Source organism: Hyaena hyaena, unplaced genomic scaffold (genome assembly GCF_003009895.1).
Source record: "Hyaena hyaena isolate Hyena2069 unplaced genomic scaffold, ASM300989v1 scaffold_146, whole genome shotgun sequence".
Classification (NCBI taxonomy): Eukaryota; Metazoa; Chordata; class Mammalia; order Carnivora; family Hyaenidae; genus Hyaena; species Hyaena hyaena.
Window position 1 is genome coordinate 711786 of NW_024080778.1, and position 144179 is coordinate 855964.

The 144179-nt window shown below is 37.6% G+C and overlaps 1 protein-coding gene and 1 pseudogene across 2 annotated transcripts; both read right to left on the reverse strand.

Annotated features, from left to right (window-relative positions):
• Positions 1-4137: 4137 nt before the first annotated feature.
• SEC24B (SEC24 homolog B, COPII coat complex component) lies at positions 4138-106557 on the reverse strand. 2 transcript variants are annotated; one of them, XM_039238770.1, is made up of 24 exons: positions 106398-106557; positions 82780-83529; positions 72128-72301; positions 63737-63841; positions 48467-48547; positions 43972-44195; positions 36132-36313; positions 32817-32919; positions 30032-30158; positions 28992-29101; positions 26944-27056; positions 23283-23401; positions 22644-22699; positions 22190-22396; positions 19070-19193; positions 18478-18636; positions 17224-17397; positions 15839-15949; positions 14001-14176; positions 13006-13143; positions 9723-9827; positions 8836-8928; positions 5287-5390; positions 4138-5040 (listed from the first exon to the last, which is right to left on the reverse strand). In XM_039238770.1, the coding sequence occupies exons 1-24, from the start codon at positions 106522-106524 to the stop codon at positions 4926-4928; spliced, it is 3777 nt and encodes a 1258-aa protein (XP_039094701.1). In that variant the 5' UTR covers positions 106525-106557; the 3' UTR covers positions 4138-4925. The 2 variants fall into 2 exon arrangements, with proteins under 2 accessions (XP_039094701.1, XP_039094702.1); XM_039238771.1 differs by lacking the exon at positions 63737-63841.
• Positions 106558-135022: 28465 nt separating this feature from the next.
• Positions 135023-136719, reverse strand: LOC120236144 (annotated as a pseudogene).
• Positions 136720-144179: the final 7460 nt, after the last annotated feature.

Sequence of the window (144179 nt, forward strand, 5' to 3'; positions counted from 1 at the left end):
ATAACACCAGTTTATGTTTATGATTGTTTATTCACAAATGAGTGAATACAAATTTTAGCAATCTTTACCTCAGTGGGTTACTAGTAAGTCATGCTTTTGGTCTCCAAATTGAAATGAACATTTATAGAACTATACATTGTTTACTAATGGCAACTGAAGAAACGGCTTTCATTTTTGGATTAGCTTGTGACCAATCAGAAGGCAATGCATTAATAGCCTGTGTCCCTAGCTGCATTACCTTCCTCCCTCAAGCCATATACGTGGACACTTCCTGCCCACTTGTTGTATGTGCCATGCCTCACAGGTATTATAAGAAGGCAGACACAATTTTCTGATTGACACAGATTCTACCTCTGAATTCAGAGATAAAAAATGAGTGAATCATAAAATATCTACCTATCATTTTTATTTTTCAGGGGGTATCTGTTTCATATACCAAAGCTTAAGTGCTTTTTTTCCCCTTAAAGTTTTCTTTCACTTCAGTGATTCTATCTAGATAATACCTGCAGTATTGTTTTCAGCTTTGTTAGTTTTTTTTTTGGGGGGGGGCTTTGAAAATTTTTAGTGTCTTTAAAAGTTACTTTGAATAAAAAAAAAAAAGTTAGTTTGAATAGAGGACTTACGGTTTTCTTAGCACTACATGTTGCTAATATGTGCAGGTTAGTCTTACAAGTTGGCCACAACAGATTCATATCCACAAATAGCTTTCAAAATTTTTTTGCACATATACATTAATGTCTAAAAAATATAATTCTTCTTCCACTGCCTTGTGGACTATACTTGGTTTGTTCTATAGAAGTATTCCTTAAAAGTACCATGTAAACAGCAGCTCTATAAATCAAATTGCAGATTCCTAGTCAACAATGGTTCTAGTAGGGGATTAGGAAGTTTTCACATCACCTGGGCTACTCTTAAAATACATCTCTCTGGTCAACCCCTGAGCAGGTGGTGAATATGATTTGAAGCAGAATAGATGTATATCAAAAAAAGATCTCCCAGGGGGCGCCTGGATGGCTCAGTTGGTGAAGCGTCCGACTTTGGCTCAGGTCATGATCCCGCGGTTCATGGGTTCGAGCCCTGCGTCGGGCTCTGTGCGGACAGCCAGCTCAGGGCCTAGAGCCTGTTTCAGATTCTGTGCCTCTCTCTCTCTCTGACCCTCCCCTGCCCATGCTGCCTCTTTCTCTCAGAAATAAATAAAACATAAAAAAAAAAAAAGGGTCTCCCATGAAAATTCTTTCCATTCCCACTAAAAACACTAAGAACTCTGACTTTAACGACAGCTTCAATTAACTGAAAAGGGGCTCACAGAGTTCCTAGTAAGCATGTCTGTTCCTCCTGTCAGTCCCTGCTTCACAAAACAAGTGGTCAGAGACTTGTCCCACCCGGAGGCAAGGAGACTCTCCATCTCCCAGGAGGATTAACTCACCATGTCTATATTACATTTGATGTCAGTCTCTACATATTCTAACAAACCTGGCTGTCTTCTGAGGACACTTCCTTTGAAAACCTTTCAAGAGGTGTCTTTTTTATTTCAAATCCTAGGTAGGTACTGCTCAGCTCCTCATTGTGGACATCCAGATTATGCTTTCCCCTTGCGTCCCCCAGGTCCTCTGGGCTCATGCCATCACACCACAGCATATCCCCTGCTCTCTTGTTTATAGTCTCCATCTTTCTATGACCATGTCTTGTAATTTTTCTTGGAAATTTTAATAGTCAAATAAATGATCCATCTAAAAACCTTGGATTCGAAGTTCTTACCTCCTCAACTCCTATGATCTTTTATACCACCTCAATCATCCACTCCCACAGATAGACCCTAGATCTTGTCATTATCAAAATCTAAGCTTCCCCAAATATTAATTTCAAGCATTCCATATCCTATCACTTCCTGTCTTTCCAGCTCATTCCCTCTGGCATCCACATTCTAAACAGCTCTTTGACCTCAACAAGAGCTACAAACTACTAAGCCCACTATTCTTTCTCTATCCATTTCCCATTTTGTGCAGCTTTCCTTTATTTATTTATTTTTAAATGTTAATTTTTTAATTTTATTAACATTTTTTAAAATGTTTATTTTTGAGAGACAGAGACAGAGCGTGAGCAGGGAAGGGGCAGAGAGAGAGGGAGACACAGACTGTGAAGCAGGCTCCAGGCTCTGAGCTGTCAGGACAGAGCCTGATGCAGGACTCGAACTCACGAACCATGAGATCATGACCTGAGGCAAAGTCGGACACTTAAACCGACTGAGCCATCCAGGCGCCCCAATGTTTGTTTATTTTTGAGAGAGGGCAAGTGAGAGGGGGATAGAAGATCTGAAGCTGGCTCTGTGCTGACAGGCTGATAGCAGCAAGCCTTATGTGGGGCTCGAACAAACGAACTGCGAGATCATGACCTGAGTTGAAGTCATACACTCAAGCAACTGAGCCACCCAGGTGCTCCATGTGTATCTTTCCTTCAAATGAGTCTCTCCCTCGTACACATCCTCAGTTCCCTTGCTCCTCCATTCTTCGTACCAACCCTGCTTAAATCCAACCCTCCATAAACAGCTGAATGTGGCCAGAGGAAATAGGCACAGCTGAGCTAAATGGTTTCACTTTCTGTTCATGACTCAGACCCCAAGGTCCTGAGTGTTGCTTGACAATCCTACTACATACCACTAGTCAATTTAATCTCTCACTCCCCTAAGCGACTATTTCTTGAAACCTCTCCTACTTTCCACCTTTCTCAGCTGATAACTCTGCTGCTGCTTTTACAGAGAAAACAACGGCAACCTGAAGGTAATTTCCACATTCACCTACCGCTTAGATGGCTCTTCTTCCAGAGACCTATGTGGGTTTAGGTCTCTGCTCAGCTGGCCTTCCCTAGTTACTATCAAAAATAGCATTCTTGATTCCTTTATCAAGCTTTATTTTGGTTTTTTAGTATTCATTACACCTGACATATAAATACATTATCTTTTTCTCAGTCCTCCGCACCATTACTCTAGCCCATAAGCTCTGTGAAAGTGGGGGTTTTGTTTTCTGCCTAGAACAAAGTCTGACAAGTATTAAGTGCTTTTCATACCTCTTGAATGAATAACAAAATATCCTGACAAATGATTTTTTCTATTTTAAAGTAGAAGCAAGATAATTTTTGCTACAAAATTATAATATTTAGTTGCCCTTAAAATAATGTATTTTTCCTTAAGTTTAATAAGATTCACTCTTGCCGGAGGCAGCATGGTATAGAAGCAAGCACAGTCCTGGGAGTGAGGCTGGAATGGGAGTAGGTGGTGGGTGGGGAGAACACTGGGCTTTTACTCCTAGCTCTGTCATTAATTGGTAAAGTCATTTAGAGTGAGTCATTTAACTTCTCATTTTCAACAGGGAATGTGAGAGAGTACTTTTATTTTTATCTAAAGAAAACAGAGCCACCAAATACATAACCAGGAAAAATCACTCACTAAACATACCAAGAGCCTTTTTCCTTCTGAAATTAGTTGATAAAACTTTCATAGTTATAAGATTCCATTCAATGATCTAACAGATCATTAATAGTTTTTATAGTAAATAAACTGTTAGTAAATGAGAGATTTTTCATTAGAATAAAATGACTTTCAAAATTCAAGATGGTGGGAGCCTGGGTGGCTTAGTCGGTTAAGCGTCCGACTTTTGCTTAGGTCATGATCTCGCAGTTCGTGGGTTCGAGCCTCGCGTTGGGCTCTGTGCTGACTGCCAGCTCAGAGCCTGGAGCCTATTTCAGAGTCTGTGTCTCCCTCTCTCTCTGACCCTCCCCTGCTCACGCTGTTTCTCTCTCTCCTAGAAATAAATAAAAAAATATTTTAAAAAAAAATTCAAGATGGTAATCTTAACAAATAGGATGGTCGCATGTGATGAAAATCTCCTTGCTATGAATGTATAGGAAAAAAATGCCTAATTTAACTGAGAAAGACAGATTAAGTTATTTCTAGTCAATACTCATATGTTATTTTGAAAGTAACAATGCTTTTAGAATACAAACTGAATAAGTACTTGGTAATGTCCACAAATTAATAAAAATGTACTGACTCATAGATACTACTAAATTCAAGTAGTAAATTCAATATATCCTATATGTAAAAGTAACAAGAACCCTCCCCCCACACATAAAAACACCAAATATTGTCAAGCAAAATATTTTTAATTAGTAGGCTGATCATAAATAAATCCACATAAAAGATTTAACAGAATTACAAAGAGTTTTGTATTTCTTTTGTGGACTCAATTCATAATACGCATTAGTCAACCTCATTCTCTAACTGTGACAAAAGAGTTGTCATCCAACAATGCAGCACAGTTTAAGCAATTCATATTTTGTAGTTACATTTTTACATGTTCTTTACAAATGTAACATTTATGTACATTATATATATATTTTTTCTATAGTTCATGTACTGAAATGCTATTGTTTTTACAGGGAAAATATTGAATTCATTTAATGAATACAAATCATTCCTTGTTAAAAAGTAATTCATATAAACAAGTAACACGGTACCACTGCCTTTTGGCATCTCTTGTTTGAGTTTCAAGTCCAGAAATGTTATATTAATTATAGCAGAAAGGGATTTCTCTAATTTGACATTATGACATACCATTCCACATAGCTACATAAATTTGCCGGCTTGCAATGAACAGAGCACTGTACTGCTGCACTACTGAAAATGTGTAGAAACCAATTCAAAATATACTTGGTGAAACAGCATCGTCATTACCACGAATTCAGGCTGAAGGAAATCCATCAAGTTCTTTCTCTCCCTTTACCTCCTGCCAAAGCCTCCGGGTGCTATGCTGTGCACGGTGTCCCGTAACAACAAATGCCTTTGTTTCAAATAGCCTGTGTGCTTCTCTGATGGAGTACGCTGTACCTAGGCTACGGATCTTTTTCTTCTTACTCAATTGTATTCCACTTCACTTACAAATCTGCTGCTGAATGTGAAGCAAAAATTCATAGTAAGAGAATGCAGCTTCTGTTCGGTCTTCGATCAAATGTTGAAAAAATTCTGTTTTGGCAGGACTCTCATCTCTGAAAAACAAAAAGAGGTATTTATCTAAAAATGCATATTATTAAACAGAATAATTATACATTTAAAAAATTTCTAATATATGGGGAGTTTAGGAAAATGGAACATAGGGGATATTTATCAATTAACAGCATTCTCCTACTAGAATACGTTCTCATAGTAGTCTTTAAAGTTTGCTTTGCAGACAAGCAATTTCACAGATTGCACAGGATATGACAATTTCATAATTAAGTTACAGAAGTACTTACTTTACCACGTGAAGAATTGGGCTTAATGGTCTGTTGTCTCTAAGCCAAGTGATAAAGGATCTCGCTCTTTCTGATGAAAGTGTATCTAGCTCTGGTAGATGTGTCTGGTAAAAGTAATATAGTTAGGAAATTATTTCCCTTTCTCACAGACCTTAGCAATATTAGAACTAAATCATGATTCATTCCCACTACCAGCAACCAACTACCAGCACTCTATCCTCGGCCATAATGCAGCAACCAAATGAGGGAAAGTTAAATTGTTCACAAACCTGTTTATATTCTTTTGGATAAGCTAATAAAACATGTTTGATGTAAGTATATATCAGTGGTATTTTACCTGCACATTATATTTTTTCTAAGTTTATAAAACATAAACAATAGTTAATATGTCACTGGTATTGTGTTGCACTTTTATGGCTCTAAAGGAAACATGCATTTGAATTTCCAAATATGCTCAACAGTTATATGTTGCATCCTCTTCTAATAACAGTCATTCTCAGAGAACTGCTTCCTTTAGTCCTTAAAATTTAAGGGCAAGGGACATCAAGATGACCAACAAGACACAAGGAAATAGTTAATCAAATGCAAATTAAAACTACAATGAGAACACCTGTCAGAATGGCTAAAATAAACAACACAAGAAACAACAGGTGTTGGCAAGGATGCCAACCCTCCTGCACTGTTGGTGGGAATGCAAGCTGGTGCAGCCTCTGTGGAAAACCGTGTGGAGCTTCCTCATAAAGTTAAAAACAGAACTACCCTATGGTACAGTAATCACTCTACTGGGTATTTACTCAAAGAATACAAAAACACTGATTTAAAGGGATACAAGCATTCCTATGGTTATAGCCACATTATTTACAAAAGCAAAGATACGGAAGCAGCCCAAGTGTCCATTCATTGAATGGATGAAGAAAAAGTGGTGTGTGTGTGTGTGTATAATTTAGAGATAAAAAAGAATCAAATCTTGCCATTTGCAACAACATGGATGCAGCTAGAGAATATAAACTAAGTGAAATAAGCCAGTCAGAAAAAGACAAATACTATATGATTTCACTCATATGTAGAATTTAAGAAACAAAACAAATGAGCAAAGGGGGAAAAAAAAAGAGAGAGAGACTAAGAAACAGACTCTTGACTATAGAGAACAAACTGATGATTACCAGAAAGGAGGGTGGCGGTGGGGTTGGGTTAAATAGGTGATGGGGATTAAAGTGTGCACTTGTCATGATGAGCACCGAGTGATGTATGCAAGTGTTGAGTCACTAAATTGTACACTTGAAACTAATATAACATTATATGTTAACTAACTGGAATTAAAACTTAAAAGAAAATTTAAGGGCAAGGAGTTTTAAAGAACAATGTGGATGTATCTTTAAAAACTATGTGCAAGATTATTTTTAAAAGACCTAAAAAGTCTATTCTTATGTTTTTATAGTATATTTTATAAACTTAATAAATATATGTTATATACTTATATGATGAAGTTTTTTCCAAAGCCAAATTAATATTAAGCTAAATAACTCAAAGTATAGAGTATATAAAAAATTGAAATAGAAAACTATTTGCTGTTGTATTTTTTAACTATTATTGAGGCTGAACATTGTTTCACATGGCTACTAATATTATTTTCCCCCTATAAATTGCCTATTCAAATCCTTTGTCTATTTTTCATTTTTGTTTTTTTTTCTGAGGGGACTGGGGTGTCTTTTTCTTAAAGATTTGTAAGAAAACTTTCAATATTAGAAAAATTAGCCCTTTTTCGGTCCTGAGCTAGAGATAATCTTTTGTTGTCTTTTGGCTTTATTTATTTTACCACATAGAAATGTTTCTTTATGCTCTAAGATTTATTAATCTTTTCCATCATGGACTTACAAAGGCCTTACCCATTTTAATATAATAAAGATTATTTTTCTAGTATCTTTTTCTTTAAGTGCAATCTTTACCACATCCTGTTTTTCACAAATCACACTCATTTCTATTTTGTTCCCCTGACATATTTATTGTGCCACTATCACACTGCTTAAATAACTACAACTTTAAAAGAAAGTTTACTATTTTATTTAGAACTTATTTTTCAGGAACGCCTGAATGGCTCAGTAGGTTAAGCATCTGACTCTTGATTTCGGCTTAGGTTATGATCTTGTGCTTCGTCGAGTTCAAGCCCCACGCTGGGCTCAGTGCTGACAGTGCAGAGCCTGCTTGGGATTCTCTCTCTCCTCCCCTCTCTGCTCTTCCCTTGCCTGTTCTCTCTCTAAATGAATAAATAAACTTAAAAAAAAAACAACCACCTTATTTTTCATATGCTTTTCCCCTTTGCTGATATTATTCCTTCTTTTAAAACATTTCCTTATTACCTTCATTTGTTGAGTTTTAGAAATGAACTCTGGAATGAATGTGTCAAATTAAAAAAAATAAATCCAAAAACAGCAGAATGTGATAAATATTACATTGACTTTAAAGCAGGCTTTTTCAGGGGCAACTGGGTGGCTCAGTTGGTTAGGAATCTGACTTGAGCTCAGGTCATGATATCACGGTTCGTGGGTTCGAGCCCCGTATTGGGCTGTGTGCTGACAGCTCAGAGCCTGGAACCTGCTACACATTCTGTGTCTCCCTCACTCTCTGCCCCTCCCCTGCTCACACTCTTTCTCTCAAAAAATAAAATACACAAAAAAATTAAAAAAAAAAAAAAGGACTATCACCTATTGTTAAAAAAAATAAAGTAGGCCTTTTCATTAATTAAATAGAGAACTGTTTTCAGAATCGTATTTCTTTGGTATGAGTTAACATATGTCCAGAAAAGGCCCACTGAAAAAAAATTATGTTTATTATCAGCAAAATAATTTAAATAGAAGTTTAACATTGTTGGAAAACAGTTTGGCAGTTTCTCAAAAAATTAAACACGGAGTTTATCCTATGACCCAGCAATTCTATTCCTAGGGATACACCAAACAAAACTGAAAACATATATTGACACAAATACATGTACATAAATTGTTCATAGTAGCACTACTCACAATAGCTTCAAAAGGAAAACAACCAAATGTCTATGAATGAATGGCTGGATTTAAAAATGTAGCATAACTATACAATTATTATTCAGTCATAAAAAGGAATGAAGTACTTATACATACATGCTACAATAGGGATGAACTCTGAAAATATGAGAAATGAAAAGAAACCAAATATAGAAGGCCACATCTTATGTGATTCTGTTTACATGAAATTTCCAGAACAGGCAAATCCGTAGAGATAGAAGGTATATTAGCGGCTGCTAGGGGAAAGCAGGAGGGGAGAATTTGGCAGGCGAGAATTCTACCACTGAACCACCAATGCTCCAGCTAGAATTTGGAATATAGGTTTCTTTTTGGGGTGATGGAAATGCTCTGAAATTAAGGTATCAGTTGACTGTTGTACACACTGTGAATATACTAAAAGCTAATGAGTGGTACACTTTATGATAATTAAAATGGTGAATCGTATGTGAATTTATCTCACTAAACATTTTAAACAAGCATACAAAAACTTAAAAGTATAGAGCCCACTGACCATTTTTTGTGGTATTGATGCAAAATTAGGATACCCAAGCACATCCTCTATGAAATTATTGTCACAGCTTTTTCCAATCCAAATGTAAAAAACCTAAAACCAAAAAAACCAACAAAATATTAAAGTTTCCTACTCAGAAACCCATTATAGCTAATTTACTCAAAATCGTTAAGCGTAAAAGAGGTAAAGTATACTATCTTAAAGTAGGAACAAACATAAAAGTAAAAGGAAACCCATAATTGGTACAGTTGGGATCTATATCCAAGAATCTAGAGTGGTTCATGTTTTCTTTGCTTAAATTTCAAGACTTTCCATAAAATATCATTTTATTTTACCACCTTCCTTACTTTTTTCCCAGTAGGAAGGTAGTGCTTTAGCACTGATAACTGACTCACTGTCTTTCCTATCCACTCTTACTACCTGTGTATTTTAACTAAGGGCTCTTGCTCACCCCTCCTTTCCTGCTCATATGGTATCATTTATGAAGCCATCTTGATCATTTTGACACCCTTCCCCACCAACCGGCCCAGTGACTTCTCCTTAACTCCTAATCACTAGTGGCTTAGACAATGGGTAGAAGTTCAAATTGATAGGTTCCTGAGGTCCCTTTGAATTTTATGATTCTAGATGCTAGACAGAATTTATCTCTTTACTTCTCTTTATCAAGTATACATAACCCCTGACAATAAATAAGCCATAATAAAACGATATCTGACTAGAAAAGTCTAACATAAATTGACCACTTGCGCCAAGTGCCAATTTACTGCTTCCTAGTTCCTAACCCCACCTTTCACTGCCTGACCTCTGATAACAGAGCTGGCCTCTGTAAGTGTTTCTGCTTTCGCCAGCCAGAACAGTGTTAACCATCATCAGTAGAGGATGCTTACAGAGCCACAGTCCATAAGGAAAGCACCTTCTCTTGTCAGTTTTTCTGCAGACAATTTTTGAAGAGGTGGCTGAGGTACAACCCTGTCATTAACATGTATTGCACCCTGAGGGGGAAAAAAAAAGAGATGGAATATGAGCGAGCTTATATAACTATCATCACAATCTGGAAAGTAAAGGTTACTAGCTCTTTATGAAATACTGAAAAATGACACTTGAGAATTTTGTAAGATGCGAGAAATTATTGGTAACACATTACCACCTTGGCTGTAGAATCAAGACACTCAGATATATTCAAATTACAAAGATAAAAAACATGAATATGTAAAATGATCTGTCCATTTCCTTCCCTTCTGAGATCTGGATATGTTAACAGTGTGACTATTAAATCTGCTGCAAAGCAAGCTACTTTTTTTACATTTTTCTAGTAATACAGAAGATTACAAAGAGTAGGGTTTTAACACAAGAAAGAAAAGATACCACAAATTTGCATATTAAAAATAACTGTTGGATACCAGATTTGGTTCATGATATAATCAAAATTGCACTTGTATTAGGAGGAACCATACCTTAACATAATAGAGGCTATATATGAAAACCTCAAGCTAACTTGAGCTGAATAATTAATGGTGAAAAACTGAAAGCTCTCCCCCCTCCCCAAGATCAGGAACAAGACAAGGATGTCTACTCTCACCACTTTCATTCAACACAGTACTAGAAGTCTCAGCCACGGCAATCAAAAAACAGTAACAAAAACGAAAGGCATCCAAATTGGTAAGAAAGAAGTCAAACTTTCATTACACAGATGACACGATGCTATATACAGAAAACCCTAAAGAATCCACCAAAAAACTACTAGAAATGATAAGTGAATTCAGAAAGGTCACACACAAAAATCAATATACAGAAATACGTTGCAGTTCTATATACTAATAATGAAGTAGCAGAAAGGGAAATTAAGAAAACAATTCCATTTACAATTGTACCTAAAATAATAAAATACCTAGGAACAAACTTAACCAAGGAGGTGAAAGACTTGTACTCTAAAAACAATAAAACACTGATAAAAGAAATTGAAGATGACACAAATGGTAAGATATTCCATGCTCATGGATTTAGAGAACCAATATTGTTAAAATGTCTATATGACCCAAAACAATCTACAGATTTAATGCAATCCCTATCAAAATAGCAAAGGTTATTTTCTTTTTTTTTTTTTTAATGTTTATTTCTGAGAGAGAGAGAAACTGTGAGCAGGGGAGGGTCAGAGAGAGAGGGATACACAGAATCTGAGGCAGGCTCCAGGCTCTGAGCTGGCTGTTAGCACAGACCCAGACACGTGGCTCGAACCCACGAAACGCAGGATCATGACCTGAGCCAAAGTCGGACGCTTAACCGACTGAGCCACCCATGTGCCCCAGCCAAGGTATTTTCCACAAAACTAAAACAAATATTCCTAAAATGTATATAGAGCCACAAAAGACCACAAATAGCCAAAGCAATCTTGAAAAAAAACAAAAACAAAAACAAAACTGGAGGTATCACAATCCCAGATTTCAAGTTACACTATAAAACTATAGTAATCAAAACAGTATGGCACTGGCACAAAAGCAGACACAAAGATCAATGGAACAGAATAGAGAGCCTAGAAATAAACCCATGATTACTTGGTCAGTTAACCTTCAACAAAGGAGACAAGAATATGCAATGGGAAAAGACAGTGTCTTTAACAAATGGTGTTGAGAAAACTAGACAGCCACATGAAAAAGAATGAAACAGGACTATGTTTTTCATCATACACAAAAATAAACTCAGAATGGATTAAGGACCTAAATCTGAGATCTGAAACCATAAAAATCTTAGAAGAGAGCACAGACAGTAATTTCTTGGACATTAGCCACAGCAACATTTTTTTAGATAGGTTTCCTAAGGCAAAGGAAATGAAAGCAAAAATAGGATGTTGGGACCTGTTGGGACCACATCAAAATAAAAAGCTTCTGCACAGCAAAGGAAACAATCAACAAAACAAAAAAACAACCTACTGAATGGGAGAAGATATTTACAAATGACATATCCAATAGGAGTTAGTATCCAAAATACATGAAGAACTTAAACAGCTCAACAGCAAAACTCAAAAAATCCAATTAAAAAATGGGCAAAAGACATGAAAAGACAGTTCTCCAAAGACACCCAATATGGCCAACGGACACATGAAAAGATGTTCAACATCACTCACCATCAGGGAAATGCAAATCAAAACCACAATGAAATATCAACTCACACCTGTCAGATGACTAAAATCAACAACTCAAGAATAACAAGTGTTGGTGAGGATGTGGTTAAAAAGGAAGTCTTGTAGTATACTGTTGGTGGGAATGCAAACTAGTGCAGCCATCGTGGAAAACAGTCTGGAGGTTCCTCAAAAAGGTAAAAATAGAATTACCTATGATTCAGTAATTCCACTACTGGGTATTTCCCCAAAGAATACAAAAGCACTAATTCAAAAGGATACAAGCATCCTATGTTTATAGCAGCCTTATTTAAAATAGCCAAAGTATGGAAGCAACTCAAGTATCCACCAACAGATGAATGGATAAAGAAATGGTATATATAAGTAATGGAATATTACTCAGCCATAAAAAAAGAATGAAATCTTGCCACTGCAGTAACATGGGTAGATCTAGATGGTATAATGCTAAATGAAATGTCAGTCAGAGAAAGACAAATATCCCATGATTTCACTCATATGTAGAATTTAAGAAAACATAAAGAAAAATAGAAACAAATTAAAAAAATAGACTCTTCCATGGAGAACAAACTGGTGGTTACCAAGGGGAGGTGGTGGGAGAAGGGGGAAATAGGTGAAGGGTTTAAGAGTACATTTATCATGATAAGCACTGAGTAATGTATAGAATTGTTGATATATGGTACATCCGAAACTTATATATAACACTATACTATACATTATACTGGAATTAAAAACAAAAACAAAAATTACATTCTGATCACATCAGGAACAGTCAATATCTACAGAATGTAAATGAAAATGTCCACTCTACAACCTAGCTTTGTAATAAGTATTATAACCAAACCCACAAGGTGAATTACTTCCCATATTTTTGAAAACTCCATAACCATAGACAGTATCAACCAAATCTACAGCTAGTGTCCTTATTTACTATATTACTACTATAAGGAAAGAGCTGATGTAAAAAATTGTTAGCACCTTACATTAGCAACCTAGCTGTAGAATCAAGACGCTCAAACATATTTAAAAGTTCTTACCTCATCTGTCAATCTGTCTATCCTGTATAAGTTAGGATGAATCATTTTCATTAGATGAACAAGTGGCTGACACTTTATCTGACACATAGCATATACACGGTCATCCAGGCGTGTGCTTGTACCAGTTCTAAATGCTTTCTACAAAAAAAAATATGCATTTTTCAAATAAAACAAAATATAGACAAATATTAAAACAAATATATATATATACACTATGACAGTCATGGAAAATGCATGGCCTTCAAAACAGCCCTGGATTAAATTCTCAGCTCTGACATATACGGTAGATGTATGAAAAAGTTACTTAGCTTCTCAAAGCTATACTATTATCATAAGAAAAACAGAAAAAAATGCTTACCTCCCTAGGGTGTGGTAAGGATTAAATAAGATGATACATACATAACAGCGATTATACTGCCTGAGAATTGGAAAGATGTTATAGATGGACAGTAAATCCTTTCCTTAGAGTCTCTTTCCAGAAGCACATACATACTAAGAGTGTACTATAAGCACACCATTATTTAAGTTGGTCCCACATATTGTTTTTTTAATGTTTATCTTTTGAGAGAGAAAGAGAAAGAGAGAAAAAAAGGGGGGGGGGGAGAGCGCACGTGCACGAGCAGGGGAAGGGCAGAGAGAGAAGGAGACACAGAATCTGAAGCAGGCTCCAGGCTCCAAGCTGACTGCACAGAGCCCAACACGGGGCTCAAACTCACAAACTGCGAGATCATGACCTGAGCCCACGTTGATGTTCAACTGACTGAGCCACCCAGGTGCCCCTTGTAGCTCCCACATATTAAAGAGTGAGAGCATATGGTTTTAAAAATGTTTTTCATATACTTTCATTTTCCACTGATCTTCTGTTTTTCAAAACTTTTCCAGTGCTAAGCTGCCATAGTGTCTAGTTAAATATGAAAACCCCCAGAAAACCTGGATTTCATTTCTTCATCTATGGATTGAGAATTTTAGAAGACTTTATGTAGACAGAGAGCTACCTGTTTAAGAAGGGCCAAAACATAGAGAGGAAAGAGCCTGAGGGAGCTGGGGGCTATCAGGGCAGAGTGCTGTAAATTTGAGACCGTTGATCCGTAGGCAGACAAGGAATCCACAACAGCATTCACTAAGGCATCTCTTGCATCTGATAGGCTTGAGGAGATGGATCTATCAACAGCTATAAAGCAATCAAAATGAAAATGTACTGGCCATTAGATTCCAATGAATGCAATAAGAGATAAAATTTACATGAATTACTTAAGAAAGCAATAAAAACTTCTGTTTTTAGGATAGAAAGATACATTTCACCTGTCCCTTCATTTCCAAGTGTCTATTCATGACACAATTTTTGTGAAGTAAATCTGAACAATTCTGTCAATCAGAACAAATCTATATTGTTTTGGACATTTTTGTTTTAGTCTCTATACATCTAAAAACGCTTAACTTCTATTGATATTAGAGAATGTGTACCACCCATTTACATCTGAGAAAGAAAGCTCTAAGGATGTTTTTATTTCTCCAGTAGAAGTCACATGGATAAAATATATATATTTTTTGCATAAACAATTTTAAGTTCTGCAGTCTGAGTTATAGCTTGTGATCCTCTAAAATCTTCTTTATTAAAGCATTTCCAGGTCAAGAGGGCAACTGAACACAGGTTCTCATGCAGACACTGAAGAGCCAGATATCAGTGTGAAAGTTATTTTCTTTCAAGTACATATTTTATTAAACTAGAAATAGCCTACAGATATGCCCATGTATTAAAAATAAAATTATATTGAAAAACTATCAGTTATACTGAATTTGAAATACAGGTAAAATAATAAAATATTGGGATACTTTAGTATATGCTATTATAATTTTTCCCAAAATGGATAATGACTATTTTTCTCTAGGACTACATGAAAAATAAGGTTCATTTCATGTCAAAAAGGAAATTCATTAAAACAAAACCCCCAGTGTTACATGAATTCCCCAAAAGATTTTTTTTAACTTACATATAATAATATTTACTCTTTTGGGTATAATTCTATGGAGATTATATGTCAAAAGCACAGCCATGAAATCACTATCACAATCAAAATACACTAGAGTTCCATTATCCAAAAATAACCACTGGTGCCGGTCCCTTGTACAATTGTACCACTATCCTTAACCCTGATAATCACTGTTCTGCTCTGCAACCCTAGAATTTTCCCTTTTCTAGAATGTCATATGAATATGTATACAGCTATCTCCTTTTGAAGCTAGCTCCTTTCCACTTAGCATAATGCCTCTGAGAGTCATCCATGTCTATTCATAGATCAACGATTCATTCATTTCTTTTTACCATGGAGTTTTATTTCATGGTGTGGATATACCAGTTTGTTCATACACTCATCAGTTGAAGGACATTTGGGTTGTTACCAGTTTTTAGTGATTATGAATTCCCCAGATGACTTTAAAGAATTAATAAGAAATGTAAGAACAGTCCAATTCACACTGTTGTAAATGAAAATGTAAAACATACACACTTAAAAAAATTTTTTTTTAATGCTTTATTTATTTTTGAGAGAGAGAGAGAGACACTGTGTGCAGGGGAAGGTCAGAGAGAGAGGGAAACACAGAATCTGAAACAGGCTCCAGGCTCTGAGCTAGCTGTCAGCACAGAGCCCGACATGGGTCTCGAACCCACGAAGCGTGAGATCATGACCTGAGCTGAAGTCAGATGCTTAACCGACTGAGCCACCCAGGTGCCCCAACATATACACTTTCTAAATATGAATTTCTAGGGTAAAAAAAATGTCCAGGTTTCAGTTTTTAGGAGAGAATAATACATTTCCTTCACATTTTTACTCACCCATGTTTGCCAGAAGGCAGATGGCAGCCTGTACGTCCACTCCTGCATAGACATCTGCTAGTGAACTCACTACCGGTAAACAGAGCGTGTGCACTCTAATTCTCCGCTCACCTACAGGAAATGATGAAATAATGTGAAAACAAATTAGACCCAGTCAGAAATAAAGCAAATAGGTCAAAACAGTATTCAAGTTACTATTTGATTGGATTAAATGACCAACAGGATTCTGAAATGTAGAAACAAAGTTTTACAAGTAATGTGTTTTAAAGAAAATCAAACACTCTCCAAATCTATAGATTATGATATATATTTTGCATATAGTTGAACATTAGGTTCTAGTTTTTATTTTAAAATTTATTATTATATTTTATTTATTTAGCGAGAGAAAGAGAGCACAAGCAGTGAAAAGGGACAGAGGGAGAGATACAGAGAATCTTTTTTAATTTTTTAATTTTTATTTATTTCTAGGAGAGAGAGAGAGAGACAGCGTGAGCAGGGGAGGGTCAGAGAGAGAGGGAGACACAGATTCTGAAACAGTCTCCAGGCTCTGAGCTGGCAGTCAGCACAGAGCCCGACGTGGAGCACGAACCGCGAGATCATGACCTAAGCGAAAGTCGGACGCTTAACCGACTAAGCCACCCAGGTGCCCCGAGATACAGAGAATCTTAGGCAGGCTCCATACTCAGTGCAGAGCCTGACGTGGGGCTTGATCCCATGACCATGGGATCATGACCTGAGCGGAAATCAAGAGTTGGACACTCAACCAACTGAGCCTCTGAGGCACCTCCTGGTTTTTATTTTAATATCAATCATTCTTAATTATATACAATATTGTAAAATGTCAGAAAACTTGACTGTCAAATAACATGGGTCTTACATGATCTACAGAGTTATTTACTTTAGGGGGCAAAAAATAATGCTAAGACGACATAGCTGGATTTAGCATGAGTTTACCAGACACATATGAACTTGAGAATCCATGACTTCCATGAGTCAAAAATATTAAATATTAGATATGAAAGGGGCACTTGGGTCACTCAGTTGGTTGAGTGTCTGACTCTTGATTTAGGCTCAGGTCATGATCCCAGGGTTGTGGGATTGAGCCTTGCACTGGGTTCGGCACCGAGTGTGGAGCCTGCTTGGGATTTTCTCCCCCACTCGTGCGTACTCTCTCTCTCCCTTAGCAAAACAAAACAACAACAACAAAACGATATTAAAGATTCAAAATGAGTTAAAAAAAATAAAACAGAACATATATTTGATTAATAACTAATGCATATTCCATTTATCTCCCACTATACATTCATTCTTTCTCCCCATTTCCACCAGCGTGTAAAAGGAGGGGGAAATTGCTGCTGATTATATTTCATATCTGTTAACATTACCTTTGCTTGATGTATATAATAGAGCTGTCTGAAAGCACACTAAGGAAGTATCTGTTAGATTTTCTTCAATTGAAAGCTGTACTGCAAATCCAGCATCAGGATTGATGTTGGCAAGGGATAACAAATCAGTGGAACGGACAAAGAAATTTCCATGAAAAGTGTGCATTGAAAGACCTAGAGAAGAGAAAACTTGTTATAAAAGATAAAGTAACAAAAGTGTCTTTACCTCAGGCTAAAGCCACTTTTTAAAGTAGAAACTATCTCTGATTTTGAATTAAAAAAAAAAAATTTTTTTTTAAAGTAGCCTCTACACTGGATGCATGGAGTCCAATGCAGAGCTTGAAATTAAGACTCTGAGATCAAGAGTCAGATGCTTAACCGACTGAGCCACTCAGGTATCCCTCTGATTTTGAATCAAAAGGATTATGATTAGGGTGTTAGTAGAGGTTCTAAAATACCAATTAAAACAAACAAACAAACAATGCAGGTTATATAAAAGAGAGTATACATTTAACTTGCACTGATAACTAATCTTTTCTCCCACGTGATTTGAAGTCACAAAAATATCTAATATAAAAAATGAAACTAATGACGATTACTACACAACTCATTTAAGATTTAAAATTGAGGGGGGAGGCGCGCACCTAGGTGGCTCAGTCAGTTAAGCATCTGACTTCTGCTCAGGTCATGATCTCATGGCTCGTGGGTTTGAGCTCTGCGTCAGGCTCTGGGCTGACATTTCAGAGCCTGGAGCCTGCTTTAGACTCTGTCTCTCTCTCTATGTCCCCCGGCCCTGCCCCCACTTGTGTTCTGTCTCTCTTTCAAAAATAAACAAACTTCAAAAAAAATTTTTTTAAAGAATTAAAATTAGGGAGGAGAGTCCCTCCAGCAAACATTCACACAAAACTGAGTAATGCAAACTGAAGACAAACTGAATGATTATGAAGGCAAAGATCATTCATCAGAAAATTTTTACTTATGATCTTCCCTACTTCACTAATTCTCCTTCTAAAATCACCTCCAATATGGCTTTTTTCTTAGGTTCTTCCTAATAAAGCAAACATACTTCTGCTCATTTATTCAAGTTACTTAAGAAACTGGGCAAGATTATTCAATAACTATAAATATTTATTTAAAATAGCTCATAGCTGACTGGTTCAAGTAGAGTCCTGAATGATGAAGAATCATTACAGGTAGTCAAAGTAATTTTCACAAAAGTATATAATATGAAGCATAATTTTTATAATTTCATACCTTTAGTACACCTTATTCTCATAACAGCTTCAAACCCAATTTTTCTTGTGAGATACCGTTTCAGGTCTTTCTGTAACTTTTCTGCTTGTGAAGGGTTGTGAGTATAATGGAAAGATGGATAATAATAGATACACCCTGCAGAATACTTGGACATGCAAGCTTTAGAGAGAAATATAAAAAAATATTAGCTACAGAAACAATAATATCCTATAATAATATCTAGGAATATCTTACTTGTCTAACAATAGTACAGATTCTTATATCATGAAAAAAATCTAAGTCATAATGAGGAAGCCTAAGATGTCAAAATAAGAATAATATATAAATCTGTGAAAACACAAATATTTGTAAAGTATCTGATAAGGTTTATTGTTGAGCAGAATGGTAAAGGAATTAGACTTTAAAAACAAATAGTAATAGCATTTTAGATTTGTATGGTGCTTTCCAGTTTACGGTAATTTTCATAGATATCATCTATCTAATTCACATGCTTTTTACCTAACCCAAATATTGAGAACTCTTACTCAGGAGTTTAGATTTGATTATATGCTAAAAATGTTTATGTAAACAGATGAACACGGTATCTCCTTACCTAGAGACGCGAGGTCAGAATACTGTGAACTTAAAAGGAACAGATCCACTGCAGTCTGCTGTCCTGAGCAATCTAAAGCCAGTTTCTTATAAAAATCAGTTGCAGGGCCAAGATGCTGCACAACCTAAGTCAACAGGTCATAAAGTAAGAGCTAGAAACCTTGCACAATGCACACATTTCTACATCTCTCTTATTAATGAAGACAATACTTTATCCTCCTACCAAACTAAGTAAGTTTTTAAAACTCCTAGGTAGTTGGCATAGATCCTTGTTAACATTTATAAAGTACTAATAGAGGACTGTTTGAGATGTTTTAAATAAATTAAAGTTACCTACATTTTACAGATGAGGAAACTGAGACAAAAAATGATTAAGTAACAACCAATTATGTAGTTAGTGAGTGGTGGAAGTTGGAATATAAAACTGAGAAGTCTGGCTCTGGCTGCAGAGTGAGTGCTGTTAATCATCACTGTATCCTGTTACATGACAATGTGACAGAATCAAAGACTGAGGAAGGTTTTTCCTATTGGCATGAGGACACTGGAGCTGAGAAGGTGGCACTGGTGAAGAGTTGAAAATGCAAGAGTCAGGGGTGCCTGAGTGGCTCAGTCGGCTAAGGGTCTGACTTTGGCTCAGGTCATGATCTCACGGTTCGTGGGTTCAAGCCCCGCATCAGGCTCTGTGCTGACAGCTCAGAGCCTGGAACCTGTTTCGGATTCTGTCTCCCTCTCTCTCTGCCCTCCCCCACTCATGCTCTGTCTCAAAAATAAAGAAACTATAAAAAAAAAAAATAAAAAAAATGCAAGAGTCAGACTCCAATTCTTAATTCCTATGCTACATTACATAACAAAATATTTCAATCCTCTTAATTATAATGTATGATTACTATATTAGAGTTTACTCAGATATGAAGAAATATGTAAATCAGAACAGCTATTTTTAAGCTTCTGAGTCTCAGGAAATAAAGACTATTTCCGAAAGTTAAATGAGATAAATAAAACAAAACTGTATCAGAGACTTCAGTAACATACAACACCTTCCTCTGTTCAAAACCCCTCAGTATTCTATAATGGATTACAATGGATCAATGAACTGAATGCTAGCTGTAGTTGATGAGTTTAAAAAATATATTTGCCCTACTTTATTTTAAAATTAGATTTTTTCTTAAAAAACAACTTAAAACTGTACTTTCTGGGGGTCCCTAGGTGGCTCAGTTAGTTTAGCGTCCTACTCTCGACCTCAGGGTTGTGAGTTCAAGCCCTGCTTTGGTCTCCACACTGGGCATGAAGCCTACTTAAAAACAAACACAAAAATAAAAAAACCTTCCTAATAATGCACTTTCTATAAAAAGTAAAATATGGCATTATTTTTCTCTAGCAAATTGATGAAAAACAAAAAAACAGTAATAATAATGGCTAGAAGATTTAAGAGTCCTTAAGGATACAGTTGATAAAAAAAAAACAAAACAAAACCCAAGCAAGTAAAACATATTAATAACTTTTTTTAAAAATTTTTTTATGTTTTATTCATTTCTGAGAGAGACAGCATGAACAGAGGAGGGTCAGAGAAAGAGGGAGACACAGAATCTGAAACAGACTCCAGGCTCTGAGCTAGCTGTCGGCACAGAGCCCGACGCAGGGCTTGAACCCAAGAACTGTGAGATCATGACCTGAGCTGAAGTCGGATGCTTAACCGACTGAGCCACCCAGGTGCCTAAAACATATTAATAACTTAAGTTTGAGCCAATAATTTCACTTCTAGGAATTTTTCCCAAGGAAAAACTAAATATATGGTTAAATATTTACAGCATTATTAAAACTGTTTAGTTCATACTCAACAAGTTGTAATATTATTCCTTTGAGGTGAGATAAAACTTATACACACTACAAAAATGATTTTCCTAGCTTATTTATTATTTGAAATAAGGGATTAAAATATTTTGACCAAATCTTCATGTAAAACTCAAGTAATATTCAGTCTCATAGTCTTTTTTTTTTAAATAGTGAAAATACTGGAGACAACTGTTCAGTAGCTAGGAAGTAAGCTATAAATCAACTACTTTCATATTTACTAAAAAATATTTTTTTATTTTTGAAAGTTTATCTTTCTCAGTAATCTTTACCTTCAAAGTGCAGCTTGAACTCATGACCCTGAGATCAAAAGTTGCATGCTCTTCTGACTGAGCCAGCCAGGTGTCTCTAAAAAATATTTTTAAAAGATAATTTTCAGAGTCACCTGGGTGGCTCAGTCGGTTAAACCACCAACTTTGGCTCACGTCATGATCTCAAGGTTCCTGAGTTCAAGCCCCGTGTTGGGATATGCTGACAGCTCAAAGCCCGGAGCCTGTTTCGGATTCTGCATTTCCCTTCTCTCTCTGCCCCTCCCCTGCTTATGCTGTCTCTCTGTCTCAAAAATAAATAACATTAAAAAAAATTAAGACAATTTTCAGGGACTTCAGAAAATGCTCACAATGTACCCCTCAATGAAAAACAGTCAGTTAAAAATATACTGTACATGTATGGTGCCTGATCATGGTTATTTGTAGGTGTTTATATAAACATTATCTTTTTTTAAAAAAGTATTTTATTTTTAAGTAAACTCTACACCCAACGTGGGGCTCAAACTTAAGTCCCCAAGATCAGGAGTCATATGTTCTTCAAGTGAGCCAGCCAAGCACGCCTAAATGCTATTACCTTGATAGTAAAGATTACTGATGGTTTACATTTGTTCTACAATGGTTTGTATTATCTTTATAATTAAAATATTTTAGTATGAGCATGTTAAATTGTAATAGCTCAGATGTAGTATTATCACTTGTGTAACAGAAAAGAGCACCACAGCCAGAAAATCAAGTCACACCTTTACCATTAGTTACTTAACCTTTAGCAAGTTTAATCTATTTTCCTCATCTGTAAAATGAAAGGATTAGAGGAAATTATTTTTAAATTTCTATGACTTGCAAACAAAGTAATATGAAGAACGCAAAATGATAATTAAACTTTCTCACCAGATTTTTACTATCAATGAAGTAAAAAAGTAGAATAACAAACAAATAACTACACAGTCTATGGAGGTACAAAACAGCATCTTAAATATACAGAGAAACCAAATCTAAAATACCTTTGTGCTTGATCTCTGATTAGGATCTTCTCTGGACTGCAGAACTCCTGCACCCAAGGAAGGTAACTGTGTCTGAAATACAGACACACGGCCACCTGTTGGAGACATTAATTTAAAGGCAGCCTGAAGCGCAGGACCAAGGGCACTGTGGGTTTCTCTTGTATTGGTGAACATATTTGGTAATGCATTCAATAAGTCTTTTATAAGCTGGGAAAACAAAGATTAAAAGTTGAATTACTCAGAGGGCAAGGCAGTTTTCTTCTTTAAAACATTCTGGAGTATAATGCATACCACTGTATCTTGGGGGATATAAACCCAAGGGTTAATCAATAAATATGCTACCTACATTGTCTATGCAATATTAATATACTAAGTAAACAAATGTTCAAGATTTTAGTAAACAGTTGAAATAACAGAAATATTTTCATACTTTTAAGAAAAAAGTCAGTCTCACCTCTTTACTTTCATATAGATTCACAAGTAAGCTATCCGGTGTAGGGAGAAAAACATCTAAAGGGAAAACATGTATTTTAATCAACAGATAAATCAAGTCAAAAGAATATCATAAATTTAAAAATCTTAGTTTTTACCAGGCTGTATAAATAATGGGAACCATGATACTGCTTTATTAAATATATATATACTTTATTAAATATATATTATACACATGTGTGTGTACACATGTATAAGTATACACACAGGCACAGAAAACTTAGAATGAAATATGTTCCAGGAAACAAACTATCTATCTCTCTAGAGAGAGACCAGAAGAAAGAGGTAGAGGGAGAAGGACAGAGAAAGAGAGAAAACATGAGCTAGGGAGTGGGGCAGAGGAAGAAAGAAAAAATTTCAACAGGATCCACACTTAGTGCAGAGCCGGATATGGGGCTGGATCTCACAACCCTGGGATCATGACCTGAGCCGAATCAAGAGTTGGACGCTCAGCCAACTGAGCCACCCAGGCACCTCACCAGGAAACTGTTTTTAAACAACATCAAAGTGTGCCAAATTATCCTTACAGCCCCATGACAGGATGTATTATCAAATAAAGTAGCCTCAATTCCAAAATCAGAGACTTCTATTCACTGCTTACCATCTATATCAGACACAATCAACATCTGAGGCTGTGATAATCCTTCTTGTAAATTGTAGAAATGAATAGTGCTATCGAAGGTCATGAATCCTATTCTTGTTCGTGAATCTCCAGGAAGCCTAAGGATAAAAATGATAATTTTAATTTTTTTTTTACATTTATTTATTTTTGAGAGACAGGTAAGCGTGAGCGGGAGAGGGTCAAGGAAAGAAGGAGACGCAGAATCTGAAACAGGCTCCAGGCTCTGAGCAAGCATTTAACACAGAGCCTGACGCAGGGCTCGAACCCACGAACTGTGAGATTATGACCTGAGCCAAAGTCGGACGCTCAACCAACTGAGCCTCTCAGGGGCTCCAAAAATGATAATTTTAAATTCAAAGTGTTTAGTAACATATTAAAAAAATAATGAAATAGTAAACTAAGTCTAAGAATAATTACACGTGCTTTTTCATAGAGAACAGAAAGTTATTCCTCTGTAAATCAACATACATTAGAAAAGAAGAGCAAAGATGAAACATCCCATTTTCAGATGAAACCAACATGTTTAGAGTTAATACTTCAAAAAACTGAACCATGTTCAAATAATAAACCAAAGCTAAAAATGAAATATTTTAAAAATCAAAGATTTCTTCTTAACTTGCCTCTAACACATACTCCTTTAACTAAAAATTTACTCATATTTTCAGTTCCAATACTACAAAGAGTGTATCTAGCTTAAACAGTTTTAAGGGCAGAATGACAAATGAGCACTTTCCATGAAAAGACAATGTAATGTAAATCAGATTTTAATGTAGAAAATTTTAAATAAAAGTCACATTTCAGAACAGCAAGACATTTCATCTATTATCAGTCTTTTAAAAGTTGGGGCATCTGGGTAGGTCAGTCGGTTAAGCCTCTGACTTCAGCTCAGGTCATGGTCTTGCAGTTTGTGAGTTCAAGCCCTGTGTCTAGCTCTGTGCTGACAGTTCAAGCCCTGCGTGTAGCTTTGTGCTGACAGCTCAGAGACTAGAGCCTGCTTTAGATTCTGTGACTCTTTCCCTCTCTGCCCTTCCGCTCACTTTCTGTCTCTCAAAAAATAAATAAATAAATAAAAACATTAAAAGTTTTCCACAAGAACTCAGTATTCAAAAGTCAATGCCATGGCCAAACCATGAGAGACTCTTGAATGCTGACAAAAACTGAGGACTGATGGATGTGGGGGGGAGGGGGTATGGGCATGAAGGAGGGCACTTTGGGGATGAGCACTGAGTGTTATGTAGAAACTAATTTGACAATAAACTATTTGTAAAAAAAATAAAAAAATAAAAAAAATAAATAAAAATAAAATAAAATAAAATAAAATAAAATCTCAAAAAAAAAAAAAAAAAGTCAATGCCATGGCATAAAGAATTACCATTTCTTTGCCTGTCAGGTTCTCCTTTTTGATAAAATGGATGCCTCATCTTACAGAAGTATATTTTTAAGTACCACTAACTATGTTAACTGCTGTTATAATTTATTATTTTAGCAATGCTTTTAAAATATTTTTGAATATCTTAGGATGCCAAAATAGTGTACATCAAAAATAAACATTATTACTATTATGCATGATTGATCAGGCTAGTTAGCTGGTTCACAAACAAGGTCAAAATATATTTCAGAAAACAGAATGCATCAAGTTATGTGGGTGTTTAGCTTATCAATACTGGTCAAGATTTATAACGTTTCTTTTCTTTTTTTTTTTTTTAACTTTTAAAAATGTTTATTTATTTCTGAGAGAGAGAAAGAGAGAGACAGCGTGAGCAGGGGTGAGTCAGAGAGAGAGGGAGACATAGAATCTGAAACAGGCTCCAGGCTCTGAGCTAGCTGTCAGCACAGAGTCCGACATGGGGCTCGAACCCACGAGCCATGAGATCATGACCTGAGCCTAAGCTGGACGCTTAACCGACTGAGCCACCCAGGCGCCCCAAGATTTATGATGTTTCTACAGACGATCCTTTACTCCTCTCAAATTTCTAAGGTCATGGCGTGTTAGGGTTGTTTGTTATCAGTCAGAATGGAGACTCCCCATCTACTCTACCCCAGGCTCCCAATTCAGAGTTGAACTGGAATTGCTCCACATCAAATTCCTCTTTCTCAAAGTTATGTCCATAACCCTTTCCAAAAACAAGTTATCTTTTTTTTTATTTTCCTAATGCTTCTATTTTCTGATTAATCAAATATATACAAATATTTATGTACATATATATGTATGTATGTTTTAACTGATTTTCCATTCCCAATTTTATCCTTTTGGTTTTGCATAGTCTAACTCACAAGTAGTCACTCATTGGACTGGCTCCTATTTCTAGGATTATATCCTCATACTTTTTCAGCAAGCTGACTCTTCAGTTTTAAAACTATTTCTTTGCAGTCTTCCATTGCTACTCACTGCTGAAGCTATACCTGACTTAATAAGCACTTGTGCCTAAAAACAGGGCAAATGCTTCAATCAAGGATAAAAATATGAAAACTTTAAGTTACTAAAAGAAACTAAAAGCAAATCATTTAATGTTTCTGGGTATTTTAATCTACTAGTCATAGGCCCAGATCAGTGATATGCAGACTATGGTAACAAGAGCTAGCACTTAACAGAACAAGGACTCTCAAACTTAAATGGAAGATGGGAGAGAACCTTCTGGAATCACCAAGAGTACTTCTGACAAAGTACTTTTTGTACTTTTTTACATATGTCAAGACCAATGCAGATGGGAGCCACTCTTACTAATAACCCATATCTCCTATGGGTTTTGGGAGTAAAAAAAAGCAATGTACAAACTACTTTGTTTTCCAGAGATTTGGAAGGTTCATTTTTCAAGCTAGTTGAGGGTCTCCTTCATGACCAACTCTAGGCAGGAATTAGAGCCAATATCCTATACTCTATTTCTACTTGCACAATACAGCTCATTTCTCATATGCCAAAATGAAGAGTTCAGTTTCTGGCTTCCTGAAATATTCAGCACAAAATCAATTCCTTCTTTCCCTTTATCTGGTTCATTTTCTCAATAGGGCATTTGAAACTAATATGAAAAACTCCTTGCTCAGGCATAAATTACAGCTACATATCTCTCATCCAGATCCTTGATACCCTGGTCAGTGCTCAGATGTGCCAAGTCCAAGGAACAGTTAGATGAGATCTAAATTCTTTAGCAAGTATTAAACATTTACAATTTTATGATTCAGATACCAAGTCATAAATCATAATAATTGAAGTAGCAGGATCCTTGGTCTGAGATGGACAAGAAGTACTCTTTTTAGTTTTTTTTTTTTAAATTTTTAAAAATTTTTTTATTTATTTCTGAGAGAGAAAGAGAGAGAGAGAGAGAGAGAGAGACAGACAGACAGACAGCATGAGCAGGGGAGGGTCAGAGAAAGAGGGAGACACAGAAGCTGAAACAGGCTCCAGGCTCTGAGCTAGCTGTTAGCACAGAGCCTGTTGCAGGGTCAAACCCACAAACCGAGACATCAAGACCTGAGCCGAAGTGGGTGCTTAACCGAATGAGCCACCCAGGTGCCCCAAGAAGTACTCTTGCAGTGACAGATACATGAAGTCAAACTGTAATAAAAACTAACCCCATAAGTTGCTAATAAACTTATATATATTTGTGTACACACAAACACATGAGTAAAAAAAATTTCTTACTTGTCTAGATTTTCTAACAACGACTGGCACAAAATTGTCAAATATCCAGCTTCCACTGCATTATGAGATACATCTAAAACAAACAGGTAAACTGCAGGTTGAGGAGGACGAAGCTGAAAGGAATAAAAATAGTTTTATTTCTTTAATAGGTACAATTTATTCTTTTTATATCACTATTACTACTGGGTATTTACTGATGATACAATAAAACACACAGATAGGATCAACATTTTGTAAGATCTTGTGTGCTAATGAAAATGACATTCCTTTAACTTATTTTCTTATAAGTTGGTTGTATATTAAGCATAATAAGGCAGTTGTTACACAGTACTGGTTAAAGAGATAGCCTAAACGTTTTTCTTTTATTATCATTATTATTATTATTATAATTTCTAGGAGAGAGAGACACAGCGTGAGCAGGGGAGGGTCAGAGAGAGAGGGAGACACAGACTCTGAAATAGGCTCCAGGCTCTGAGCTGGCAGTCAGCACAGAGCCCGATGCGGGGCTTGAACCCACGAATCGCGAGATCATGACCTAAGTGAAAGCTGGACGCTCAATCGACTAAGCCACCCAGGCACCCCCTAAACGTTTTTCTGATAGAATGTTAACTGAAATATCTTTCAAAGAAAAATTAAGCTTATTTACCATTAATGTGAACGAACCTCTATCTCCCTTCCCTACTCCAAAAACATTGTTTTTTATATTTCTTTTTTAAAACCTTACAACTAATACTACTAGCTGTTGGGTCACGTCATGGTGGCTAAATCACAAGCATTAAGTGCTAAGTGTAAAGAAAGTCTTGGTGATGGTATTTTAAGTATGTTAAGTCATTATCTGGTAGATATAGATACTCAAGTATTTATAGGTTAAATGATATGATGCTGGGATCAGCATTTAATAAACTCCAGAGTGGGTGAATGGAGGAAGCACTGGGGTGGACTGGGGATAGACGAAATATATTTAGCAAAATGTTGCTAACTGTTGAAGCTTGGTGATAGGTAAATAATGGCACACTACACTATTATTTCTTTTTTGAAGTATGCTTGAAAAATTACTGCTATACAAAGTTAAAAGAATATATAAAATCTTTTTTTCTTAATATGCCAACCAAAGATCATATGGCAAAAATTAAAGATTAACTTCTTGCTTCAGTACTTCAGGAGCCAGAACAGAGTTGTGAATATAAGTTGTAAAGAAGGCAAGAAGTTCAGAGTAAAAGGGCCCAAGAGAAAGTTTACTACAGTTAATAGGGAAACAGACGGAACTAGGAATCAACTGGGCAGATGCTAAACTGGACCATAAAAATTACAAAAATAAAGAAAGAGATGGGCCAAACCGCAGGAACTTTATACACATCAGCTGTCTCTGTTCACGTTTCCCCACCAGCAAGCAACACTGTACATTTTTGGAGACAACAAAGATTAGTCATGAGGATACTGAAGAAATGTAGTTACTAATAATACATTTAAAATGAATAGATATGATAAAAGAGGAGGAGCACTTAAGCCAATAATTCATTTTTGTAAACAGAAAAGAAGAATGAGATCTTAAAAAGCTAGTATAATTAAAGAACAAGTAGAATTTTATGATGAACTGGAGAGAGAAAAGTTAAAGTGAGGTCAATATCCATTTATCTTGATATCTGTACTGGGTAAACCAGTAAGATGGGGGTATCTTTAAGAGCCAGAAACCCGCAGCTTTTGGCAAAAACATGAGTTTTTCTGTTTGAAGGTCTTAAATATTAAATGGTGAAAGGATATTCATATTCATTCCATGCCAGTAATCAAATCAAAACGACAACAAATTATAAACATTAGTGCTTATCATAAAACATTACTAATGTTTCTTAGTGACATAACTGCATTCTTTTAGGACATCAAATAACCTTTACAAAAAGTTTTCTATTTGTTAAGTATAAAATTTCAGTATTACTGTAAAAAATTAATATTGGGGACAATTCAAAATTTTGCAAGAATTTACTTCACAGCAAATTATAAATGACCAATACAGTTATATCCCATGACTAATTTTTACACTGAGTAGTTACCATGTAATCTGAAGAAGCAATGAATTCCACAGTTGAATTCTGAACTTCTGGTCGTTTATGAGGCTCTCCATAAGATCGAGTTAGGGGGTTATACATAAATTCTTCAGGAACTAGGTAAGAAATAGAAATCCAGTACAAAGTTAGTAATACATTTTGTAACTAAACACACATGTGCATACCAAGAAATAAACACCTTCATCATCAATATTTATGTCAAGTTTACAATAGTTCTGTGAACATCTCATGGTAAAAATACTCTTTAAAAAAAAATAACAAGATAAGATAAACATAAAATAAACGCTTGAAATCAAGAGAGGAACCAGGACAAAGGTAACCTGATTCTTAAGCTTGTGTCCGATTTATTATATCACATGATAAGGAAAAAAAGAAATCAGACAGAAACACAAATTTGAAAGCAATTATACTAACAGGACCTAAGAAATGACTCAAAGGGATACCAGCACACATGCTCATATGCACGTGTCCATACATACTGGCAAAAATCTATGCTTACTTAAATGGACCAAATGTACAAACTGAAGATAATCTTAACTTGTCAGGATCAAGCACAATTAGTCTACATGACCTTCAATGCTTGTTCTGTGAATATTTTTTACTTGGCCTCACCGTCACTCTGCTCATTCTCAATCATCCCCTGGCCAGCCAAGATGAAGTGGCCCTAGGCTATATTTTCTCCATTAAAAAGTGGCCTGAGGGGTGCCTGGGTGGCCGTGTCGGTTGAGCGTCTGGCTTCGGCTCAGGTCATAATCTCCTGGTTTGTGGGTTCGAGCCCTGTGTCGGGCTCTCTGCTGACAGCTCAGAGCCTGGAGCCTGTTTCAGATTCTGTGTCTCCCTCTCTTTCTGACCCTCCCCTACTCACGCTGTCTCTCTCTCTCTCTCAGGAATAAATAAAACATTAAAAAAAAAAAAAGTGGCCTGAAAGTTTTTGAAGCAATGAGGAAAGAGACCAGATAATGACAAAAATGCCAAAATGTTTAAGATAATATTAAATACACTTATTTTAAGAATCTGAAACTCACCGTCATTAACTCTATAGCACAAATTGCATTTCCATCTACGTTGATCAATGAAGGATACAAAAGGGTTGATATATGTTCGACAAGATCGGCACCTCACAATGGTATTTGATGTTATCACTGGTAATTGCTAGGAAGTAAAATAAAGACGCTGTAGCAGAAAAAGCACCCCAGGGAAAAACGGAACACAGACTGCTCTGCTCCATATACAGAACAGAAACTATAACTGTGTTTTGAAATTGATGGCTTTTAATAAAATCCAGTGATGTGCTGAGCAACACAAGCGCTGTCAAGTTTTTTCACTCTTCACCACAAATGGTGAGATACTACCAAAACAAAGTCAAACCAAATGTAATAAGTTACTGGCTCATTAAGAAAACCCTGGTTGGCCAAAAAAATAATATAACTCAGAGCTCATCAGGTAGACTCAAGAAATATCAGTGAGAAAGAAAAATATACCACATAAATATGTCGTTGTCTTTGCTGTCTGACAGTACCTGGTACTGGACCGTTGGGCACTGCTCACTACACAGCCACAACAGTCCTGACGGGAACCGATGCCACAAAAAACCAAACACAATGTGCTTTAAAAAAAAACAGAACAAAAACATGAGGAGCACCTGGGTGGCTCAGTTGGCTCAGTGTCCAATTTTGGCTCAGGTCATGATCTCATGGCTTGTGAGTCTCAGCCCTGTGCCAGATTCTGTGTGGACAGCTTAGAGCCCGGAGCCTACTTCTGTCTCCCTCACCCTCTGCCTTCCCCCACTTGTGTTCTCTCTCAAAAATAAAAATAAACATTAACAAAAATTTAAAAAAAAATGAATATATTTGTAAGTGCGTGTGACAGTTTTAAATGATGAAAGGCAGAAGTTCTACCTAGTTTTGAATGAGTTATTTTTTTCAGAAGGTGAGAATGTTTTGGTGCTAAACTTAACGAAAAAAGAGACCACCCTGAAATGCTGGTAATTTTAGTGATCTTTTTTAAAAGTGTTGAGGGGGCAAAGATTACTAATTATGATATATAAAAATAAATTTATAATAAATAAAAATAAAGCCTGGGTGGCTCAGTCGGTTAAGTGTCCAACTTTGGCTCAGGTTGCTATCTCATGGTTTGTGAGTTTGAACCCTGCATTGAGCTCTGTGCTGACACTGTGGAGCCTGCATGGGATTCTCTCTTACTCTCTCTGTACATCCCCCACTTGCCCTTACTCTCTCTCTCTCAAAAATAAATAAATAAACTTAAAACAAAAGTCAGCATGAAAAAAATATTTAAAAATAAATTTATAAATATGTTTTGGACTCCTTTAAAACAAGGGAAAAGGAAAGAAAGGGGTTGGGAACTTTAAGAACTTTAGCAAATATGAAAAAACACTAAAAAAAAAATCACATATTATTCAATCTCCCTGAATTAATCCCTGATAACCTTTTAGTATATTTCCTTCTGGCTTCCCCCCCTCCCTGCAATCTACACAAAAATATTTGTATCTTTGTATTTAATTTCTTTAACATATATAGTTTTTATTATACAAGTAATGACATAACACTTAGGAAAAATCAGGAAGCACAATTAACTGAAAATGAGAAAACAAAGAATTACCCAGAATTCTACAGCCCAGAGGAAGTCACTGTTGCCAATTTAGGGTATACACTTCAAGAAAATACCATATATGGCATCTGTGTTTAGAAAAAAAATTCTCACCTATGTATATAGGAAGTTCACGATCTCGGTTTAGAGATAATGTCTGAAATAGTTTAACAGGTGATGAGACAGTATGTACTGAATGAGTAAATTCAAGGTATCTATTGCATATTATGATTATTTTCTATTCACTCTGTTCCTTTCTATACATCCTAGTGCGAAAGTTAGTCCCATAAGGAAGCTTACTGACCTTTATATCCTCAGCATCTGGCACAACAGGGAGTTAAGAAACATTTTTTTTTTTGGATAAATGAGAGCAAAAGAAACTCAGCAGCAATAAGGGTAGAAAACCACAGCAGTAAAAAAATGTGAGGGAGAAATACAACTTACAAAGTATAAATAAAATGTATCTGGATAAACTTTATCTCTGAAGTTTATAGAGTTTTAGTTTAAAGACAACATATTTGCATTAAATCCCAGAAGTATATGTAAAAATCCAGCCAGCTCGGCATTAAACCAATAGGCTGTGGAAATGTAAATAAGAAATGTTTTAATTCAACAGACCTGAAGCATTTGGACTTATTATTACAAAGGTTATTTGTTCCCTACAGTTAGGAATATTATACAGTTTTCCTCCCTAACTGGACCTCACTGTTGGTACAACCTTCATGTTTAATAAAGAGCTCCCAAAGGTTATCTGCAACGGCCTTTCCAATTTCCAAAATTACTCATCTTTCAAAATCCAGCTCAGACCTCATCATGGACAGAAAACCACTGCTACCGCACCCAGAGGGAATCACTTCCCATCCTGTACTCGGCACCTCACAGAATTTGGTTAGTTACAGCTATCAGTTATCCTGCACCATCGTTTATTTGTTTCTCCATCTTTGTACCCTGTTAGATAGAAATTTCTTAGAAGCAAAGTCAATGACTTAGTTATCTCTGTATTTATCAGTGCTTAGTTAGGACCCATCCCAGAGCAGGTACTTAAAAAAATGTTTGCTGAGGTGAATTTGACAAAAATGATTATTTCTAACTTAAAAAAATAAAAGAAGATGAAAAAAAATCTCCTGGAAAATATACAATCAAAACACCTTGCAAACAAACACACATCAGTATCCACAAATGTTTTAAAATATGTCACTTTACCGTCAGGTCCCTGAAGGGATGTAACAGTAATCCTAAAGGAAGCTTAGCTTTATTCAGTAAAGCCTGGGTCTGTGGAATATTTGTCAAAGTACACCGAAATGAACTGCAAAAAACAGAGACAACACGGACTATATTAGCTATCAGAAAAAAATATATACTGAAGTAGACATTTGTAGATAATTAACAACATTCATATAGATGAGAATTATATGGGAATGTTATAAAACCAGAACTAGAAAGATCCATATTACTTTAAGCAGGCATATATGCAATATATGTCAAAAGACCTAAATTAAGGACTCAACATTTTCATGGTGGAAAAATACAACACATTTGGGAAAAAACATTATGACTAGATGTAGAATATGAATAGGAGGGAGTAGAAGACACCAGTGAATAGGTATACCCCTGCATCTTTAATAATGCTATTCCTTGCTTTCCTGCCCATTTTCTACCTGATGAAACTCTTACTATGAGACTCCTCAAAATTATCACTTCTTTTGAAACCACCCTTCCTTCTGGTAACAAGTGAGAAGAAGTGGATGTCTCTCTCTGTGCTCTGAGATCAGTTTATGCTTCTACGGTATTACTCTGCTTTGCTTTACGGTTGTGTACCACTTGAGATCACAGATCATTTCGTCCCGTGTGACCTTAGCACTATTCCTCTCTTAGAGAAAGTGCTTGTAACTTATTAAGTTATGAGTGAAGGTCAGTAGACACAGAATCAATAAAGGAGCAATCAAAGAGATAAGAAGGAAGAAGTAGTAGACACCAGAAAAGGAATTTTAAGAAGAGCAGCTGATAGTATATAGATATCCAGGTATGTACAGACTCCAGGCTGGTCGTGTTCCGTGAACGCAGTAAGGTGGTGCCTGCTTCAGGACTTCTGTGATTAATGTTCACACAGCTTGGCACACTTGATTTGTTTTCACACTTCATTCAGATCTCTACTCAAATGTTAACTCCTTGAGAAAAACCTGTCCCGACTCCTCAATTAAAAACAGCCAACCTCTACTCTTACTATTCCCTACTTCATAGTAATATTCTGACATTGTGTATTATACATGATCCTCAACTTATGACAGTTAATGATTTTTTGACTGTTCATGGTATGTCTTCCCTAATAGGATAAAGGTTGCATGAAATTAGGAACTCTATTTGTTTACTGCTTCATTCCTAGCACCCAGAAACAGTGCCTGGCTCTTAACTTAGAAAGCGTTTAGTAAATATTTATTGAATTATTCCTGTTTTTCAGCTGACGATACTGAAAATTTGAGAAGTTAAGAAATTTGCACAGTCTTAGGGCACCTGGGTGGCTCAGCTAGTTGAGCATCTAAGTTTGGCTCAGGTCATGATCTCAGTTAGTGAGTTTGAGCCCTGCATCAGCTTCACTGCTGTCAATGTGGAGCCCACTTCAGATCCTGTCCCCCTCTCTCTATCCCTCCCCCACTTGCTCCCTCTCTCTCAAAAATGAATAAATATTTTTTAAAACTGTGCAGAATTGGGGCGCCTGGGTGGCTTAGTCGGTTAAGCGTCCGACTTTCGCTTAGGTCATGATCTCGCGGTTCGTGGGTTCGGGCCCCGCGTCGGGCTCTGTGCTGACTTCCAGCTCAGAGCCTGGAGCCTGTTTCAGTTTGTGACTCCCTCTCTCTCTGACCCTCCCCTGCTCATACTGTCTCTCTCTCTCTCTCTCTCTCCTAGAAATAAATAAAACATTAAAAATAAAATAAAATAAAAATGTACAGAATCTTATAGGTATTTATCAGTGGAACCATGGTAAGAACCTGTGTCTGTCCAGTTCTCAAGTCTACACTCCTAATTACTCTGCATTGCTATTTTGATGAGAGAGAGATTTTCACAGAAAACACATAACTGAGTAGAAACACACACACCATCCTCTGGACCTGTGGAATCTCTTCATACATACATAGACCATATTCACCTACTTAGGGGATGCCTAATCTTCTATAACACAAGACCAAAATCCACATACTTATGCCCTGATAGCAACTGATATTCATAGGAATAGGCAGCTGGTTTTTTTTTTTTTTTAATGTTTATTTATTTTTAAGAGAGAGAGACAGAGCATGAATGGGGGAGGAGCAGAGAGAGGAGGAGACATAGAATCCGAAGCAGGCTCCTGGCTCTGAGCTGTCAGCACACAGCCCAGTGTGGGGCTTGAACTCATGAACTGTGAGATCATGACCTGAGCCGAAGCTGGTTGCTGACTAAGTCGCTCAGGCGTCCCAATAGGCAGCTGTTTTTATCCCAGAATCAGTGATTATACATTTTTATGACAATGATCTTGATGCTGCCTTAGGCACTGATGGGGGACTGGTGGCAGTGGGTGGGAGAAGAGGGGGAATCTTCAGAGCAGTTCTATTTTGTTTCCTATATTGGAAATCTCTGTAAGATTTTGGTTGAAAAAAGAGAAGCTTATGGTTTTTTAAAAAGCTAGAACACTATTGCCTTAATAAAGGACAGTACTGGCTGTAAATAAAATCAACACTAATTCTAATGCAAGGGAGAAGACAATGTTTTTCTGTGAATCAGTTTACTTTATGAAAAGGAGAGATTTCAGGAGCAGGAAGATGTTTTCTAAAAAGCATCTGAGTACAGAGAACTATCCTGTTCTTAGGAGAAATAAGTACTGAAAGCAAACAAGAACAGAGAACTCTGAGTTTTGAAGGTACTGTGAGGTGAGTGACAGAGCTCATCAACCCAGAGGATACACCAGGGTTTGGTGGCCACCAGGTGCAAACTGTCAGCTAAACTTCTCCATGCAGTGAGGAAATACTCAATAAAGGAAATCATAAGCCTGGAGATAATGGTCTTTGCATTCTATGCAAAGAAAAGAAAACTCAAGAGATAAACCATTTATATAAACCCGTTCTTAGGATTATAAAGTGAAGTATACATCCTTTTCAAGCAAAGATTGAAGATGAAAGATTCCCCCTTATTTTAAAAGACATCAGAAGTTACTCCTGGTGAAAAGTAAGGAAAAAGAAATGTAAGAAAAATATGGTTAAATTGGGGTTCCTGAAACCTTTCACTCAAGCAGGAAAAAAATTTCCCTCACATTAGGTGACAGGGAATAGGCCTGAATGGAGACAGAGATGGAGGCACAAACAGGACCCAAACTGAATCTTACAGCTAGAACTTCTCTACAGACTAAAAGAAAAGTCCGCATTAACAAAATTTCCAATCAAGGAATTAGTATCCTATCACTTTTACTGGCTCTGAAACTCAAACAATGTTTCTGACAAAGTATATTACTTACTAAAGATCATAAAATAAAATAAAACAAATACTTACTCCGGGCTACAGTTTAATTTTTTGAGGTCTACATTCAAGTTAGGTACAGGAGCCCAAACAGGAGTCATGGGTAAAATATTCCTCTCCTGGGTGAGGTTTACAGGTCTCAGACTTTCTGGTTGTGGAGAACTCTGAAGACTCAGTCCTCCCAGACTGGAGGACAGCTGGTTCACACCAGGATACTGCGGACAACACAATACAAAACAAAAGAGCAATAAAATCAAATTGAATACAATGTATTTTACTATTATAGGATTTTAACATACAGAGTAAGAGAATAAAAATTTAATAAACATTTAAAGAAAAGGTGGGGGATGCCTGGGTGGCTCAGTTGCTTAAGTGTCTCACTCTTGATTTGGGCTCAGGTCATAATCTCACGGTTCATGAGTTTGAGCCCTGTGTCGGGTTCTGCACTGACACCATGGAGCCTGCTTAGCATTCTCTCTCTATCTCTGCCCCTCCTCTGGTCGTGCTTCTCTCTCTCTCTCTCAAAATAAAGAAATAACATTAAAAAATATTAAACCTGGCTTGGTAATAGAATGATTTAGAAGGACAGCTCAATTTAAAGCATTCTTGAAAAAAACCTCAAAACAAAATACTGAATAAATTTCAGTATTAGCACAGTTAAACTTTATAACAACATTTTCAGTAACAATGTTTTTCAACAGCAAGAATTTGGTTTCTGTGAATACAGAAAGGCAAAATGAATATATAAATGCATATGTTTGCAAGGTTTTTCAAAGATCTGTGGTAGGAACCCCTCCCTAAGGAGAAAGAAAAAAAATGAAGAAGAGAGGGGAGAAGACTTCAAGGTCACCTAGATATGAGTCCAGCTGCCTACAACCCCCATGTTCTTGTAAACTGAAACAACTTAATCAGACTGCATGTTTATGTGTGTTACCATATATGGGAGACAAAGAAATAGAAAATGTATAAAAAACCTATGCCATATGAGGTGGGCCGCTCAGTTCTTTTGGGTACAAAACCCAACTGAGCGGTGCCGGCATGAATAAAGTTGCTTCCTGGAAAGAAAAGTCTCGGTGTGACGACTCTCTGAGCAAGAATACTGAAACAGATCAAGTTTTGGAATAATGAGCTGATGTCATAAAAAATGTATAATGCTGTTCAAGGAGTTTTGCTTTTGCTTATTGTTTCTGTGTTACCTTTATTTTATTTTTAGTATTATTATGAATTCATGGCTTTCTATTGACTCAAACTGACTTAGTTATTATTAATTTAGATGTCCAAACTACCCAAATTTTTTGCCAGTGAAAAAAGATAGATTATTTAATACACGATAGTGAACTTAGAGCTATTTCTGGGGGTTGTGGGGGGAGAGGGAATGAGATTTATGGTTTACAGTATGAGCCAAAATAAAACCTTAAATAGATTAAAGATGCAAAATTGAAATCGCCAAAGAACTAAAAAAATTCATAGCTGGAATATTCCTAACCTGAAGGTTGAAAAACTTTTAAAGGACACAAACAAAAGTTAAAACCAAAATCGTAATAGGACTATATAAAATTTAGACATTCCTTCAATGTCAGAAAATACTATTAAAATTAAATACAAATGTCAAGCTGGAGGGGAAAATTACAATATATATTAGACAACAGGTTATTATACTTACTATAGATAGCTTTTACAAACCAGTGGACCTGAATAATTGTGAAAGAACATGAACTGGGATTTCAGTAAAGAAACATAAATGACTAATAGTTATAAAAAATATCTTTGCTTGTAAAAAATAATTCTTGGTGGACTTAGTAATATAGAATGGGCAGTCATACACACTTTTACTGCCTGCTGGATGTCTCCACTTAAATGTCCATCAGGCCCTTTAACTTAACATGGCCAACTCGATTCTCACTCTTGGACCTATTTGTCTCTCTTCACCTTCAAAGTAAAAGCACTACCGTCTACCCAGCTGCTCTGCCAAAAACCCAAGTTACCCTTGCTGTCTTCCTTTCTTTCACCTACCATAACCAATTCATCAATGAGTCAACTTTTATCCATTCACTTTTCATTACCTCTGCTGATACTACCTTAGAACAAAGAATGGTCCTACATTTCTGGCAAAGCTTCCACCTGTCTCCGTTTCCATTTCTGTCTTTTCAAATACTTCCATCCCTAATCTGTTCTTCACACAGTAGCCAAAATGATTCTCTAAATAATGTATCTCAGATATCACTCCTTTACATAAAATCTCCAATGTCTCCCTTTGCACTTGGGATAAAATCCAAGCTTCTGACTATGATCCTTCCCTAGCTCTCTGGTCTGATTCCCATTGCTAACTTCAGAGTTCCAGCCAGACTGAGACTTTAGTCTTGCAACACATCACAGTTGCTCCTGCCTTAAGTCTTTGCATATATGTTTCCTCAGCCTGAAATGCTCTACCCCCAGGTTTTTCCATGCCTCGTTTTTCTTGTCATCCAAATGGTAACTCAACATAATTTCTACACTGAGGGAATTCCTGACCATCTACTCTATATCCCCAATCCTAGCAATTTCTTCAACTTTTCTTACTTGACAGCACTTGTAACTATTTGAGATTATCTCATTAATTTATTGGTTTAGTTATTTACTGTCCCGCTGAACCTGCCCTCCCAACAAATTTCTGAGATCAAGAACTTTGTTTTGTTCACTTAGCTTCGTCTTGTACCCTCAGTGCTTAAAGTAGTGCTATTGCACAGTAGGAACTCAGTAAGTTTTTACTGAATGCATAAATAGAAATCTTAAAATCTTATAAAATTAGGTGCTTTGATTCAGTAATTCCACCTGAAGAAATTTCATCTAATAATGAGACAGATACATTAAGGTGTGTGTGTGTATGTGTATATAAATGTTGATTTTGACAATTATGCCCAACAATGGCAGATTGGTTGATTATAAAACATTATGCAGTTATCAGAGGAAGGATATATAGAAAGGTTTTGTCTTTTGCTATTAAAAGAACAAAAAATTTCTAAAACAATATCACTACTTATCAACTTCTTTTGTTCGTTTAAACAAGCCATTAGATGTCCAGTTTCTTTACTAGCTTTTCCCCCAAAATGCATAGCATTTTGGAAACTTGGAAGGATAGACTCCAAGTGGTACCGTTTACATCTTGATGGTGGGAATATTGCTTGGTATTTATTTTCCTCTTTTTGCTTATTTGCACTTTTCTACAATTGATCATGTTTTTTTGTTTTTTGTTTTTGGCCAGGGAGAGGTTAAAAAAAGTGCTATATACATTATTTATAATAGCCAAGATATGGAAGCAGTCCAAGTGTCCACTGACGCTAAGTGATATAAATCATTCAGAGAAAGACAAATACCGTATGATTTCACTCATATGTGGAATCTAAGAAACAAAGTAAATAAGCAAAGGGGGGAAAATAAGGGAGAAAGGCAAACCAAAAAACAGATTCTTAACTACAGATAACAAACTGATGGTTACTAGGGGGGATGAAGTGGGGAGGATGCATGAAATAGATGATGAGGACTGAGGAGTGTACTTGTGATTAAAACAGAAACTCAAAAAAAGAATAAAAATAAAAAGGCCTTAAAAAAAAGCACTATATAACATTACATCTGGTTTTTCATATAGTCACTAAAATACTTTTCTAATTTTTATGTTCATTTTCAAACATCAACCTTTTTCCATTTCTCAGGGTTGAAAAACAAATTTTAATTTTGTTCTTCTTCAAAGGCCAACTACTGAGGTTTTCCATTTCTTAATAAGGGTCATCTAAATCAATAAATGCAAAAAAAGCCCTTAAAAGTTCAGAAAGCTAGCACTGGCTTATACTAAGTACAACATTTAATGGCGTTTCAATTTCATTATAAAAGGTTGCTTAAGGCTAAAGTTAAGATATTCTTATCCTGATTAGGACTTTAAAAATAAATGGCTTCTTTTAAAATTAGCTTGATAATGTTAATCTTAGATTAAAATATATAATCTTTTTTTAGTATATAGGTAAGAATTTAAATTTATGTCCTAACTGTGCGTTTAAATCATTGTTCACTGGCCCAGAAACACCAGTGTCCAAAAACCTACTTTAAATTCAGATTAAACAAAAGTAAATTGCTGCTTTGTATTCTTCCTTAGATACAAACATCAAATCTGACTTTGGTTTTCTTCTGTGCAAGTCCCTACCAGTTAAAGAGAGAAAAAAAATGCTTAATTCTGAACTGCAAAGATTTGTATTCTCAGAACTAAACCTGGTCTTAGATGATTTCACTTATCTGAGTCTCAACCTCCTCACTTAACTAATGAAAGGAAAAGGGGCGCCTGGGTGGCTCAGTCGGTTAAGTGTCTGACTTTGGCTCAGGTGATGATCTTGAGGTTCGTAGGTTCAATCCCCGTGTTGGGCTCTGTGCTGACAGCTCAGAGCCTGGAGCCTGCTTCAGATTCTGTGTCTCCCTCTCTCTCTGACCCTCCCCGGCTCACGCTGTCTCTCTCTCTCTCTCAGAAATAAATAAAACATTAGAAAAAAAATTTTAAAAATAATGAAAGTAAGGTAATCACTATAAAAAAGTCAAAATTCCAAGTGTTGACAAGGACATACAGTAACTGGAGCTCTCATACACTGCTAATGGGAGGTACAAATTGGAACATTTGCTTTGGAAACTGTTTGGCATTAACTGCTGAATGTATGGACACTCCATGACCCAGCAATTCCACTCCTAGATATACATTTGCGTAAGAGACATGGACAGCACTGTTCATGACAGCCCCGACGTGGAAATTTATCCTGATGCCCAACAACAACAGAATAAACAAACAAGCAAGTATATTCACAAAATAGAGTGCTATACAACAAGGAGAACGAATGAACACTGAGAACAAGCACAAAGAAAGCATAATGTTCAGCCAAAGAGTCACAGCAAGAGTATACACAGTTATGATTCCACTTACATGAAGTATAAAAACAGGCGAAACTAATGTGTGGTATTAGAGGTCAAGACAGTTGCCAAGTCTTGCTTGAGGGTGGGTGGCTAGAAAAGGCGTGAGAAAGGACTTTGGCTGTTGGTTACATGTGTTCAGTTTGTTGAAATGTATTAACCTGTATGATGTTGATTTATATACCTGCACATAAATATAATACAGATTATAGTTCAATAAAAAGTTGTAAAAAATGAAAGGTAGAAGTGAAAGTCTAGAGCTTTGGCTTTATGATGCTCATTTCCTCATGATTTAATAATCCAAGTTACTTTTTATTTTTTATTAAAAATGTTTATTTCTGAGAGAGAGAGAGTGTGTGCATGCATGTAGGAGAGGATCAGGGAGACAGAGAGAATCTCAAGCAGGCTCTGCACTGTCATGGCAGAGCCCAATGCAGAGCCTGACACAGGGATCCCACAAACTGAGATCATGACCTGAGATGAAATCAAGAGTCGGATGTCCAACTGACGGAGCCACCCAAGTTACATTTGAGTCTGCCTCTGTCCCCTCCATTCAAACTCCTGTGATCCTTGCACTGGAACTAGAGTATAAAAAGGATTGGGATCACAGAATAGAATAAAGTTATTTTTAAAAATCTAGTATAATAAACATTAATTTTTACTTTTATTCCAAGGGTAATCTCTTTTTTAAAATTTTTTTTAAAAGTTTTATTTATTTCTGAGAGAGAGATAGAGACAGTGTGAGCAGGGGAGGGCTAGAGAGGGAGGGAGATACAGAATCTGAAGCAGCCTCCAGGCTCCGAGCTAGCTGTCAGCATAGAGCCTGATGTGGGGCTTGAACCCACAAACCGTGAGATCATAACCTGAGCCGAAGTCAGACGCTTAACCAACTGAGCCACCCAGGTGCCCCCAAGGATAATTTACTACCTTCCAAAATAACCTCCTAAATAAAATGGGAAAAAAAACAATACTGTCAATTCTCTACGTCAAGGGTCAGCAAACTTTTTCTGTAGAGGGTCAGGTAGTAAATATTTTAAAATCTGAAGAGACATATATCTTTTTCACAACTATTCAACTCTACCACTGTGGTGCAAAGTTGTCATAGATAATACATAAAAGAATGATTGTGGCTACATTCCAATAAAAGTTTCTTTGCAGAAATGGGCAGCAGGCCAGATTTGGTCAAAGAACCTTTTCCTTTGTCACTGTGGAATACCATTATGATTTTTTTTCTGTGCCTAAAACTTCCCCTATGAACCAGATCCTTTCTTTGAACTTGGTTTTAGTCTCATTAAAATGTAGAAATACATTATATATTATGACCCCCAAAAGCAATTAGTTTAAAGCACAAGAGTCAGAAAATGATTTAAAAAGTGTTTCACCTGGACCAATAAAATCATAAAGAAACTCTAATAGAATGGAAGGCAGAAAAATGTATGCCAACTAACTATATTTCTTCAGTGCCTTCCCAGTTTCTTTATTCCTTTTGTGCCTTAATTCTAAGATTTAGTTCCAAAAACATGGTTTTCCTATTTCTTCTATTTTTTTTAAATTTTGGTTTTTTTTGGGCGGAGAGGAAAGTTGGGGGGGGAAGACAGGGAGGGAGAGAGAGATGGGGGAGGGGGGATTTTAAGTAGGCTCCATGCTCAACACGGAGTCGACACGCGGGGCTTGATTCCATGACCTTGGGATTATGACCTGAGTTGAAATCAAGAGTTGAATGCTCAATTGACAGAGCCACCCAGGTGCCCCTCCCTCTAATTTTTATTCTTAGTGGACCATAAGATGAAATTTCTATAATGTTAGTCTACAAGGAGGAGTTTTTTATATAGTTTTTTGGTAGAATGCTTTGGCCTTTTCGGTTGTTACCTTATATTTTACTTTCTTAATAAATATAAATGTAAGATACTTACTATTCTGTATTATTAAATTGATATGGCATTTAAGAGGTGTCTCAAAAGAAAGATTATATCAGAATGGGTCACAGCAGTACTTAATAATAAACCTAACTATTGATCAGCATTTATGTATATGGAGGCTGCACCAATTTCAGTTATGTCATGTTATGAAGTTTTTTTAATGTTTATTTACTTTTGAGAGAGAGAGAGAGAGAGACAGTGTGAGCAGAGGAGGGGCAGAGAGAGAGGGAGACACAGAATCCTAATCTGAGGTAGGCTCCAGGCTCTGAGATGTCAGCAGAGAGTCCTATGCGGGGCTTGAACCCACAAACTGATCATGACCTGAGCTGAACGCTTAACCGACTGAGCCACCTAGGCTCCCCCAGATTTCCTTAATCTAAGAGTTGGAACCAAAATTCTAAACAACATTTATATACCATGTCACTTTTTTGAGGAAAAAACCAGCCTAGCAATACAGAATTTTAAAAATTCTGTAACACTCATTTTATCATAAAATCAATACCAGCACATTGCAAGACTCTAAAAAATAAAAGTACAATGAAGACCAGAAAAATCATAGCTAATATCCTGATCCAGATTGAACCTTTTTAAAAATTTGGTATTTATATTTCCTTTTATCTCTGTGTACACACAAACACAAACACACACACATAAAACTAGAACCAAATTCTATGTATATCTTATCTAGGCTTATCTCTATATGCACCTATGATCCATCTGAATCACCAGGTATCTGTTAGAATTGATAAGTTTCACAATTTTAGAAATGCAATGTCTTTTTTTTTTTTAAATGCTTGTTTATTTTGAGAGAGAGAGAAAGAGAGAGGGAAGGAGAGAGAGAGAGAGAGAGAGAGAGAGAGAGAGAGAGGAAGAAAGAGAATCTGAAGGAGGCTCTGAGTTGTCAGTGCAGAATCTGACATGAAGTTCAAGCCTACAAACTGTGAGATCATAACCTGAGCTGAAATCAGGAGACGGATGCTTAACTGACTGAGCACCCAGGTGCCCCAGAAATGCAATGTCTTTATACATACTTGAGCATATTGCTGGAATCCAGAATACGCTGGGCTACTGGGCGGTACTCCAGAATTAAGTGGTGCTGTAGCATTCTGATACCCAGGCTGAAGAGTTGGATAACCATACCCAAATGGTTTAGCCATTTTTGAAGGCTGAGGAGCAGCAGGAGCTGAAGCTGGAGCAGGGTCAGGTTCAGGAGCAGGATCAGGAGCAGGACTGCTTGCTGATGAGGAAAGCATATCTAACAAAGGGAAAAAACATGGTGTTAACAATTGAAAATCAGGATTCTATAAAGACTTGGCTCCTGGGCAAGCTATAATCTTTGACATTTCCCTTTTTTAAACTTAAAAAAAGTTTCTTTAATGTTTTTATTTTTGAGAGAAGGAGAGAGAGAGCGCGCGTGAGTGAGCATGAGCTGGGAAGGGGCAGAAACAGAGACACACACAGAATCTGAAGCGGGCTCCAGGCTCTGAGCTGTCAGCACAGAACCTGATGTGGAACTTGAATTTGTGAACCATGAGATCATGACTGGAGCCAAAGTTGGACGCTTAACTGACTAAGTCACACAGGTGCCCCTGCCTTTTTGAACTTTTTGTTTTGAGAAATTGCAAACATCCACAGAAATAGAACAGAATTATGAACCCTATATACCCCTTCACTCAGTTTTAATAGTTATCAGTGGTTTGCTAATCTTATTTCATGTGTTCTCTTCCTTTTCTTTTTTTTTTTGTATTCATTAGAGAAGTGTTTTTAAATTAGTTTTAGGTAAATAATGCTTAATATCACTCATCATCAGGGAAATACGAGTCAAGGCCACACTGAGATACCACCTCACACAGGTCAGAGGGGCTAAAATGAATAAATCAGGAAACTACAGATGCTGGCGAGACTGTGGAGAAACGGGTACCCTCTTGCACTGTCGGTGGGAATGCAAACTGGTGCAGCTGCTCTGGAAAACAATGTGGAGGTTCCTCAAAAAATTAACAGTAGAACTCCCCTATGACCCAGCAATAGCACTGCTAGGAATTTACCCAAGGGACACAGGAGTGCTGATGCATAGGGGCACATGCACCCCAATGTTCATAGCAGCACTCTCCACAATGGCCAAATCATGGAAACAGCCTAAGTGTCCATCAACTGACGAATGGATCAAGAAGATGCGGTTTGTCTACACAATGGGATACTACATGGCAATGAGAAAGAATGAAGTCCTGCCATTTGCAGCAATGTGGATGGAACTGAAGGGTATTATGCTGAGTGAAATAAGTCAATCAGAGAAAGATATCATGTGTTCTCACTCATATGTGGATCTTGAGAAACTTAACAGAAGACCATGGGGGAAGGAAAGGGGAAAAAAATAGTCACAAACAGAGAGGGAAGGAGGCAAACCCTAAGAGACTCTTTTTTTTTTTTTTAAATGTTTTTTATTTTATTTCTAGGAGAGAGAGAGAGAGACAGCGTGAGCAGGGGAGGGTCAGAGAGAGAGGGAATCACAGACTGAAACAGGCTCCAGGCTCTGAGCTGGCAGTCAGCACAGAGCCCGACGCGGGGCTCGAACCCACGAACCGCGAGATCATGACCTAAGCGAAAGTCGGACGCTTAACCGACTAAGCCACCCAGGCGCCCCCCTAAGAGACTCTTAAATACATACAGAGAAGAAACTGAGGGTGGATGGGGGAATGGGGGAGAGGGGAAAGTGGGTGATGGGCACTGAGGAGGGCATTTGTTGGGGTTAGCACTGGGTGTTATATGTAAGCCAATGTGACAATAAATTCTATTTAAAAAATTAAATAAATAAATTAGTTTCAGGTATACAATATAGTGATGACACCCTTTTTTTTTTTTTTAAAAACAGAAGTTATTTAGAAGAAAATCCTGTATTTCCTATCATTTCACTAACAAATACTTCAGTTGGTATTTCTAATAGATATGACCTTCATATTTATACAAATATAAAATATAGTATATATCATATATAAAATATATAAATATACTATAATATAAATAAATACATATATGATACAATTATTTTTACTTTTATTCTCTGGGCAAGAATTGGGGCAAAAAAGCAGAAAAAAGGGCAAAACAATAAGAAAGGGATCAAGCACTTTTTCTCTAACTTACCTTTTTATCTGACCCTGACATTATTTAAAAAGTCCATGGAAAGGATAGATATTTCCATAATCCCTTAGAAGTCTGTTATTATTTGTAGAACCAAACTGTGAAAGTTTGAAAGACAATGTATAGAATACTGTCCAGCTTCTAAAGCAATGTCTGGTATATAATAGATGCCAAATAAAATTTAATGAATAAATGTTCTCCTTTATTTAAAACAAAAACTAAAATCTGATTAAAACTGAGAAAAAAAACTGCAGAAAACTTAATCATCAAACACAAACATAACAAGAAACCCTAAAAATTACTCTACTACGCATACAACTATTAACATGTTGCTATATGGTTAGTCTTACTTTAAACTCAAATCTACATAATATATATGAATTTTACTTTTTCATACAAAAACTACACTCTTCAGCAGCAACCAGACTCTGCAAAAAATATGCTCTTAAAGGCACGTGACTTAATGTTTATTTTGTGAAGATTCTTGAAGACCCTTATCTTTCTATTGACAATATCTGTTGGCTCTCATTTTGAAGGTATATTCCTAGATATTCTTCTATCATCTTATGCTAATGAGGCAAGGGCTAGCTCACTGGCTTTCTGGTAACCTCCCAGATTTCTTAATAGGATAAGAGCATTTATGTAGTGTCATATCCTGCTTATCCTTCCTCACAGGGAATATAAGTAGAAAGGTCTCTTAACATGGTAACAGTCATCAGCATAATAAAAAAACAGAGTCATAAACATGGAGGTCTAAAACTTCTCTCCTCCTTTAGGAAAGGGACAACATATGTTTCTATAGTCCTAAGATCTATCCTAGTACCTGACACATAATATTGTCAATTCATTTTATCTTACTGTTATAAATGTTCGTATCTTTAATTTTGGTGCAGTATAAACAGCTAGAAAACTTGCCCCAGTTCCCCCTTAGTGTCAAAGCACAGTTCATAATAAGATTAAGAATGGTTCATAAAAGGGGTGCCTGGGTGGTTCAGTCAGGTCATGATCTCATGGTTTGTGGGATCAAGCATGGAACCTGCTTGGGATTCTGTCTCACCTTTCTCTCTGCCTCTTCCCCTACTTGCTCACACACTCTCTCAAAATAAACATTAAAATTAAAAAAAAAAAAAAAAAAAAAGATTTGTTGATGAAATGAATATAGACAAGGCAAGGTCAAACTCCAAGGCAATGTTCTTTTAACTACATTTGGCATTTCATATCAGGTTAATTTTTTTAGGTTAATTTGAAGCTCATGAAATACATTATAAAGTTATTCATCTTTAAGAATTTTTCTTTAATTAAAAACTTAAAAAAAATCCAGCATGGTTAATATACAATGTTAGTTTCAAGTATATAAAACAGTGATTCCACATATAATATTTACCTTAGAGTGAGCAAATTTACTCTTTTAAAGTATTTTGATAATAGTGATTGTTTTTGGAATGGTCCATAATTTCTTACACACATGTGCATGCCTACGGAAAAAAAAATCCTTCCCCACAAAAGACTGAGTAGCTTACTGGAGTATTCTTAAAATACTAAAAGGGAACTCTAGCTATATTAAGGTGAGAAGATGAAAGTTTTCTACCAATTTGTAGGACTTTGATAGCAAGGTAGTATGCTAAGTCCAGTGTACTCCAACTTAAACTAAGCTCCATCTTGGACTATTACCAAAGCGGTAAGAAGTAAAGAAAAGAGGAAAATTACTTGTTCTGTTAGTCCTAATGTTTAAATCATTAGGAAAAGTGAGAAAGAGAGAAGTCAGATGTAAGAGTCAGACAGAAAAGGAATTTCATAATACAAGATATTATAATGAAATGACTAATTATAAAACCGAAATTTGAATATTTTAAAACACTATTCACCACTCCTATTCCTTTGTAATGACCAAAGTTATTTCCAGATATGGTTAAAAGTAATGCCTCCAAAATCTAGCCCCAAGTGGTTAATCTATTTACCTCGTGGAGGCAGCCAGGAGCCATAGGGGGAGTAAAGAGTCAAAGACTATTTATATTCAGAGGCTAGTTGGAAGGAATTCAAGGACCTAAGCATGAGAACAGAAATATAAATTTTACTTAAGAAGTTATTAGCATAAAAAAGGGAAAAGAGGAAAGTTACTTAGTATTAAAAGTTTTTTAGAAAGAGGAAAAGATAAAGAGCATGACAACAAAAATAAAATAATAAATTTCCTTAGGTCTCCCAGAAACAACATTTTTAGTTGTTATAGGACCATTAAAACTATTAAATTAAGGCTGAGAAGTACGAGAAAATGTCCCTTTTTCCTGTTAAAAATATAGCCCATTAATTATGCATAATACATGCTGATGTTTGGAAAAAACTGACGATCAATAATTTTTCAGGTGAGCATCCAGAAGGCACAAAACAAATTACCTGGGTAGCTGCCTCCTTCCAGGGCATCATAACTGTTGGGCACTGGAGAAGCGCTGCTTGTGGTAGAAGAGCTGTCCACTCCTGAGAGGAAACCAAAACATCTACTAAGTTTAACGTGACAGTGTATCTTAGAGCAGCCTTTGGCAATTTTGAAAAGATGTTTGGCTGAACAAGGAAAATTCCTGAGTCTAGTAAAAACCAAAAGTGACTGATATTTAATGACATTTAAAAATCATATATAAATGTATGTTAATAAGAGTAGGGAAAATATGGGGCTGACAAGTGGAAAAAAATTTAATCAAACACATGTGAAGGTACCTTAGACAGGAACAGGTATCAAACTTTTAAAAGTAGTCAAACACAAAAAACATGTTAGGTTGATAGAAAAGTTATTAGAATAACACCTCGAAGTGTGCATCTACCAAATCTCAAGCTATTAAGTACATTTTAACAAAATTAGGATACTTTAAAATAACTAAATTTTAACAATGTTTGTAAGGCAGCACAGCTGTATGGAACCTCTTAAAAGGAGTCACAGCTTGGTCATTACCTAACCTGTTAACAAGCATTTCTATGCCTTAGTTTATACATCTCCAGATTGGAGAGAAAATGGTCCTTGCCATGGTTAATAAGGTAGTATAAATGAAAGGTTCTAGTAAATATAAGTATTAGACTATAAGAATTTTTATTATGTTTGTTCATTAAATATCTGTAAGATTAACAGGAATCATCAGTGGCAATTTATGATGAAATTTAGTGATAGGTCGCATGGATAAAATATACAATATATTTATCTCACTCATCTACTCAATAAATATTCTGAGAGCCTACAGTTATTGTAAGTTGATATGCATGAGTATATACTGATGAATAAAACTGAAAATTCGCATGGTTCCTCTCTTGAATTAGAGATCTTGGGCGCTTTCACTGTAAGACAAATATCTGGTATAGAGGTGATTCCTAGCTCTAACCACCAATATTATAATGGGGGTTTAAACTGAATTTCAGGTTAATTTTCCATTGTGATATAAAAAGAACAGGTATGCATAATATCTTTCATTGAATAATTTTGAGTGCCGCGAGAATTAGGTATACTGACTCGGCATTAATGGCTAAAGCTTTTTGCTAAGGAACATTTTTATTATCAGCAAAAACATGATTTAGAGGCAAAAGATTGCTGTTACTTAGACTCTGTTCTTTACTTGCTATATAACTTAGGGTAAGTGACAATTGTCAATATGGATACTCTCTTCTGCAAAACAGAACAGTTTAAAAAATGCCCTCTATGTGTGCTGTTTAATGTTCTTCTGAGGCTTAAATGAGATGGTGGATACGAATTTAGAAATTATGAGTGCTATAAAATGAATAATAGGTGGAAGACACTAATGTTTACTAAATGCTTTCTTTGTGATAAACAGAAAATGGATGCATATGCATGTCATTCTTAATTAAGAATGGGAAATGATGGCTCTTCCTTTTTTTCCCCTGTGTTTGTAAATTTACAACTAAAATAGAATGCTGATATATAAGATCAAAAGTCTTAAAAGTAAAACATTGAAAAACAACACACCAGTACCCAAAGCAAGATTCAATGCAATCCCTATCAAAATACTAATAGCATTTTTCACAGAACTAGAACAAATAATCTGAAAATAACTATGGAACAGCAGAAGACGTTAAATAGCCAAAACAATCTTAAGAAAGAAGAACAAGACTGGAAGTATCACAAGCCCAGGTTTTGAGATATATTACAAAGCTACAGTAATCAAAATAGTATGGTATTGGCACAAAGACAGACATACAGATGAACGGAACTAGGTAGAGAACCCAGAAATAAACCCATGCTTACAGGACCAATGAATCTATGACCAAAAAAGCAAGAATATACATTTTAATAAATGATGCTGGGAAAACTGGACATCTACAGGCAAAAGAATGAAACCGGACCACCATACACAAAAATAAGCTTAAAATGGATTAAAGATCTAAATGTGAGACCTGAAATCATCAAACTCCTATATTGAAAATGCAGGCAGTAATCTCTTCGACAGTGGCCTTAGCAATATTTTTACGAATGTGTTTCCTCAGGCAAGGGAAACGAAAGCAAAAATAAACTACTGAGACTACATCAAAATAAAAAGCTTTTGCACAGCAAAGGAAATCATTAAAACATAAAGGCAAACTACTGAATGGGAAAAGATATTTGTAAATCATATATCTGATAAAGGGTTAATATTGCAAATATATAAAGGACTCATTAAAACCCAACATCAAAAAAACAAACAGTATGCTTAAAAAGTGGGCAGAGGTCTGGAATAGGCATTTTTCCAGAGAAGATATACAGATGGCCAATAGACACGTGAAAAGATGCTCAACATCACTCATCAGTAAGGAAATGTGTATCAAACCCACAATGAGATATCACCTCATACTAGTCAGAATGACTAGCTAGTATCAAAAAGACAAGAAATAGAAACTGTTGGTCTGGGGGCACCTGGGTGGCTCTAGTAGTTAAACCTCTGACTTCGGCTCAGATCATGATCTCATGCTTCTTGAGTTCGAGCCCTGCATCAAGGTCTGTGCTGAAAGCTCAGAGCCTGGAGCCTGCTTCAGATTCTGTGTCTCCCACTCTCTCTGCCCCTTCCCTGCTTATGCTCTCTCTTCCTCTCTCAAAAATAAATAAACATTAAAAAAAATTTTTTTTAAAGTGTTGGTCAGGATGTGAAGGAGAGGTAACCCTCATGCACTGTTGGTGAGAACATACAATTGGTACAGCCACTATGGAAAATAGTATGGAGGTTCCTCAAACAACAACAACAACAACACAAACCCAAAAGACAAAAAAACAAAAAAAACAAAATAAGAAAACAAAACAAATAAACAATAACAAAAAAATCCCACCATATGATCCAAAATTCCACTACTGGATATTTACCCTCCAAAACCAAAAACTAATTTGAAAAGATATATGCACCCCTATGTTCACTGCAGCATTATTTATAATAGCCAAGATACAGAAGCAACCCAAATGTCCACGGATAGATGGATGGATAAAGATCTCAACACACACACACACACACACACACACACACAGACACACACACACAATTATTAACTCAATCATAAAAAAGAATGACATCTTGCCACGTGCTACAACATGGATGGATCTAGAGGGTATTATACTAAGTGAAATAAATCAGAAGAATAAATGGCATATGATTTTACTTAGATGTAGAATATAAAAAACAAAACAAATGAACAAATAAACAAGAAAACAGACTCTTAACTATAGAGAACAAACTGGTGGTTAACAGAGGGGAGGCAGGTAGGGGGACAGGTAAAATAGGTGAAAGGGATTAAGAAGTACAAACTTCTAATTATAAAATAAATCAGTCATGGAGATGAAAATACAACATAGGGAATATAGTCGATAACACTGCAATAACACCGTATGGTGACACATGGTGGCTGCATTTATTACAGTAACCACTGAGCAATGTACAGAATTATCAAATCACTATGCTGTACTATGCTAAAACTAATATAACATTATGTTAACTATACTTCAATAATAAAATAAAATAAAATCTTTGTTTAGTAAGTCCGCCCCCTCCCCCCAAGACACAAAAACTTAAATATTCATCAAGAGATGAATGTATAAACAAAATGGCTGGGATATTTTTTGGCTATACAAAGGAATAAAGTACTAATACTTGCTATAGTGTCAATAATACTTGAAAACATGCTAAATGAAAGAACCCAGACACAAAAGGTCACAATTATGATTCTATTTATATGAAGTATTCAGACTGGGTAAGTCTCCAGAGATAGAGAGTAGACTAATGGCTGCCAGGGGCTGAGAGAAGTGAAAAATGGGAAGTTTTAAAGAAAAATGAGTTTTAACGAAAAGAGTTTCCTTTTGGTAGGATGAAAATACTTAGTCCCATCCATTCACAAAGTTAGAACTAGATAGAAGAGGTGACTGCACAACCAAAACACTAGAATCACATAGAGGTGGTAATTGTACTACTAACACTGAATTATATACTTTAAATGGTTAATTTCATGTTACATGACTTTCATCTCAAAACAATATGTTAAGATGTGAATGGGGAAAGAATATTCTTTTCAACAAGAGAACCACATGAGGTAGAATAAAGTTAGGCCTCTTCCTTACACCTTACACTAAGATTAACAAAATGGATCACATACTTAAATGTAAGCACTACAACTCTTAAGAGTATAGGAGTAAATCTTCATGACCCTGGATTGGCAAAAGATTCTTAAATATGACATTAAAGGCACAAGCAACAAGAACAAAAATAAACTGGATTTTATTACAATTAAAAACTTTTGGGCTCCAAACAATACCATGAAGAAAGAAAAGAGACAACTGACAAAATGGGATAATATATTTGCAAGTCATACATCTGATGAGGGTCTAGTATCCAGAATATAAAAAGAATTCTTATAACTCAACAACAAAAGACAAACACCAAAATAAAAATGGGTAAAAGGCTTAAGAAGATTTCTCCAAAGACGATAAACAGCCAATAAATACACGAAACGATGCTCAACATCATTAGCCACTAAGGAAATGAGAATCAGAATCACAATGAGATGCCAATTCATATCCACCAGGATAGCTATAACTGAAAAGACACATAAATCCTAAGTTTTGGCAAGAATTTGCAGACACTGAAAACTTCATAAGACTGTAAAATGGTGCAGTCATGTTGGAAAACATTCTGACAGTTTCTAGAAGGTTAAACAGAGCTACCTTATGTCTTGGCAATTCCACTTAAGAGAAACGAGAACACACACCTCCACAAAAAGCTGCACATGAATGTTAACAGCAGCGTTATTCAGATGGCTAAAAAGTGGAAACCCAAATGCCCATCAGCTTATGGATGGATAAATAAAATGTGATATAGCTACACAATATTATTCAGGAATAAAAAGGAATGAAGTATTGATACATGCCACAATGTGGATAAAACTTGAGAACATCATGCTAAAAGAAGCCAGTCACAAAAATCCATATTATATGATCTATTTATAGGAAATATTAGAACAGAAAAACCTAGAGACAAAAAGACTAGTGGTTGCCTAGAGGTAGGTAGGTAGGTAGGTAGGTAGGGTGTGTGTGTGTGTGTGTGTATGTGTGTGTGTGTGTGTGTGTTTATGTGTGTGTAGGAGGTAAGAACAGGAAATGACTGCTAAAAGGTAGAATGTTTGTACTTGGAGGTGATAAAAATGTTTTGGTATACATAGCAATGGCTGCAGAACTTTGTTAATATATTAAAAACTGCCAAATAGTACAATTCAAATGAGTGAATTTTATGGTATTTCAATAAAGCTATAATTTTAAAAAAACATAGCATTCTCTCTGACCAAGAAACACTTTTAAACATAAAGAAATAATTACTCTTGAAAAAAAATTAAGTTGAAAGGTAAGATTGCTTACATGTATCAAATTGCTTTAAAAACATACTACTTATGCTGCCTATCTTCTTTCATGCCAAATCAAAATTAATGCTTAAAACTTTGGCCAACTTTAATAATAATGCTATATCTACAAACTTTAAAGTATTAATTTTATAGAAATATTGTTTTACTTATTGAAAAATCTGAAACCTGCTAGTTTACTTTAAAATTCACTTTCAGAATGAAATCTGGCCATTTGTAGCCATGATGGATGGATGGAACTTGAGGGTGTTATGCTGAGTGAAATAAGTCAGGCAGAGAAGGACAAATACCATATGTTTGCACGTATGTATAGGTGGATTAGGAGGAAATTAACAGAGGACCATGGGGGAGAAGAAGGGGAAAAAATAGTGGGGAGAGGGAGGGAGGCTAACCATGAGAGACAAATGCTGAGAACAAACTGAGGGCTGATGGGGGTGGGGTAGAGGGAAAGGGGGGTGATAAGCATGGAGGAGGGCACTTGTTGGGGTGAGCACTGAGTGTTATATGGAAATCAACTTGACAATAAACTATTTAAGAAAAAAAAATACTGACGTAACCAAAAAAAATAAAATTCACTTTCAGGGGTGTCTGGGTAGCTCAGTCAGTTAAACATCCGACTCTTGATTTCAGCTCAGGTCATGATCTCACCATCATGAGATAGAGCCCCATTGTCGGGCTCAGTGTGTAGCTCAGAGCCTGCTTGGGATTCTCTCTTTTTCCCTCTTTCTCTGCCCCTCCCTTGCTCTCTCTCAAAACAAATAAATAAACTTTAAAATTCACTTTCAGAAGAAAAGAACCAATGCAAATATCTACTTTCAACGTGCTGAAACAGCAAAGCAATGATAAAAGTTTTAAATCCAGATGAACCATAGACTGAAACTTTTCTAAAACTTAATGTTTAGTTTAATCCTAAATAGGTCATGCCATCACTGCCAGCACCAGTCAAACTGGCATTTTTTTTAAAAGAGGTACATTATGTAACTTATAAGTTGATATTCTGAACATGCTTAAAAACACCTTCACAATTCTCCTACCATCTTACAGAATAAAGTCTAAATGCCTTTAATCAAAAAAGGAACCTCAAAATGTGGCTTCCCCCTGCTCTCTTCACCTCTATTTCTCTCCTATTCCCATACCATTTTCTCTTTTACCTTATGATGCAATCACACTGATCTTCTCATTCTGCCCTCAACACAGCATCTTTCCTTACATTTCTGCACTGTATACATTGGTTGATTAGCCTAGATTCTGTTCTTCCACATGGCAAATTCCTACTCATCCTTCAAATTTCAAGTCCTCCATAAAACCTTTCTGATAAGCGCATGGAAGATCACTTCCTCTACTGTGCTAGGACATTTTCTCAACTTCTAATTAAAGTATTTTCAAGATATATTGTAATCATATATGCGTTCCTATCATATTTGAGGAGGAGACTATGTTGCTGTCTTAATCTCTGGAACCATGAAACTAAGCAAAATACTGCTTTCTGTGTGCAAGCTGGCTTTAGTTAAATGAATAGCTGTGGGACTTGTCCACATTCTTAAACATTAGAGAAGTCCAGTTTGCAGGCACTGATAAGTCACATAATCTATATTATTGACTAAATACTATATTATTTGCAGGCTAGGGAAAAAATAAAGCATTTTCACATGCTTAGTATTTCAGTTAATCATATTTGGGGCTAGCCTAGACATCCAATTACTACTTGAATACTATTTCTATTTTCAAGTACCTTTTAAATTCCAACTCTAGAGGCTGGTACCAAATTTCCTCCCATTGAACCCCTAATAATCTGTTTCTCACCTTACAGAAAGTTGGGGGTTTGTAGCTATAGCAATCATATATCTATGTATAGGATATTTACAAGCTAATTATTCAGATAACAGGTACATTAAAAAAATGTATATGAATATCAAAAACTATCAAATACTTTTCTTGTGGCATGAATATCCTTTTATATCCTTTAGAGGCCCAGGACATGTGTTCAATTTATAAAATTTTAAAAATGTATTACATATGTATTGAATTCAGTTGAAAGATATTTACTGGTTAAAATAATAAAACAGTACATTAAATAAAGGGAAAGACAGATGTGAACCCTTTTAAGGATTCTCTTCAGGGGTGGGAAAAAGGGGAGACACCGGTCAAAGAGTACATACTTCTAGTTATAAGATGAATACAGTTAGAAATCTAATGTATGGCCACAGTATTACAGTTAATAATACTGTATTACATATTTGAACAAAAAGAAAAATTCTCTTTGGAAGTTAGACTGAAGTAGGCCAATAATGTCTTGTTATCTACAGGAGCCAATCATTCTGTTTTAAAATACAACATTACCTTTTAAAATTCCCAAGGCAGGGGCTCCTGGGTGGCTCAGTCGGTTAAGTGTCCGACTTCGGCTCAGGTTATGATCTTGTGGTTTGTGAGTTTGAGACCCACATGGGGCTCTCTGCTGACAGCTCAGAGCCTGGAGCCTGCTTCAGATTCTATGTCTCCCTCTCTCTCTCAGCTCCTCCCTCACTCACACTCTCTTTCTTTCTCAAAAAATAAACATTAAAAAAATTACAAAATAAAATAAAATTCCCAAGGCAAACCATAAACATATCATTATCTCTGACGTAGTATCCAGCACTGAATAATTACTATTAGCCTATGTGAAAGTCTAACAAAAACTGACTATAACCTTAAAACCCATTATTAAAATCAAGTTTTATTTCAATAACACTTACAAAATATAGCAACAAGGTGTCACATTCCCAGAGCCATGTAAGAAAGCTCCCTGTTGTTCTCTGGCCTCTTCCTACCCTGAAAATTCCCTAGAGGCAAAGTGACTGAGAGTCTGTACAGCAGGTAACAGAAGATTAGCTGACAGTGTTTTCCAAGGAATACGGCTGAGCACGGCCTAAAGTCTGAATTAGTCTTTACGTTATTTCCCTCTTTTAGGTTATTTCACTTCTCAATTTTTATTTCATTGCTATTCCCTTTCATTTCCACTTTCAAGTTTGTATCCCTTACTGTTACAAGTCTGACAGTATTTGTCTGTAGTATAGTACCTAAAACTAACAGAAATCCACTCTAGCACTTAAAACTAAAGGAGTGAACCTGAGACTGAATAAACATAGAGAAGAATTTAAGATATAACCATATGGGAACCTGAAAGCTTGCTACTTGCTCAAATTTCCTTTAATTTAAAGTTTATTCTGCAACAATTCTGAACTTTTAGTAGCTTCTAACAAAACATGACTGTCTCTAGTAAAAAATCCTATTTTAGTTTTCTAGTATGTATTTAGTGGAAAAATTTTTAAAAGAAAGCTTATCTGTAGCATGTAATTTAAAAATATAATTAGATTGTAAATGAAACTGAAATAAAAGCTTTCCTTTAAAATGGAAAGTTTAGGGGTACCTGGGTGGCTCAGTTAAGCGTCTGACTTCAAACCAGGTCATGATCTCATGGTTCATGGGTTCGAGCCCCACATTGGGCTCTATGCTTACAGCTCAGAGCCTGGAATCTACTTTGGATTCTGTGTCTCCCTCTCTCTCTGCCTCTCCCCTGCTCGCACTCTGTCTCTCTCTCTCTCTCTCTCCCTCTCAAAAGTAAACAAACATTAAAAAAAATTGAAAAATAAAATTGAAAGTTTAAAATAAATATTCTTGTACTGGATTGCTGAAGTCTTGTCAAGAAAACCATAAGCTTTAATAAGTGAAAAGCTGAAGAAGTAGTTTCTTTTACCATAAAGAGGAATATTACTGATTTCCAAACCTGCTCATTAACATGTTGTTGTTGTTCAATACATTTTTTCAAAACTGGAGAACAATTCCACACAAAGAAAACACACAAAAATCTTATGAATATAAGGAACCACTGAAATGCTAAAAAAGTAGCACTCCAAATCTCTATATTATAGACACTTACATGTAATCTCCACAACAATTTGAGCCACTATACCTCTTTACATAGGAAAAAATTATTGTTAACTGAGCAGGGCTGAAAAAACTTAAACTAAAATTTATTTATTTATTTATTTAATTTATTTAAATTTTATCGAGAGAGAGAAAATCTTAAGCAGGTTCCATGCTCAGCACGGAGCCCAATGCAGGGCTCGATCCCAAGACCTTAAGATCATGGCCTGAGCTGAAATCAAGAGTTGGATGCTCAACTGACCCCTGTCCCTAGGTGCCACTAAAATTCATTTAAAAGCTAAGATTTTTGGGGTGCCTGGCTGGCTCAGTTGGTAGAACACGTGACTCTTCACCTCGGGGTTGTAAGTTAAAGCCCTATTTTGGGTGTACATGAATTTTAAGTATAAAAATAAAATCTTTAAGGAAAAAAACCCAAAATTTTCCTTGATTGCTTTCTTTCCTACTCAAAACAGATCTTTAATTTGTAATCAACAAATATATGATATTTTTTTTAACATACCATGAATTGAGAATACCAGGATTCGAGTCAAATGTGCATGGTATAGTTTCATTATTTTATTGCATAATAAAAAAAAAAGGCACAGGAGGAAGATAACATGTAAGTAACAGAGTAGTGACTACTGCCACATTCCCTTTAGTTCCCTTCTACTCTAGTGCTTCGTGTTCTCACTAGGAGATAGAGACTTTTCCACACCTTTGTGCAGACAGAGACCTCAGTCTGAATCCCTACCCTGCTGCTCAGTAGTTGTTGGACCAGAGACAAATGTTACTTAACTTGTTCAGATCATAGTCAACTCATTTGTAAAATGGAGCCAATTATTCCTGATTTACAGGACTGCTGAGAAGAATAAACTGACATAAGGATATAATCTCAGGGTGCCTGGGTGGTTCAGTGGGTCAAGTGTCCGACTCTTGATCTTGGATCAGGTCATGATCTGACAGTATGTGACTTGGAGCCCCACATTGGGCTCTATGCTGACAGAATGGGACCTGCTTGGGATTCTCTCTCTCTCCCTCTCTCTGTCCTTTCCCTGCTCACTTTCTTTTTTTTTTTTTAATTTTTTTTAATGTTCTGTTTATTTCTGAGAAAGAGAGAGACAGCATGAGCAGGGGAGAGTCAGAGAGGAGGGTGATACAGAATCTGAAACAGGCTCCAGGCTCTGAGCTGGCAGTCAGCACAGAGCATGACGTGGGGCTCGAACTCACAAGCCATGAGATCATGACCTGAGCTGAAGCTGGATGCTTAACCTACTGAGCCACCCAGACGTCCCTCCCTGCTCATTTTCTATCTAAAACAAAACAAACAAAACCCATCATCTCAATGTTAGTAATGACAATTAATCTTTTTGAGTCCTTACCACTTGCCAGATACTGTTCTAAGCTCTTTACAAAGAATACCTTCAACTCTTAAAATAACCATATGTAATTGTTAGTATAATTATTCTCATTTTACAGATGAACAAACTGAGACTCAACAAGTTAATAAAACTTGTCACAAAGCTAGTGTCAAAGTCAGCATTTGAATCTAGAAAACTGACACAAAACTGACTGGTATACAGTAAGTGCTCAAAAATGTTGGATATTATTATAATCTAAATGTCATGAGTTAAGAACTCAGAAATTTTTCTGGTGCAGCCACTCTGGAAAAGAGTATGGAGGTTCCTCAAAAAGTTAGAACCTGAAGAACCCTACAATCCAGCAATTACATTACTAGGTATTTACCCAAAGAATACAAAAATACTAATTCAAAGGGATACATACACACTGATGTTTATAGCAGCAGCATCTACAAAAGCTGAATTATGGAAATAGCCCCAAATGTCTATCAATTGATGGATGGATAAAGATGTAGTACACACACATACAGGAATATTACTTGGCCATAAAATAGAGTGAAATCTTGCCATTTGCAAGGATGTGGATGGAGCTGGAGTACTATGCTAAGTGAAGTCAGTCAGCTAGAAAAAGAAAATAAATACCATATGATTTCACTCATATGTAGAATTTAAGAAACAAAACAAATGAGCAAAGGGGGAAAAAAAAATGGAGCGGGGCAAACCAAGAAACAGAGTCTTAACTATAGAGAACAAACTGACGGTTACCAGAGGGGTGAGGAGATGGATGAGGTATGTGGTGGGGATTAAGGAGGGCACTTGTTGCGATGAGCACCAGGTGATGTATAGAGTGCTGAATCACTGTTGTACACCTGAACCTGTATTACACTGTTGGTTAACAAACTGGAATTTAAATAAAACTTAAAAAAAAAAAAAAAAGAACTCAGAATTTTAAATTTGTCATATATTCAAGAAAAAAGTAGTTAAACAAAATAAAGTAATTGGAGTAAAACCATAAATGCTTAATCTTTTTGGTTTCCCAATTTTTCTTAGTCTAAGGAAAGAGAAGTTTCAACAACTGTACTTAATTGCAAGCAGAACAAAAATGAGAGTAATTTAGCTAACTATACTGGGATTAAAAAAATAACTTAAAAAATGAGAGTAATTTAGGCTGACAACATTATACAAAATAACACATTTTTGAAATGTGCAAAATAGGGATGAGAGGATCTGAATTATACACTAAATAATAATAATTCAGAGCCTGAGAACAATAATCCATTATTAGTAGCAATAACCACACACTACAATCAGATATTGGTCTCATTAAAATATCCTTTTCCATGAAAGAAAACAGGACTACTTGGAGAAGAGGCTCAACCCATGGTTACAACAATATAAGATGAGCTAGGAACATCTTACTGAGGCCTCAGTGTGCTTAAAATATGTGCTTTAAGATTCATGGGAACAATAAACAAAATTTTTTTTTAATATTTATTTTTGAGAGAGAGTGCAAGTGGAGGTGGGGCAGAGAGAAAGTGAAGGGGGCAGAGAGAAAGTGAAGGAGACAGAGAATCTAAGGAAGGCTTCACACTCTGAGCTGTCAGCACAGAGCCCAATGCGGGGCTCAAACTCAAAAGCCATGAGTTCATGACCTGAGCCAAAGTCAGACGCTTAATTGACTGAGCCATCCAGGTGGCCTTAATTAATTAATTGTTTTAATGTTTATTTTTGAGAAAGAGAGCGAGACAGAGAGAGACAGAGCATGAGCAGATGAGGGACAGAGAGGGAGATACAGCATCCAAAGCAGGCTCCAGGCTCTGAGCCATCAGCACAGAGCCCGATGTGGGACTTAAACTCACAAACTGTGAGATCATGACCTGAGCTGAAGTCGAGACACTTAACCAACTGAGCCACTTAGGTGCTCCCATGGGAACATTTTTAAAAGATAGTTTGAAGGAGCTGTCACTGGCCAAAACTAGGATAAGTTGCTATCAAAATAACAAATGTTTGTAATGAATTGTTACCTAGTGAATAAAGTAAGAATCCATGAATCAATATGAACCCGAAGGAAGACAACAAGGGAAAAAGAAAAAGCTCTCCGTTACAGTCAATCCTTGGCTCGTAAGTATTGAAGAGATGTTGGAATTAGAAAATCATCAATGGATAATTAACTGAGTGTAAGTTTAATAAAGAACAGGGCATTACATGCTATCAAAAAATTTCCCCATAAATTATTTATTTAAAAAATTTTTTAAAGTTTATTTTAGAGAGACAAAGATAGTGCAAGTGGGGGAGGGGCAGAGAGAGAGGAAGAGAGAGAATCTCAAGCAGGCTCCTAGCTGCCAGCACAGAGCCCGATGTAGGGCTTGAACTCACAAAATCGTGAGATCATGACCTGAACTGAAACCAAGAGTCTGAGGCTTAACCAACTAAGCCACCCAGGTGCCACTCACCACAAATTATTTATTAACTGAAAGAGGAAAAAGTAGTAACTTTACTGTGGTAAAATCTGGCAGACACTATTTTAATCAAGTGATCAAAGTTAACATCATCAATATGGGAACAAATCAACATCATGTGTCTTGCTTAGAGAGAATGCACTAAGAACACAACACTACTTCAGTGGTAATCCTGCCAAAATACATGATTTGAATCCAATCACAAGGATATATCAGATAAACCCAAACTGAGGGACATTCTACAAAACAACTAGCCTATATTCTTCAAAATTGTCAAAGTCAAGAAAAAGAAAGGTTAAAGGACTATCTCAGATGGAAAGTCTAAGTAGAAATGGCAACAAAACTCAATGGATGACCTTGAATTGAATCCTGGACCATGAAAACAGCTATAAATGATCTTATTGAGACAACTGCTGAGATCTATGCACTGTGTAGCTGATATTATTGCATCAGTGTTTAATATCCTGGTAACTGTATTGTGTTTATATTATGTAAAACGTTGTTCCTATAATAAGGTATTACATGATATCTCCAACTTACTATCAAATGATGCAGGAAAAAATGTAGAATTACAAAGCAAGTGGGGCAAAAATGGTTTGTCTAAGTGTATATGGGAGTTTCTTTTACTCTTCTTACAATGTTTCTGTAAGACTGAAATTTTATTAAATTACATAAAATTTAAAAATTACTAAAAATCCAAAAAGACAGGTAGATTATTTTATATATTTAAAGTAAAAAAAATTACTCCCCACTGTAACCCTCTATTTTTACCCTTCCTCAAATGGTGCATAAGGATCTGAATATTTTTTTAGTCAGTATTTGTCTATAGTCAATCTTTTTATTTTTTTATTATTTTTTAATGTTTTATTTATTTCTGAGAGAGAGAGACAGCGTGAGCAGGGGAAGGGGCAGAGAGAGAAGGAGACACAGAAATTGAAGCAAGCTCCAGGCTCTGAGCTGTCAGCACAGAGCCCGTTGCAGGGCTCAAATGTGCAAACTGTGAGATCATCACCTGAACCAAAGTGGGATGCTCAACCAACTGAACCACCCAGACGCCCCAATAGTCAATCTTTTTAAAAAAACATTTTTTTAACCATTTATTTTTGAGAGACAGAGAGAAATAGAGCACGTGCTGGGGAGGGGCAGAGAGAGGGAAACATAGAATCTGAAGCAGGCTCCAGTCTCCAAGCTGTCAGCACAGAGCCCAACGTGGGGCTCGAACACATAAACTATGAGATCATGACCTGAGCCAAAGTCGATGTTTAACCATCTGAGCCACCCAGGTGTCCCAGATCTGAATATTTTAAAAATGCATGGGAAATAAGATTTTGTCTAAACATACTGTTTATAGAGCAAATCCTTCCATTCAATAATAAAAACAACAGAAGGAGAATCATGGTTATATGTAACTTGAAATATCAGCACTTACTGGTTGTCTTAAACTATATGAGTAATGGAGGAATTGAACTTAATGTTTAGTAGTGTTCTACCCAACAAAGCCAGAAAAAGATATTCAACAGGCTGCAACACATAATCAAATGTACAACTTCTTCTAGCAAGATCTGAACTACTACTTCATGAAGCAGGATAATAACTACAAGTTTTGGGCCTCCTAAATATATGACAACGAGGGTCAAAAAGGACCTCAAAGAAGCACTGTCAATTTCTCTATCAGTATTATAAAATCCACGTGGTTCATTCTGGTTAGTGTAGGTAGCATGCAAAGCAGAAAATAAAATGTTATTCCTCCAAGGGTGCTAAAGCAATGCATAAGCCAAAAGCTTCAGTTAGGACTTTCTTTGGCATGTGACACAAGAGGAAATGCATTTCTGAAAGAAGAAAGCACTCTATCATCATGAAAGATGTGTTTTACTTACAAAATGGTAAAGATGTCCAAAGGAGTAAAAATAAAACAAGCAAAACACCTCATTTCAAGTGATCCAACCCTCTGTAACCCAAACCAAGCAAGTTCATTGGGCTAAATCTGCAGACACTCTTTTTTTTTTAAAGGCTAAAGACTGGACATTAAAAGAAAGATTGAGTAGGAAACGATCAAGAACTGGTGTAAAGCTAAAGCAGACCTGCTTCCTCATCCTCCTCCTCCTCTTCCTCATCATCGGAAGTTGATGACAAGGGAGTTGGTGCGGAGCTAGCTTGATTATTAACATAGTCACCATACTGCATGCCTGTAAAGTGGAAAGCACAAACACAAGAGTCAAACCAACAGGAAAGATGAGAAATAAAATTTTGACATTGCATTAAAAGTGAGAAAGAACTGTGACATTCTAAAGAACATCCCAGCATGCATTTTAATGTTAGCAAATTTATTATCCAAACAGGAACCATTAGAAAATCTCTGCAAAGCAGTTTAGTAAAAGCTTTTATATGAACTGGTTTAAGTGTGAAAAAAGTACCACGTATTACACTGATAATATTTAGGTAACTGCAGTGATGCTCTGAAAATTTTACTGAGCTCTATACACGTTTACCTTCATTGACCTTGGGGCCCTTGTGGTATACATCCCTTGGGACTCTGCATTCTTGGTTAGCAGTGATCATTTCTACTGAAATGAATTTATACAGCATTCAACACACATACAAATACCTGATACCTTCCTTCTGCTAATACCACCTTGATGGTAACTCAGTTCTCATAACGGAAAAAGAATGACAGTTAGAGAAAAGAATTGTATTCAGAATAGTTCTCTGCTCACAGATGTTCAAAAAAAAAAAAAGAAAAGAAAAGAAAAGAAAAAGAGCTTATTACCTGTGGTCCTACAAGTGTGACAATTACAAAACAGCGAATTTTCTGAGATGACCTATCATCTCAGCTTCAGCCTACTGACTACATGTGAGTGTGAGGTAGGGGGATGAGACTGCCAAGAAGGCAGATTCTGTGGAAAAGGCACAGCTGTTAACTATATAACTCCTTTCTCCCACCTACCCCCCAAAACAGTAATTGGGTGTTTTTTATAATTTAATTAATGTGGTAAAATTAGACCAATAATTAAGATCCACAAAATTTTAAGAGGGAAAATAAAACAATCCCAATTAAAAATGCAAAAATAAAAAAATTATAAACATCCTTTTCAAGAAAATCTTTAGCTCAACTAAAAAGAAATAACACAGAAACACAGTGTGGATGTTTAAGAACATTTCACAATATTGGAAGCACAATGAAGCGCTGCCTCACCAAAATCACACAGTAGTCCTCAGACACTTGTGAATTTTTCTTTCTCAGGTGACGTTTTAAATTAGCACGTTATGTTAATAAACGTAACTCATGGCTAGCAAAGGAAAAATCTGAGTTCAGAAGAGAGCAAAGGTTAAACTGCAGATGAGTGAAGCTTTGATCTTCCCACTAAGACCAAAGAAGTCAGAAAAATCTGCTAGCTTTGCTGAAACATCTTTAACTACAGATAAACAGTAGTTAATCACAAACTTAGCTGAGAAATCAACTTGATACCTTGAAAGACCGAATTCAGAGCGGCATGTTTCTCTAACAAAAGCCTATTTAAAATGAAAATTTTACTGATATTAGACCTTAAGTTAAATATACTAAGAAGTTTGCAATAAAACACAAGTTACCAGTAAAATGATTATGTAGAGAAAATAAATTCTTCAATTTAATAAGAACTTCTTTAAAAATGAAGTACTTTCTCAAAATGCAATTAGCATTGCACTTTAAAAAGTATACGTATGTGTAAACAATAAGAACAAACAAGAAAAAGAAGAAAATCAGTTTACTGTGTTAAAACAGGCAACTAAGCAGGAAAAAATCAGAAGAGAATCTGTTCTTTTCATGACTGAATCAATCAATATGCAGGCTGTTGACTCTAACTAATCAAAAAAGCCAAACTACAGCACAACCTAGATGCATGACAAAACATTTTCCTCTCTCTAGATTTACTGAATTAACAACAGATTCATTTATTAGTGGAAAAATATCCAGTGCTTACTTGGAAACAAATGGGATGATTATACAATGATTTTAAAAAAATCTAAAGAACTACTTAACGAACTGGAACAAAGCTATGAATAAGACAAAATAGAGTAATATATCATTTTAGGTTATACTATGGCTGTCAATGTACTATATTAACAGAATGTCACACAACGTATTCAAATTTTTACTTTCCTGAGAAAAGATGCAATCCTTTTCGAGAAGTGCTAGAGATGAAAGTGTCAAGATTTAAGTCCTTCCCCAACTGTTAGTAGTTTATACAAACTGCAATGAATGGGGAGTTACAGCTAAAAGGGGGTTGACAGCCAAGTCATCTACAATATGTGCAAACTTCCTGAGTGTCTTTATTTAGACCTCCTTTAAGAGCCAGAACGTATGTATGAGATACTCAGAATGCATATGAAGTAGTAGAATATAAGGTCTTCTAGAGCTCAGCCTGAAAGCCACTGTGGAAATGTACATGAAGTACCTCCCACTCCAACCACCACCACCACCACCTCCATCACCTCCACCTCCACCAAATGGGGCAGGAATGCTACATCCTAACTTGTTCTGTTTTAATTAGAACTTTCAAGGTATGAATCTTAATAAAGCAAGAGGCAAGACACACTTCACAGATAGACTCTGACATGAAGGGCCCCAATATTTTAAAAAGGACATTCAGTTTAAACTACCTATCATATTAAAGTACCTTCAGGCAAACTCTCCAAGAGACTGTATCCTTGGAGTTGCTTAAAAAAGACATCTTCACTGTTCCCTGGATACAGCTACATTGGAAATAAATAAAACTAATCTTAAGAGAACAAATCCCTTGTGGAAGTTAGCTTTTTTTTTTTTTTTAATGTTTATTTTTAAGAGACAGAGCGTGAGCAGTGGAGGGGCAGAGAGAGAGAGGGAGACACAGAATCTGAAGCAGGCTCCAGGCTCTGACCTGTCAGCACAGAGCCCGACGTGGGGCTCGAACTCACGAACTGCAAGATCATGACCTAAGCTGAAGTCGGATGCTTAACCGACTGAGCCACCCAGGCGCCCCCGAAGTTCGCTTTTTTTAAATTCAAGAGTTCAGACTCTTGAGTGACTGTTATCTTAAGCTGGTCTGCCAACTAGGCACGCATACTATAAAACTTTCCAAGAGTTCCCGCAAAAGAATGGCTTTAAGGGAATCAGTTTCCATGGTACTCTTTTCTAAAACTTACCCACCTTAGAGAGTGCCTGTGGTTAACAGCCATTCTCTCACTTTACAAAAGAAACACAGACCCTTACCTGATCCTACATCTTACTATAATACATTGCCCTGAGATATAAAAGTGTCTCTGGAATTAAAGGGAAAGCTCCCTCCTTCCTTAAATGACAAATCAAGGCACCCTCAATCTACAGACTTTCTTTTATCTTGCCATAAATGTTTCAGTTAAAGATGAAACATGTTAGAAATAGTGTTGGGGCTCACTGGAATATTCTTAATTCAGAAATAGTGAAAAGTAGCTTGGTGGGAGTAATGATGAATTTATTTAATAATTCAGTACGTATGAATCTCACAAGCACTACTGCCACAGAACCCACTGCTTTTGAAAGAGTACCATGAGAACAAAGCAAAACCAGTAAGAAAACCTGAAGAGACAAGCAGCAGAACACTGTGAATAAAGATGGGGGCTCTGGGTTCAATTCTAGGTTCCATCAGTTACCAGCTGCGTTTCCCTGGGCAAGTTACTAACCTCTCTGGTTTTCGTTTACATCATCCGTAAAAGGGGCAATAACTACCTCAAATAGTTGTTGTTGTGAGGATTAAATGAATATATTTCAAAGCTAAAATGATGCCTGAAATATACTAACTACTATATAATTATTAGCTGTTATTGAACTTTAAGAACATGTTTTGTGTATATTAAATTAAAAACAATTATTTTCAGCTATTCTTTAATACTTATCCCTACAGCAGATAGGGCAAGTCAGTAGAAAAAAGAAACTTCCACCAATCTGAGTAGTAGTCTTAGCAATGTTAATTCTTTTACAAACAAGTAGAATGTTTTCTAAGATGACCCATTTTCTTCAAGATATATTGGATGAAACTCATAGATAAAATTTTTATGTAATTCCTTTCAGAGTCAACATGAAACGTTCAATAGAGTACTTTACAACCTATTTTATCATAAAATATATATGATTATAATCACGTCTCACATCCTTATATTTTATACAATATTTAATTCTTTCTACCTCCTTTTAACAACAACAAAATACTTACTAGTGGGTCAATCTGTTAGTACTTAGTGGTATATGTTTTCCTTTTTCCAATTAATTACATGGGAACATTTTTTTTAATGTTTATTTTTGAGAAAGAGGGAGAGAGAGAGCATGGGGGAGGGGCAGAGAGTGAGGGAGAGAGAAGATCCCAAGCAGGTTCTGCACTATCAGCACAGAGCATGACATGGGGCTTGAATTCATAAACTGTGAAATCATGACCTGAGCTGAAATCAAGAGTCAGGTGTTCAGCCGAACCAAACCACCCAGGCACTCCAACATAGGAACATTTTAATCATGATGTCTGATTAACAGATTTCTGATTTTTATACTTGATTCCTATTTAAATATTTTAAAAATGCCAAATACTAGAGTTTCATACACATAATGCATATATTTACCATAGGAATACAATGGTTTTCAAGAGAATCCTCACTTCATCAATAATGTAATATTAGATACATGTTACACTGCTTTATTTCAAATTTGGTAATGAAAAACAGCCTATCGACTCATTGCCTAGTTTTTATAATCTACTATAAAACAGAATACATTAATCATATTAGGTCTTTGACATCTAAATTTGACTGCTTTTAGTAACCTGGCTTAGAAGATATATGCTATAATTTATTTCTCAGTGGAGTTTATAATACCCCTTTGAAGCTCCAGGAACACATTTCCCCGGATTAAAAAAATTAAATCATATTTTCTGACAAAGAATAAAATTTATCTCACTGGTTTGAAAATGAGGACTACCTTTGCCAATTAGGTTATATGGAGATGCCATATATAAAACAAATGGCCTACATAACAGCTGAAAGTTTTTGATAAAAATACATTGGAAGGATGGGATGAGATGTTATACTGGCAAAAGTATAATGAAATTTACAATATTTTGAATAATTGCTTACTCAACAAATCAAGTATTGGGTTTGGAGGCAGAAAATCTACACTGGGTCTTGGCACCCCACCTAGGGAGTTTGTGTCTTTGGGGAAGACACCTAACCTTTCTAAATTTCAATTTTTTCTTTTATAAAAGGAAGAAGAAATATTATATGCTTGCTTCACCTAATGATCAAGTGAGATAATAAAAATTAAAGATATTTTAAAATTGTAAACTACTACATGAAAGTAATAATGCTACTATCTATATACAATCTGGAAAATAAAATCTGACAAACAACAATAAAAATTCTGACATGTAATTCAGACGGTTAAAAACATTAAAAAGTCCAAAGAACAACACTGCTTTAATAGAAGCCTTCCAATACCATTCCTATCTTCTTTACATGAACAAAGTTTCTTAGCAATTACATGTGTGAAAATAAAAACTATGAATGAAATTTATCTAAAGTTTATCTTATTCTAATAATGAGTCATACAACTCAGGTGCACAAAGCTGTGACAGGAATGGGGGAGAGCCATTCACTTCACTGAAACATGTATTTCCATTCAGAATGTACTTTCCACAAAAAAAATACCAAATTCATAATTTTTATATGTTTTGACCAACTATATACTAATAAGTATCTTGACAGTTTAATCCAGAAGAAAAAAATGTTAATGCTTAGACACTTATGATCATAATGCAAAATTTTAAATTTCATTTTATATAATATTACTATGGCAAAGAAGTATGATAGAATGATAAAAGAGTGTCTAGCTTAAGAATATATTATATAATTAAATACATTCAGGGGAAAGAGTATGACATTAAGGAGAAAAAGGAAAAATGTAAACCTTCCAAATGTTAAAGAAGGGCTCATTTGGGCATTTTTAAAAAGGATAGTAGCAGGTATCATTCTAGTGGATACAAAGAATAATGTAACCTCTTTGTTTTAAAAGTCAATATATGCAATATGTTGAAAATTACATAACTGCAACTATTTAAACTTTTGTTGAAAAAGTTTAGCTGTCAATCTAACCAATGCCCCGGTAGTTATAGAGTTTTAACAAGAACTTTTTAGGAGGTATGCAAGCCAAAATTTGCAAGCTTTTGTCTTAAAACCAGTACAAGAATGCATAGTCCTTTTGAGAATAACAAAGCAAAATTATCTCTGAAGCTGGGAGAGAAATAGTAATCTCTTTTAAGTATTAATATTTTAGTAGTCATATCAGCACCACAGCACAGCCTGTGCAGCCCACACACCACCCAACTACAATAGGCACCATTCGCATAAACCACCACTTGCACAACACACAAGGTAGCTAGCTCTACCTCACACAATTATATTGTCTACTTCAGACCTATTCAAAGGCCACTAAGAAGCCAATCTCCCACTTAAAAAAAAAAAAAGCTACAACTCAAACGTTTCTAGTATTTTCTTTCCTGTTACTTATTCAAGGAGCTTCTCTTAGGTAAATCAAGGGCTTGTTAATAGCCAACAAAACAATTCAGCCTCATTTTACAGAAAGACAAAAAGATTTGAGTTTAAAATCTTTCACTCTGTTACTTGGGCAAAGTAATTTATAATCTTGGGCAAATTCCCTATCTTTCTGAATCTCACTGTCCTCATATATTGAACAGGGATATTATAGGATTGTAATGGGGGCTAAAAAAGATAATAAATATAAAGTATCTGGCACACCTTAAGTGCTTGATAAATGATAGCCCCTCTTTTCAAATCTATTTTATTAAATCTATCTTATTAGTAAGAAAAAACATAACTATGATTATTCTATAGGGATGCGGTTTACAAAATGATACTTAAAATGACAGGATAGTAGTTAAAGTAAAATGCTAAAAAAGAAAATATAATAGTAAAAAAGATATCAGCAGGAGTAATGTAAAGAGTCAAAGCAAGCAAGATAATTTAAGAAATGGAAGGCAGTCATCAATGTAGAGGAAAGATACCGTTCATTTAGTTAGGGGTTCAAACTACTCTTAAGTTTGTTTTATTCACGATAAGAAAAAATTTCCTACCAGCCCTTCATTTTAAAGGCAAAACGCTTATTAAAAAACTAGATTTTATTCCCAATATACCCACTGGCTTCTTGGGAATCCATGGACACTCCATGGTGCTGCAGTTGGTTTTCCTATAAAACCAAATAAGAACACTTTTAATGTATAGAAAGTCCTCTTGACCACATAAACAACAGATAATAAGTTGTGAGATCAGCCCAAGGTGTTTTTTTTTCCAAGTTTCAGAACATAAGAGAGAGAAATGAAAGAGAATTTTTCATATTCAAGGTAAGAAGCTGTCATTATACAGTAAGCACAGTCTCTAAAATGTTACTAATGGTTGCTCTGGAAATACAAACTACAGATTCCTAAAAATAGTTCAGTTATTTCTCATTAAATGAAAAACACAGTATACCAACCTGAAATCTCAATAGATTTGGAGTTTTAGTTAGATAGAAATTAACCAAGAATTCTGCCAAAAGAAAAGGCAACGTAGGGAAAGAGGGTCAAAACAACATATTTTAGTTACCTGTCACTTATTTAACACATGGAAAATATTAAACTAGCAAATGAGTGAACCATATTGTTTGTCAATGCTGCAAGGGTATGGGTTACAATTTAATTTTCACCTCTCTGAGTACCAAAATTGGGTCAAAAGTACTTTCCTTAATAATAATGACAAACAGAGAAATCATCAAATAGGATATGGAGATTCACTAAATAAAATCTTGAGTGCTTTATCCTAAAACTGTATGTTTAAAAAATAGGAAAGAAATGTTTTACGACAGAGGGATGGATTAGTAGATTATAATACACTGACACAATGAAGTATTAGCCATGAAAATGATTCTAACAACTCTGTGGATATATGAAGAACTGTGTATAATTTAATAAATATAAAAACCAAACACAAAGTGGTATATATGCTATGATTACAATTATGTAAAATATATAATCATAAGCAGAGACTGGAAGTTAATACACAAAAAAAATAGTGTTTGAACTGAGATTATAAATTACATTACCTCATATTTTGTATAAACTTTGGTTACAGTTTGACTTTTTAAAGTTAGCTATTGAGGGGCACCTGGGTGGCTCAGTCAGTTAAGCGTCTGACTTCGGCTCAGGTCATGATCTCACAGTTCGTGGGTTCGAGCCCCATGTCGGGCTCTGTGCTGACAGCCAGCTCAGAGCCTGGAACCTGCTTCAGATTCTGTATCTCCCTCTCTCTCTGACCCTCCCCTGCTCAAGCTGCCTCTCTCTCTCAGAGATGAATAAAACATTAAAAAAATAAAATCAGCTATTGAATCAGTGTGTGTGTGTAAGTGAATGTGTGCTCTCTCTGTAAATAGTAAATTTTTCAAATACCTTTCTGTTGTGATAGCTCTGACGGCTGTGTAACTGAGGCTACAGGCTCAGCTGGGCGATTTGCAGCAGGAGGTGTTCTTGTTGATGAGGCTCCTGACAAAACAGTGGATACGACTGGGCTGGACTTGAGAGGCTGAACATTTTGCATAACAGGACAAGATAAAGAATCTGCAACTAAAGACAAAGAAAAAAAAAGAACTATTTCATTCACAGCAATCAACTGGAAATAGATCAAAATACTAACAAAATACAGTTTATATGAAGTGCTTGTAGAAACTTCAGTAGCATCACATATATCTAATATTATATAGAGAAAATAAGGTAGTCCAAAGATATGATTATAAGAAAAACTGAAAACTTACCAAATGTTTTAATAATCTCTAATGGCAACTTTCCTAAAACATGTCATAAACTTCCTTACCTTTTTAAGCAAAATGAATCTGAAACAGTTTTACTTTACAAACCATCACTGCTATTAATTCATTATTGTACTATGCAGTGGTACCTAAGATAAGATGAATAGAGGTTATTTGCTTCTGCAGTAATGTCCACGAATTCCACAAATGTTTCTAATATCAGCTCAGATCTCATATTGTATATAAACTGCCACATCTTATATGCTGCTGCTAATCAGATGCTGTATTTCACATATAGCTAAGTAAGGACTTGATAGTAACACTAGGTTGGAAGTCTGGAATAAAGTACATGTGATTCATAGTGGGCCTTTGTGATAGATTAAACTGCCTAATTTGGAGGATAATCTTCAGCCAACCAAGAGGTAACTGAAAACCCATGGCAACAGCCTAAGTGTCCACTGATGGATAAATGGATAAAAAATGGGCGCACGTGCGCACACACACACATTATTTAACCATTTGCAACAACAGGGATGGACCCTGAAGGTATTATGCTAAGTAAAATAAGTCAGAGAAAGACAAATAGTACACAATCTCACTTGTATATAGAATCTAAAAAGCTGAATTCATAGAAACAGAGCAGAATGGTAGTTTCCAAGGCCTGGAAGGTTGAGGGAAGAGGGAAATAGGGAGATGTTGGTCAAAGGGTATGAACTTTTTCTTTATTAAAGTATAGTTGGCATACGATATTATACTAGTCTCAAGTGTACAACATAGTGATTTGACAATTATATACAGTATGAAATGCTCACCACAGTAAGTGAACTCACCATCTGTCACCATAAATTTTCAGTTTTAAGATGATTAAGTTCTGCAGATCTAATGTACAGCACGGTGGCTAGTATTAACAATACTGTATTATATACTTGAAAGTTGCTGAGACAGTAAATCTTAAATGTTCTCACCTCACACAGACACAAAAGTAATTATGTGAGATGACGGATGTATTAACTAACCCTACTATGGTACTCACGTTGTAGTACATATATGTGTCATATATCAATCATCACATTGTATCTTAAACTTACACAATGTTATATGTCAATTATATCTAAAAGTTAGGAAAAGGGTGCCCTGGGTGGCTCAGTCAATTAAACATCTGACTCCTGATTTCAGCTCAAGAGATGATTTCACAGTTCGTGAGACTGTGCGCTACTCTTGGGATTCTCTCTTCCCTCCTCTCTCTGACCCTCCCAGGTCTGTGCGCTCCCTCTCTCAAAATAAATAAACATTTAAAAAAATAATAAAAGGGGGGGAACCTTATGGCAAAAGACTAGTCATGAGCAGTTAAAATACATATATATATGCATACATGTATGTAGGTTTAAACATGTATGATGTGTCTGCATTATAGACAAACTTAGAAGGTGTAAGACAAACAAATGTAGGAATATGGTGACAGAATAAAACATGTTATTTGTTGGGGTACCTGGCTGGCTGAATTGGAAGTGCATGTGACTCTTGATCTCGGAGTGGGTTCAAGCCCCACGGTGGGAATAGAGATTATTTAAAATAAATAAACAAAAATTTAAAAAAACCTAACACAACATGTTATATGTCCCATAGTGTACAAATGATATAAACGTGGGGAATGAGGAAAGTGGAAGGTAGCCTAAATGTGCTATTACTTCATCATTTTTCGGAAGGACAAATGTCATTGGGGGAAACTGAAAACATGGTCACAATATTTTATAATTCTTCTCATTAGGAAGTGGAATCTATTTTCCTTCCCTCTGAATGAAGACTAACCCTGTTACTGGCTTTAATCAGTAAAATGTGGTAGAAGTAATGGTATGCCAAGTCCCAGAACTCAAATCTGAAGACATCCTGTAGCTATGCTGGGACTATCATGTATGGAAGTTAGTTAAGTGTTGAAAAACCTAGGTACCCCAGTGAACTATTCTGCACCAACTGCTGGAAACATGAGTGAGATCCTAGGATTTTCCAACTCAGCCAAGCCTCCAGCTAAATGAAGACACAGGGCTGAGTCCAGGAAAAACCCGCAGAACTGTCCAACCAACCCACAGAACCACAAAAATTAATAAGCCATTTTTGTTTTAAACCAGAATAGATAACTGATGCAATCACTAAAACTGCTAACATAATAGAGTGATAAATATATTTAGCAGTATAAAGTGAAAACTAAGAAAGACATAATCATCTAATATTGGGTGACAGAGAAAAGGGAAGGGGATTGCAAGACACAGTAAATGGGCTAATTTTTACCTTTGCTTATAGTAGGAAATTAAAAGGAACTGTCCTAAAAATTTAGAGGATATTTCTCTCAGTAAGGATCAAAACTCCTATTAAAGATAACTTTAAAAAACTATTTTTAAAAATACTTTCTTAAAATTATCAAAGATCTAACAGGATATCAATGAAATTCCAGGCCCAAATCTGTAAGAAATTGAAAACGCAGAGAAACAGCCAACACTCAAAGCTGCTTTTGCACTGTGGATATCTGCTACAGACCTGATCTGCTGTTTTCTGTGGCCTTCCAGGGCATGGGAAACTGAAGACACGTGCCAGGGCATACCAGATGGGGCGCCTGATAAGGTACCCTGTACTCGAACTTTTAAGATAGTACTCTGAAGGGTTACAACTTTAGGATGACGATAAACCAGGAATCTAATCCTTATAAACACTAGTAGCTTTGGTTCAGATCATTCATAGTCAGTCCTGGAAATGAATTAGTGCAATAAGCTGGTAGTGCACTTGGAAGAAGGAAACAAAAAGCCTCTATATGGAGAATAATTCTATAATCCTAGGCCTCAAACGATTCCCACAATTAATTTTTCAAAAGCAATTCCAAGCACAAAGTCAAAGATAAGTGGTTTCAAACAGGGCCCTTCTCTGTTCTGGAACATTACAGCCAGTCTCCATCCTGCTTATAATCCTTCAAAATTCTGCCAGTGTTTCAGGGTGAAGACCAAACACCTTACCCTCAAAACTTCCTAACATGGTTAACGAGGTCTGGAATGATCCTGAGTCCCTGGCCTCATCCTGGCCTGTGCTTCTGCTAGCTTCCTGGTCTTCTTCCAGTCCCTTGAACTTGCCATGCTCTTTCCCATTAAAGAGGAATAAACGTACTCCTCTCTCTGAAGTCACAAATTTTTTTCTTTAATAAAACAGTTGGTATAGATAGGAGTTTATGTGATACATATATGCATATGTACATACACACATATATAAAAACATAATAAAATGCCCATGAACTCAGCATCCAATTGAAAATATTTCCCAAACTGCTGAAGCTGTCAGTGTTCTGACACTCCTGAATTCTGTTTATTCCCTTGCTTTTGTTTTTAAATAATTTACCAGACATACAAGTATTCCTAAACATTATTTCTGCTTGCTTTTTACCTTGATAACAATATCATACATGTTGGTTTTATTTTATATTTTTATAAATGTCCAAATCTGTGTTTCCCTCCTGCATTCCCAGATTTGTGTGGCCAGTTGGACATGTCTAGCTTGTGTTCATCTCTCCCTCATTTCCAAAGCAAAAGCTGAGACTCCACCACATCTCCTATGCTCTGCATCCATGTCTCTTTTGGACATTAAAGGCCAAATGATGCACCAAAAGAATAAAAAAAAAAAACCCATAAAAAGCCAAAAACCACTTGATGAAGAACCAACGTGAAACAAGCGGAAGCACGGCCATAAGTCCAAGATAAACCACTCATAAAGTTCTGGAGACCCTGTGCAAGGCTGACAATATTTCTGTACATTTGTTCTCTGTCCTCTTAGACACACAACATATTCTCCACATACTTCAGTTGAGCCATTTTTAAGTAACAGGGTCTTCCCACAATAAAGTCCAAGACTTACTATGTTACATTTTGGGATTCACTTAGGTTAATGCGTGCAACCACGTATCACATTTTCAGTTGTGTTCAGTGGTTCACTGGAATGATATAATCTATCCATTCCATTATATTGGCTTTTGGGTTTCCAATTTTTTGTCTTCACAAACAGTGCTGCTATAAATATTTATGAACATGTCCCTCATGCAGATACGCAAGTTTCTCTAGGGCGTAGGTGTACAGCAAGAGACTCAGAATCCCCTTAGCCCTGAGGGCAGCCTGTGGGAAGTAAGCTCTTTTGGCCTAGAGAGCCGACTAGTCCCTTTAGCCCAGTATCCCAAACAAATGTCACCATTTCCTGTAAATGGCACACATCTAAAATAGGATGTGGTGGTCTAGAGCCTTCCTATTGAAAGTGTAGTCTCTGGGCTGGCAGCACCTCACAGAGAAACTTAATGAAATGTAGAATCTTGGGCCAAACCATACTAGACTTGGTGAATCAAAACCTGCATTTTAACAAGAGTCTTGGTGACTCACTGCACCAAATTTTAGAAATGGAATCACTGCATTTAGGGTATGGCTATCTTCAATTCCTCTAATGCCAAATTTTCCTAAAATACTGAACAAATAAATCCTATCAACAACAGTCTCTAAGAATCTCTTGTTACTCCACATCCTTGCCATCCCTTGGTATGGTCAGGATTTCAAATTTTTGCCATTCTGCTGCTAGGTATAAAAAGATATCCTGTTCTATGGGGCACCTGAGTGGCTCAGTCAGTTAAGCTTCCGATTCTTGATGTCAGCTCAGGTCATGATCTGAGGGTTGTGGGATCGAGCCCCATGTTGGGCTCCATGCTGAGCGTGGAGCCCGCTTAAGATTCTCTCCCCCCTCCTCTGACCCTGTCCTCCACTCACACTAAAAAAAAAAGGTATCTCATTCTGGTTCTAATTTTCTTTTCCTGATTGTTAATGAGATACAGTATGTTTTCATTTCATCTGTTTTTTTCTTAGGTTGTTGGTCTTTTCCTTATTAATTTGTATGTGTTATTTGTGTATTCTGGATAAATACTGTAAACAGTTTTTTCTCCCAGTTCACAGCTTGTCTTTTTGTTTTCTTCATGTCTTTCAATGAAGAAAAAATTTTGTTTTTAAATAATGGTTTCAAGATCATAGGGTAGTTTTTAATTTTTAATTTTTTTTTAGTTTTTATTATTTTTTTAATGTTTGTTTATTTTTGAGAGAGAGAGAGACAGGGTGTGAGATGGGGAGGGGCAGAGAGAGAGAGGGAGACACGGAATCTGAAGCAGGCTCCAGGCTGAGCTGTCAGTACAGAGCCTGAGATGGGGCTTGAACTTGTGAACTGTGAGATCATGACCTGAGCTGAAGTCAGATACTTAACTGACTGAGCTACTCACATCCCAAGAAAAGTACTTAATTAGAAATTAGTCAAGGGGCACCTGGGTGGCTCAGTTGGCTGAGTGAGCATCCAATTCTTGGTTTCAGTTCAGGTAATGATCTCATCGTTCCTGGGTTCAAGTCCCATGTCAGGCTCTACACTGACAGTATGGAACCCGCTTGGGGTTCTCTCTCTCCCTCTTTCTGTCCCTCCCCCCTCCCCCCCCATTGCACTCTCTCTCTCTCAAAATAAACAATAAAAAAAAAAAAGAAATTAGTCAAGTTGAGCATGCTTACTCAATATAGCTATAATTTATTATAGGGGGGTTGTCCTCAAGAAACTCTTCCTTATTCCAAGTTTCTAGAGGCAGTCCTTCATACTTTTTTTTAGAAGTTTTTAAAGTTTTGTCTTCTGCATTTAAATATTTATTTGGGGGGTGTCTGGGTGGCTCAGTTGGTTAGGTATCTGATTTCGGTTCAGGTCATGAGCTCATAGTTTATGAGTTCAAGCCCTGTGTTGGGATCTGTGCTGACAGCTCAGAGCCTGGAGCCTGCTTCAGATTTTGTGTCTCCCTCTCTCTGACCCTCCACCTGCTCAGACTCTGTTTTCTCTCTCAAAAATAAACATTAAAAAAATAATAATAATATAGCTATTTCACCTGCAATTTATTTTACACATAAAGAATTCATTCTTCTGATCGCAGTTCAAATATCAGATATCAGGGGAAGCTTCCTGAGAATTTATTCTCCTTTTCCTCAGGCACATCAATACCCCAAGATGAGAGACATAACATTAACTTATCAGTAATTAGATCTTGGGGCCATGTGTATTGTGGATTTTTATATAGAATTTGTAGGTGTTTATTATTATTTTTATATAAGCAGTTTTCAAAATGTTTTTTGTTTTAAAAAATTGCGCATAGTAAAACACCATTAACAGTACTATATAATATGCTATTAATATGAGATTCTCATTAAGCAAAAAAAGTAAAAATAATTTTAATAAAAATGGCTTTCCTAGGTGAGCCTGGGTGGCTCAGTTGGTTAAGCGGCTGACTCTGGATCAGATCATGATCTCACGGTTCAGGAGTTTAAGCCACACAGTGGGCTCTGTTCCACAGTATGGAACAGTGGTTGGGTCTCTCTCGCACCCTCTCCCCCGTGCATGTGTGCCTCTCTCTCTCAAAATAAATGGATCTTTATTAAAAAAAAAAAAAAAAAAAAAACACAAACTTTTCTGGCAAAACTGTATATTCTGGCAAGATTTACCTTGCTAAATTTTAAATTTTTTTTTTTTAAATGTTTTTATTTATTTCTAGGAGAGAGAGAGAGACAGTGTGAGCAGGGGAGGGTCAGAGAGATAGTGAGTCACAGACTGAAACAGGCTCCAGGCTCTGAGCTGGCAGTCAGCACAGAGCCCGACGCGGGGCCCGAACCCACGAACTGCGAGATCATGACCTAAGCGAAAGTCGGACGCTTAACCGACTAAGCCACCCAGGCACCCCATTACCTTGCTAAATTTTAAAATTATATATTTTCAAAACAAAGGATAGAAAAAAATTAAGAAAATGATTTTTAATGAATCTAAAGTTTCAGTACTCATCTTGCTGTCAAAGATGGGTATGTTTTTAACTCAAAGTCACCCACTAGACTAACTTCATCTCAAAGAATAGAATTTTTGAACTTTTGGAGATTTACCTACAGTAAGAGACCTAATGAAATGACACCTTTTACACATCAGCCAAAATTTCACACTAAGTTAACAATTAAACATAGCACCCATGACATACATAATTGGGATATGTTTTCTAATAAAAAAAAAATCTAAAGTTCTAGTGCTGAATTATAATGACATGTTCTTATAAAATAGAGGCAAATGAGAAAGTTAAGTACTCTTTTATTGCAATGCTCCTAAAAATAAACTTATCTGCTGCCTAAAAAGAACAGCATGTATGCATCACTATGTTTTTGGTAATCACTCAACTCGGGTTCATGCTTTAGGATCTCCAACACTTTATGAATTGCTGAAGAACTTTTACTATGTCCAAAATGAAACTAATATAATCAAGTAAAAAAATGCAATCATTTTAGTCAATTATTCCATAGTCGATTTCACACAAAGCTATATTTAATACCTAAGATTATCATTCTAATGTAATAATATAAGTGTCCAAAACAATTAAAAGTTTCCTGTCTTTCTAGAAAACTTAAATAGTCCTATGGTTCCCAAACCTTATAACTAGGCACATAAATCACCCTTGCAAAAATTTACAGGGTTCCAAGGGATGTTTTATTTTTAAAAAAATAAATGTAGTTTATTCCATTCCAATATGTATGAAGATTGACTGGGTTTTATTTAGTAAAAGTAACATAAATTAACCAAAAATTTATAAACTTCAATAGTTTTGTGTTAGCTAGTATATCATACAAAATAGTTCCTTACTATTTAATGATTAAATGTGTATGTATATACTTATGATACCTCCAATTGAAAACATTTGTACAAATGTAGACAACTTGGGGAAGGATTCACAAAAAATTGCTAACTATGATTTTCTCTGGAAATTAGTGGCCAAAGTTTCTAGTGGGAATAAACTTTTAGTTTTCTTTCTATCTATAACTGAACTCTATATATATTTGTTAATTTTTCATTATAAAAACTTACCAAAGGATGTTTTAAATTTCTAAGAGAAAAACAGTGATATCTGTCAAATACCTTATGAACTATTACTACTACATTATTTGGAGCAGCATGAAAAAAATTTTGATGCACATCAACTCAACTGAGAAAGTTTGGGAACTTCTCTAATATTTCATTTCAAAGTAGGTTTTAAAAGTAACCCATTTCTTTTGAAATGGTGAAGAACAAGTGTGCAATTAACCTGAGATATATTTGTCAGCCTTTGAACTAGAATTAAAAAGTAACTTACCAATCTGAAGGCAAAAAATACCCCTATTCAACGTGAATTAACTTCTAAAATAATATTATAGTTTTCATGGTACAGTACTAAGATTAAAAGAATGGAAATATGCCCCATCTCTCTATGTAAAGGACAAATTATCAATTATTCAAAAGATGGTAATTTTGTAATTATTTATTCAATATTTTTTCAGTGATAGCTCTTTCCAATTAGGTGTTCTATTCATTGGCCAAGTGGCCCCATATTTCCCTGATTCTATATATACTGATCTCAGTATAATTGGTTCCATCCAGGTTCCCATTCCCATCTCAGAAATAAGATAGGAATTACCTGTATTTCTTCTTTTTTTGTCCCGAAAGTCACAAAATCCTTAAGTCTGAGGGACCTTAGGATAAGCTGATCTGTAAAAGGACTGCTGAAAGAAGAGAGAAAGAAAACAATTTCTAGGGGACAGAAAGCCCTGGTTCTGAGAAGGGAAGGCTGAGAGTTAAAGAAACAGAGTTCCAGGACAATCTCTGTTTCTAACATTTATCACCACAGGCAGGCAAACCCAACTTGGAGAGCTTTCCTCATTTGTAAAACAAAAAGAATTGAATTTGAATCTTGTACTAGGTGTCATGAGGTCAAGTCAGAAATACGGATCCCAAGACCATCCCGGAGATTCTATTCTAGCTCAATAAATAGGGTTGAAGATCACAATCTGTGCAAGTGGATCTGGTACATAGCCAGATTCTGGAGCTCTGATAGATGCTTTAAGTTGACGTACCCAAGGCCTAGTTAATAGCAACACATTTCTGTCTTGCCTGCCTCTACCATGAAGGCTACAAAGCTAAATGTTCATTTTCTAACCCTCCCTAAAATTAGGGATTGTCTTTTAAAACAGCTATGGTAAACAATATAAAAAGTCTTTCAGGGCCACCATCCCATCTTCTTTTCTCTCCCTTCTTCCTGCTTTTAACCAAGACTAGATGTCTACAGATACAGAAGTTCAACTGTTTCTAGAAACCAACATGCAAAGGACAGCAGAAAAGACACTGAGGACATCTGGATCCACTATATCTACTTAGTCTTCTTATTACCTGAGAAAAATATCACCTTTTTCTGTTTAAACCACTATTAGTTGCTTGCAGCCAAAAGGGTTTTTAAAAAGCATAGCAGTGAAAGAATAGATGATCTCAAATATACAGTTCAGACATAATATTCCAAAATTCTAATTTTAAATAATCTAATTGTCCAGAGAAGGATACTTTTCTACTGTCGTCCTTAAGACAGGGCTATTTGCACTGTGATATACAATTTAAAGACACTGCTCAGAAAACTACCACATCTTGACCAGTTCCCATTCTTTACATACATTTTCATTCAGTTCAAGAGCATGTTTTGTTAAGTTCAAACTCATAAGATGAATTAAAATGAGTATATCGTATGGAAACCCCACACTAAATGACTACATAACTTATGTACATAATTTTTAAACTAATAATTTTCACATCTTGATTTAGGAAGGTCAGAAAGACTACAAGAGTATTCTTCATGTATCTTTCTCCCTATTCCCCATCCTTCATCCTAAGTTACCGACTTAGGAAGAGAAAACATAAGCTTTAGTAAGTATTCTGACACATTACATACATATATATATTCTCTGTGAGCACTGCTAATCGGGCCTCACTTGAGAAGCCAATGTGGTATTCTATAGTGAGTAGGGCTCTGGCTGGAATAGTAACTGTCCCAAGGTTGAGCAGTATAAAAAAGAAAGTAGTGGTCAACAAAGCATATACCCAAATGGACCCTCCTAGTTTGTTCCAGACCTCATACTAAAGATAGCTATTGCAGAGGCATAACTTTTATCAATAAATATTGACTGCGATCCCAGTCATGACAAAGAGCACAGCTATGCAAGGTAGATGGTTGGGTGGCTAACTGAATAGGTGAAGGAGAAGAGTTTGGGAAATATTGCAAAATACCACAATAAATAAAGCCAATAAACCGCAAAGTGAGCTAATTTCCAATTTTTCCATTAGGCAAGATAATCTTTAACCTCCATGCAAATAAAATCCCAACTGGATATGCACCGATTTTCAGCCATGTTTTGGTGTACTTTTCATTCAACCTACCAGTATTTGTTGGGTTGCTGTTGGCTGTAGCCAGGGAGCCGGTGTGGTTTCGGAGGAGATTATCTTGGGTTGACGGAAGGCCTGATGCTGACCACGAGAGAGTATTGCATCCTGAAAGACTCTGCTGCTGGTGGTACTGGTGTGATGGAGGAGGTGGAAGCGGTGATGGATGACTCATAGCCATACTGTGACCAGAAAATGAATTATCTCTAGCCGGCCTGACAGTCGGAGCATTCTGTGAGGTAAACATTTGTTGCCCATATGGATCACCAGCAGGCAGAGAGGGATACGAAACACTAGGATACGTAGCATTAGAAACAGTTGACATAGCATAGTGACCACAAGTAGAGGGAAATCCCTGAGAAGCAACAGAAGAGTTGGCAGAGTACATGGCTGGACTATTGTAGTGATTCACAAAGGGGGAGTATGGCTGGGAGGCACTCGTATGCAAATGGGATGCTGATGAAGCAGCACCCTGGAAAGATCCCGGAGTGGATCCTACAATATGAGGGGCAGGAGGACCCCTGCCATACATCTGCTGTGCTCCTGGTTGTTGGTTTGCTGTATTTGGAGTCACCATATTTTGTGTTGGTACCATATAGAGACCAGAGTAGTAATCACCACATTGGCTATCCAATGGCAATGAGGTCATTTTCCCAGGTCCTTGAGGATAATGTCCTGAGGGAGCAATATAGTTTTGAGGATGCAATCCATACCCTGATGGAACATGCATTTGATTCTGTGCTGGACCTGAAAAAGAAAAGCAAACATTGATAGGGATTGGCAAGGAGATAACTAATTTCTAAACACAGCTCCCATGTAAATATTGCCCTAATTAATTTACTTCTCTATAATCCCAAATTGTCAAGAAAAATATACTGGTATAGACCCACTTTGGTAGTCAGCCTCTAAGATGGCCCCCAGTGATCCCTACCTCCCAGTATTTGCACCCTTGGGTGTGAATTCACATCCTCCCACAATACATGAAGACTGATTTGTGTAACCAATAGCACATAAGCAGAGATCATGATTTATCACTTCCAACATTAGCCTAATCTTAAGTGCTGGCTCTCTCTCTTAGATGATTCAGTTTGAACAAAGCTGCCAAGTTGTGAAGAGTGTATGAAAAAACCCAGAAGGTAAGGTACTGAACTCTGTGGCCAACAGCCAAGGGGAAACTGGGGCCTGCCAACAACCATATCAGTGAGCTCAGAGACAGATCCTTCATACCCAGTAGAGGCTCGAGAAAACTACAGCCCCAACTGACAGCATGACTACAATCTCATGACATCCAAAGCCAGAAAGCACCCAATGAGGCTGCTCTCAAGTTCATGTTCCTCAGAAACTATAAGATTAAATATTTGTTGTTCAAGCTGCTAACTTTTGGAGTACTTTGTTATGTAGCAATAGACAACTACCATTCCCCGTATGGAAAAAGTACAAACCTTTTTTATTAACCTTTTTAAAAAAATTTTAGCTAAAAAAGTAACGATATATACCCATTATAAAAAAATCTTTTTTTTTCAAACAGTGAAGAATATAAAGTAAAAAGTACAACTCCTTTCTTCAGTAGCTGATATCCTTCTTCCTACATGTAGCTATACTTAATGGTTTCTTATGGATCTTTCATGACACAGTAACTTGCCTTTTTTTACTTAATGTATCCTGAATATCCTTCTGTGTTAGCATATATAAATCTTCACTATTCTTCTAAAAATCTAGCTAGTCTTTCATTATGGATATGTAACATTATTTACTAAATTTCCTTTGAATACTATTTATTTCAGGGAGTGAACTAATTTATGAGGTCAACCTCTGTGATGAATTTGTAGGATAAGTCCCTGGAAGAGAAACTGGAGGGTTAAAGGGTTTGTGCTTTTAAAATTGACCATTATTGCCAAATACCTCTTCAAAAAGTCTATCAACTTATACTTCCTATGAATAATGCTTAAGAATGCCTCATCTTCCCAACATTGAGTAACATTTCAATCTTTGCCAATCTGAGAAACATTTTAGGTTGCACGCTTAACTGAGAGAACCTTTCCAAATATTTCTTAGCTACTTAGGTGTCTTTCTGTTATTTGCCCTTTTCCCACAGGGTTGAGCTTCCATAATGATTTATAAACGTTCTTATATACTAAGAAATTTAACCAGGGCATCTGGGTGGCTCAGTCAGTTAGGTGTCAGTTAAGTGTTTGACGTCAGCTCAGGTCATAATCTTGCAGTCCGTGGGTTTGAGCTCCACATCGGGCTCTGTGCTGATAGCTCAGAGACTGAAGCCTGCTTCAGGTTCAATGTCTTCCTCTTTCTCTGTTCCTCCTCTGCTCCTGCTCTGTCTCTCTCTCTCAAAAATAAACATTAAAATTTTTTTTTAAAAATGTAACCTTATGTTATTCCGTACTACATACATTTTCCATTGTGTTATTGTTTTTTGACTTTGTTCATGGTGCCCTTTGCTATAGTTTCTCTTTTATTATATAGTAAAATCTTTCTTTCATGCTTGATAAAATTCTTAATAGAAGAGTACCTGGGTGGCTCAGTCGGTTAAGCATCTGACTTCAGTTCAGGTTATGTTACGGTTTGTGGGTTCAAGCCCCACTCCGGGCTCTGTCCTGACAGCTCAGAGCCAGGAGCCTGCTTCGGATTCTGTGTCTCCCTCTCTCTCTGCCCCTCCCCCACTCATGCTCTGTTTCTTTCTGTCTCAATAATAAACCAAAAAAATGTTAAAAAACAAAAAAATCATAATAGAGCCACACTCTAATATTATAAAAATATATACCTGTGTTTTCCTTTAATATTTTTAATATTTCCATTGACATACATTCATATCTTTGATCACTACAGAATATATTTTGTATTGATACCATTCAAATTAACATTAATCTCGGTATTACTTTTATTAATTTTTTAAAAATTTTAATCCAAGTTAGTTAACTAACGTATAACGCAGTAGTGATTTCAGGAATAGATTTTAGTGATTCACCACTTACATATAACACCCAGTGCTCTTTTATTAATATTATATATATCATTAAACATACTATGTGATGTGCCACTCACTGTCCCTTGAAATAAAGAGTTATCATTACACCCACCTTACAAATTAAGTTTAAAAAAAAAAAAAAAAGGACTAAACTCTACACTGGTAAGGCATTATCAATCAAGAGAAGAGCCAAGTCAGAGTTAGATAAGTCTGTTTGAATATCCACTTAATAAATGATGTGGCTCACCCATCCTACATGACCTGAAAACAGAGAAATAATCAGTATGCCTAAGCTATCAAATGCCATTCTTTTAAAACTAACAGGAATGTTGTACATTCTAAAGTTTATCAGAAGTTAACTAACCACCAGAGGAAAACTTTTTTACTTCTCAGCCCATCAAAGAAAGTTACTTACTGAGGGGAGATGTGAAGGTGTAAACAGCTAATTATATGTTGATGATTACCATTCCTTATTCAATATCAAGATCTAAATGTTCCAAATATATGAAAAGTACGTTAAGATAATCTGGTCAAATGATAAATGAATCAAGATTCCTTGTAATGAGGAAGTAAAATGTTTCCTTTCAAATATTTTAAATCAATTTTCAAAAGCCTCTACTTAAAAAAAGTAAATAAACATAAGGATCAGCTTAAATGAAAAGAAAATGGTGTCCAGGACAATTAAAATATTTAAAAATTTTTTATCTTACTGTGACCTAACAAGAAACACATTTTCTTCAAATCTATTTATTTATTTATAGAGCAAGCACACACAAGTGGGGGAAGAACAGAGAAGGCAGGGAGAAAGAGAGAATCCCAAGCTGGCCTTACACTACCAATGTGGAGCACAATGTGGGGCTAGAAGTCACAAACTGTGAAATCATGACCTGAGCTGAAATCAAGAGTCAGATGCTTAACCAACTGAGCCACCTAGGTGCCCCCTTTTTTATTTATTTACAAATTTTTTGAGATAGAGAATATTTTCTTCAAATTTATTTTTTAATGTTTTTAGTATTTGTGTGTGTGTGGGTGAGAGAGAGAGAGAGAGAGAGAGAAAGACAGAGAGAGAGAGAGAGAGAGAGAATAAGCAGGGGAGGGGCAGAGAGAAAAGAAGACAGAATCCGAAGCAGGCAGGCTACAGGCTCTAAATTGTCAGCACAGAGCCTAACGCGGGGCATGAAATCATGAACTGTAAGATCATGACCTGAGCTGAAATCTAGACACTTACCTGACCTGAGCCACTGAGGTGCCCCTCTTCAACTTTATTTTATTACTTTTTAAATGTTTATTTATTTTTGAGAGAGACAGATAGACAGACTGAGCATGAGCAGGGGAGGGGCAGAGAGAAAGGGAGGCACAGAATCTGAAGCAGGCTCCAGGCTCTGAGCTTGTCAGCAGAGCCCAATGTGGGGCTCTAACTCACAGACCACAAGATCATGACCTGAGCCAAAGATGGATGTCTAACTGATGGAGCCACTCAGGTGCCCTGAGCCCTCTTTAACTTTAAAATGTATTAGATAATTCTAACTTTATTAAGGTATGGTACCAAAATTAATATGAAACTTTTATTTCTTCTACATATACTAAAAACTGAGCCGGACAAATATTACAAATACAGAAGTTACATATACCTATGTTTTTATTTTTAACAAAATCTGTAAATTATGGAAATTTCAGTAGTATTAGCATTTTCATTTACCTATATTCCCTATAATTCCCTCAGCAACTGTGGCAGTTGGTCCTCAAATTCTTTGATACTATGTTGATTAAAGGGTGAAATCTGTCTATTTTTCTTGAATTTGAGCAGACTTTTAATTACTTCCACCAATAAAGAATGGCAGAAGTGAAGCTGTGTGACTTCCTTGCTTGATCAGAGACCATTCAGTTTCTTTGTTTGACGGAACATTTACGTATGGATCCCCGAGCAGCAAGCTACATAGGAAGTCCAGTTATTCCACAGCTGCCATGGTCTAGGGGAGTCAAACCACACGGAGAGGTCACATGTAGGCACTCAGGTTTGAACTCCCAAGTTTTTGAGTCATTCTAGCCCAGGTGCCAGACATGTGAATAAATGAGCCTTTCAGATCATTCCAAACTCTAGCCATCAAAATACCTTTGAATCTTCCAAGCCAAAGCCTTAGACATCACAGAGCAGAGAAAAGCCATCCTGACTCTCCCCTGTGCAAATTCCTGATCAACAAAATCTGTGAGCATAATAAAATAGTTGTTTTCGACCACTAAATTTTGGAATAATTTGTTATGTAGCAAGGGCAACAACTAATTACTATTTTAAAAAATTCAGAACTCAGATTCTAAAACTGAAATATACCCAACTTTACTGAACATAAAAATGCACTATATTCTTAAAGTCCAGACATCACAGTTTCAATAATTCCTCCAAAAGAACATGTTATCTTCAAATAAGTTAAACAGAATTATGTGTATATATGTACAGAATCCATTAAGTTGTCCTATTCTATTAGAAAAATAGTTCCTTTATAGATCATATATTACTTGAGAGCTATAAAGCTTTTGTAAAATATAGGGAAAAAGTTAAACCAGGTACACTAGGAAAGAATGAAAGAAAAAAAAAACTAAGCGCTGAAAACTGGGTTTACTCTGAGAGGTAAAAACAACCGGAATCATAGACACATGTGACAGACCTGCACTACCCCATATAGTAGCCACTAGCAACAGGTAGTTATTGAGTACTAGAATATAGTGATTCTGAATTGAGAAGTGCTTGAAGTATAAAACACACACACTGAATTTTAAAGAAAGGATATGAAAAAAGTAAGATAGCTCAGTAATTTTTTGATTTTGTATTATTTTAAAGTTTATTTTTTTGATAGAGTGACTGTGTGCGGGGGGGAGGGAGAGAGAGAGAGAGAGGGAGGGAGGGAGGAAGGGAGGGAGGGAGGGGGAGAGGGGAAGAGAGAGAATCCCAAGAAGGCTCTGTGCTGTCAGACCAACTTGAGGCTGGGTCTCATAAACTGTGAGATCATGACCTGAGCCAAGATCAAGAGTTGGAGGCTTAACCAACTGAGCCACTCACGTGCCCCTCTTAGTAACTTTTAAGTACTAAACACATGTGAAAATGACAACCTTTTATATATTGTGATAATTGGATAAACTGAAATTGATTGTACTTATTTTTGCTATTTTAATATGACTTCTAGACAATTTAAAAATACATATGCAGACTGCATTAAACTCCTATTGAATACAACTATAAGACAGAAAAATACAAAGAGAAAAGGTGAATTGATGTTAGCGTATATGGAATGCTTTCAACTTAGGCCTAAACATTTAAATTGGGCATTAGTAAAAATATTAATTAAAGAAGTATTTTGAGGTACTGCCAAATTTCATTAATGCTACTAATTTAAAAAAAAGAAAAGGAAAGAAAAGAAAATAACTGGTTTTCTGGAATTATTTAGATGCACATCTTTCTTTGTGAATTCAAAATGGTTCTGCAGCATGTAAGAAAAGACTGCTGGAATTTTACTACTGCTAAACTGGAGAGACAAAGGCTGTGGAGGAAAGGATAAATTAGTTACACATGTGGATACTCAAAATATTGAAAAATAACTTTAGAAGTATTTTTCTCATTACAAATGTGATAAACAGTCAATGCAAAAAGGAGTACAGAAAATTATCAAGCAAAATATCACCCATAATCTTACTACCTAAGATCACTGCTATTAATATTCTGATGAATAGCTACTCAGTAATTTCTTTTTGGATATATCTAATTCAGTTAAGCAAAGGTAGAATTATAATGTACATTTTTGTATGATTTGTATGATTTTTGTAAGATTTGTAGCCTGACGTGAATATCTTTCCATTACGATTTTTAAATGCCTGAATAATATCCATTACACAGATTTACCATATTTTAATCACTTCTTTATAACAGCCATTTAGGTTTGTTTTCCATTTTTTAAAAATATTAAAACACATGATGATACATATATTTGTAGGTAAGTTTGTGTGTTCACTCATTTTAATCTTCTGAAAGTAATTTTCTGTCCGTTACAATTGTTGGGTCAAGGTCCTGGTTAGCAGCTTAACTGTATACAGACACAGGAGAGGCACTGAAACGCCGAGTGAAAAAAACAGGCAGAGACCAGAATCACAGTGGTCCCAGAAGTTGAATTTAGCGGACAAAGGTTTTAAAGCAGCTACTGTACATATGTCCAAAAGAAGAAAGAAAATATATTCAAAGAATTGAAAAGAACTATCAGTAACTGAACCGATAATATCAAAAGAGAAATAAAAATTACTTTGAAAATGAAAATACTCAAAATAAAGCTGAAATAAATATACTAGATAACCTCAACAACATGGTGGAATAAAGAATTAATGAGCCTAAAGACTGATCTGGCTGGCTCAGTCAAGAGTATGCGAATCTTGATCTTGGGGTTGTGAATTCAAGCCCCACACTGGGTGTAGACCTTAGTTAAAACAAAATAGTAATAAATAAATAAATAAAATGATCCAATTAAAAAAAGAGAAGACTTAAGAAAAATAAAGTTTAAGAAGATGAAGAAGTCTAACATTTATGTAATCAATAAGGTTAAACAATGCCTCCCAAAAGATATTATCTACATTCTAATCCCCAGAATTCGTGAAAATGATCTTACAGGGAAAAGAATGACTATTACCTTTTATGACAAAAGAGAAGATTAAGTTAAGGATCTTGAGATTATCTGAATGTTACTTTATAAGATGCACATAAATAGAAGATATACACATTGAAGAAAAGGCAATGAGAGTGATGCAGCCAAAATACAAGGAACATCAAACAAAAGTTAGAAGAGGCAAGAGAAAGATTCTCCCCTAGAGTCTACAGAGAGAATGTGGCCTTGGCGACACCTTAACTTTAGACTTCTAGTCTCCAGGATGGGAAGAGAATAAATTTCTATGGTCTTAAGCCACCCGGTGTGTAGTATTTTCTTACAGCAGACCTGGGAAACTTGTACAATAAGGTTATAGAACAGCAATTCTCAAGGTGTAGTACACAGAACCCTGGTAATACAGGAGACTCTTGGGGGAATCCATGTAGAAACTATGTACATAATAGTACCAAAAGGGTATTTGCCATCTTTGCTGTGTTGACATTTGTACTAATGGCACAGATGCAATGACGGGTAACAGGCTGGTCCTATGGCATAAACTAAAGCAGTGGCACCAAGCAACTCTAGTAACTACCATATGCTTCACTACCATGCACTCAGTAAAAAAATAAAAGCCGTATTTCAACAATGTTCAGGATTTACTAGCTACTTTAATGTGGCAAAAAAAAAAAAAAAAAAAGACAAATGGCATACAGATTGGAAAAGAATAAAAGAATATTTACAGAATGATAGGATTTTGTGTAGAAAAATTCAAAGAATCTTTAAAAAAGAAAGAAAACAAATTATAAAAAAGAAAGAAAGTGAAGCCTGGAACAAATAAGTGAGTTTATCAAAGTCACAAGATAACAAGGTCAACATGTAAGAGTCAAATGCACTTCTCAAAACCAATAATGAACAAATAGGATTTAAAATTAAAACAAAAAACGGGGCATCTAAATAGCTTAGTTGGTTGAGTGTCTAACTCTTGACTTTGGCTTCGGTCATGATATCACAGTTTGTGGGTTCAAGCCCTGCACAGCATCAGGCTCTGTGCTGTCGGAATGGATTCTCTCCGCGCCTCTCTGCCACTCCCCTGCTCAAGTAGGTGTGCATGCTCTCTCTCAAAACAAACAAATAAATAAATCACAATACTATTTGTAGTATCACAAAGAAGTACCTAAAATATAAATCTAATGAAATATGTTAAGGATCTATATGCTGAAAATGACAAAACACTGATGAAAGTAATCAAGGATTTCCTTAAATAAATGGAATGATTGATATACCATGTTTGTGGACTGAAAGAATTGGTATTAAGATATAAATTATCTCAGTTTTTACTTTTAGGTTTGACACAATGCCAATAAAAATACCAATATTTTTTAAAATAAATATCAACAAGATGATTCTGAAATTTCTATGGAAAGGTAAAGGTACTAAAACACCAAAAAACCAAGAACTTTGAAAAACAGTTGCAAGGACTCAAATACCCAATTTCAAGGGTTGCTTTATATGTTACAATAATCAAGAAAGTATGGTACCAGCAAAAGGACAGATACACAGAACATAATAAAGAGTCTAGAAATAAAGCCACAAAAATATAGCCAACAGATTTTTGACAGAGATGTCAAGGCAATTCAATGAAAGAAAGATAATCTTTTCAACTAATGGTGCTGTCATAGTCCACATTCAAAAAATGAACCTCAACACATGTCTAAGGTCTCATAACTTAATTCAAAATGAAACATCAATCTAAATGTAAAATTTAAAAACTTCTGGGAAACTTTAGAAGAATATATACATAAATATGAATTTAGCAAGAAGTTCTTACCTATGACACTAAAAGCATGATCCGGAACAGAAAATACTGAGAAAAGAGACTTCATCAAATTAAAAACTTTTACTCTACAAAAAGCACCAAGAGAATTATAAGACAAGCTACAGACGAGGAGATAATATTTACAAATCATATGCCGAATAAAGGCCTCATATCCAGAATTTAAGACCTCTTGAAATCCAACAGTTAGAAAACTTTTGACTTCCCTAAAACTCACCTACAAAAGCCTACTATTGACTGGAAGCCTTACCAATAACATAAACAATTGTTTAACACATATTTGTATGTTATACATACTACATACATTCTTACAATAAAGATATATAAAAGCGTTACTAAGAAAATCATAAGGAATAGGTCACATTTGGAGTATTGTCCTGTATGTATCGAAAAAATCTGCATATAAGTGGTCTCATGCAATTCAAACCTGTGTTGTTCAGGGTCAACTGTACTTACCATTTGACCCAGCAGTGCTACTTCCACATATTTACCTTAGTGAGCAGAAAACTTGTGTTCACACAAAAACTGGTATATGAATGTGTACAGCAGCTTTATTCACAATCACCAAAACTATAAACAATCAAGATACTTAACAACAGAGGATGGTTAAACAATCCTAGTACACACATAGGATAGGAAAGTACACAGCAACAAAAGGGAACAGACAACTGATTCGTTCAACAGCATAAATGAATGTAACTCAGTGAAAGAAACCAGACTCAAAAGACATTTTATGGTTCTATTTATATGACATTCTGGAAAAGCAGAATGACAGAAATGTACAACAGAGCAATGGTTGTCAGGGCTGGCGGAGGAAGAGATGATGATTACCAGAGGACTACATGAAGACATTTTTTATAGTAATGAAACTCTTCTTTATGATACTATGGTGGTAGATACTTGACTACATGGATTTGTCAACAAAGCTCAAAGAGCTGTACACCGCAAAGAATGAAAGCCAGTTTACCATCTGCAAATTTTTGTAAAAAATCAACCAGAATGTCAAGATAATCTAGAACTGAATGAAGACTGTGACAAATCAGTCTAACTACATTACATGTATGATAACCTGACTGAAGGATATGAAGGTAATATATATACAGATGGAAAGACACACATGTAATTTTAGAGATGTTTACAGACATAATTTAGAATGTACATAAATATCTCCTAACTCTACTGAGAAAGTCTAGAAGCAGTGACACCCCAGTAGTTATTGGCACATCCAGGGCCCAGGTCTTAGTTTCTAAATACCCTGCCCCAACAAAAGGAACCAGGGCTCCTTGGACAAAGGACTGGGATAGGGCAAGTGCAAAGTAGAGTGCCCTGTAGTGTCAGAAAATAAGGAAGCAGTCAAAAGACAAAAGGATGGAGGTACAGGGACACTAGAGCCAACCTGAAAGAGTTCCCAGTGGCCAAAGCTCTAACAATTTGAGCAGCAAATATAATGATAGTTCTACATTATAATCCAAAGAATAAAGTAAATATTAATGAGTCCATAATAATATAAATAAATGACTGAATAAATTTTATTTATTTATTTTTTAAATGCTTTATTTATTTCTAGGGGAGGGAGAGAGAGAGAGAGAGAGCGTGAGCAGAGGAGGGTCAGAGAAAGAGGGAGTCACAGACTGAAACAGGCTCCAGGCTCTGAGCTGGCAGTCAGCACAGAGCCCGACGCGGGGCTCGAACCCACAAACCGCGAGATCATGACCTAAGCGAAAGTCGGACGCTTAACTGACTAAGCCACCCAGGCGCCCCAACTGAATACATTTTAAAATGGGAGAAAAGGGGTGTGTTTCTTACAGAAAAATTCCAAATAATAAATGTAGAATAAAGGAGGGAAAGAGAAAATCACCATTAGAATTCCACAGTAAGAATCACTGCAGGTGCAAGCCACTGAGGAATGCTAATTAACGGGCCAAATTTTAAGAAGAAACAAGAGTCAAGTTATTTCTCCTGGAATATTTGAATTACTACGATGATTTTAGCATATGCTCACCAATTATTTGATATACGTCACTGCAGGAAGTGGAGCATAATTCTTAACTTCCTTTCTGTTGAATGTAGGCTGGAGTTAAATAACTCCTAACAGAGCAGAAAAAAATTTGACTTTGCAGTGGAGGAACCTGGCAGCTCCTGTTATAGACTAAACATGCCCCTCCCCAAATACTTACCTGAAGCTCTAACCCCCAGTTTGATGGTTTTAGATGGGGCCCTTGGGAGGTAATTAGGTTTAGACTAGTTCACAATGGTAAGACTCTCATGATGGAATTAGTTTTCTTATTAGAAGAGATCTCTCTCTCTCCGTGTGCATGCAGAAAAGCCATGTAAGCACAACAGCAAGGAAGAGGGTCTTCATCAGAACCCAACCATGCCGTCACACTAATCTCAGACTTCTGGACTCCACCACTATGAGAAAATAACTGGCTATGGTTTAAGCCACCCCGTCTATGGCATTTTGTCTGAGCTAAGACATTCCTTCAATCAGGTGTCCAAGGTCAACATGACCAGAAACAAAATAAGTGGATATCATCTAATCCTTAATATAATGTGGTATGAAGGGCACTTCATCTCTGTGGTATTCTTTCTGAAAACTCACAAATTCTTTTTTTTTTTAAGTTTATTCATTTTTGAGTGAGAGAGCAAGAGGGAGAGAAAAGGAGCAGGAGAGGGGCAGAGAGAGAGAGAGAGAGAGAGAGAAGAGAGAGAGAGAGAGAGAGAGAGAGAGAGAGAGAGAATCCAAAGCAGGCTCTGCACTGTCAGCAAAGAGTCTGACATGGGGCTTGAACTCACAAACTGTAAGATCTAAGTCAGATGCTTAACAGACTAAGTAAACTGATATAAAGTCTTAAGAATTCACTCTTGCCTAATCATGAGAAAACATAGCAAAGTGGGAAATTGTCTACAAAATAACTAACCAGTCCTGTCAAACTCCTAAAAAACAAAAAGGCTAAGAAACTGTCACAGATCAGAGGAGACTATGGACACAGGACACTTAAAGCAGTATGATATCCTGAACTGTATTCAGAACAGAAAAAAAAAAAAAATAGCAGGAAAATAGAAATAAAATCTACAGTTTTTTATTTTTATTTTTTTAAGTTTATATTTTTGAGAGAAAGACAGAGTGCAAGCTGGGGAGATACAAAACCTGAAGCAGGTCCAGGCTCTGAGCTGTCAGCACAGATCCCAATGCAGGGCTTGAACACACAAACTGCGAGATCGTGACCTGAGCCGATGTCGATGCTTAACCAACCTAGCCATCCAGGCGCTCCTAAATAAAATCTATAGTTTAGTTATTAGTATTTCAGCAATGTTAATTTTCTAGTTTTGATAAAAGTACCACGGTTTTGTAAGATGTTAAGATATGAGAGGATGTTAAGACTTTAGAGGAAGCTGAGTGAAGAACACTGCATTCTGTACTATCTTTGCATCACTTCCACAAATCTAAAATTATTACAACATAAGTTTTTACAACATTAATGGAAAAAAGCGCTGGAAATGACTTACTAAATTGACTGTATGACACAACTTTCTAGACAAATGACTGCACCACACAGAACCTGAGTGATTTTCCTAAAAATAAAATCTGATTATGTATTTCTTTGTTTAAAGCTTTCTAATGGTTTTTAAAAAATGTTTACTTATTTTGAAAGAGACGGAGAAGGACACAGAGAGAGAGAGAGAGAAAGAGAGAGAGAGAGAGAGAGAGAGAGAATCCCAAACAAGTTCTGTGCTGAAATCTGAGACAAAATCAAGAGTCAGAGACTTAACTGACTGAGCCACCAGGCACCCCTCTAATGGTTTTTCTTGCCATTAATAAAAAATTCAAAAATTTTAACATGGTTGATAAGACAGTGGAAGGCACAACAATCTCTCCCCCACCTCAAATGTCCATGACCTAATCACTGGAACATGTGAATATGACAGATTATATGGCAAAAGGGAGTTGACATTGAAGATGGTATTAGGATTGTTAATCAGCTGACCTTAAAACAGGAAGAAAAACCTGATTATCCAGATGAGCTCGATGTAATCACAAGAGTCCTTAAAAGTACAAGGTAGAGGCAGGAAGATGTGACCACAGAAGATTTTTCGGAGATGAAACCAGATGTTGCCAGCTCTGAAGGCAGACAAAGGGGACCATGAACCAAGGAATGTGGGCACCTCTAGAAGCTAGAAGAGGCAAAGACATGGATTCTCTCCTACAGCCTCTAGACACCTTGATTTCAGCCTTGTTAGACTTTTAACCTACAGATGATGAATTCATGTTATTTTACGCTGCCCATTTGTGGCACTTTATTGCAGCAGCAAAGAGAAATAAAAGCAAAGGCCCTGCATGGCCTGACTGCCGCTCACCTCTTCTACTTTACTGCTCATCACTCCTTCTCACAGTGACTTTCAACAGTTGTACCTTAATATATCGCTCTACTTCAAGGCATTCACATGGGTCTACTGAGGTCTGGTCAATAAAGAAAATGAAATTTTGCTACACAAACGGTGCCTATCATTATGTTGAAGTGATACAGAATGATGACCTGGTAGAAAGAGAGCAAAGAAGCCAGAGCATAACATCCGGAAAGACTATGTGCTAGAGCTTTGCCTCCAAAGGCCATCAAAGAGGTTGGTTAGGGCAGAATATAGGTAAATTGCCTTCCTTGTAAAGGGGATCAAATAAATATGTGACACTTTTCTGAAATTTGCTTTTTTTTATGTTTATTTTTGAGAAAGGGGGAGAGAAATGGAGAGCAGGGAAAAGGCAGAGAGGGAGGGAGACAGAATCTGAAGCACACTCTAGGCTCTGAGATGCCAGCACAGAGCCTGAGGCAAGGCTCAAACTAACAAACCGTGAGATCATGACCTGAGCTGAAGTCAGACACTTAACTGACTGAGCCACCCAGGCACCCCTGCTTTTTTTATTACAAGAGTCCGAAGTTTAATTCCTTCAAGAATGCCACCAACTAAAACTTGAACACTAAGGTACCCCTATATATGAAAAGGCCAAGAATCACTGATCCACACATAATCTGACCATAATAAGTTTTTCTCAAGCCATGCTTGCTCATCTCTGACCCTTCACACAGGCTCTTCCCTCCACCTGGAACCATCAAAAATCCCTATTACCCCTTCATCTGGCCAACTCTAATTCTTCGGATTGCAGTTCAACTTTTCCTCCAGAAAACATCTGCTAACCCTGTAAGTGAATGCCTACTTAATGGTGCATCTTGGACCACAGTGGCAGTACTTTTCACATGGCACTGTAATTGCCTAGCTGTAAACTCTCTAAGTGAAAAACTTGAGTCTAGTTGGCTCTCAGCACTCATATTCCTAAAGCTTAGCATAGTGCCTGGCTCATGGAAACCATTCCTATGTTTTGGGGAAAAAATGAAGCCTAGTAAATAATCATCAAACACTTCTGTATCAGACACTTCCCTCATCACAATGTATAAAGAAGGACTACACGATATGCAAAGCAAAAGAACACAAAACTTTAAAAGCTTTCACTACATAAAGCAATTTCTACTCTAGTACAAGAACAAACGCACATATCTGAATTCTTTCCTGTGGTATTTTAACACATTTTGCTCTATATTAGTTCAAGTAGAAGAACAGCATTTGAAACAAAAGTAATAATATACAATATTTAATTATATCTACAGTGTTTTGATACTGCTACTTTTTACTCACCAGGTGCATTAGCTCCTATTATTGTAGCAAATTACCACAAACTGAGTGGCTTAAAACAACACAAATTTATTATTTTACAGTTCTGGAGGTCAGAAGTCCAAAATCAGTTCACTGGGCTAAGGTCAAAGGGTCATGGGCAGAGATGCGTGGTTCCTTCTGAGCCTCCAAGAAGAGAATCCATTTCCTCGCCTTTTTCATCTTCTAGTGGCCACCTGCATCCCTTGGCCTATGGCCCCTTCCTCCATCTTCAAAGCACATTACTCCCACCTCTACTTGCTGATTCCTCCAGGTACCCTATAATCAGATCTGTTGTGATTGTATCAGGCTCACTCACATTCAGGATAATATCCCTAACTCTTTTTATTTAAAAAAAATTTTTTTTTACATTTATTTATTTTTGAGAGATGGATTACAAGTGGGGGAGGGGCAGAGAGAGAAGGAGACACAGAATTTGAAGCAGGCTCCAGGCTCCGAGCTGTCAGCACAGAGCCTGACGTGGGGCTTGAACTCACAAGCTGAGATCATGACCTGAGCTGAAGTAAGATGCTTAACCGACTGAGCTACCCAGGCGCCCCAATATCCCCAACTCTTAATCACAGATGCAAAGGTTTCAAAGATTAACATGAAAATACATTAGCAGGCCATTGTTCAGCTCACCACATCAGCTGTTAATGGCAGGTTTTCATGCAACTATATCATGACTTCTACCACTTTAGTAAAACAAATTTTAAAATTTCACCAATTCTAAGATGCCCCCCAAATTCAAAGACAAAAATGTGGGGAAAAAGTGTCTTAGAGTCAATAAAGTAAAATAATTACTACAACCACCAAGTACCCTAACACAGTGACTCACAAAAAGAGCATCAACAAATAAAAACACTGAAAAACAGGGGCGCCTGGTGGCTTAGTCGGTTAAGCGTCCGACTTTCGCTTAGGTCATGATCTCGCGGTTTGTGGGTTCGAGCCCCGCGTCAGGCTCTATGCTGACTGCCAGCTCAGAGTCTGGAGCCTGTTTCAGAGTCTGTGACTCCCTCTCTCTCTGCCCCTCCCCTGCTCACACTGTCTCTCTCTCCTCACACTGTCTCTCTCTCTCTCTCCTGGAAATAAATAAAACATTAAAAAAAAAAAACACTGAAAAACAGAAAAGATCAGGTTACATACAATCTCTGAAAAGTTTCTACGTTCTAGGCCTCAAGTGAGGTATGTCTGTGTAACAGAACACATATTCAAAAACATTACCTACTCACTGGTGCCATTCTGACCTGAGAAGTAAACAAAAGATTTTTAACATAGTCTATATACCTTTTTTTAATTTTTAATTTTTATTTACTTTGAGACAGTGTGAGCAGGGGAGGGGCAGAGAGAGAAAGAGGGAGAGAGAGAAAATCCCAACCAGGTTCTGTACTGTCAGCACAGAGCATGATGTGGGGCTCAAACTCATGAACCGTGAGATCATGACCAAGAGCCGAAACCAAAAGCTGAACGCTTAACTGATGGAGCTACCCAGGCGCCCCAGTCTATATCCCTTTCAATGAAGCTGCTCAGCTGGTCAACCTGACTGATATCATCATAGACCAGTTAGATACAGTCTCTGGTTTCTTTCTTAAAGATTTTACTTTTAAATAATCTTTACATCAAACCTGGGGCTCAAAATCACAACCCTGAGATCAAGAGCCTTATGCTTTACCAACTGAGCCAGCCAGGTTTTCCATAAGCATCTATGCCCTCCTTGGCAAGCCTACATCATCACAAGATAGATAAAAAAATTTTTTAAGATTTTATTTTCAAATAACCTCTATAGCAAACCTGGGGTTCAAACTCACAACCCTGAGATCAAGAGTCACGTGCCTCACCACTCGGCCAGCCAGGCATCCTTGCCTCTGGTTTTCCATAAGCATCTATGTCTTTGGCAAGACTAAATTCTCACAGGATCTAGCCAGATGATACATCTGCCTCAGGGACATAATCTCCTTCCAGACACTACATTTCCACTAAAGGAAAATTGATTCTATTCTTGCTGTGAGCAAACCAGACACAAGAATCCAAATTTACAAGGTAAATATTTTACAGGACATCTAGTCACTATACAAAATAATTAACCATAAGCTCTCTTTAAATAAATGAATTTCCTCATCCTCTCTTTTGTCAAAGAAGTAACATTCTAAATATCAAGAATATGTATCTGATTAGTCTTTTCCTGGATCAATTTTCAAAATATTTTAGAAGTCAAATTCACGTTTTTTATTATCTTAGAAAGAATATCAGGGTCAGCAAAACATAAGCTCCTCTATCCGACAGAGATACATTCATAGTAACATGAGGAGTCACAATCAGATGTAAGGATATAAGAACATAATTTATCCATCACCGAACTACCAAGAAATAGGTCAATATTCAGCCACTCATGCATTTTAACCATTCTTGTTAAAATATTATAATACTTCTGAACCAGTTGGTAACTAGTCACACAGCCCCAACCCTGCTTCTCTGTTACATCCCAGAATGCTGTTTCCTTGGCCCAGACCTCCAAGACCCCCTTATGACCAGTAACTAAAAGACTAATGCCTGGCACATTACAGGCTTATAGCATCCTGCACTAGCCTCAAGGCTAGTATCCATTCCATCGTCAGGTATGGAGCACTGACTACTGAACATTTTGAATATATAACTCCTGACAGTAGAGTATCAATAATGTTGCTAAAACAAAACTTGTTTACAAACATAAAAAATACATAAACACACACACCGCTAAAGAAATCTGCAATTAGAAACCCCAGTGATCTAGAAAATGAGGAATTCCAATCACATCATTTACCCTGGCTTACTCTTTTCTAATGGAAGGCTAATAGCTACTAAAGTAACTGACCCATCACTGCCGGCTGACAGAGTCTACAGGCAGGCATAGCCTATGAAACCATGCGGATGAAACCTCCCTGCATGAAGTACAACAGCTCCCCTCTTTGGCTGCCATAATAATGAGTGCTAAGAGTAAAGGGGCCAAGAGAAAATCAATACCAGTAGAGAAACTACTATATGCCAGGTACTTTTCTCTACATCATCTTATAGAATTCTCACACCAATTCTGTGAAGTGGCACTGTCGTCATTTTACAGACAAATGGGGACATGAAAGGTCACTAATGTATACAAATAGTTGATAAATAGTGAATAAGCTAGGCATTGCAGGTGCCAAAGCTCATTTCACAATACCTGTTTCTCAGAAATACTAAGAAAAACAATCAAGTTAAGACTTGGCCATTCGCTTGGCGAGGGAAAGCATTTTACTACTCCTCGTAGCCTCCCTATTTTCATCTTGCTTTTCCTCAGTTCCTATCACAAGCAGCTTTCAGCCCACAATTTTAGAAAACTTGAAACCAATTAAATCCACCTTCCTGCAAGCCAGCTAGCTGAGGTAGATGGCCTATTAGAGGAAACGTTTCAAGGGTAGATCTGTTGGAGGGAAGAAGGGCTGGATGAGCAGCGTAAGAAAATAATAAAAAGACTGAAACAGTGATTGAGCCTTAAAAGAGAGCTGGCTGCACACAGATCCTTTCAGGGGTCAGTCTTCAAAAACAATAATGGATGTGAAGCCAAGTTCCCTTACTCAGTTGAGTGCCTACTGCAGACCATGATGAGGAAAACTCATATAGTCTCTTCCATCCGAAAAATTTATATCCTGGTGTTCTGAAGGAAACTGAATAAAAGGGACTCTCATTTGTTAAATATCTCATTTTGCTAAGCACCAGGTATTTTAAAAATAGTAACTCATTTAATAAAACTCTCTACAACTCTAGAAGTAAGGTATTATTATCCCCTGAAGTTCAGAGATGTTAAGTAATTATCTCTACAAAAACCCTGAGCTGTATCAAAGCCGACAACTTTTTACTAGCCCACACCTTCTGCAATTCTGACTGTGCTTAGTCTACTGGAAAGAGTGGCTTTCCCAGGGCTGAATATAACTTGATCTGCAGTGCTGACTGAGATGAGGGTCTCATTTCTAGGAAAGTCCATTGAAGACTGGCTCAAAAATCTGTTCTATTTCAAGGTCTTTAAGGATCTAATACTTCAGGGTTTACAGATATTAGAAAGACGAAGTTAGCTCAAATACTATAATCAGTGGCAATGAAAGTGGTTTACAAAAATCATTACAGATATAATCTCGGAAACCTGAGGGGAGGGAGTGCAGTGGGAATAAAAAAATGCTGCAAATAACTAAACCAATACATACAGCAATGAAAAATAAAATTTAAACTGACATAAAAGACACTTGTTTGTATAAGGAATAATTTTTAAGATCCTCAAGTTATCTATTAATCAGCTTAGAAGGAAACTATGTATCCAGATGGTTACATTATACCATGCCAATATCCTCACCAGAGGATCTGATGCTTCTGCTTAGCTATAAAGACAGACTAGAAACCTGAGACACAGATGCTGCTCTTATCAAAAGTAACTTACTTCAGACACAGTAGGGAGATTTGTATCATTTTAAATTTTGCATGTGCTCTCAAAGTTGAAGGGTTTCCTATAACTGACCAGAAAGTACTGCTGAGTGAATGGTATGCTTATATCTTCCGTGTGGGGTCCAATAATTCCCATTACTATCTCCTCTCTCTCACATTATTGCCAATTGAAATGATAAAACTGCTGGTAGTATCGTCCCTACTAAAGGCATACGGAAAAAAGAAAACACATTTTCATTTGAAAATGAGCACCATTTGCTTCCCCAAAGTAGAACTAAACAGTAGTGGTTTACTCTTAAATCTGGGTGCCTCTCTCAAAAAAACTTTTATATTACCCCTTTCAATTTAGGTCAATTAGGAGAAATTTTGGAGTTACCCTATCATTATTGCCAGGATTATTATTTCATCCCATCTTCCCAGATTTGAGGACTAGGCTTGGAAAGACTCTGAAAAGGCAGAGTGAAAGTTGAAAAATATTCAACTAACACTTCATATGGAAATACAAATCATTCTAAAAGCCCATATGCTGCTCAGTGAAAAACTGAAGTACAGAAATCCAAGTCCACAAAAGGAAGTGTAAGAGAAGTATGTCACAAACTCAAGTCGAAATGTATCTTTAAAGTGGTAAAGAGCATGTGAGCAGTTAAACCCAGAAATCAAAAGTGATGAAGACTCAGTTTTCTGCCTATTTCCCATCCTTTCAAAAAAAAAAAAAAGTCAAAGTCTCTAAAAAGAAACTTTTTACAGTCTCTTAATAGAAAGAGAACTGAATTTGGAATTAGGAAGACTGAACTGGAGTTGATTTAACAAATTTTTAATCAATACCCATTATTTGTTTCAGGACCTAAATATATATAGCAGTGATGAGGGAGACAAAACTGCTACCCTCACCAAGTTTACACAGGAACTGGTAAAAAGCATACCCACTTAACCTTTCCAGATCTCAATTTCACCTGTAAAATTAGGGAAGGAGACTAGGTGTTTTTCAGGCTACACTACAAAAACACCTGAACATCCACCTTTATTTTAATCGTAACAGCTCTGCTTTTTTTCTGATTTTTCCCTCAGTGTTCTATCACTATTTCCTTTGGAAAAATAAATCTGTTTTCAAAAAGGTTGGATAGGGGCACCTAGGTGGCTCAGTCGGTTAAGCGTCTGACTTCGGCTCACGTCATGATCTCACAGTTGGTGAGTTCGAACCCCGCGTCGGGCTCTGTGCTGACAGCTGGCTCAGAGCCTGAAGCCTTTTTCAGATTCTGTGTCTCCCTCTCTCTCTGACCCTCCCCTGCTCACACTGTCTCTCACACTGTCTCTCTCTCAGAAATAAAACAGTAAAAAAATTTTTTAATTAAAAAAAAAAAAGGTTGGATAACCACTAAGTAAGTGATCTATAGAAACCATTCCATTTTAACAATTCTGTCTCCTGTAATGTTCCATCCTCATATTTCTGATCTGTTTCTTTCTCATCATGCCTCGAATTCCATACAGACATATTCAAAGGCAAACTATTTCATGCAGGGCCAGAGATAAAACAAAACCCCAAAGGATTGCTTAATCTTTATCTACAAATGTCAAAACAATGTAGCAAAAATTATTTTTTCTAAGATTAGCAAAAAGAGACAAAAACAGATTTGATCTTGTTACTTTTCTACTTAAGCTACTTCCTTCCACAAAAACAACAAAAATTGACTGTACTTTATCTTTATTTATTTTTTGAGGTATAACGGACACATGCTCTATTAGTTTCCGGTAGACAACACAATGATTCAATATTTATATAAACTGTAAAATGATCACTACACTTAAGGCATTAACATCTGTCACCATAGTTACAGATTTTTTTCTTGTGATGAGAACTATTACTATTTCCTCTCTTAGCTAGGTTCTTTGTCTTAATTTCCAAATTCTTTGGCAATGATATTTAAGGCCTTTCTGAAACCCGATCCCTTTTTAAGTATGTTTCTCGGCTCCAACACCTTGGGTTCTCCCTATTACCAGCACACTTCTTGTCTCTTGACAGCTTTGTTTCTAACCATGCCTTGTACTTCCACAATCTGAGGCTTTTGTTCATGCTGTAACCTCTGCCTCAAGGCAGTCTTGTCCTCCTATCCCTTTCTGTCAAATCCCACAAGGTCAGCACCAAGTTGAATGTCTCCAAAATACAGGTGAATTCAGGACAAAGGCAAGGATTCACTCTTTCTACGAGGCTAATCTTGAGTACCCAAGCAGTAAACATGCCACAAATGTTTTAATGAATTATGGTAATTATTATAAACAGTAGAAACAAAGTATCATCCATATCTGGTTTCTAATGTTCTTACAGATTTAACATCATTACAATTGCTATCCTGGCATTTCTTGAGCATTCACAAAATTTGTAAGCTTTACAAAATCTGTAAGGCCAAGATCAATATTGCCACCTTAAAAATCATTCACTAACACAATAATGATGTTACACAGAATCAAGAAAAGGTAATCTTTTGGATCACTGTTAAGTATGGGTTTACAATATTCTAAAAGACTCGGGATCTCCTCTTAAATTATCACGTGCTAGTTCCTTCACACACAAAACTGTTCAAAAATTAAACAAAAACAACGATTTACATTAAGTTTTCAAAACAAAATTGCTCACAACCATCTTCATGATGTTCAGGACAGGAACACAAAACCTACAACGCTGTTCACATTCAATCCCAGGACAGCGAACAATGACCACTGGAAACACGTAATATTGACAAGTGCGGCTGATACAAAGGATACTAAGACTAAGACAACAACTCATGAAAAAACTCAACCTCTGATTCTCAGGATAAATGATAATCTTCATGTTAGAAAAGCATCAGTTGTAAAAACTGGATATTGGCCGGACTGACATAACCCAATGAATTTTCATTAACAAACTGGTCAAAACAGGTCCGGACAACAATCGTTTGAAAAGTACTAGTGAAGTTTCGTTCTCTTATGAACACAGGGCATTTCTGTGAAGTATTCCAATTACTTCCAAGAGTTCTCATCTGAAGTACTATCAAGTAACGGGAGTTCCCCCTTCCCTGGCCCCATCCACAAATACTCAAACCTCAAGATTAGGTCACGAATATCCTAGAAATGATCATTTTTCACTTGAATCGCCTGCATACTAAAAGCCTACGACCATAGCATGAAAGCGGCTTTCAAGGTGGGCACCGGATGCTGCCTATACGAAGGCCTTTCTTTCCTCAAAGCAGAGCCAACTCTGGCACGCTTTTTTATTTCTGAAAGTGAAGCTGGAAGGGAAAAAAAGCCACCCAGATCTAAAGGTATTCGGTTTAAATCCGTTTGACACCTGCTCCCTTTCCAACACGACAAGCAAACTCCAAACGCTAGACCAGCAGCCGCAGCAGCAATGACAGATCTCGAGGCCGAACTGGGTCAGGGTTACGGTTACACTTGTGTTGCATATTTACACCCTTTTGTCTACAAACTTGAGCGCTAACTTAAGTTCCCTTCAAGGCAGCGTGCCCGCTGGGCCGCAGAAATCAAAGCAATTTTCCTGACTCGGGAAGGGCACAATCCATGCACTTCGACGGCTACACCGGTTCTCCCCGGACCACGCACTCTGCGGCCTCGGCTCTTCGCCGGAGAAAGGGGTCGCTCCGGGCAAGTCGCCTGCGCCCAGGCTAGATATGAAGGTTTTTAAACTGCACCTCGGCCCCGTCTTTTCTACGGTCCCCACCAGCCCCAGCCGCTTTCAGGCCTAGGGTCACATTACGTAAACAGCCCCGGCCCCAGCTTTCCCAGGTCGGCCCCCGCCCCCGCGCCAGGGCGCCCCTCCCCCCTCCGTGTCCCGCACCACGCGCCACCCCCTCCCCGCCCGGCCCGCCCCCCACGCGGCCTCCGCCCTGGGCCTCCGCTCCGCGCCTCTTCCCGCGGCTGCCCCCCACCCCGACGCCCCTCCCGGCCCGGCCCCGTCCGATCTAGTCAGCTCCGAGCTGCCGCGTAGGCTGCCCCGCCGGCGCTAGGCCCCGCGCTCCTCGGGGGCCGCCCGCCTCACCGTTCTGCTGGTGCGGCGCTGGGCCCGGGCCGGCGGGCGCGGCGGCGCCTGAGGCGGCGGCTCCGCCAAGCTTGGGCGGGATTCGGGCGCTGGCGGCCGGATGAGGGGATTCGGCGGGGGCCGACATGACGGCGCTGCTGGCGGCGGCGGCTCCGCTTCAGGGAGGTGGGCGGAGGGAAGGGAAGGCGGGGCCGGAGCGGCGAAAGGAAGAGGAAGGAACGCGCCCGGCGTCACCGAGGGAGTCGCCCGGGACCGCGGCCGGGTGTTGGCGCTCCAACGCGGAGCCCCGCTCTGCCGCCCCCGAGTGCCGGGCCCCCGGCCTCTGGTCCGCCTCGGCGGGCCGTGCTGCGCGCCTCAAACCCTGAGCGGGGGCCCCCGACTCGGGTGGCTCCCCGCACTGAGGCCTTGCGCCGCCGACGCAACGCCCCCTGCAGGTCGAAGCCCTGCAGGCGCAGGCTCAGGCTCGAGGCGGGGTCCGGGACCGCGGCCTCACCGCCAGCCTGGCGATAAAACTGCCCCGGCCCCGGCGGAGCCACGGTCGCTTTGAGGTGGGAGGGATGGGCCCCGGTAGGACACCCACCTGTGCGGAGGCTGCGCGCGCCGCGAGCCTGACCCGGCGGTGCTGGGAGGCCGACCGCGCCGCACCCTGGCCGTGGGGTGACATCCGGAGCTCAGCGCCACGCCGCACCGGCCTGACCCCACCCACCCTTCCTCCCGGACGGGAGCCCTGGGTTCAGTTTTGGTTTTTAATCTTGAATTTCCCCCCCTTAATGTTAATTCTAAAGGAAATAGGGCATTCAAGGGCCCCTGTCTTAGGAAATTCTAATCCTCAGCAAAGGAAGAGGAAACCTTTCTCTTTGATAAACCCAAGGGTCGAAATAAGTGCGTTATTCTAAACTTCTCTCCCCTGACTTAAATCTAGGGAAGGGGAAGGAGAAAATAGAGTAAGAGAAGCTGGAAGACAAACTTTATCTTCCTCATTTTTGCCGAGCGTTGCATCATTCATTCTGTTGATGTTTAGATGAGAAGCTATAGCATCCAAAGCAGAAATTTCTCTTGCATTGTATACCTTGAAATCTTTGAATCCCTGGCCTGTGTTAGCAGGCTGACTGGCAAGCATTATATTATCCAAGTCATTTTGTCATCCTAAAACCCTCAGTGTGCGACCGTCTTTCTGTATTAGAAATGAAATTGCTCAAGGACCCCTGGTGGTTAAGCGCTCAGTGGGTTAAGCGTCTGACTTGATTTATGCCCTGGTCATCATCCTGAGATCTACCTCAGGAGAGCCTGCTTGGGATTCTCTCTCGCGCGCGCTCTCTCTCTCTGCCTCTCCCCCACTCGTGCTTTCTCTCTCTCTCAAGATAAATAACAAAAAAAGTGAAATTGTTCAGAAACATTGAATTTGAAATGGGATGTAGCAAGGTATTTTTAGAGTGATAAATCTAATTTGTGAATAATTATGGAAATCATGTAGTGTGGTCTAGAATAATGCAAAGCTTCCCTCTTGTTGTTCCCATGAATTAATGGTATTTGGTGCTTTAATGCATCAAATGGACTACAAATAGGATTGCATTAGTTGGTTTGGTACTTTAGAGTTTCAGGATTTTCAAGGAGACATCATGCTCCACATAGACATTTTCCCAGCTTTTGCACAGAAACTGAAGCCCTGCGTGAGCAAAAGATCACACTCGACTTTATCAAGGAGATTACACGGTTACAGGTGCCGACACTTCCCAGGGGTTCTTTGAAAAAAGGCTCAGGAAAAAAGTGCTGGATTAAGGGCTACCATTATGAGGGTAAGGGAATCAGAGGGCAATTGGCCTTTTGCCGTGAATGTATCTTCCTTTAATCAGAGGTATATGTAATGAAGGCGAGCCCTAACTGTTTTAGGGAGGGGCTCCTGAAGAGGAGGACTGCGACCATGTTTTAGCAATCTTCCCCACAAACTTTGTCATCTGAGCTGCTTCCACTTGTCCACTAATTTACCATAGTATTTTCTATTTTCTAGCATGGTTATAAGAATTTTTTGCATGTCAAAAAGAAAAGAATCATTTGCATGTCAGATCCTACAACCTTTTTAAAAAATGTTTATTTATTTTTAGAGAAAGGAAGGGCAAGGGAGGAGCAGAGCAGAAGGGAGAGAGAGAATCTGAAGCGGGCCCTGCACTGTCTGTGCATAGCCTGATGCAGGAGTCCATGTCATGACCCTGAGATCATGACCTGAGTGAGCTGAAATTAAGAATCAGATGCTTAACCAGCTGAGTCACTCAGGTGCTCCACATCCTACAAGCTTTATGAAAATATGTTATTTTTCTCTTTTGCTTTAAGTTCCATGACAGCTATCAAGGAAGAAAAGGACGAAAAGGATGAAGGACTGGAATGAGAGAATGAATACTTACCAAGTGCCAGGCACTGTACTAGTCACTCGAGATGTGTATATATATTTTTTCATTTAGCCCATATATATATATTTCCATTTAGTCTTCACAATAACTCATGGGATATTTTTCTTATCCCCATTTTACCAGAGAAAACTAAGACTTCTAGAGTTCAAGTAATATTAGCAAAAATCATGAACCTGTAAATAACAGAACCAGAAATCAAACCAAAGTCTATTTAGCTCCAAAATCTTTGTTCTATTCACTATAAAACTATGCTGGGTTCATTTACATTTTTCTTCATAAAGCTATGCAAATTATGGTATACTATTTTGCTTGTCAAAGGATTTTCAGTTTTACATATTTAAATTTTATTCCAGTATTCTCTAGGATGGTGGATCTCGAAATGTTTGAAATGCAAATTATTAAGTCCCATCCAAGACCTACTGAACTCTGGACGTGGGATCCAACAGCTAACTCTCCTGGCGATTCTGAACGCATAGGAAAATATGAGAACTACTGCTTTTGAACAGCAAAGTTAAGCTGATTTGGCTCATTGTTTTCTCACACTGGGAGATAATTCTCCTTTTCTTCAGGACATCTCTTGAATTATCACATTAAAAGTGATGGGTTTTTTAGATGTGTGATGACAGGGCCAGAAATGCCAAATGCCAAATTCTGATTGATGGGCACTATTGAGGCAAACGCGAACTCCAAGTCTGTGTCTGTTGGGAGAGTGCTGTCCTTGAAATTAAGCCCTTCTGCAGGTACAGGAGGGAAATTTTTGCTTAGTGTTAGAGTCGCCCATGTGCAACTATTTGTCACCCCTAACTTAGGACTTACATTCTTTATAACAGAAGTTGCGGGAGATTTCACAACTAAAGACCTGTGTGTATCTCAGAAGATCATGGTACAGTCCTCTCTCTATTGTAGCCTGGCTTCCCATCCTCCTCAGAAGGGTTTTTTATTCTCTAGTTTTTAAATCATGTCTGACCTTTGTGGGACACCTTATTTCTCTCTTTTGTTTTTTGTAATGCTTATTTATTTATTTTGAGAGGGAGCCCAGGGGCGCCTGGGTGGCTCAGTCGTTCAAGTGTCAGACTTCGGCTCAGGTCATGATCTCATGGTTCGTGGGTTTGTGCCCAACTTTGGGCTCTGTGCTGACAGCTAGCTCAGAGCCTGGAATGTTTCAGATTCTGTATCTCCCTCTCTCGCTGACGCTCCCCTGCTCTCTCTCTCTCTCAGAAATAAATAAAACATGAAAAAAATTTTTTTTAAAAAGAGAGGGAGCCCATGTGCAAGCATGAGTGGGGGAGGGGCTGAGGGCTTGGCTGGGAGGGGGAGAGAAAGAGAGAGAGAGAGAGAGAGAGAATCCCAAGCAGGCTCTGTGCTGTCAGTGCAGAGACCCACACAGGGCTTATCTCATGAACTGCTGAGATCATGACCTGAGTAGAGATCAAGAGTCAGACACTTAAGCAACTGAGCCACCCAGGTGCCCCATACCTTTTCTCTTTTATTAGCATTCCCTATCAGGTGTCCCTCTTCCAATATGAAAACAATTTTCTTCTTTCTCCTCTTTTATCTGATCAATTAACACATTTATTGCATTTTTAGTAGGCCCACACTTTGAGTAGCATGATTCCAAAGGGCATCTTGCTATTGCATTTGCAAGTTCACTGGGGAGAGAAATGCCCTGCGTGGATGATACTGAGGGAACTACTTAGCAGCTGCAGTGTGGAGCTACCTGGTCCCACTCGTGTTGATGTGGCACAGATTAAAATAGGCCTAGCATTCCCCTGGTTTTCCACAGCTAGTATTGGGGATGGACAGATGAATAAGACAGAATTTGTTCCCAAATATTTTATGCAGAATCTTTTACATATATTCTAACTTTTTTATATTGGAATTTCTTGATTTTTTCCCCTATAAACTTGCTGTATTATTTTTCTTCTGTTCCTTGTGAATCTTTATTTCTTCTTTTTATTATGGCATTCTAAATTGAGTTCCACCACTCATGTTGTGATGGGAAGAAACAATTTCACTGACATTTATGTTATGTGATTGCTTATGTTTATGTCATTTAATTATCACTTGAGTCTCGAATATCTAAGACACAGCTAAGATCCTAAAAGAAACAAAAATAAAGATGGTATCATTAGGCAAGTAATTACCATATAGTCGACTTGTGCACAAAACTGCATGCAGAAAATTCTCTCAAGTTCTTACATAGAAGATTTGGCTATTATTTCAGATATACACTACTGTAATTTCTGGAGCTATCTATCCACTTATCCAGCCCATAGCAAGTTAGAAACAATGAATCACAAGATGGGGGCAGGGGAGGTACTATTGATATAGGCACAATGAGAGCAGCCAATCACTACTAGTTGTCAGAATAAATACAGTAAAGATAAGAAAATTGGCAAAATGGACGAGCTGAAAATGTGCAGCAGTCTGAAGCAATTAGTTAAATTGAACAACACTGTATATTCCACTGGGAATATGATAAACAGTCCACAAGTCTGCCATCTGAGAATTTCTAACCTGGTATTCTGAAGGGAATTGAATGAATGGAACTCCCATTTACTGAGCATCTACTATACAACTCAAAATCTCTAGGACATTTCTCTTTCTCTCTTGCACATGTACACATACACATTCAGGAGACAGCAGGGATATATGACCTATTTTTTGAACCTTAGAAACTCTTGTACATATGACCAGCCTAGGTTCCTAAAGCCCCATTGTTCTAATATTCACAAGTCCAGAGTAAATAGAGTTTACCCTCCTAGGCCCCATATGCATGTCCACCAAACAGGAAGGTGAGCCAGTTCTTTGAAGCTTGAGAACCAAGCTTACTCTTTTTACTGATAGCAAGCTGTAAAGTCGTGCCTCTCAAACTTCTATGTGTCTATGAATCACCAGAGGATCTTCTAAAATACAGTTTTCTGATTTAGTGGATTTGGGGATGTCCTGAGATTCTGCATTTCTAATAAGCTCCCAGGTGCTGCTGCTGGTGCTGCTGGTCCATGACCCACTCTTTGAGTAGCAAGGTTCCAAAGGGCATCTTTTCAATTACATTTGAATGCCCATTGAGGAAAGAACTGCCCTGCCTGGATGATAAGGGAACTACTTAGCAGCCCAGTGTAGTCCTGGCCGGTCCCACTCCTGTTGATGTGGTACAGATAAAACTGGGCCTGGCATTACCCTGGATTTCTACAGCAGCAGTACTTTCTTACGCCTAGATGCTGAACCCACTCCTACCAGGTTAATGGGTACCCCATGTTGGCACTGATCATCTCACCACATATTCCACAGAGTATCCATTTGGGTCATCATTTTTCCTCTTGCTGATTATTGTAGAAAAATGATGTATTAGCTCAGGCTGTCATAAGAAAATGCCATAGACTGGGTGGCTTGAATAAGAGAAATTTATTTCTCACACTTCTGGGGGCTTGAAGCCCAAGCTCAGGGTGGCAACATGGGAAGGCTCCGGTGAGAGCTCTCTTCCTGGCTTGTGGAACCAGTTTTCTCTCTATGTCCTCACATGACAGGGAGAGAGAACTCTCTGGCATCTCTTTGCATAAGGACATTCAGTTTTATCAGATCAGATCTCCACCCTTATCTCATTTAACCTTAATGACCTTATTAAAGGTCTTTCTCCAATACGGTTGAATGGGGGTTAGTGCTTCAACATATAAATTTGGAGTGGGGGCACAATTCAGTTCATAATAAATGACATTTTCATAAAGGCATGAGTTCACTGTTTGCCCTTCAGAATTGTCCCTATATTCAAGTCATTTGTTTCAATTCACTGTATATATAATTATTATGAGTTTCCATTCTTAAACCTCTTTTATTTTAAATTCTAATTCTAAATTTTTTAAATGTTTTATTTATTTTTGAGAGAGAGATAGAGACAGCATGAGCAGGGGAGGATCAGAGAGAGAGGGAGACACAGAATCTGACACAGGCTCCAGGCTCTGAGCTGTCAGCACAGAGCCCAATGTGGGGCTCGAACTCACAGACTGTGAGATCATGACCTGAGCCAAAGTTAGACGCTTAACTGACTGAGCCATCCAGGCGCCCCCTTAAATTCTAATTCTAAATACTGTCAAAATTTTCACTGCTTTTTCCCTGACATAAATGTTGAGATTAGGGACATGTAGGTGGCTCAGTTGGGTAAGCATCTGACTCTTGGTTTCGGCTCAGATCATGATCTCACTGTTGGTGGGATTGAGCCCCTGCATCTGGCTGTGTGCTGACATCATGGAGCCTGCTTGGGATTCTCTCTCCTTCTCTCTCTGCCCCTCCTCTGCTTGTGCTCACTCTCTTTCTTTTTCATTTTAATTTTTTAAATGTTTATTTTTCAGAGAGAGAGAGAGCGTGAGCAGGGGAGGGGCAGAGACAGAGCGAGACACAGAATCTGCAGCAGGCTCCAGGCTCTGAGCTGTCAGCACAGAGCCTGATACAGGGCTTGAACCAATGAACTGCAGGATCATGATGTGAGCTGAAGTCGGATGCAATATACTTTAAAAATGTAAACTCTGGGCACCTGGGTGGCTCAGTCAATTGAGTGTCTGAGTCTTGGTTTTGGTTCAGGATCTCCCAGTTTGTGGGATGGAGCCCCAGGTCAGGCTCTGTGAGAGCCTGCTTGGGACTCTCTCCCTCTCTTTCTGCTCCCTCCCCCGCTCTCACATGCTCTCTTTCAAAATAAACACTTGTAAAATTAAAAAATAAAAATGTAAACTCATTATAGATTCCGAATTAATAAGAAGATGACCTAGATCAGAATTTCCCAACCAAAGTACCAGTGCAAGCTGTGGGCTGCGATACGTTAGAAGATGTGCCAAATATGAAGCCTCCTCAGACACTGGGACACCTGAGGGGGACTTCAGGTGATCCCCAGCCTAGTCTCCTTTGGCCGCAACTTCCTTGTGTGTTTACCCCACAGAAATAATTCTTATTTTCTAGCTGGGCTAGACCATGAAGAGGCTGTGAAGTGTGACCCTATGCTAAAATTACTGTGCACGTCCTTGAGTGCCATCTGCTGGAAGCAGGCAAAATTGATACAGTGTTGCTCCAGAGGTATATTTTTATTTACGAAGCTGTGTAAGTTAAAACGTCATAAGAACGGGTGTTCCTTTCCTTTCTTTCTTTTTTTAAAGTTTATTTATTTATTTTAAGGGAGAATGCAAGCGGGGGAGGAGCAGAGGGAGACAGAGAATTCCAAGCAGGCTCCACACTGTCACCACGGAGCCTGACGTGGGGCATGAACTCATGAAACTGTGAGATCATGACCTGAGCTGGAACCAAGAGTCAGATGCTTAACCGACTGAGCTGCCCAGGCGTCCTCAGGGGTGTTTCTATATTACAGATTTAGTTAATTTTTTTTTCTAGTTGAAAGGAAAAACCTCAATTACATTAAAAAAATCAATTGTGTGAATACAATTCTCTTCAAAACATGCCAGATTAAAAATTTCACACATACTAATTCAGTTAGGACACACTTTTGAAAAATCACCATGATGGCAAGGTTTCTAAGAAGCTTGACAAATAAAAAAATGTGCATGAATATGGGAGGAGGGGGTGGACTAGAGAAGATAAATCCATGGGAAAATGGGAAACTTCCTAAAATATTAGAAAGCTTTCTTCAGAAGAGTGCTAAGTCTTTGCTTCAGTTGTCAGGCCAAGGACAAATGAGTCAAATTTTGATATGTGAGATATGTTGAATCAGTAATCTGGGAACCCTGGAGAAGGTATCTCCGTAATGGGAGAGAAATTCAACAACACATGCCCTACACTTACTCCCAACTCCTGCTTCCCTCACCTGTCATTGTATTTGTCACTTAGATTTCATCTAGTTTGATATTTCCAGTAATTACAAAATATTTTATTAATATCCTTAAAGTCTTTAAAATCATACCCAAGTAAAATTCCAATAAAATTTAAATCTCTATCGCGGGCTGAATTGAGTCCCCTCATAATTCATATATCAGGGAGTGGGAATTCTTGCCCCCTTCAAGGGTCCTTCTAACTGGACTAAAAGTCAGATTGGCATGAAGCAGATTCACGGGAGAAAATCTAATTAAATAGCATATGTACAAGGAAATCATACAGGCATGGAAATTCCAAAGACAGGCAAAATGAGATATATATGTCATTCTGAACCAAGGAGAAAGCAGTAGGGGTCTGGGACTTCAGAGAAAAGGAATGTTATTCACAGGGTGATAATAAGAGCAGATGTTTGGTAATTAGATGATTGCCCTGCCATGGAGATGAGTCAGTTGGATAAAAGTTATCTTTGCTAACAACTCATATTCTGGAAAGGTTCTCCAATACAGATTCTTCTATGTAGTTAAGGGTAGAGCAAAAGTTTCTCCTGGGCCCACAAGCTCTCCATTGCTTTGGCTTAGAATAATGTGCTTGTCAAAGAGGCACATTCTCAAAGGGTCTTTCCCAAAACCCTTCAAATCCTAACCACTAATAACTCAGAATGTTACTGTATTTGGAGAAAGAACATTTAAAGAGGTAATTAAGGTAAAATGAGGTCATATGGATGGGCCCTAATCTAATATGACTGGTGTTTTTATTTTTTTATTATTATTTTTTAATATTTTTTTAAGTTTACTTCTAGGAGAGAGAGAGACAGCGTGAGCAGGGGAGGGTCAGAGAGAGAGGGAGACACAGACTCTGAAATTGGCTCCAGGCTCTGAGCTGGCAGTCAGCACAGAGCCCGACGCGGGGCTCGAACCCACAAACCGCGAGATCATGACCTAAGAGAAAGTCGGACGCTTAACCGACTAAGCCACCCAGGCGCCCCAACTGGTGTCTTTAAAAGAAGAAATAAGGACACAGATTTGTGTGCCCAGAGGAAAGACTATGTGAGGACAGAGAGAAGGCAACCATCTGTAAGCCCCAGAGAGAGTCCTTAGTAGAAACCAAGCCTGTTGAACCCTTCCTTGAACTTCAAGCCTTTAGAAGTATGAGAAAAGAAATTTCTATTATTTAAGCCACCCAGTCTGGGGTATTTTGTTATGGTGGCCCTAGCAAGCTAGTACAATGTTCTTCCTGTGGGATCTTTTTCCTCTGTATTCTGTTCAAGGATTGAAGTAGATTTTCTTTGTTTTCTTGGTGCATAATTTCTTCCTAAAAGGTTTTTTCTTATAACACCTTTCCTTTTCACTAATGAAGAGTAAAAATCAAGTAGATTCCTATACACAGTTGCTATGGAATAGACTAAAATAAATCCTTATCACGTTCCCGCAAACGTATATGAAATTATGAGGTTTAAGCTACAGGAAAGTTGGTATGGGAGACGGTTATTTTAAATAGGAATTTCTCCCATAAGGTTTTCTTTCTAGACACAACAGCGTGGGCAATGTTGTTCCTCCGAAATTCTCTGAGAACATTTCTCTTAAAAACATTAAGGGAGCACCTGGCTGGCTCAGTTGGTTGAGCGTCTGACTCTTGAGTTTGGCTCAGGGTCATGATCTCACAGTTCATGAGTTCAAGCCCCACAGCAGGCTCTATGCTGGCAGGGTGGAGCCTGCTTGGAATTCTCTCTCTTCTTCTCTCTGTGTCCCTCCCCGGCTTGCTTTCTATCTCTCTCAAAATAAATAAAAATAAACTTAAAAAAAAAAGAGAGAGAAACATTCAGGAGGAGAGAAATAGACATTATAAGGGATGCTACATGCTTTTCACCAAGAAGTGATCTGAGAGGCTATCCTCTGTGTGGCAGCTGCAGGAATTTATGGGTTCTCACTTTTATACCACATGGGAAGGAGGTAGTGAGCAAAGTAGAAGCAAACCTGAGAGAACAGCTTGGAAGGATTTAGGGATTGAAAGAGGAAAGGAATTTTAACTGTCATGAGTAGTGAGGAAACATATGTAGAGGTATTGTAGGAAGCCATACTTCCTTTTTTCCTTTCCCTGTGAAAGACTTCTGTATTACATCTTTAAGAAAACCTACTACAGGTCTTTATTTTTATTAAAATGAGTCCCATTATCTTTGAATGAGATTCTCCCTAGAAACTGGATTCTGTTTGTAGATTACACAAACTTCTTCCAAAGGCATCTCTAGGCCCAGCTGTTCTCATTCCCTGGATCTAGGAAATTTCTGATACATGAGTAAAGTGAGGAGTTCCTGTCTACTTTCTGAGAGTTAGAACAAAGAGTTCTTACTTTGTTCTTCATGAAACTCCAGTAGAGCTATAAGTTGTATAGCTGAAACCAGGTCATATAATCCATGTACTTTATCACTAAGGCAGAGAATGTCAGCATGTCTGGTATCTATTAGTTTCCTCCCTAGCTGAAGTTTGGAAAATATGTGTTTTGAGACACACTCTGGGCTTAGGGAACATTTCTTTTTTGCATTTGCATGTGTGTGTATGTGTATGTGTATATATTATGTTGTTATTATAATCAGCCAATTAGGGAAAAGCAACACAAATGTTCAATGGCTGCAAATACATGAGTTCTTTATAGATACAAAATGTAGACATTTTGTTAGTTAATTAGCATGTATGTAAACTAAAAGCATAGCCATAATTTTGTCCCATGATCTTTGGGCACAAATTATAAGAACTGTACACAAATCACTCTAATTAGTAAGCCACATGTTCACTTTTAAAATAAGGTAAAAGTTGGAAATAGAAATAATAATTATTACTATTTTGGGGCAGCAACTATTCCCTAGGCATTGCTTTAGGTATGCTAATATATTAATTTCACAACATAGCAGACACTAAAAAAAACTATAAACAAGAAGCTGAAACTCAAAGAATTAAGAAACTCACCCCAAGACCACAATTATCTCAATAATTTAGTGAGTGGGATAAGCAATGGGGAGGTCACAGAGGAAGAAGGAGGGTTGCCTGAAAGACTCTAGAATCCAGGTACACATAGTTGATCCAGAGCAAGAGATTTCAAGCATATTGAGGAAATCCTCTTCCAGTTCCTCCTCAGTCAAGAAGGTTCAATAAGCAGATTACTAAGAACTTAAAAAAATATGTTGGCAAACTTTACCCAGGTACTGGTACCATTTTGTTTCATTAAAAAAAAAAAAAAATCACCAGAAAATGTAATCTGCTTAGCTCACTTAAAAACCTAAAAACATTCTGTCGTTAGCATATATATATATTTTTTTTTGAGAGAGAGAAAGAGCAAGAGAGAGTGTGAGCCAGGAAGGGCAGAGAGAAAAGAGGGAGACAATCCGAGGCAGGTTCCACACCCAGCTTGGATCCCTACTAGGGCTCAGTCACAACTGTGAGATCATGACTCGGGGCAAAATCCAGAATCCGAAGCTTCACTTACTGTGTCACTCAGGCGCCTCTAAATTTTTTTTTAATTGGGCTCTTTTACTTTTTTATTTATTTCTAGGAGAGAGAGAGAGAGAGACAGCGTGAGCCGGGGAGGGTCAGAGAGAGAGGGAGTCACAGACTGAAACAGGCTCCAGGCTCTGAGCAGGCAGTCAGCACAGAGCCGGACGAGGGGCTCGAACCCACGAACCGCGAGATCATGACCTAAGCGAAAGTCGGACGCTTAACCGACTAAGCCACCCAGAAGCCCATTAATTGGGCTCTTTTAAAAGCCCAACTTGTGATCTGTAAACTGTAACAGGTCTTTTCCATTTANCAGCACAGAGCCCGACGAGGGGCTCGAACCCACGAACCGCGAGATCATGACCTAAGCGAAAGTCGGACGCTTAACCGACTAAGCCACCCAGGCGCCCATTAATTGAGCTCTTTTAAAAGCCCAACTTGTGATCTGTAAACTGTAACAGGTCTTTTCCATTTAACAATTAAGTTTCAAAATAATTAGAAAGTTCTACCTCTCCCTCCTAGATTACCAGTTTTCTGCTTTGTGGCATAAAGCATCAGTGGGCTTCCATAGCCATCTAGTGGACAATGTGTAGTCATGCTCCGACTTGAGAAGACGGCAAGTCATGAGGAGGAGTGTGATTAATGAGAAGAGTTTTATAATAGTGCAATTAATCTGAAAGGAATGCATGGGAATATAATAACTCAATAAATAAAGATAGTTTATTTCTTGGTAATTTTAAAGGGGGGATCACTTTTAGGTGTTGGATCACAAACTAGGATGATGGGGAACCAAAGTAATGAAAATCATCTTTAGTCACACTCCACAGTATGTATCACTTCATAACTACTTCCAGCACCACGGACCAACTTCAATAAAGATGTTTACTCAGCATTGTCATTTCAGAGGACAGGACGTTGTCTATCTACATCCATTTTATTTCTATAATCCCACTTCTCTTACACCTAAAATCTCAACATTAAGGATCGACTCTTTTTTGAAAAGATTATTCTATTTTCTTTAATTTAAAAAAATATTTTCATTTTTAAAAAGTTTATTTATTTATTTTGAGAGAGAGAGAGAGAGGAGGAGTGCCCACAAGTAGGAGAGGGACAAAGTGTGTGTGTGTGGGGAGAGAGAGAGAGAGAGAGAGAGAGAGAGAGAGAGAGAGAATCCCAAGCGGACTCGGTGTTCTTAGCATGGATCCCACAAACCATGAAATCATGACCTGAGCCAAAATCAAGAGTCAAATGCACAACTGATCGAGCCACTCAGGTGTTCCTATTTCCTTTAATTTTAGAATACAGATAAGCCTTAGGGGTGTCACACATCCTTAAAGAGCTAAGGCGGAGGAGTGCCTGGATGGCTCAGTCAGTTAAGTGTCTGACTCTTGGTTTCAGCTCAGGTTATGATCTCACTGTTTTTGAGTTCAGGCTCTGTGTTAACGGCGCGGAAGCTGCTTGGGATTCAATCTCCCCCTCTCTCTGCCCCTCCCCAGCTTTCTCTCTCTCTTTCTCTCTCAAAATAAGTGAATAAACATTAAAAAAAAAAAAAGAGCTAGGGCAGAGATGTGCGTGGCAGAGGGAAGGAAGTGTGCGGTACTGGTCACAGAGTGGTTCCAAAACCCTGCCTTTCAGCATGTTTACCTTGGTGGTTAGATTGGCTGTGGGGCCCTTTCTGGTCAATGAGCTATGAATTAAGATTTTAAAAGTCCACATGATTCTAGGAAAGTAGTTTACAATTGACAGTAGACAGCAGAGTAGATCAAAACATTCAGTGTGTTTTTTTAAAAAAAATTAGTTTCCTTTGTTATTTTTCCATTAATACAACAAATGATACATTAAATATATAGCTGGCTCAGTGTCATCGCTCCATAAGTATATGACAAATGGTATGATACGTGATAAAATATAATAAAATCGCTTTTTTTGATACTCACCAAAATATATTTAGCTATGTAAATAAATGCTGCCTTTCAAAACAGTCAATTTGGGTACAGATATGCTGCTAGCATACAAATACACTAGAAATCACAAGCCTCCAATTGCCCCCAGCCCAATGCTGCCACCTACTGGCCAGACTTCACTCACTGGGAAGCTACCACTGAACGTGATGCGGCCTGCCTCAGGCCTCAGGCTCGTAAGTGGTCATATCAGCTGTGACCAGGGGCAAGTTTTAGGTCCTTCTAGTCTGCTGAGGCACATCAAGGATTACCCTACCCTCCCTACACTGCATTGCTGACAATTCAATTCAGGGCCAGCTCTTAGTGCAGGATCCCTCCTATAATCCAGACAGGATTTCCTCCTCTTAAACTCCCACCTGGGAGGCTCGGTGTGGTGGGTAATGTATTAGGCTCTTCCCGTCTAGTTCCATTTAGTTTCCTTTCCCTCCTAACCTCTATCCTCTCCTCCTCCATGCCCCATAGTCACAGGCTTTCACTGCAGGACCCTTCAGTTGACTGAACTAGGAGTAGGCACTGGACAGAAACTGAGTGGGTCAGAGTCCCTCCAACTTGCCATCTGAGACTTACAAAAACAATCCAATCTCAGTTATCCCAGTTTGGAATCTGCCTCAATGAAGGAGCTGCCGATTCAGGAGCCGTAGGAGGCCATTTTCAACCATAGGGAATGCTCATCAACAACATTTTCCTTCTGTGCCTTGTAATTCCATCACTGTTATCAGGGAAGAAAGGAAAGGAGGAAGAGCTTGCAGGAGGGTATGAAAGATGCCTGTAAGTGGAGGACAAAGCCAAGAGTGTGAGTAGAGGAGCAGAGCCAGGGATGAAGGGCCTGGTTCCGACCCAATCCAGAGTTTCAACCACAATCCTACTCCTCATAGAACCCCCCCATCAAAAAAACCCCCCAAAAATCCCCCAAAACAAAAACAGAGAGAGAGAGAGAGAGAGGAGAGAGAAACCCCCCGCCTTTCCACGTAAGCTCATCTGTTTTTGGCACCCAAACGAGTCTGAATTAATACCTCCAAGGTTGTTGCGGGCTTCCTGATGAAATTATAAAAGGAAACGTCTTCACAAACCAATCATAAATCCGTCTGACTTACATTAAAATCGCCTTTTATGAGTTTGCTAGAAATGATACAGTGAATATTCAGAAGATGCTTCCTCTGTGCAAAATGCAGTGCAGGAACAGGAACGCAATGATTAGTAGGAACTAACTCTTTGGGAGGGCAAACAACATAAAAAAAAATCATAGGTAATGCATTCCATGACAGGAGTATAAATAAAGTGGTTTGGGACAGCAGAAAGAGTGATCTATTCAGATTTCTGAAAAAACTTCGTTTATGAAATGCCGAAATACTAACAACATGCTGAGATGTGTTATGATCTGGGGATACAATGCAGAATAAACATAATCTCTTACTTCAAGGAGCTTGACTTTTATCGCAGGGTAAGTGCAAATGCATGTGGTGTCCAAGGGAACAGCTAACCAAGTGCTAGATTTGAGAAGGCGTTCAGAACAGGAGATATGTTAAACTACTATGGAAAGATATAAAGGTTAAATAGGATTAAGTGGAAATGGAATAAAAAAGAGAACAGGACGTTCATGGAGGAAACCGCCAAGTACAAAAACCTGGTATTGAGACCATTCTCTTAGCAGCATTAGATTCTGTTTTTCGTCCTGGCTGCTGCCCGGCTCTTTCTCTGTGTTCTCAGTCCCGAGTTCCCTCTCCTTCTCTTTCCTCACTTTCTCGCTAGCAGTGTTTTAAGGAACAAATATCTTGAGACCCGAGCTGCTGTCACCAGCAGAGGCCTGTGTCCTACATCACTTTCCTGGGTCCCCTGGTGCCTTCCAGCATTTGCACAGCAGGCTGACGGCTCCTGTGGAAGCCAACCTCCTACCTTTGGAGGTTTCGGTCTCAGCCTTGGTGGGAGAGATGCTTCTAGATTTTGAAATTTCCTTCCTTGTTCACTCTCCATTGGCTGTAGCTCCTCTGCAGCTCTTATTTCTGTCCCCCTCAGAGAACTTAGAATCTCTGTTAGCAGTTCACCATTTCATTGCTTCCCGATTGTTGATGCTAAACATTCCTGTTAAAATAACCAATGTGTTTTTTTGTCTCCTGATCAGAGCTTCATTGATTTGACGAGGCAGTGGGAGAAGTCGAGAATGACTCCACAAAAAACCCAAACCACAACATAAAAGAATTCAATGATGCGACTTCACAAAAATGAAAGACTTTGTTCTCTGAAAGACACCATGAAGAAAATGAAAAGGCAGTCAGCGGAGTGGGAAATGTTTGCAGTACATAAATCTGACAAAAAAGAAAGAAAACCCCTTGTATACAGAATACAATAAAGTATCTCAAAAATAAGATGGCATTGGTTTGCTTGGGCCACTGTAGCAAAATACCACAGCCATTTCTGTGGCTTAAACCACAGAAATTTCTTTTCTTACAATTTTGGAGACTGGTATTACAAGACCCAGGTGCAGGTTTAATTTCTTCTGAGTTCTCTCTCTTTGGCTTGCAGATGGTACCTTCTCTGTGGCCTCACCCTGTCTTTCCTCTGTGTGCACACATGTCTGTGTTCAAATCTCCTCTTCTTTGTTTTTTTTAAATATTGTTAAATGTTTATTTTTAAGAGAAGGAGAAAGAAAGAGAGTGTGAGTTGGGGCGGAGCAGAGAGAGGGGGACACAGAATCTAAAGCAGGCTCCAAGCTCCAAGCTGTCAGCACAGATCACAAACTGCTGAGATCATGACCTGAGCTGAAGTTGATGCTTAACTGACAGAGCCACCCAGGCACCTCACCCAAATCTTCTTATAAAGACCATTGAGACACTTGCAGATGGTTTGTGTGGCCGGAGCATTCTCTCCATTGCAATAGTTCCTTTCTCTGATTGCAAGAATACTTTTATATATAGTCTCTCCTTAGCTATGTCCAGATTTGTTTCTATTTGACATCTCTTTCCTGCCTACTGTGTGGTCAGCAGTGGCGCAATCCAGCAGGAAACATACCAATTGCAAGCTAATAAGGAATGTTGTTATCCAGGGCCTCTTACATAATTTTTTGGGACCACTGCAAATGAAAATGCAGAGTATCTCATTCAAACAGCAGAAAAGTACCATTAAAGATATTAATACAGGTTTTGTCTTTTCTTCAAACTGTCTCTCTCAATTTGTTATGATGCCTTTTATTATTTCATGCCTTTTTAAATAAAGAAAAGATAATTTTTTTAATGTTTGTTTATTTTTGAGAGAGAGAGAGAGAGCACAAGCAGGGAGGGACAGAGAGAGAGAGAGAGAAGGTAACACAGAATCCACAGCAGGCTCCAGACTCTGAGCTGTCAGCACTGAGACCGACACGGGGCTTGAATCCATGAACTGTGAGATAATAAACTGAGCAGAAGTCGGACTCTTAACCGACTGAGACACCCAGGTGCCCCGTTTTATTTATTGGCATGTGCTTTACCATTTATCTCTATATTGTGCAATACCAGTTTAAATGCAAATGTAGGAGCATTTTTACTTCTTACTTATACATGCATATGCATTTGATCCTACTAGAAGAGTGGAAATGCTGCATAAAACTAACTCAACTCTTTTTTGCACTTATTTATACATGCACAGCCTACCAATACTCTCTAGAACATTCCAGGTTTCTGATGAATAAAGAAGGACTAAAAGGAAAAGAAGCTTTGGGTTCTCCTATATTTCCCTCTCCTTCTGTGTCATCATTTTTGGTGTAAGTTGTTGGGTGATATCAGGAACTTGTGTGAATAAGAAAAGACGTGGTAGCGTTCCTAGGTCCTGTTGCCTAGAACGCCATTGTCTTCTTTCTGCATTCTGCATTCAAAGCAAGTTCTTGTTTGAATGAAAAGTGTGGCTTCTTGGGAGGTGTTAGGTCTCCACTCACCCTTCTCCATTCAATTATAGACCCAACAGGCTTACGTTTGTCCTGGCTTTGAGTCCAGATGAAATTCCATCTCCTCCACTGTCACCACCAGTGTAGGGCAAGCTGTGGTCTCATCACTTGGAATGATGTAATCTGCTGACTAGTCCATCTGCATCCCTTCTTGTTCCTGTAATCCATTTTACACACTGCAGCCAGAGCCATCTTCTCCACACCACATTTGATTATATTCTTCCTCCACTAAAAAACCCTTTAAGGCTTGGGGAATAATGACAGATATGGTCCACAGACTCCTGCAGATTTTGCTCTTACACTTCCTTCTGGTTTCAGTCTGCAGCATGCTCCCTATGAATGCTCCGTTCCTGTTTAGTGACCTTGTAGCTCCTTGATCAGCCCATTCCTTTTGATCTTTTCCTAGAGAACTCTTCCCCATCTGTAGCCCAGACCCTCTCTCACCTAATTAAACCTCACTCATCCTTCACATTAAAGTTCCAATGTCCCTTCTTCAAGGAAGCCATCTCTTATCTCTGACAAATTCTAATCTTGTAATGTTCTTTCATAGAATCATCTGCTTCTCCTTTGCAGCACTCAATACAATTGCAATTTTATATTTATTTTTATGGTTATTTGATTACTATCTATCTTTTCTAGTGTATAAATGAAGGAAAGAGAAGAAAGAGAAGAAACCCCTTTTCTGCATATCTTTTTATGGTTTGTTTTCATAACATCTATCAGTAGGTGGTGATTATTTTCTCATGAGATTACCTGAATAATGTGTCTTCCATACAGACCTTATCTGTTTTGTCTACTGTTGTTCTGTCCACCCTACCTGTACCGAGAAGTTTTCCTGATACACGATAAAGAACTTAACAATTAATCATTGGATGAACAACAGCAAAATGAACAGACCTTTCCTTTGAAATTCCAAAGAATTGCTGATTTCAATGAGTGCTTACATAGGATTGCAAATATGATTATTTGCAATAGTAACTACTGTCCTGAGTCTGAACATCTGAACACTCCTACCTTTTTCCTTTGCTTGCAATTTTACCTTAGTCTCTTTGAAAATCTCAGTTGCAGAATGGGTACAATCCTCTGGTCCTTTGGGTGAGGAATTAAAGGATTCACTGTATCTTGTTTCATTGCATTATTGGGTTCATCAGCGTGTCTGTCTTCTTGTCCACTTATCTGTGGGCCCCTTCCTTTTGCATCTGTCACTGATGTGGTCTTTGTTGATACCTCCTCCTCTTTTCTTTTTTGGCCAGTCTTACAGTGTTCCCAACATCTGTTATGGTTTAAAGGGACTCTTGCCTGGAAATAGAAGTTCTTTCCAGGCCACAGTATAAATTTCTAGTAAAAGCAAATGAATGAATATATAGCAAGAAACAACATTTCACAAGGAAGTTGCCCGGGAAGTGGAATGTTGTAGTAAAAAGAGGCATTTGCCTGTTATTTCGTCCCAGTAGCCTGGTCATTCCGACCCGATCAGGGCTTCGCATCACATTGTGGGGTTTGTTGCTCTATCCTCAGCAGACTGTGTGGATTACAGTATGTACATTGGCACTTGTTATGCAGCAAGTGCAAACAGCTGGGTTTCTTGCCGTTCATCCAGTGCCAAGATATTATTCCTCATAAGACCCTTTAACTGCTTTTGCAGTTAGTAACATCAGTGACTGGGAAATCAAACATTTTATCTAGTGGTTTGTTAACTAAATGCTATTTTCCAGATGTTTTCTAGAGCTGTTCTTCAGATGTTGATTTGTGGTGGCGTTGATATTTTCTTTCTATAGCATTTTATTATTTTTGAGCAGTGATATTTAATTTGGTTAGGGGAAATGTCTTTTCCAAACCCTTTCTTTCTGATGACACACAGTTATTTTGTGCCTCATGTTAATCCCACAAACTACAGGACTTGGACTGATTATAGACATGACTAGACAATTGAAGCGTTGGAAGAGCTGTTGCGCCAGACTTTTACTTCTGTCGAAGCTACCAGAGACACCGATAGATTATAGGCCTAGGGGATTTTAGGGCTGGGGGGGATTATTTACTCAGATCCCCTCTCTATTCACAAACGTAACTGGAACTCACTGGCGCTAACTGATTTTGCTCTGGGCCACACAGCTCGTGGTAAAATCAGAACTAGAAGCTAGGTCTCCTAGACACAGGGGAGGGGAAACCTTTTCCCTATTTCTTCTCACCGAGGCACATATGTGGATTTGTTTGGCTCATTGAGTAGCCAAGGGCTGCATTCATTGGCAAAGAGGTTTCTTGACAACATTTTGAAGAGACCGGACAAACTCCCACTGCCAGTCCACAGGAAACATCACTTTCACTGCTGGCTCTCTCTTCTTACAGGCTTGCACTGAGGTATCACCCAGATGAAATTACTCTCGTGCAAAGCCATTTTACCAGGAATCGTTTCGATGTCTCTACTCCAATCCCTCCTTTCTTGCCACAAGCTCTCTCCCACCCCACAAACCCACTAAGGGCCTCTTAAAGCTTTGTGATCATCTGTTTCTCCATCCATGCTGAGAGAGGGAGGGAAAAGAATCGGTTCGGTATGCTGTGAGGCAGAAAAGTTTTGAGAGTTTGACGGGAGTTTATAAATAACTCAGAGTAGTTGTTGCAGACAATGGGAAGTATATATGGGAAACAGCATCATAAAAAAAATGTATTCTTTGAAAATGAAGGATGACAGTGTACAGTCCAAACCCCCCAAAAGCTTAACAGAAATTCTCATAAAACTGTAGGTAGGCTTACATTATATTACACAAGTTTTTAAACTCTGGATCTGGGACGAAAGCATCACCTGCTTTAGGTCTTCAAATAGACACTTGAGCTACAGAATAATACAACTGACCAGCAAACCACTTTCAGATTTGGTTGTAATCTATGGACTGTCAACTTGGGGGTAACTGGTAAAGTAATTTTTGGTCTCTTTTTGTCTGTTTTAGTTTGTTTTGTTTCTCTGCAGCTAGCTTTACAAGAGAAATTGAAACACAGCTGCTGCCCTGTAAATCCACAAAGTGAAATAAGCACTGTCCAGTGAAGAACAAGGCTCCCAGAACAGCTCCGCTAGCAATCCTGCTTGCTTCCTTTACTGGAATCCTTCCTTGTGGGCTCAAAGTTGATTCATGCAGTGGAACTTGATTCAAAGGCACAATAGGGCAGAAGGGAAGCTATAACTTGCTGTTGGGAATTGGATCCAATGCATCAACAAAAGCAGAGAAGTCCTGGAATACCAGCTACAAAATCAGAGTCAAAACTTACCCCTTTGAGAATATACCTGATGACTCTTATTTGATTCTGTCAGCTTCTACTCTTTGTGGTTCATTCAGCATGTATGAATTTAGATTTGTTCATACTATTGTCCGGAAGAGGGGTCAGTAGACTGGGGCTGTCCAGTCTGGCATCACCTGAAAGGGGTTCTCTCCCCGGCAGGCGAGACTTCACTGCACTGCTGTACAAGGGCCTCTTGTCCAAATGCCTGACTCACCAACCCAAGCCCCTTCACATTCTTCCACCTCCCCTTTGGCTTCTAACATTGATGCCTTTCCGGGGCTTGGGGGTCCTCACTCTATTCCTTCAGCTCAATGCTTAAAAAGAGTCTCTTGGCTTTTGAGTTTGTATTCCCCTCAGCCACACTTTCATCGCTCCTCTCTGTCTTGCATTCACAGTTAATGTCAGGATAACCAGGCCCTTCCATCCTTGGCTTCACTATCGAGATTTAACACACCATATCTTGCCCTGTGGGACAGTTTCAATCCAGTGAGATCCAGGTATGTTAAAGAAGTGGTGATATGTATACATACATACATACATACATATATATATGTCAGCACAGAGCCTGACACAGGACTCAATCTTATGAACTGAGAGATCATGACCTAAACTGAAATCAAGAGTTGGATGCTTAACCAACTGAGCCACCCAGGCACCCCAAGTGGTAGTATATTTTTAAAGTGATACTTTATTTATTTTATTTTTGAGTAATCTCTACACCGAAGGTGGGGCTCAAACTCACAACCCTGAGATCCAGAGCGGCACGCTCTACTGACTGAGCCAGCCAGGCACCCCTAAAGTGACAGTATATTTTATTCTATTCAAGGTGGTCGAAATAAAGAGCTATGTAAAGGTAGATGTGTAAAAATGTTAAGAAAGAATGAGAGGGTGAGTAAACTCACCTGTTCATATTGTTTAGCTATTAAAAAATATTCATTCCCCAAGTGTTCCAAAGGAATATGATTTGATGGTATTAACATGTAGTTGTATTAAAATGTTCTGTATTCATTTGGTATGTATATTTGATTTGGTATGTATATTTGATTTATTTGATTCATTTGGTATGTATATTAAACTCTCAGCTTCTTAAGGGCAGAGACTGAATTCTCATTTCTCTTATTTCCCTTGCTGGATAGGCACTCAATTTTTTTAAGTGACAAACTGACAGATTCATTATCAAGGCCTGTATGTCAGGAAGTGTGAGCCGTTGATCTGTGTACAGATGTCACCACCCTTTTAGAAGACAATTCCTGAGGATTATAGACTTGGTAAATCACACTGTGTGAGCATTATTCCCTCTGCCTCCCCACTCAACCCTAAAATGTTGACGTTTTTATTCAGATGAAATTCCATTAAAATAAATATCAAGGAATGATGTTATCAAGAGAACAAAAATGGGGATCTTTACCCAGTAAAAGTGGTGTGGTGTGCGTGTGTGTGGGGGTGGGCACAAGTTTGGGAAACAATTGGAGTGACAATGTCATGAAAAAAGGGTAGTTAGCCTGAGGGACCTGTGGGAGAAAGAAGGGGCTCTCATTGCCAGGACACTTACTCCTTCTCTCTTGCATTGCTTTGTGGCTTTGGAAGGCATGCAGAAAGAGACCTGACCAGTGCTCTTCACCTCTCTCTGTACCATTATGTTCTCATTGTCTCCCCTCTGGTTCAGACTGTTACCATCTTGGATCTGAATTATTGTTAATAGTCTCCTAATTTGCTTTCCTGCTTCTAATTCTCCTTCTAACCCGTCCAACGTATCCTGATCAGATTGATCTCCCTGGACCAACCAGCTGACTGTGCCAATTGTTTAGTTATAATGTTCAGGCACATTGATTTAAAGTGCCCTTTTCCCTCGGTTCAGCATTTCACGACATCCACGGTCCCCCTCTGACCTAGGTGTTCTCCTGATCTCCTAGACTCTTCCTGCATGTTCTTTTCATGAAATGAGTCTCACCTTTCCTCCAACATGCCCAAGGCTTCTGCCTCAAAGTTCTACCATAGCTAGTTGTCTTTCACGGCCGTGTCTTATACCTAGAACTTTGCCATATTTCACGACCTAGTTGAAAACCTGCCTTGTCCATGAAATATTCCCTGAACTTTTCCTGTAGAAGTGTTATCTGCCACCTTTGTTTTCCCACTGCATGTGTGTCTTCATGTTTCTTGAGATACCTGTCACTTTCTACCTTTTGTCGTTTGTATTTGTGTGCCTAAGCTGAGTGGTTGAGTGCTCTGGGTCAGATAGCTTAGATTTTAATTCCAGGTCTGGTCACATATGGGATCTTCGTTATTAACCTTTTTAAGTCTTGTGTTCTTCATTGAGAAATTGAAAATAATCATAGTTATTTCATAAGGTTTTTTTGGATTAAATGAGATAATGAGTGTAATATACTTAACTCAGTGCTTGACACATAGTAAATGGTCAAAGAATTATGTTATTTTGTTTGTTATTGTTGTTATTTCAATTTCCTTCATTGAGAGTTAAATCTCTCTATATAGCAGAGATAAGCAAACTTTTCCTCTAAAAGGCCAAACAGTCAATATTTTAGGCTTGACAAACAACACATATCTCTGTCACATATTGTGAAATAATAGAAAAAAAATATATATTGGTCTCTGCCCCTGGTTTCTGGCACAGAGCAACTGAATCCCTTGTAGTTTCCTAAGAGTGTCTTTTGTTGTAATATTTGGGCTTTGATCTCAGTTCCTGACACAGGAGTCATGAAACCCTTATAATTTTCTGGGTGATGGGACTGTATTTTGTTCTAATGAGGCAACTCTGGGTGGTCTTCTGGATGGGGACTGGTCACCAAAAAGACCAAGCCATGGTGAGAAGCTTAGAGTTTTCAGCCCAATCCCCTTTCTCTAGAGTGGGGAGAGGAGCTGAAAATGAATTTAATGCTTGATCATGCCTACGACAGAAAACCTCCATAAAATCCTGAGTGTGGGGTTTGGATTGCTTTCAGGTTGGTGAACACATCCACATACCCCAACCACATAGAAACCAACTCCTGCACTGGGGATCCTCCCAAGACCTCGCCCTATGTATCTCTTCATCTGGCTCTTCATCTGTGTCCTTTATCACATCCTTTACTAAATGAGTAAATTGTGTGTGAACTGCTCTAGCAAAGTAATGGAACCCAATGAGGGGGTGTGTGGTTTGGCTCCAATTTGGAGTCACACTGGACACAGGTTGTGGGTAACCTGGGTACCCACTACTTGCAACTGGCATCTGAAGGGTGGAGGGGCAGTCTCATGGGCCATTGAGCTGTGGGATTTGAAGCTATCTCCAGGTAAACAGTGTCAGAATTGAATGACACCATAGGACACCCAGATGGTGTTGGAAGCTTGTTTGGTGGGGAACTCCCCCTCCCTCCATATCTGGTTGTGAATGTGGTCAAAGCATAAGAGGAAAGGAGGCTTATTAAGAGGGAAAAACTGAGTCTTTCCTAATACACACATTCTTTTCTTTTAAAAAAATCTCTGAAAATGCAAAATTCATCCCTAGCTCACACGTTGTACAAAAGCACAATTTGCTGGCCTGGCTAAATAGCTCCCAGTGCTCAGATCAGTGATTCACAGATACAAAAGGTAGCTGAAGGACGTTGCCTCACTGATTGAATGATGACGTGATTGAGTTCTAGAGGAGTGCCTCTATCCTTTTTTGCCTTTTGCAAATGGCTCCTTTTTTCTCCACCATTCGAAGTCCTGACTCTTTTCATGTGTCAGACCTGGGAACAAGTTGGATGAAGCCCCCCTAAAGTGCGGAGGCAGGGTGAGTTGCCTCTCCTACACAGCCGTGCCTCTCTAGGTCTCTAATCCAATCCAGCAGGGGGGCTATGTGCATGAAGTTAAATTATTCCGGGGAGAAAAGTGGTAAGAGTATTGGAAAAATGTTAAATACTGTATTATTGCAATTAGATGGCAGCTATTTATGTTTCTCCACGAAGGTGTAAAATCCTCTCTCCCACGCTGGTTTTAATTGAATGTCTGACAAATCCAACTTTACTGTGACAAAAGAAAATGAGAATGTTGGTATTAGCATAGCTTTCTCCCTTGTTAACTACATACATATCAATACCTAGGATCACGTGCATTATTTTCTCCCATGTGCCTTGGTTTTATCACAACAGCCTCAATTACCTCTATTAAGCATCTTTCCATAGATAAACAAGAATGTGAGTAAGAATAAATGGCTTAACTGAGAAATTTTACTACTGGCAATTTGGATGTTGGCTCTGTTTTCCTTGTAAAGTCTATTTTAGAAAAGAATTGACATGGGGCACCTGGGTGGCTCAGTCAGTTAAGCCTCTGACTTCAGCTCAGGTCATGATCTTGCAGTTCATAAGTTTGAGCCCTGCATGGGACTCTGTGCTGACAGCTCAGAGCCTGGAGCCTGCTTCAGATTCTGTGTTTCCCTCTCTTTCTGCCCACATTCTGTCTGTTTCTCTGTCTCAAAAAAAAAAAATAAATCATTAAAAAATTTTAGAAAAGAATGGATATGATACATTAAATTTGAAGCCCAGAGTGTATGCATATCTTCACACATTTGAAGTGCTTCTTTCTTGAATTACTCGATAAATGTGAGGTTGATTATCATTTTTTTAAATTATGTAAACTCTATAAATGCACTTAGTGGCTCACCAGAACAATATTAAGAAATATAACCATCTGTACTATCCATACACATTGCATTCCTTGGCCAATTTCATACCTTGAAAGGTAATAAATGATTCTTCTCGGAGTACAAAACTGTCCACTAGGTGCTGCTGCTGTACACTGAATTAGCTAAAAGAGCCTAAAGAATACATAATATTAATAATTCCACCCACAAATTTCTTATTATAATTGTTTAAGCAATTGTTATTGGGAAGGCAAATGAGAAAATAAATGGCACATAACTTATTTCTATATAACTTTGAAGACGCTGTTATTCTCAACTTATGTTTCATATTTTGGAAAGAAAAATGTCTTAGGAGAAAAGCTAAAAAAGTCAATACTAGGAGGATTAGGGGAAACTTACTGGAGGACCATGGGGGAGGATAAGGGGAAAAATAGTTCGGGAGAGGGAGGCAAACCATGAGAGACTCTTGAGTACTGAGAACAAACTGATGGCTGATGGTGGGGGGAGGGGCCAAGGCCAGTCAGTGATGGGCACGGAGGAGGGCACTTGTTGGGATGAGCACTGGGTGTTATACGGAATCCAACTTGACAATAAACTATGAAAGAACAAAAAAGTAAATACTACTTTTTATTTTATTTTTTTAAAAAGTTTTAATTTATTTCTAGGAGAGAGACAGCGTGAGCAGGGGAGGGTCAGAGAGAGAGGGAGACACAGACTCTGAAATAGGCTCCAGGCTCTGAGCTGGCAGTCAGCACAGAGCCCGACGCGGGGCTCGAACCCACGAACCGCGAGATCATGACCTAAGCGAAAGTCGGACGCTTAACCGACTAAGCCACCCAGGCGCCCCAACTTTTTATTTTTTAATAAAACAACAAAAGCAATATATAAAAAGAGAAATTTGAGAGAATGCAAAAAATCAGAAATAAAGCATATGTATAGACTTTAAACAATGCTATGCTTTTAATAATATTGAAAAACTTTTGGTTCATATAAGAATTATTAATCTGGAAATCTAATAAAATTCTGTAGCAAGCAAGCTAAGTCTTGAAAGAGAAAACCTTGATTTTGATTCTGGTTCAAATTCAATGCTGATTCATTTTATTTCCAGGCTTAAAAAGAAGTGATAGTTGCCAAAATATCAAGCATCACTGTAAATTTTATGAACTATGCTTTCATTTACCTTTTAGGATTGAGATGTTGAAAGTTCTATGGTGGTGTTGGTTATGGGAATACCCAAGACTAGTGTAAGAAGGCTAGGAGGTTGGAGCACCTGGGTGGCTCAGTCAGTTAAGTGTCCTACTTCGACTTCAGCTCTGGCCATGATTTCATGGTTGGTGAGTTTGAGTTCTGCATCAGGCTCTGTGTCTGGAGCTTGCTCCAGATTCTGTGTCTCCCTTTCTCTCTGCCCCTCCCCCACTCCTACTTTCTCTCTCTCTCTCTCTCTCTCTCTCTCCCTCTCTCAAAAATAAATAATAAACATTAAAAAATAATATAAAGAAAAGAAGGCTAGGGAGCAATAAGAGCTTGCCTTCTATTATATCACTAGGCTAATCACTGCAGTCGTTCAGGAGAGGGAAAGTTGAAACAACGTGGAATATTTCTCTCTTACCATTAGTTTCCATTTTAGGCAGCCTATGGGGAAGGAGAGTTAACCAAACTGCAGACTCTGCGCCTTTTCCCTCCTGGGCAGCGAGGCCCACAGTGAGAGTATTACTGCTGCTTTGGTACTTCCCTCTTATGGAACAAATTTGCAAGGTCTGTGGCAGTGATTCATAGTTCAGGAAAGACACACCTTCCAGAAGCAAAGATGAAGAAAGAAGGATATTATATGTTTAGTCTTTGCTATTTTTACCCTTCTGGTTTTCAGTGAAATTGTGACTTACAATCCTTGGTTATGGTGATCCATTAATTCACCAAACAGAAGCTTCATTTGAGGCAGTGGCTTCTTTTTTCAAACTTAAAAAGAAAATGAATCTATACGTTTTTGTGCTTTCCCTATAGTCTGTTCTGTTATTTTACTAACTTAAAGTCTATCCAATTGGCCTGGACTCATCTTGAATAAAAAGTCAGAGTTTCACATGAATAGCTAAATAATGGTTAGTGTTTTCTTTAAAAGTAAACAAACATAAGGACTGAATTAGTTTTTTTTCTGGTCCTTTTTTGTAACACGTGCTAAAAATTACTGTTGTACATAGAAAGTATTTTTGAGATTGAAGCTGACCTTATTGGTACTGAACTATATGAACCTTATGGTTGTGTCATAAGGCAGGGTCCTTGTGCCTTATAAAAAATATCATATATATAGTTACATGTAACTTCTTATTTCTTTAATATCTGCCTCTTCCATTGGACTAGAAACACCCCAAGGACTTATTTTGTATATTTTTTTATGTTTATTTATTTTTGAGAGACAGAGACAGAACATAAGCAAAGAAGGGGCAGAAAGAGAGGGAGATACAGAATCTGAAGCAGGCTCCAGGCTCTGAGCTGCCAGCACAGAGCCCAATGTGGGGCTCAAACTCTCGCTTTGTGACATCATGACCCGAGCCAAAGTCACACTTAACCAACTCAGCCACCCAGGCGCCCCAGACTTATTTTGTTTCAAGAGTTTCTATACAAATAGATGCTTAAAATTTTTGGAGGATGAAAAAAAATTTTTTTTTGTGAAATGAACTAAAAATTGAATAAATAAAGATAAGCATTGCTGAATTAAACAAATGAAATGTCAGCCAGGGAGCATTCAGTTTCAGACTACCATAACAAAGTGAATATCTCAACAAGGCAAGTCAAATGAAATTTTTGGTTTTCCAGTGTATAAAAAATTACATTTATACTACACCACAGCCTGTTAAGTGTGCAATAGCATTATGTCTAAAAAAATAATGTACATATCTTAATTTAAAAATACTTTAGGGGAGCCTGGGTTGCTCAGTCAATTAAGCAACCAATATTGGCTTAGGGTCTGATCTCGCGATTCATGAGTTTGACCACAGCATCAGGCTCTGTATTGATAGCTGGGAGCCTGGAGCCTGCCTCGGACCCTGTTCTGCCCCTCCCCCATTTGTGCTCAGTCTCTGTCCCTCTCTCAAAAATAAATAAACATTAAAAAAATACTTTACTGATAAAAAATGGTTAACTGTCACTTTAGCTTTTAGCAAGTCATAATCTTTTTGCTGGTGGAGGGTCTTGCCTTGATGTGGATGCCTGCAGGCTGTTCAGGTGGCTGCTGAGGGTTGGAGTGGTTGTGGTGATTTCCTATAATAAGACAACAGTGGAGTTTGCGGTAATGATGGACTCTTCCTTTCACAAATGATTTCTCTGTGCTATGTGATGGTATTTGACAGCATTGTACCCACAGTAGAACCTCTACAAAATTGGAGTCAGTCTTCTCAAACCCTGCTGCTGCTTTATCAAGTAAGTTTACATAATATTCTTAATCCTTTGTTGTCCTTTCAACATTCACAGCATCTCCAGTGGGAGTAGATTGTTGTTCCATTCAACAAACCACTTACTTTGCTCATCCATAAGAAGCAACTCTTCATCTGCTTAAGTTTTCTCCTGAGATTGCAGCAATGCAGTCCCATCTTCAGACTCCACTTCTAATTCTAGTTCTCTTGCTGTTTCTACCACATCTCCGGTACTTCCTCCACTGAAGTCTTGAACCTCTCAAAGTCATCCATGAGGGTTGGAGTCAAATTCTTCCAAATTCCTGTAAATGTTGATATTTTGACCTCTTTCCTTGAATCATGGATGTTCTTAATGACTTGAAAGTTTTGAATTTACTTTGTCCAGACTAATAAAAGGAATCACTATCTATGGCAGCTATAGCCTTATGAAATGTATTTCTTAAACTTGAAATTCAAAATTCCTCCTTGATCCATGGGCTGCAGAATGAATGTTATGTTAGCAGGCAACATTAATCTCATTGTCCATCTCCATCAGAGCTCTTGAGTGACCAGGTACATTGTCAAGGAGCAGTCATATTTTGAAAGATATCTTTTGTCCTTGGCAGTAGGTCTCAAATACTACAAATATTGAAAATATTCAATAAAACATGTTATAAGTAGATGAACTGTCATCAGGCTTTGTTGTTCCATTTACAGAGAATAGGCAGAGTAGATTTAGCATAAATCTTAGGGGCCCTAGGATTTTTAGGATGATAAATGATTATTGGCTTCAACTTAAAGGCACCAGTTGCATTAGCTCCCAACAAGAGAGCCAACCTGACCTTTGAAGGCTTAAGGCTAGGCATTGACTTCTGTCTGGCTATGAAAGTCCTGGATGGAGTCCTCTTCCAATATAATGGTGTTTCATCTACACTGAGAATCTGTTGTTTAGTGTAGACACTTTCACTAATTACCTTAGGTTGATCTTCTTGATAATCACTGCAGCTTCTACATCAGGGCTTGCTGTTTCATATTGCACGTTTATGTTACCAAGATGGCTTCTTTTATTCAGACCCATGAACCAACCTCTGCTAGCTTTCAACTCTTCTTTGGCAGCTTCCTCACTTCTCTCTGCCTTCACAGAATTGAAGAGAGTTAGGGCCTTGCTCTGGATTAGGTTTTAGCTTAAGGGAATATTGTGGCTGGTTTGATCTTCTGTCCAATTCTATGGAACTTTCTCCATATCATCAAGTCTGTTTCATGTTCTTTTCATTTGTGTGTTCTCTGAGGTAGCGCTTACAATTTTCTTCAAGAACTTCTCCTTTGCACTCGTAAACTGGCTAAGCTGTTTGGTGCAGGAGGCTTTCAGCTTACCTCAGCTTTCAACATGCCTTCCTCACTAAGCTTAATCATTTCTCGTTTTTGAGTTAAAGTGAGAGACATGTGACTCTTCCTTTCACTTGAACACATACAGGCATTGTAGGGTTATTAATTGGCCTAATTTCAAGATTGTTGTGTCTCTGAGAATTGGGAGACCTGAGGAGAGAGAGAGAGAGAGAGACAGGGACCAGCTGCTCTGTGGAGTAGTCAGAACAAATACATTTATCAAGTTCACTGTCTTATATGGGCGTGGTTCGTGATGCCTTCAAACAATTAAAATAGTTACATCAAAGATCACGTCATATCAAATGTAATAATAATGAAAAAGTTTGAACTATTTTGAGGGGCGCTTGGGTGGATCAGTTGGTTAAGTGCCGGTGTCTCTTGGTTTTGGCTTAGGTCATGATCTCGCTGTTTCATGAGTTCAAGCCCCATGTCCAGCTGGTAGCCTGCTTGGGGTTCTCTCTCTTTCACTCTCTCTCACTCTCTGCACCTCCCCAAACCATGCTGTCTTTGTCTCTCAAAAAATAAATAAACTTAAAAAAAATAAAAGTTTAAACTATTTTGAGAATTACTAAAATGTGACAAAGACACAAAGTGAGCAAATGCTGTTGGAAGAATGGCACCAACAGACTTGCTCGACATAAGGTTGCCACAAATCTTCAATTTGTTAAAACACTCAATTATCTGAGAAGTGCAGTAAAGCAAAGCACAATAAAATGAGGCACGCCTGTACAGTTTTCAGCACCTTGTTTCCTGACTCTGCTCTTTCATAATGGTTAGTGTAACGCTTGGATAACAGACAGCTGCTTAATACTTTCTGGTTTCATCCCTGGCCTCCAGTTATGTCAGATATGCCAAGTCCATGAAAACACCAAGTGATTTAATTCATGCCAGTAGGTATTTATTGCACAGTTTCTTGTGCTTGGTTTTGTGCTATATTCTCTTCATACCATGATGTTTATTCCTTTGTACCTTTGTTAATGGAGATCTTTCTACCTTGAATGTTTTTCCCTTTCTTCTTCATTTATGTAACCACTATTTATTCCATAAGACATCTCAGGCATCACCGACCCCATAAAACCTTTCCTGAACCATAATGTGACTGAGGTCGCAGAGATCTTATATATAACTTTATTTATAGAACTTAGCACACTTATTTTAGTATATTCAACATTATCTATATATCCATATCCCCCACTAGATTATGGTCCTCAGAGTAAAGCAATCAGAAGCAATCTGAAGAAGACTAGCACTTACTTCCATGATCTTTTTACTTGTATCTGCAGCGGAATACTCTGTCTTACTTTCTAGTACGATGGATAGATTGCTGTTGATTTATCTAAAGCCAAGATCTACTTGAGCATTTCCATTGCCCTTGATCTATAGGTATAGGTCTAGGTATAGAATTCTAGTTTGGAAATAAATTTCTTTTAGAATTTTAAAAGCATTGCTTCACTGTCTTTTTGTTTCTAGTGTTGCTGAGAAATCCAAACCATTCCTATGACTCCTTTAAATATCTACAGAGATAGAGTAATATAATAATTTCCCACATACCTAACATGCTGCTTCCACAGTTATTAATTCCTAGTCAATAATGTTACATCTATAGCTCACCCTCCACTTCCTACTCAACTTGCAATTATTTTAAATAAAACTCCAGACATCATACTCTCTCACTTGTGAATATTCAGTAATTATCTCTGAAAGAGATAAAGAATTGTATTGTTAATTCTTGATATATAATTTGTTTTATTCTCTCTGAAAGTTGTTAGAGAATTACTTTTCTTCCCAGAGTTCTGAAATTTTACAATAATGTGCCAGTGATTGCCCTTTATATCAGTAATTTCATGTTCTTCCGTTTTAAGAAATGTTCTTAGATTGTTTCATTGACAACTTCTTTCCCTTATTACTCAGATGCTAAGCCTTCTGGAATGGTGTTATAATTTTCTTTTCTTTCTGTTTCTCATTTCTTTGACTTTTTTGTTCTGCTTTCTGATTTTCTCAACTTCATCTATCCGTCTATCAACGTTTTCATTTCTGCTATTATATTTTTTAAACTTTTAAAAAAATTTCTAAAGAGTGAGAGAGTGCAAGCAGGGGAGGGGCAGAGGCAGAGAGAGAGAGAGAAAGAGAGAGGGAGGGAGAGAGAGAACCTTAAGCTAGCTCCACATTTAATGTGGAGCCTTACATGGGGCTTGATCCCATAACTTTGGGATCAAGTATGACCTGAGCCAAAATCAAGAGTCAGGCACTTGAGGCACATGGGTGGCTCAGTCGGTTGAGTGCCAACTTCAGCTCAGGTCATGATCTCACAGTTCATGAGTTCGAGCCCTGCTTCAGGCTCTGTGCTGACGCTCAGAGCCTGAAGCCTGGTTTGGATCCTATGTCTCCCTCTCTCTCTCCCCATCCCTCACTTCTGCTCTCTCTCTCTCTCTCAAAAATAAAATAAAAAAATTAAGAACAAAAGAGTCGAACACTCAACCAACTAAACCACCTAGGTGCCCCTCTGCTACTGTATTTTTAATGTCTTAAGAGTCTGTTCTATGTGTTTCTTTCTTTTTTTTTTTTTTTGCATCTTATTTTTGTTTCATGGATACAACATATTCTTTCCCTCTTTTTCTTTTAAATAACTTAATGGTGTATTTTTAAAGTTTTTCTCTCCTCCTCAGTTGCCTTCTTCCCCTGCCCCCACTGTTTGCTTATTTTAGTTTTCATTTTCTGTGATAGAGACTTTCTTTATTAGGTTTGTAACCCCTTAGCTCTCTGCTCATGATCAAGAAAGTGTGAGCCTAAAAAACTGATATACACACTGAGCTTGTGGAAAGAACTTTTCAACTTTGAATTTCAGTGACTCAGAATTTGGGTGGGCCATTCCAGAAGAAACTTTGAGGTGAGTGTCTTAAGGTCTTCCTCTTAGGAAGATCAGATTCTGTGGAAAAGAGTTTTTCCGTTTCTTTTCTGGCTGTCAGCATGTTGGAGGTTGTGTTGGGGAAGAAAGTGAGGAGTGTCTGCATTCAGCAATTCACTAGACATATGGTCCCATGGCGTCCCTTCTCTGTTTTGTCTAGGTTGGAGTAAGAGACCCGGGATCTTACTGTTTCTCAAACAGCTTCTATCCACACCTTCTGTATCATTCTGATTTTAGTATATGTGCTGCCAAAGTGAGCGCTACCCACACAGGGACTCTCACACTGTGTTTCAGACTTTTCTGGTGTTGCCAATTTCTGATCCTTCTGAGACTGTGGTGCAAATGATGTTGATTTTGAACCTTCCTCACTGCCAGCTTGGGATTTGGGTTTCTTGGGGATACTAGAGCAATTTTCTCGCATTATGTCTTCCAACTTCTAAAATGTTGTTGCTACTAACATTGCTTCTAAAATGTCTTCTACTGTTTTCTCCACACTTGTTGATTTAGATATTAAACATGGCACATTTATTATAATTATAATTTTGTGGAATTTTGGGAGGGAGAAAAGTAGATGTGTGTATTCACATAATCTTAGCCTGGAAGAGTCGCTCACCTCTTTTTTTAAAATCTTAAAATTCTACAACCATTGTTTCATACAAAAGTGAAACCTGTTCCTTGTAATGGGCTTCTCAGTAGGATTTCAGAGTGTGCACCAAGGCATCTGAGCTCCTTGGATTTGCAGTGACTACTGGTACCCAGTGACTACTGGGCTCAGCTACCAGCAAGGTCTCATCATGCTAGATGAGGATATCTTTGCTCTCTTTCTTGAAGGGTCATCCACATATTTCTGGTAATGGGCCTTTGCAGATGCACCAGAAGATTGCATAAACATGGGCCATGTGACCCACACTTTAAATGGATAAGTTATATGATATGTAAGTATTATCTCAATAAAGCTTCTTCTTTTTGTTTAATAGTTCAATGAACTCCTATATATCCTTTTCTCAATTTCATCAATTGTTTACATTTTGTTCCATTTACTTTGTCATATTCTTTCTCTCTAGATGTACATATATATATATATATATATGGATGTATGCATATATGTATACATTTTCTCAGCTCATTTGAGGGTCATTTGGGATGACTGTGGAATACTACTCAGCAATAAAAGAATGAACTACTGGCACACACAACATGAATGAATCTCAATACTTATGCAGAGTAAAAGAAACCAGATTAAAAAAGAGTATATATGGTATATTTCCATTTACATAAAATGGTGGGAAATGCAAATCAATCAATAGTGACACAGAACACAGAACTGTTGTTGTCTGGGAGATGGGATGGGAGGCTGAGGGGCAAGAGGAAAGGATTACAATGGGGTACAAGGAACCTTTTGGGGGTGAGGAATATGTTCTTTATCTTGATTGTGATGATAATTTCATGAGTGTATACATAAGTAAAAATTTACCAAATTGTATACTTTAAATATATATATAGTTTATTGCAGGTTAATTGTTCCTCAATTAAACCTATTAAGAATATTTCAAGTTGCACACTTTGATATAGACAGTATATTGTATATCAATTATATCTCAGTAAAGCTGTTAGCAGAGTCAGAAGACAAATGAAAAAAATACTTTTAAATCATATACAAAGGGCTATTTTTTAAAAAACAGTTTTTTAATTTATTTTGAGAGAGAGAGAGAGACTGAGAGAGAGTGAATTGGGGTGGGAGGAGGAAGGACAGAGAGAGAGGGAGACAGAGAATCCCAAGCAGGGCTTGATCTCATGAACTGTGAGATCATGACCTGAGCTGAAATCAAGAGTCAGACGCCTAACCAGCTGACCACCCAGGCACCCTAAAGGGCTAATTTTCTTAATATAAAATCCCCACTAAAGAAATAAGAAACCCAAAACAACTGAAAATGAGTAAAGGATATGACAGTTCATGAAAAAGTAAAATAATTGGCCCTTAAACCCAAAATAGTTGGCCTCATTTGTAAAAAGAAAAATTCAATATTAAAGCACCACTGGTACTGTTTTTTTGCTCTTTAGTGGGCAAATATCCAACAATTCCATACAACACAATATTAGTATGAGTTTGTGGAAACAGGTGCTCTCCCTCATAGATGGTAAGTGTGTGGACTAATGCAACAGCTAAGAAGGATGATTTAATAATATGTATCTTTCTATTGGCTCCATCCTTCTACATAGCAATTCCATTTCTTAGAATTTTTTCTATAGACATACATGTGTGTCGCAGACTATGGAGTCTGGAATTCTCTCTTGTGCAGCAGGAGAGTGGACACAGAATTGAAAATGAGAGAGGCTAATGTCTGGGAGGAGAAAAGAGCTCTGAACAGGGTTTTCTCTCCATATTTATTGAACACTCCAGATATTACCCATGTGGCAATGTGAAGAAAACAAGATCTTACACCTGTGAACGTGGAGAAAACAATCAGGCAGTAATCATTAATGTGTAAGAAGCAAAAGATCTGGGGGGCAAGTGGAGTTTGTGATCAAAGTACAATAATATATTGGTGTCAGATGGAAAGTAATTTCCTGCAGGTGATAGAACAAGTTACTCATGATTCTATTATAATATCTTGCTAGCTAACCTTGGGCACTTTCTCCCCATGTGGCGGTTTTCCATCCTACACAATTTTCACTTCTGTAAGTAGAACCCATTTCCCCACACTTGTGTAAGTGCAAAGTGAGCTTTGTTCAATGTTCCTCATTGAAGCTTTATTTGTAGTAAAGATTGGCAACAATCTAAATGCCTGTCCACAGGAGATTGGCTAAATAATTATATTCAGCCATTAGATGGAGTTATGTGCATTGGTTAAAAGAATGAGAATGCTCTTTATAAGTAGGAATGAAATAATCTTTTCTTTTTTTTTAAGTTTATTTATTTATTTTGAGAAAGAGCACGTGTGCACATGAGTGCATGAGTGAGGGTGGGGCAGAAAGAGAGGGAGAGAGGGTCCTAAACAACTTTCATGCATTCAGCACAGAGGCCAACACATGGCTCAAACCCATGAACAATGAGATCATGACCTGAGCCAAAGTCTGACACTTAACCAACAGAGCCACCCAGGCGCCGCAAAAATTCTTAAGTGAAAAAAGCAAGGTGCAGAACAACGTGTATAGTGTGCTACCCTATGGATTAAAAATAAGCCTATAAATACATATTTGACACAATAGACATAAAACTGTGTGGAAGGGCATACAAGAAACTGGTTAACAATGGTTGCCTCTCTGGGGCGCCTGGGTGGCTCAATCAGTTAAGCGTCTGGCTTTGGCTCAGGTCATGATCTCATAGTTCGTGGGTTTGAGCACTGCATCGGGCTCTGTGCTTACAGCCAGATCAGAGCCTGGAGCCTGTTTCAGATTCTGTATCTCCTTCTCTCTCTGACTCTCCCCTGCTCATGCTGTCTCTCTTTCTCAGAAATAAATAAAAAACATAAAAAAAAAAATGGTTGTCTCTGTGGAGTGGTTTGAAGAAAGGTTTTGAATAAGTCTTTCTTCTTCTTCTTCTTCTTCTTCTTCTTCTTCTTCTTCTTCTTCTTCTTCTTCTTCTTCTTCTTTTAGATAAGACTTGAATCTTGAATCATTTGAATGTATTTCCCATGTTTAGAAAGAACCTCTTGATTACTGATACTAATGAACTCTTTGGGGGCTGTGGAAGTTTTAGCCCAAAAATAAATTTGTTTTGTTTTACAGTTCTCCCTCATCTTTCCCTCTTCCTTCCCTCATTCTTTCCACTAGCATTTAAAAAATCATTTTTAAAAATCCAAGTGTTTTGCAACAGAAAAATATTTCATATTTTCAAGTTACATAGTTCATAATATTTCTAGATTGAAGTCCTCATTACGTCCTAACATATTTTAGGAGGTGGAAGCTGGGTGAAAAAGTCTAAACATTTTTAACACTTTGGAAGCATATTGCCAAATTGCTCCTTGAAAGATTGTACTAATTTAAGTTCTTACTTGCAGTTAATAGAAGTGCCCCTTTTCTTGAACCCTCACAGGTACTTGTGATAACCTTTTTTAAATTCTAATTTGGTGGGCTAAACTCCTATCTCATTTTAACTTGCATGATCTAAATTGTAATGAGTAGCTCATGGGTGGCTCAGTTGGTTAAGCACCAGACTCTGGATTTTGGCTCAGGTCATGATCTCACAGTTCATGGGTTCGAGCCCCACATCACGCTTTGTGCTGACAATGCAGAGCCTGCTTGGGATCCTTTCTCTCTCCTTCTCTCCCGCTTCCTCTGGCTCAAGCTGGTGTTTTCTCTCAAAATAAATAAAATGAAAAAAAATTGTAATGAGTAACATTTTTTCAAAGGCATATTGGTCATTTGAGTTCTTTTTTTAATCTTTTTTTTTGTTTTTTTAATTATATATGTATTACATTTATTGTGTTTTCCTGATACACAATACAATCTACATTGAAATATGCAAGTATGCTGATATTTGGCATTACATAAGGAATCTAAATGTATTTTTCCTGAGTTAACAAATTTTTAAAGCAACCATTTATAAAAAATCTACTCTGCGTTGATTATAAAAGTGCTTCACTAATTCTAAATCCTCATATATTCTTGGATGTATCACAGAATTTAGAATCTGTTT

What these genes read in the sequence shown, in the direction of transcription:
- SEC24B (XM_039238770.1), bottom strand. Translation starts at nt 106,524, where the DNA reads ATGTCGGCCCCCGCCGAATCCCCTCATCCGGCCGCCAGCGCCCGAATC. An exon ending in AGCGCCGCACCAGCAGAACG is followed by an intron (nt 83,530 to 106,397) that starts GTGAGGCGGGCG and finishes TTTCTTTTTCAG; the next exon opens with GTCCAGCACAGAATCAAATG. An exon ending in GATTGTGTCTGATATAGATG is followed by an intron (nt 22,700 to 23,282) that starts GTAAGCAGTGAA and finishes TTTTCCCTTTAG; the next exon opens with ATGTTTTTCTCCCTACACCG.